General features: G+C 36.2%; 7 protein-coding genes and 1 pseudogene across 12 annotated transcripts; 4 read left to right on the top strand and 4 right to left on the bottom strand.

The window, feature by feature from the left end:
- Positions 1-46,201: 46,201 nt before the first annotated feature.
- LOC113286811 lies at positions 46,202-121,757 on the top strand. Of its 6 annotated transcripts, none has more exons than XM_026535435.1 (14): positions 112,525-112,744; positions 113,539-113,680; positions 113,981-114,037; positions 114,990-115,032; positions 115,482-116,220; positions 116,773-117,686; positions 117,789-117,928; positions 118,245-118,772; positions 119,087-119,692; positions 119,804-119,908; positions 120,003-120,119; positions 120,363-120,893; positions 120,993-121,197; positions 121,473-121,757. In XM_026535435.1, exons 8-12 carry the CDS (start codon positions 118,275-118,277, stop codon positions 120,747-120,749), a joined length of 1,713 nt encoding a protein of 570 aa, XP_026391220.1. In that variant the 5' UTR covers positions 112,525-112,744; positions 113,539-113,680; positions 113,981-114,037; positions 114,990-115,032; positions 115,482-116,220; positions 116,773-117,686; positions 117,789-117,928; positions 118,245-118,274; the 3' UTR covers positions 120,750-120,893; positions 120,993-121,197; positions 121,473-121,757. The 6 variants fall into 6 exon arrangements, 5 of the variants coding, with proteins under 5 accessions (XP_026391220.1, XP_026391218.1, XP_026391217.1 ...); XM_026535433.1 differs by having other exon boundaries at positions 114,990-115,041; positions 115,482-115,530; XM_026535432.1 differs by having other exon boundaries at positions 114,990-115,041.
- Positions 49,657-51,292, bottom strand: LOC113286813 (gibberellin 2-beta-dioxygenase-like). The gene is made up of 2 exons (XM_026535437.1): positions 50,429-51,292; positions 49,657-50,335 (listed from the first exon to the last, which is right to left on the bottom strand). The coding sequence occupies exons 1-2, from the start codon at positions 51,182-51,184 to the stop codon at positions 50,045-50,047; spliced, it is 1,047 nt and encodes a 348-aa protein (XP_026391222.1). The 5' UTR covers positions 51,185-51,292; the 3' UTR covers positions 49,657-50,044.
- On the bottom strand, positions 81,984-82,988 carry LOC113290403. The gene has a single exon (XM_026540010.1). The coding sequence runs from the start codon at positions 82,986-82,988 to the stop codon at positions 81,984-81,986; it is 1,005 nt and encodes a 334-aa protein (XP_026395795.1).
- A 341-nt stretch (positions 121,758-122,098) lies between the features above and the next one.
- Positions 122,099-124,583, bottom strand: LOC113290402. Its single transcript, XM_026540009.1, has 7 exons — positions 124,567-124,583; positions 124,226-124,462; positions 124,069-124,144; positions 123,774-123,834; positions 122,899-123,388; positions 122,636-122,803; positions 122,099-122,483 (listed from the first exon to the last, which is right to left on the bottom strand). Exons 1-7 carry the CDS (start codon positions 124,581-124,583, stop codon positions 122,099-122,101), a joined length of 1,434 nt encoding a protein of 477 aa, XP_026395794.1.
- Positions 124,584-125,045: 462 nt separating this feature from the next.
- Positions 125,046-127,441, top strand: LOC113290401 (annotated as a pseudogene).
- Positions 127,442-128,733: 1,292 nt separating this feature from the next.
- LOC113285379 (protein TRANSPARENT TESTA 1-like) lies at positions 128,734-130,022 on the top strand. The gene is made up of 2 exons (XM_026534281.1): positions 128,734-129,236; positions 129,394-130,022. The coding sequence occupies exons 1-2, from the start codon at positions 128,799-128,801 to the stop codon at positions 129,808-129,810; spliced, it is 855 nt and encodes a 284-aa protein (XP_026390066.1). The 5' UTR covers positions 128,734-128,798; the 3' UTR covers positions 129,811-130,022.
- A 1,946-nt stretch (positions 130,023-131,968) lies between these two features.
- On the top strand, positions 131,969-133,732 carry LOC113286809 (protein ANTAGONIST OF LIKE HETEROCHROMATIN PROTEIN 1-like). Its single transcript, XM_026535430.1, has one exon. The coding sequence runs from the start codon at positions 132,052-132,054 to the stop codon at positions 133,543-133,545; it is 1,494 nt and encodes a 497-aa protein (XP_026391215.1). The 5' UTR covers positions 131,969-132,051; the 3' UTR covers positions 133,546-133,732.
- Positions 133,733-135,101: 1,369 nt separating this feature from the next.
- Positions 135,102-137,109, bottom strand: LOC113286810 (7-deoxyloganetin glucosyltransferase-like). Its single transcript, XM_026535431.1, has 2 exons — positions 136,454-137,109; positions 135,102-136,317 (listed from the first exon to the last, which is right to left on the bottom strand). The coding sequence occupies exons 1-2, from the start codon at positions 136,953-136,955 to the stop codon at positions 135,383-135,385; spliced, it is 1,437 nt and encodes a 478-aa protein (XP_026391216.1). The 5' UTR covers positions 136,956-137,109; the 3' UTR covers positions 135,102-135,382.
- Between the last annotated feature and the right edge of the window lie 7,070 nt (positions 137,110-144,179).

The raw sequence follows: 144,179 nt of genomic DNA, 5'->3' as shown, positions 1-144,179 counted from the left end.
TAAGGGTAAAACAGGAAAGAGAATGGATATTTCTGAAATCAAAAAAGTTTCTTAAAATAAGATATTTTGCACTTTCCGCTTATAAATGTGGTACGGATGGAGTTCATTCCAAATAGTAGCTATGTCAGATGGGATATCAGAGTTCTTCCATCTAGCTTGGACTTTGGGAGAGAGTGCATAAGCAACAAGAGAGTGAGTTACAGTATTAGCCCTTCTTGTCACAAAAAAGAAAGCATTGTTGTTGTAATTGCCTAACAAACTCCTTATATCATCTCTTAGTTTCCAGATTCTCCAGAAAATTGGTCTTTCGGTGTCGGTCAAGCAGTTAACCATAACTTTACAATTTTCTTCAATAATTATGGAATTTAGCTTCAGGTAGGTTTCTAGTTCTTCCGATAAAAGAAAACTATCAGCTTCGGTAGAAGCTACGGTATCTAAATTTCCAAGTCTGGTAGGAACACCAATACAAATATCATTGTTATCTCTTGCAACTGCACCAGTTATGAAAAAGCGGGGGTCAAACAACCACACCCAATATTTCGTTTCGGCAATCTGTATGGAAAAACTCCAGTATAATTCCAAGAGAATCAACTAGACAGTCAGACTGAATCGATGGAAATATATCCAAGATTTGTATCTCTGTTTCTCAATGTAAGCAGCAAATCAGACAGATAGAATCTGCGATCTTGATTATGATGAGAACAACTTGAACGGTACCAAAGACCAATGTTCAAGTGTCAATCAATTTATATCAACAACAAAAGGTTGGATTATCTAATTGATTGAATTACATGCAACCTATGATAATTCAATTATATACAAAATATAATGCGGAAGAGAAATAACAAAGACACCAGAAATTTTGTTAACGAGGAAACCGCAAATGCACAAAAACCCCTGGACCTAGTCCATATTTGAACAACTCACTGTATTAAGCCGCTACAGACTCTATCATACTATAAGTTAACTTCGGATAGGAATGTAGTTGATCCCTAACCAATCTCACTTTGATTAAGGTACAGTCGCATTCCTTACGCCTTTGAATCCCAGCAGGACTCTACGCACTTGATTTCCTTAGCTTATCTCACCCACAACTAAGAGTTGCTACGACCCAAAGTCGAAGACTTGATAAACAAATCTGTCTCACACATAAAAGTCTATTCAATATATAAATATGTCTCCCACAGAAATACCTACGAGTTTTTGTTGCGTCTTTTGATAAATCAAGGTGAACAGGAACCAATTGATATACCGGTCTTATATTCCCGAAGAACAACCTAGTAATATCAATCACTTCACAATAACTTAATTATATGGTAGGAGAACAAGTTATTGTGGAATCACAAAGAGTGATACGAAGAGCTTTGTGATTACTTTTTATATCTTACCTATTAGAGATAAATATCGAGTAAATCTTAGAGATAGTACTCAATAAGATAGAACAAAGTAAGATCAAAACACATGACTACAGAGAAAATAGTTTGTTCAGAATACCAATGAAGTCTTTAAGTCGTTAACCTATAATGGTTTTAGGAAAAACCTAGGTTAAAGGAGAATCGACTCTAGTCGCAACTAGTATCACATAGGAGGTGTAGGAATTAGGTTTCCCAGTTGCTAGAGTTCTCCCTTATATAGTTTTCAAATCAGGATTTGCAATCAATGTTACCTTGGTAACAAAAAGCATTCAATATTCACCGTCAGATGAAAACCTGATTAGATTCAAGATAATATCCTTCAACCTTTTGATTGTCTTAGCTGTTACACACAGATGAAATGTACCTTCATTTAGATATAGGTAACCGTACCTAAACGTGTACACTTAGTTGGCTCAACAATAGTTAACCGAAGTTATCCATATGAACACTTTCATATCAACCTTGTTCATCTTAATCACAACTAGTTCAAATGACTCAAATGAAACTAGTTATAGAGTTTTTCAATTGTTTATATTCTCATAGAAGTATACAAGACACAATTGAAGCAAAATCGGTTTTGATTCACTCGAATCAATTCATGAACATTAAAGCCAGTTTGCAAAGATTGCATTCATTATTATATAAATGTATTTTTTCATGAGTATGTAAACATACATAACCGATTTTAGAAAACCCACTCAGGTATGCAAACGAGTACGTATACCTAAGTTCCTGGACATGGTCTTGTTCGCCAGTATGCAAACAGGTACGCATACTGTCGTTCATGACCGAACTCAGTTGAAATCAATACGCATACGGGTATGCATACTATAGTTCGCGGACTTCAACTGTTGAATCAGTACGCATACGGGTATGCATACTAAATTCCCGGACTTGAATACACTTGCAACAATTAGCATACAAGTACGCATACTGTGCTATATTCAATCAAAGGTTAATTGTTCTAAACTCCCATTTTAATCATTGAAACATTCTTAGAAGACGAAAATAGATGTCTCACACAAGCTATTATCTTCAAAGCAATTTTCAAGTGATCGAATGATCAATACGAAACATTCCGAGTTTACATCAAATAACTGTCTCACACAAATCATATAAGATGTTAACAAGTAATTTTCAAATGATCATCTTTTGACTTTCGTCGAGGATAAAAAATGAACTTGGTTAAAGCGAAAGCTTACCAACACATATTTCGAGAAATATGTAAGCGAGTTAAACTCATCTCGAAATATCAAATGTGTGTAATGTAAAGTCTATATAGCTAGCTATACGACTTTTGTCCCAATAGGAGATAGAATATGAATAGACTTCTGAGTGATAGATGAGTTCAAGTATACACATACCTGATGAAGTTCCATAAGCTCCCCTTAGTAGTTCTTTGTCTTCAATCGATGAACGCCGTGAAGTATAAATCTCAACTACACATTCTATGCTAATCCGAGACATAGCTATAAGTAGACTAGAAATCAAGACTTATAGTTTTGACAACTAAACTTGACAAACAATCTTGAGATAACAACGCTTGCGAGTTCAACCGAGTAGTGCTCTAACAACAAGTATATAATATCTTTCCACGTCGCATCCACATTAATCTTGAAAGGAATTTGGGGTGGAGTCCAAGTTGCAAATACCGTTGGACTAGCAATGTGAGAATTAAAAGCTACATCATCTAGTTTATCATCCATTTTTAAATTGAAGTATAGATTAAACCGAACACAATGTTGAAGGTACCCTGCACACTAGTATTTTTGTTCGCAGACACTTTTATATTCCAAGTTTTCCATATAACCCAGCAGATAGCCATTCCTAGAGGGAGTATTCATTATCACCACTATGTAGCCATCCTTCCAATAATTGAGAAAGTAACAGTTCAGAAGTTCCTTGTAGCCTAATTCCCAATCAAGGAGAATCAAACCATATTGCTTGAGAGAATGTGCAGTGAACCAAGAAAGGATCCATCGTTTCAGTTGCAGAGTTACACAAGGGGAATTTTGGTGAAACTCCATCAAAAAGATACTTTATCTTTTGAACTAAGAAAATCTAGGCCCATTCTGTAATTCCTTGAATGATTTTACCATTGAGAAGCCTTTTTTGTTAATCAGAATTTCTTATAGGGGAAAGAATTTTCACCAGAACTGGAAGATTCACTTTGATTGGATTGAAGTAATTTCTGGAAGGATTGTGAAATACAATCCCATGATTAGTTAGCTTCCAAGTGAGGATATCTCCAACTGCTGAGTTGATTGGTACTTGTTGAATTAGAGAAGCATTATACTCATCAACAATTTGCAGAATGGTTGCATATCTTATTCACCAGCAGATTGCCTTTAAATTACTATTGGTTTCTTATTCTCTTAGAAAGGTTGTGGTTAAACAAAATAACTAGGTGGAATACATTCTCGTTGGGAAATCCTATATTGTTTTGTGGGCTATTTATTAGAGTTAGTCGATCTTAATGTTACAAGGTTGAGTCAAAAAACAAATTTTGTGTTCAAGGAAATTTAAAAGGGTTGAAAAGTATGGGGGGAAATGTTTGAGTTTGAGAAATTAAATTGAATTGAAAAGGCAATTGTCGAAGTGATGAGCAATTTCAACGAAGAATAAGGAAGTGAATTAATCTCCGAAATAAAAAGTGTTATGTTAATAGTCTCTAGATTCGTGAATGGACAATTTTTTAACAGTGAATATTATCTTCCACCCTCAACTCAAAAAACAATCATACGAGGCAAATGAAAAATAGAATGATACAAATAGAGAATATAAATATCTAATGTTGTGGATACTGACATATTTCTAAATAAGATCGAACGCCGGTTTTCGCTGTTTAAGTAAAATCACAATTTTATGTAACCCGGATACGTTGACAAAATACCTAGTCAAAATGGTTGCTGGAGAATACCTTGCGGATCATAAATTAAACAATGATATTAGTTGGGAAGATAAAGACAATCTCTCCAAATATATATATATATATATATTGACCTAAAACTAAAATTCAGATGAGTTGGCTCATGCCTATGATTTAGAAATATTTGAGCCAAGTTTAACTCTGAAAAAAATTATTCGCGTGTTACTCGAGCATATTTGATCTAGCCAACACAACCAACCATTGAACATATGGGTTATTCATATTCATAATACACTACCTATTACGATTTTTTTTGCTCGAGCAGTGCGCAACGTATTTAAATTAGAAGATTCATGTCCCTCGGATTCAGTAAAATGTGATATCATATAACTATGAGTTAACACAAGTTACCTACTGAATGTTTGAGTATTCACGTATTTTTAACGAGTAATTTTCTCCTTCTTTTGCCAAATACGTGATTTTCTGGGCTTTGCTTTATTTGTTCTCGCCATTAAGAATCCGTAATTGTCCGGGAACCTATAAATCTATTCTATCAAACAATAAGATCTCTAATAGAAGTGAAGACTAAATGCTTTTAGGGTGCTAATGGTACCAATATTATCTAGGGTTAATGATGTTGATAATAACCATGAATAACTGTCAAGTAACTTGACAACAGATGACGAAGATGTCTATGGGATGATAAATGCTATATTTTTTTGACATAAACTCGAGGTTCAATTGAAGAATGGTGTTCAGTGTCCATGGTTGGTAAATATATCTACATTCCCAAGCTCAAGGTGAGAAAAAGGATTGTCATCAATATTCAAATTGAGTAGTGGTATACTAAAAAAAATCAGATGTACTAATCAATTCATGACGAAGAAATCTAAAAATCTTATATAATTTTATTCTTCTGAAAATTAATCATTAGTAATATTGATTAGGAATTTTGATTGATTAAAAATTTTACCACACAAACAAACAAACAAACAAAAATCCATAAAGTAAGAACAACAAATATGGAGACTTTAATCAAATGCTTTGGTCTCACGACGAGAATGGTTTGGGTGATTATTAAAATTTCATATGCTTTGGAGCAAATATTATCACTTATCTAGTTATCTTGTTAAGATAAGAAAAAAAATTATGCAATTATTTGATGAGATAACTCGGATTAAGTTACAGTTAGATGACGTCACATCTCATTAGATCTGATGGATATAAAACTGTTAATTCAACAAACGCTTGTGCAGTGCGGGAGCAAAAAAGTTTCCACCCATTACCCACAACAAAAATAAAGAAAAGATTCAAGCCCAATTTTAAATCTACCGAATTTCCTAGCCTATATAAAATCCCATGATTAACCTTGATCAATTCTGGAAAATTTTTGTGATCACTTTCATCCGTTTAACTAACTAATCAGATATTTTTAATTTCACTCTCTATTCACCCTAAGCAAAAATCTTCAAGAAAAAAAATAAAATAATTTTCATAAAAACGTAACAATTCGGACAACAAATTGAACACCAAAAATAAATCCAAATACTACTACAAACTAGGACATCATTCCATCTCAATCAAAACACAAAACCAACATCAAACAGTTTGGAACTAGTTAACTATGTAAAAAACACTTGATATGGTACACTTGTCTCAAGAGTCGTGTACATAATTTGACTCGGTACAATATAGAGATATCAGATGGTTTGATCCAGAGATATTTGTGTTAGGTATATTTCTGTACCTATTTCGCTGGGAAGTTTTGTATATATATTATATGTAATAGTTGAAAATGGTGTGCTTATCTTCTTATGAATTGATTGTTCTCTTCTATTGAGTTGTGATTCATCAAACAGTCAAAAGAGATGTGTGTTTGTACCCTGAAATATCTCTAGGCACAAAACACAATCGATTTGGTGATGATGATGAAAACTAGGGTTTTACACAAACAAGCATAAATAAGAGAGACGCGAATTTAACGTGGTTCAAAAAGTTTTTCCTATATCCACGGATGAATCCCCGTATGGAGAGATATTTTATTGATGTGATTGATACAATTGTTTCTGATCCCTTTTAGGGTTTGCTGATGTCTTTTTCACTATCCGAAGATGTCGATGGGATGATGAACGCTATATTTCTTTTGACATAAACTCGAGGTTCAATTGAAGAATGGTGCTCACTGTTCATGGTTGGTAAACGTATCTACATTCCCAAGCTCAAGGTGAGGAAAATAAATGTCATCAAAATTCAAATTGAGCAGCGGTATACTAGAAATCAGATGTACTGATCAATTCATGACGACAAAATCTAAAAATCTTGTATAATCTTATTATTCCGAAAATTAATCTTTATTTAACATTAATTAGGAATTTTGATTGATTAAAAATTTTACCACACAAACAGACAAACAAAAATCCATAAAGTAAGAACAACAAATATGGAGACTTTAGTCAAATGATTTGGTTTCACGACGAGAATGGTTTGGGTGCTTATTAAAATTTCATATGATTTGGAGCAAATATTATAACTTATCTAGTTATCTTGTTAAGATCAAAAAAAAAAAAAAGATTCAAGCCCAATTTTAAGTCTACCGAATTTAATAGCCTGTATAAAATCCCATGATTAACCTAGATCAATTCTGGTAAAAATATTTGATCACTTTCATCCGTTTAACTAAATAATCGGATATTTTTAATTTCACTCTCTATTCACCCTAAGAAAAAATCTTCAAGAAACAAAATAAAATAATTTCCATAAAAACGTAACAATTCGGACAACAAATTGAACACCAAAAATAAATCCAAATACTACTACAAACTAGGACCCCATTACATATCGATCAAAACAAAAACCAACATCAAACAGTCTGGAAATAGTTAACTATGTAAAATACACTTGATCATGGTACACTTCTCTCTGGAGTTGTGTACATAATTTGACTCGGTGCAATATAGAGATATCAGATGGTTTGATCCAGAGATATTTGTGTTAGGTACATTTTTGTACCTATTTCGCTGGGCAGTTTTGCATATATACTGTTGATTATGGGTGAAAACTGTTTCTGCTGGTTTTGGTAAATTTGGTTGTGTGTGGATGAGAAACGAATCTAAACCCTAAACAAATGCACTACACGGGAGTGCTTTAGATTCGAGAGATCAATCTGTACAATTCTGTCCTAAACCAATAAATGGACGTTCCAGACTTGCTTCGGTTATAAAGTGAAGGAGATGGGGTTGATCTTAGGGAGGGAAGCAAAGAAGGTGTTGAGATTATGAAGGTGTTGGTTGTTTATGACTTGTATCAGAATGTTGAACTGGCTCGCATAATGTAAGCTATCAGTTCTGGGTGTTTCTGGATACGGTGTTAACAACAACTTGGTTTTCTGTGTTGTTGGAAATAGGTCGAAAAACCTATTTATACAAGTCATTTGAGCGCAATCCTCATCTCATAGGAAGTGGAGGAAGTTAAGTAGTGGGGTCGTGTAGGGATGGTGATTGTCACACGATCATGCCTTTGCCCACTTCCCTCATCACTGTTAACCGTCAACATTTCCTAACACGTTCTCGTAATGAGCGCGTTGCGCGCCGCACGCTGTAAACTGCCAGACCAATACCCCAGTAAGTATCCCCCAGTTTGTGACATGTTTGATGTCTCGAGTGAGTGGGTCAAGTCGTGGGACCTGCCGCAAAAAATAGCATATGGTGCTATTAGGTTAAATAACTACGTTATTTATGGAATTGATATTCATAAAATATCGTACATGCTCGATGCATGCAAAGCATCACTTTTAAGCAAGCAACTCAAAATAATCGATATGCATGAAGCATCGCTGTTTTAAAGCTTGATTGAATAAGTCGCGGATTGAGCGTCTTAAAATGGCAGCACGCCAGACTTCCTTTGGGTGATCGTTTGAGGGCCGTGTAAACAAGCCATCACTTGGTCGATCACTCCCTGTGGAAGAGAGGCGGCTGATGGTCGTCATGCTACTTTGCAGGTTTGCTGGAAATGAATCTACACCATCCAATTATGCATGAAAAGTTGTATGGACGAGATGATTTACGGCAGTTGTGCATTTCCGTTGATGAATTTTAGGGTTTAGGAACCATGCGTCGTCCCTACTTTGGCCAACCGAATTCGAGCACTGAGTGCTAATCCACACGGGTCGATCGGTCATGCATGGAGGCAGGCTGCCGGCGTGCATGTCTACACCTTTTGGTTCATCAAAAATTAGATATAGGCCATTCAATTCGACCGGTGAAGATGAGCAGTCACGATCAATTTGCGACAGAGATACATTGCCGCAAAACAAAAATTAGGGTTTGAAGGCCGCGTGACCTATCACCTTTTAGGCGTGCATTGCAAGGCATATGTACCTGGTTTGCACAGGCCGGCCAGTCACATGTAAAGGTGGTCCAACGGTGACATGTTAACACCTTTGGGATCACTTGAATCTATATCTACACCATTCGTTTAGGCTGGCGAAGATGGATGGTCATGATCGATTTAAGACGCTAGTGTACTTCCACGACCCAAATTAGGGTTTAGAAGCATCTTGCCTGCCATGTTTCTGGAAATCAATTCATCATCCTATGGACTTCTCTAATCACCCATGGGATGATCTAATCCGTCCAACCAAGCTGGCGAAGTTGGACGGTTGCGATGATTTTAAGACTGTCTTGGACAGTCCATGTTAGTTCGAATTCCTTTTCTAAGAAGCGCGACCACCCTACTTGGGATTGGCGTTTGACGGTGATGGGAGGTGTTTGGGGAAGGTCCGATTGGTCGGAACACTGGTGGGCCCGCCGACGACCATCGTGATGGTTTCCCATTCCTCTCAGGGTTTGGTTAGGCTTGTTAAATTGCACGGCCAATTTATGTGGTCGCGATCGTTTCTGAGACTGACATGGACAGTCTAGATTTCCCTTAAGGAATTTCAACATGCTTGATCGAGCTAACCTTAATCCAAAGTGTGTCGATGCAAGATTCTCTTTGTTATAGATTGATGTAGCCTATGTGGGCCTTTCATGCAGATCTCAATATTGGCACTTCGGGAGATTCATGCTACTCTGCTGAGAGTGAACACTTAATCGTCATGTCATTTCAATGATGAGAGTTCGGCTGAGAACATAGTACGGACAATACTAGGAAAATCATGCATTAATTAATAATGCTAACAGAATTCACAGAATATCTGAGATTGCTATTGCACGTACCATTCGGAGTGAATTTCATGTATATATGTTGAATTGCTTCAAATAAAGCGAAGAGGTTTTATACACTCATCACTTATTAAACGGCCTTTCCCTTTGTAGGGTGACAACGCGTTAAATACTGGTTTTACAATTTTAGCCCTGAACTAAAATCCACCATCAACACCTGTATGTAATAGTTGAAAATGGTGTGCTTATTTTCTTATGAATTAATTGTTCTCGTCTATTGAGTCATGATTAATCAAACAATCAAAATAGACGTGTGTTTGTACGTTGAAATATTTCCAGGCACATAACACAATCAATTTGGTGATGATGATGAAAACTAGGGTATGACACAAAACAAGCATAAATAAGAGAGACACGAATTTAACGTGATTCGACAAGTTTTGCCTACATCCACGGAGGAATCCCCGTAGGGAGAGATATTTTAATGATGTGATTGATACAATTATTTCTGATCCTTTTTAGGGTTTGCTGATCTCTTTTTCACTATCCGAGCCCCCCAGGTTGAGATTCCCCTCTATTTGTACTGTTGAATATATGGGTTAAACCCTAATTTTGAGATAAACTTCACATGGAAGCAACTTTTTTAGTAAGTCATCCAAACACTTCCAGAATATTCGTCAGGGTTTTCGCACTGGTTCGGTGGGAACATGGCAAATTGATGGGCTAGAGGGTTTGACCAACAACCGTGACTTTGACTGGTAGGGTTGGCTTTTCGATATTGACTGCGACTGTCGACTTAGACTGGCATACTGCCTCGACTGGAAACATGATTGGAGACTGGATGGCTGGCAACATGGATGGAGGATGGCTGACAACACGATTGGAAACATGGCTGAAATATGGCTGGAAACTGGCTGGCAGCGTGGCTGGAAACGCAACTGGAAACATGGCTTCTACTGTTGCCGACAGTTGATCGACAGTTGACTTTGACTTCCGACCGTCCATTGACTTTGACCATTGAGCGACCGACAAATTCGATTATCATGTACACTGAGTTGGTTGGCTGAATGGTAGACTTGAACAAGATTCAAATGGTGGTTCAAGTAGAAATAAGGCCCAATGTGTAGCATTTTTGCTCATAGTACAAGCAATGTGATTCAACTAAAAGCTAATGACAAACCCATCAATTTCAGGGACTTACTTTCACATAACAACTTAATAGCAGAATAAAGACATTTTTCCTCCTCCACATCCATATCTAGCCAACTCCTCGTATCTTCAGAAATACTGTAAATATTCATAAGCTCTAAAGCATAGTTTTAAACTACTTGAGTTTGAAATTTTCTTTATCAATGTAATTTCTTCTTTTTTTATCTGAACTCAGAAGCCAATTTATGTAAGTACTAAGTATTATTTTCATTTTTAATGATACGAGTTACCCTTGATTTGCTTTTGCCGTATATTTTCAATAATATAGAAAATAAAATGGTTTTCGTTTTTGGTTTGCCGCTATGATGGGGGAGCGTTCTGTGTCGAATAAACACAATGGATGTAAGTTAGAGATGAAGAGGCATCTCCAAAGGGTGTGATGTTTCACAAAAGACACATCCATTCTCATTAGACACCATTGATGTCTTTTGGAAATGAAAAGGCATCTCCAATAGGCATGAGTTCCCTATAAGTAGTGATGATTTGTTCTCATTCAAACATGAAAAACATCAATTACTTTCTGTTTTCTCTCTTCTAAGAATCATCATAATTTTATTTTTGTGTGTTATTGGTTAGGTCAAGGGTTACAAACCTTGAATCCAATGACGTTGTTATAGGGCTTCATTGTATCCTGACGGCAATATTTCATACACCCGTTTGTAATCACCAATTTATTAAGAGGGTCGAAATAATTGTCTAATAGAATATTAATCGAGCTTTTGCCGGAAGTACAACGTTTGTTTTTAGTGTTTCATCCTCTCTTTTAGCCCAAAATTTCCTAAAGCTTCTTCATTTTCTGTCTTTGCAAAAATCATGTCTAACCTTAAGACTTGTCTACCACTGCCCAGTGCACCTCAGTTAGTCCATTCTAAATATCTTCCTCCACATCAAGTTACATAAAACATCTTTTACCTTTTCAAATCTTCTTTCTTAATGTGTTATGTTAATCTGTCTCAAAACCGATAATGGATGATATTTTGGACGGTGAATGTAATTTCCATTCCCAACTAAAAATGAAGAATCATATCAGGCAAGAATCAATTAATGCGAATGACGAATCTAAATTTTTATTTAGATGTGAGAAGTCAGATTCATAGTTAAGTTAACAAAAAACAAACACCGGTTATTATCGTCTAACTTCCAATCTGTCACACCTCCAAATGCTCCAAGCAATTTTTCGCGAAGGTATAACTCGGTAATATAGTGGTTCAGTGATCTCTTATCACCCACTTGTATTTCAGCCTTATAAGTTTGCACCTATGCAAACAACCAACTCTATCTTGAGTATGCAACAGAAGACTTACTTAAATTTTCTCTACCAAACAATGTAGCCCATACTACAAAGAGGTTCCTGCCATGTTTATGCTTCACAGAATTGGGGGAGTATTATCGAATCAACAAAATACCAAAGCCAAATGCATAAGCCAACAAACTTACTTTTATTAGCTTAAGGGGAAGATACGAAACTCGTCCAACCAATGGACTTACAAGCTTAGTCTCTAAGCCTAACGCAAAAATCACTCTCTACTGCAATGTGGTTCCTCAACACTTGAACTATTGAAAAACTTCATTTACAAGGGTTCTCTGGCTATTTATAATGCCAAGAACCAGGGCCAATCCGTATGCAACTCTCTTGCAAGCCCCATGAACAGCCATCTGTCCATGGGCAGTTCCCTAACCGCCAGACTTACTTTTTAACTGCTAGCTTTGGTGCTGGCTTGCACAATGGCGCCACACCTGTCTCAAATGGTTAGGTAATTCCAAACTCAGTTATAAAGCCACTTTATAATCGTCTCTAACTTGCTCCTTCACTTTGGCATGTGTGTGATGCACACACACTCGCAACTGACAGCTTGAACTCAAGTACGATAATCATTATGCGTCACTGAAATTTCGCCCTGCCAATATTCGACAATGATTGTGCTTCACTCACTTTTGGATTACGCCAAGTGCCTGACAATGATTACGCTTCATCCAACTTGCACTTCTGCCAAGTATTCAGTAATGGTTGCGCTCATTCATTCCGATCATACACTTAGCTTATTTGGATGCCAACACCCAAATATCATGCCAACTGAGTCTTGACTTGCTTAATTCAAATTCATGCTTCATATGCGTAACTTGCATTCCTTTTTCCTGAGCAGTCGATACCAATGGCGCGTTTGGCCGGGCGTTGTTGCATATGCATAGTCCAAGCCTTGTCCAAAGCTTAGGACCATGACTTGCAATTCATCCTTTATTCCTTCCTTGAGATGGGAAACTCTGAATAAGGATATGTAACACTATCTCATAGTTGTTGCATGTGCTAAGTAGCCTTTCTTATCTCAGCCATGTTGGCGCTACATTGTCGGCATGTGCAGCTCTATCTGCCAGGCTACATTCTCAGTAATGCGCAACTGTTGCGCTTAACTGTTGGTCCATATCATAGACCTCCCCCACCCAATCCATTCAACGTCCTCGTTGAATGCAATATCAGTTCAGTCTCTACTGAACTCTCTTGGCCTTGTACGCATCTGAGCCACTCTCAGAAATCATCAACTTTGTTTGACCTTTAACCTTGCCAAATCTTCTCTGCCTAATACTTTACGCCTCCACTTAGTTTGTTTTCCTTGCCGTTAAGCCTATGAATTACAGCTTCATTGTCGCATTGTCAACTATGCTTCAATCTCCACTTTGTTCACATCTCAACACCCAAATGCTCTTGCGATCTGTTGACATGCACTTTCAGAACTCCTCTGAAATTCGCCAGTACTCTCCTTTAGCTAAACCTTAAGCTAATTTTCCACTTCCGACTGCATCCGCATCACAAATCTTTTATCCAGTCATTCCATGCCTAAGTGTACACACCAAACAGCCAACATATCACCCTGATATGCATAACTTAGCTTACTGACTTCAATTCCGACTGACATTGCACTCTTGCAATTCAACAGGACTTACTGTAGACTAAGTGTTCTTCAATCATTTTGCAAAAATCCTGTGTAAATTCAACTGAAATGCATCACATTAGTCATGACTTAGGATACCCGAGGTTTACTATCACCTTACTAGACAGGGTTTCTCTTCACGCGCCTTTAAAACTAACAAGGCCTCACTTGTTCTTTCAACCTGCTACCCTTTAATGTAGCGGAAAAACAACATCATCTTCTTCCTAAATATGAGTTACTCTTAACTCATATGCTTGATGGACTTACATCTTCATTCTTGCTGCGTTACTCCATGCTATCGCTGCCAAATACTGTCGCACTTCTACGTAACTCTCCTAACAACAAACTCGCCTATTCCACCAACTTCACTTCTTGCTTGGTTTTGCTTTCAGCGTTTCTTATTGTATACTTTGGCTAAGTATACTTGTAGTGCTTCCCCAATGAACTAACTTTACATTAAGCAAAAAGAGACAAGGTTTTTACTTAAACATCTCCTTCATTCATCACACTATCCTTACATAAGAAACATAGGGACTCCTTCCCATTTACACCATTGGCCAACACTCGGCCTTACTGAAAGCAAACAACTAACCAAAGCAAATAATCCAACAACTAGTGTGCCATCTTTTAAGACCATAAGATCAGCAACACCTAATTTAAACTTTAAACAGAAACAACAAACATCAAATATCCCAAAGTCTCCATACTTCAGCAACCTTGCAGGTTCAGGCACTTGCAAACAATAATGCAAGCCCCCTGCTTGATACACATGTTAATCACAGCGAACAAGGGATGATAAGATCCATAGGATATCCAAATTCCATATGAATCTCAGCTAAGATTTTTTCGAACGAGCGGATAGGAGCAAACTCACTTGCCTTTCCTTTTCACACTCATGTCAACTGGACTAACTTTCCTTACACCTTTCACGAAACAAGATGCACTTGGACATTGTATGAAAATCCCGCCAAGGTGAGGCATCACTGTTGCCTCTACTTCTTTGAAAAAGTTGTTACCAAGGATCATCTCAAAGTCATTAAGATGTATCACCATTACACTGATTTGGCCACGCCATTCTCCAACTTCAATGTTCGCCACATCCACCCCCATGATTGGATTAGCTATATCATTCACTGTCTTCATGCAGTGATCGGCCTAATATACTTCCAAAACCAAGTACTCTGCCATCGACAAGCTCATAACAGTATGCGATGCACCTGTATCTGCCATGCCCCAAAGACGATGATTGTGAATGCCAACTTTCACATAAACCAGACCAGCGCCACTTAGCCCATGTTCTACTGCTGCCGTTTGTGCTACTATGTTGCATAGTTGAATAGGATTAACATGCTCCACTTGATCAACTTCTTCTTTGTCGCCATTGCCCTCAGTGACTATTGCGGATAATCTTTTTTTCTTTGGACAATCACGCGCAAGGTGAGGACCCTTGCATAAAAAACAGCCACCGGTCATGTTCTTCGCAGCCAAACTATCATCCCTTTGATAACTTTTCTCCTTGGCCTCAGAACTTTTATTATTCTCCTTGTCCTTACACTTCTGGTTCTTCTTACTCTTGACCTTCCTATTAGCATCAGTTGAGGTATTGACTGACCTAAAATCAGCAAGGCTGTCCACGGTTGCAATGGACGAAGGTAGGTCTTTAGTACCATGACTTCTTACTTTGTACTGAGCCCATGCTTGCAAACCATATGTAAAATTAAACAAGTTATCTTCCTCAGACATGTTGCGAATATCTAGCATCAGAGACGAAAACTCTTTCACGTATTTCCATGGTGTACCGGTATGCCTCAGCTTACGCAAGTTCTCTATGGATAACCAAGCCGCTTTGCTTGGCGATAATTGACTCTTCAATTCTTCTTTCATGAAATCTCATGTCATGATGCTTGGATGACCACAAGTAAGGTCATCAACAGTTCTAGTTCTCCACCATAATTTCGCATCACCCTCCAGGTACATGCTAACGAGAGTAACCTTTTGTTCTTCCGGGGTTTTTGCGGCCTTGAAGTATTGGTCCATGTCTTACATGAAATTCTCCAATTCCTTCGCATCTCTTGCGCCAGAAAGCACCTTATTTTCTGGGAATTTAACCTTCATAAAGTCACTGCCACTACCACCCGCAGCAGCTTGATCCGAACCAATTATACCCACCATTCGCCTTAAGACGCTTAACTCATCAGTTAGATCTTTCAAGGCACCTGTCAACATGGTCTTAACAACAGCGATTTGGCCTTCCAAATCAGCATGCTTCTTAGTTGCTTCTTGGTTTGACACCAGCATATCAGCATCGTACTCATCAAGAGCTTGAATGCGAGTCAACACCGTTGCATTATAATTGGCATTGTTAGGATGGTGCACCTCATCGCCAATCTTGTCTTCCAAGGCCACTACCCTATCAGTTAAGGCATCCAACGTACTCTTTTTACCAGCCATTATCTCTAGCAACTTCAGCAACTAAACTCGAGAAAAACAGAGAAAATCTTCCAAAACAAAGTGATAGACGCATTTATGTGTCTATTTTGATCTCAATTGTATATATTATTAGTGCTCGATTCTGTACTTATTTGATTATTTTATGTTTTTGTAGGTGTTTTTGGAGAAATAAGCTTTTGCGCGAAAATTGGCTCAAAAAGTGGTATTTGTGCTCGTGGGAGGAAATCACTAAAGACATCCCTTACTTGGATAAGGGGCACCTACTTGTTATTTACACCCAGGACACCCCAAGTGTTATTCACACCCCAGCAGCGGGATAAGGGGCATCTTCTTCCCAAATTCAAATCCCAGGTTTTGACGGGAAACTGTTGCAAGTGAAGAACAAATTTGGGTTTAAATTTTGGACGTGATTTTAAGAGATTCAATCACTAAAATCGATTGGGTTGGACCTGTTTATCTTAAACAGGGATGGTATGATTGCTTGGATCGATCAGAATGGGCTGGATTATTGATGTGAAGCGAAACAGAGGTGGAGGATATTGCGTAGCTCTCTGTTGGGATTTTCAATCGAGTTTATTGGATATTTTCATGGGAAGGGCATGGATTGGGCCTGTGATGATTGTACGGGATAGGTATGAGCTCCAGAATCGAACAAAAAGAAGTTTCCAAGTTTTTCTCGTTAAACAGGGAAGCTATATTATTTCAGTGATTTCTCTGTATCTATATTGGGAAGTTACGTGAAGGAATGGGAGAAGATATTCGCCTAATATTAGAGTATATCGAGTTTGGAAGGTTTGAGGAGTCAGCAAGCGCGTAAAGAAATAAAAGAGGGAAGAAATCCTGTAGCTTGTTTTTTTTTAGACGGAAGAGAAAAAATATTCCAAAGATTGACTCGAGGTTTTAGGGGTCCTGTGGTAAAAGAGCTTTGGTGAGTTTCATAAAAGAAGTCGAGAGTTGGGGGAAGTTTAGAGAAGAACAGAGAACGAAATCAAGAGTTGCAGGAAATTGTTTCTGCAGGTGAACAAGGAAGAACACGAAGAACAAAAGGCCATTGAAGACAGTCGTTTCTGGGGTCTTAAAATCAGCGACAAAGCAACAGTATTTACAACAGTTTTCTGTAACAGTTCCATTGTAACATCTGTTTTGTAACTCCGATACACTGTTGCAAACAGTTTGTGTTATTACTTTTCACTCTTTTAATCATCTTTTGAGCAACAAACACATATTTTGAGACCATGATTAATATGAGGAGCTAAACCCTTTTTCTGAGGAGACGGAGGAAGCCATTTTCCCAATTACTATGTGGTAATTTCTATTTAATTAATTTTTACAATATCTTTTATGATTATTTGCATTGAACTGAAACTGAATATATGATTCTAATTAAGTGGTTGTGTTCTCAATTGACGGGTCATGCTTAGGTTAGTCTTTTGATGGTCCGTGCTTTCGATTTAAAACTATTGTTTTGAGAATTTACTTGTCTAGGTGAAATTATTAGAATCACTTTAAACGTAAAGAGTTGCATAAATATTGATTAGATTAAATCACATAGAAATTGGAGATTGGTGGAATCCGAGTCTCAGTGCTTTTAAAATCTTGAAAACAACTTCATCTTGAGTTTTTGTTTTAAGTCTAAAACAAATCTTCACAAGTCTGAGAATCGAACCACTTTTACCACTATTTCAAAACTACATCAATTTTTGGCACCGCCGACGCGGACTTGTATTTAGATTTGTTTTAGGTTTCTTTTTATTTTTATTATTTTTGTTCTTTTTTATGTGTTTTGGTATTTTTCGATTCTTTTCAGATTTGGAGCGAAGCTACAAGGAAAGAAAAAATGCTATAAAAGGAAAGCATCGCTAGAGAAGGAAAGAAAAGAGGAATCCGAAAGGAGAGAAGAAGAAGATTTTGTATATAGTTATTTGTTTATTTTTAAAAACTGTAAATATGATTTTATTTTTGTAATTTTTCTTTTCCTTTTTGGACATTTTATTTTTGGACTGGACATTATTATTATTTTGAAACCCTAAGGAAGGGTTAGAAATTAAATATAAACTGTTTGCAAGGAAGGACGACAGTTACGATATTGTCTCAGCCCCTCGGGTTCGTACACTGACATTGGAGTCGGTGGCCTGAGTCGACTTCAACGGTTCATCGCCCGTCTGGTACGTGAGGTAAGACTCTATCCACCCATGAATCCCCTGTCAGTGGGTTTTATTTTGTGTGACAACTCACACCCCTGCAGTAGAATGTCGAACTGGTACTACAATAGCCAATACAACGAATATACGACTGAGTTTCAAAATGGACGTTACTAATTTGACCATAGTGTGGATAGTGGTTGGGAATATCAGCCTTTTGAAGATTATGGTCCATACCATGGTGAGCCCAATTACTATCCACATACGCACCGGTCATATGAGAAAAATTCTCATATTTCTCCTTTAGAAGAGTCGACACGTAGGCTAGATGAGATGAATAACTTAGTTTATGACGAAAGAAAACAATCTATAGAGGAATCTTTCAAGCTGATAGATGAGACGAACGAAAGAATTGCTCAAAATAATCTTAATTTTCAATACAGTGTCTCCAATAGTACCCTTGAAAATGAGGATAGTTATTTGCATAATCAGGATGACGAGGATAAAATTGGTTACACTACTTGTTTAGATGAGGTTCAACCATTTTCATGTTCTTATAATGATGATTATGATGAGGATAATGTTGATGAAGGATTTGAAATATGTAGGCATAGTGATCAGGAATTTGTTACTCCGATTAAGCTTTACGATGATAATATTATTTCTAGTTCACATCCAAATAATTTTAATAATTATTCACCTATTCAAAAGGACGAGGATTTGACTAGAGATACCCCCGTTTTAGACGATGTAGTATTTCCTGTTTACGAAGTCGATAATGGTTTAGAGGAACGAGTTTATTCTGAGAATACTTTTTTAGAGTCCCAGGACTTAGAAACATTAGTCTTAGATGAAGAAGATGAATTAGTAGAGAATTTAAATATGAGTGAGGATGCATCACCTGAGTATAATATACACGAAGAAATTGACCATTTTCAGGATTCTGATGATCTAGAAATTAGGGAAATTGTAGCTAGTCTATCTAGAGACACACAAAACTCTAATTTTGGGGGTGATTATCATTCTCCTTGTGCCTTACCTTTAACTCTTACAGAGATTCCTCACTTGGGACTTGGCATATGTGCCTCAACTATTTTACAAGATTATCTTCATACACGTTTTCCTGAACCTAGTAATGTCCACAAGAAATTTCAGTTATTAGAAACCCATCCTCTGGTTGATGTGGTTTACCCAGGCTATGATACCCAGATTGACTTTGTTTTCCCACCAAATATTTTTCTTCCAAATGTGGGAATGTTTGATTTTCAAATGTGTAGAATATTAAGTTTTGAGACTAAACCTAATTATTTTAGGAGATTAGGGTCGACATACTTGTTTAAGGAAGATCACCACTCTCATTGTGGTCAGCTGTGTAAGTCAAATCTGATTGACTTAGAGGATCCTCAATTATTCAGGTTATTATTATGTGCTTCTAAGTTTTTATTTTGAGTTTTTCCAGACTCTAGAACCTGAACATTTGGATCTAACCTATGAGGAAACGCAACCCGTGAAAATATTTTATTTGGACCCAGTTATAGATCCTGAACCTGAACCACAACTAGATCTAGTTGTCTCAAACAGGAAACTAGACAAGGGTGTGCTTTATTTGTTCATTTTCTTGGCATGTTGCAGATTCATTTTACTTGTGGCAGCTCTATTTGGTTTTGATGACCCAAAGATATTTCGGCTATTACTTTATGATTTTATAAGGTGACTAATCCTTTCTTAGTCTGGATGAAGACATTAAACTTAGCACTTCTTGGGAGGTAACCATTCTCATGCAACACAGTAATATCTTTCCTTATCCCTTTTTCTTCAAATGGTAACAGTTTCTCCTTGTTCATGCTTTTAATTTGATCTTTAGAACATTGAGGACAATGTTAGATTTAAGTTTGGGGGTATAGGAGAAACTTTTTAGTTGCATAATTAAACTCCAGAGCCTAGAAATTTATGCCTATTAAGGATGGCACTAACCAATATAAGTGGATGGAAGCATTTTGGTTGTAGGAGTTGATGAACCAATCTGACTAGATGGCAACATCTAAAGAGTCTATTCATAAAAGCACAGAGCTCAAGTGTTAGAAATAACATGATAGTTTCACCATATCTCGTTGAGTCCTTTTCACTTCTGTTTTTTTTTTTTTTTTTTTAAACTATGTTTGTCTAAGTGATTAGGTGGGGCTCACGATTCAAGTTGTTACCAATGCTAGGGTGACTTAGAGTGATTGAGATAAAAAAAAAAAGTTGAAAAAAAATATGAGAAATTGAGACCAGACCATCAGACCAACTGGAATAAATTCAATAAAGTCGACCACCGGAACCCTTGAATATGCCAGTTGTGTTGACCTAGAGTTAGGATTATCGACCACTGGTACCCTTGTATATGCTAGTGTGTTGATATTAGTCAGACTAGTATCTCAGTCCATTAGGATAGGTTCATTTTGGCGGAGGACTTCATACAGATATGAGAAACACCGTTCACCTAGTAAACATCAAAACCATCTATATTTTTCTCTGTATCCATCTTCTTGATCTATCCGTGTGATTAGTTTTGACTCCGGATATTGATGTCCATAGTGCAACTATCTGACTAGAGCTCTGTCACTTCATATGAATTTTAGTATGCTTGAGTGCGAACTCGTGTACATCAATTGGAATTTCGCATCAGGGTACTTCCTCTTGTAGTCAATAAGTATTCCAACCAAGGAGATTTTTTAGTGCCTTCCAAGGTTCTGTGTAGATAGCTAAAGTCTGGAGTATAAAGGTTTTGTGGGTATATGATAGACGCATTTATGTGTCTAATTTGTCCCAATTGTATATAGTGTTAGTGCTCGATTTTGTACTTATTTGGTTATTTTATGTCTTTGTAGGTGTTTTTGGAGAAATAAGCTTTTGCGGCGAAATTGGCTCAAAATATGGCATTTGAACCTCCGTAGATAACGTACCAGAAGCTCCCCAGAAGTATGCCAGAGACACCCCAGAAATACCCCGGAGGAACCCCGAAAAAGTGCTGAAAACATCCCAGAAAAATTACTAAAGGCACCCAAGTTTTGGTTATTCCACCCAATAATTTTATTTCAGCCCCACTTGCTATTCTCACCCCATCAGAGGATAGGGGGAATCCTTCTTCACATTTCAAATTAACGTTTTGGCGGGAAAATGTTTCCAACGAGAACAAAATTTAGGGTTCGATTGTTAGGCTATTTTGGGAGAGATTCAATCGTCAATATCAACTAGGATGGACTCTAATGGACTTAACAGAGCTTTTATGAGCAATTTCCTCGATCCAATTGGGATGAATCGTCGATTCCAAGAAAAACAGAGGGCTATCTTTCACGGGTCTTCTGTGGAGTTGGTTTTGCGAGATACGTGCAGATAAGGGAAAGTTAGGATAGAGAATATCTTCTAGGGGATATTTACTGAATCCTAAGAATAATTGTAACAACCAGGGACGCGTACATAAGCTAAAAAATAGATTTTCTCTCAACTGTTGACCGAAGAGAATAAAAAGAATATTCATAGATAATCTTGGGTTTGTGGGTTTTGCTGGGTATAAAAAGGCTGGTTCGAGTCTTAGAAAAGTTATCAAGAAGTTTGGGGAAGTTTAGAGACCACAGAGACGCAACAGAGAGGCTGGAAGACGAAGAACAGGAAGCTGCAGGAAAGCTTCCTGCTGCTGCTCGAAGAAGAAGAAGACGAAGAACAGACAGTCAGAAACCGTCGTTCTTCAACAGAGGCAGCAGCAGTTTGCATGTGTCGTTGTTTACAGCAGTATCGGTTTATCGTTCTTTCTTTGACGCCTTTTGTGAGTCTCAGAATCGCTGTATTATAATTTCTAACTCTTTTAATCATACTTTGAGCATCAATAATGTATTTTGAGAACATGATTAATATGAGTAGCTAAATCCCAACACTGGGATGATGGAGGAAGCCGTTCTTTACGCATATGATAATTATATTTAATTCTTTTATGACTACTTGCACTTTTATTAATTGTTTTATGATTTTTCTTAATTGGTTGTTATATCGTATGATGATGTATGCTTGGTCGAAGTGATTTTGATGCGTCATGCTAGTGATTTACAATCAATCTTCTAAAAATCTACCTTGGCAAGAATAAGAGTCGATATCATTTCAGCTATAATTGTTTGGGAATAAATATATGAATTGTGTGAATGATTAATGTTGGAATCCTGAGTCCTAGTATCTCTTGATCTTGTGACATATTTTGTATATACAATTTTGTTTTTAAATCTTTTCAAGTCCGAGCAACGAACTCTTATTTACCGCATTAAAATTATTACAACAAAATGGCGTCGCCATCGCGGACTTGTTTTTAGGGTTTTTTTTTTTACTATTATTTGTTCCTTTTTACGTTTATTTTTGTGTCTTTGATTTACAGGTTCGAAGTGGAATACAAAGGACTTGGGAACAAAAAGCTTAAAGCTAAAACCTAAAAGAGAAGAAAAAAAAGACATAATTTTTTTTTAGGATTTAATTTTTATTATTATTAATTTTTTGTATATAGCTTTTTTTTTTTTTAGAATTTGTAAATAGGCTTTATTTTTCATAATATTTGTAAATTTTGGACTTTTTATTTGGACTTTATTCTGGACTTTTGGACATTTTTTTTATTTTTATTTTTTTAACCCTACTGAAGGGTCTTATTATTAATAAAAAAAATTAAATATAAACTGTTTGCAGGGAAGGACGACGATTACAATATCGTCTCGGCCCCTCGAGTTCGTACATGACATAGGAGTCGTGGCCCGAGTCGACTTCAATGGTTCATCCCCCGTCTGGTACGGGAGGTAAGCTTTCGAAACACCCGCGAATCCCCTGTTAGCGGGTTTACTGTATTCCTTAAGGTGATTCATTGATTGAGGACGAATTTGGACTGTTTTTAAATTCCTAGTAAAGGGCAAGGACTGGCCAATACAAGATAAGGGTTCGGATTTCATCACCGCTCCCTTCTTGCCCGCCTTAGAAAACGAAACCTAACGCGAACCCAAGCTTAAAACTTGACTAGAACGAGACCGATAGGGTATCGCGCTTATCAGGAAAAAAATTCGAAGGATATTGGTTACTTTCTTAAGCACACCTCGAAGTTCATGATGGTTTCCGTGAGTTGAATGCGTGACTGCGCCGCCTTGTGATAACGGTGAGGCCTTGGGTATCAAAGATCCACTGAGCTTCCCTCGCCTCAATTCAACTTACTTTGACTCGGATTGATTCCAGAGGGGTTTGCTTAAATTGTAACGAATTCCCCTTCGAGAGATAGAAGCAAGTCTAGAAACAATCTAAGTGAAGCCATCATGCTTTTTGTTTGCTAGAAATCTTTAGGATTGTTTTGGTGGAGTCGAGTCGGCCTTGTTTGTGGTTGTGTAGAATTCCCTTGCAATTAAGAATGTCGAACTGGTATGATAGAAGCCAATACAATGAGTATCGACCTGAATTTGAATATGGACATCATCAGTTTTATGACCATGGTGGGAATAGTAGTTGGGAACGCCAACCTTTTCAAGGTTATGGTTCATACCATGGTGAGCCCAATTACTATCCACACGCGAATTGGTCTTACGAGCGAGAAAATCAGGAACACTGTAGTACTGGTTACTCGTTTTTGGAAACTAGTCCTGATTATGATATTTCTGAACCTGCTCCATCTCTAGAAGAGACCCAACAACGGATTGAAAGGACGTATAAACGTTTAGTTGCAATGAATAGTTCAAAGGAACAGTGTACACGATATTCTGAGATGATAAACGAGAGTGGTGAACGTATAAGTGTTATGCTCAGTGGAATTCAGGCACGTCTAGAGGCAGAAAATGAACAGTTGGCTAATGCTTCTCGAAATAATCTAAATTTCCAAAATAGGGTTTCTAATTCTACCCTTGATATAAATAGTGAATATTTTCCTAATTTAGAGGACGATGCTAGAATAAAAGACACTACTTATTTAGATAAGGTTCAATCATCTTTGTACTATTATGATGATGAGGATACTAGTAATGAAGAATCTGAAATATGTAGGCATAGTGATCAGGAATCTATTAATCCAATTGAGCTTTATAATGATTATATTATTTCTAGTTCAAATCCAAATAATTTTTATGATTATTCACCTATTCAAAAGGACGAGGATTTGATTAGGGATACCACCGTTTTAGACGATGTAGTTTTTCCTTTTGATTACGAAGCCGATAGTGGTTTAGAGGAACGGGTTTATTCCGAAAATGATGTTTTAGAGCCTAGCTACTTAGAAACAATAGTATTAGATGAAGAAGATATACCCGTAGAGATGAGTAAAGATGCACTACTTGATAATGAATTAGAAGAATAAATTGACCATTTTCAAGAATCTAATGATCCAGAAATTAGGGAGATTGTAACTAGTCTATCTAGAGACACTGAAAACTCTAAGTTTGGGGGTGATTATCACCTTCCTAGTGCCTTACCTTTAACTCTCAGAAAGTCCCTTCACTTAGGACTTGATATCTCTGCCTCGACAATTTTACAAGATTACCTTCATACTCGTTTTCCCGAACCTAATGATGTCCAGGAAGAAGTTCAGTCGTTAGAAACCCATCCTCTGGTTGATGTGGTTTTCCCAGGATATGATCCCCAGATGGACTTTGTTTTCCCACCAAATAGTTTTCTTCCAACTGTGGGAACGTTTATATTCCAAATGTGTCGAATATTAAGTTGTGAGACTAAACCTAAATGCTTTAGGAAATTAGAATCAACACATTTGCTTAAGAATGACCACTACTCTCATTGTGGTCAATTACGTAAGTCAAATCTTATTGACTTAGAGGATCCTCAATTATTTAGGTTATTATTGTGCGCTTCTAAGATCATATTTGAGTTTTTCCAGACTCTAGGACCTAATGATTCGGATCCCACCTATGAAGAAACGCAGCCAATGAAAATTTTCTATGTAGACCCTTTCATAGAACCTGAACCTGAACCACAATTAGATATAAATTTCTTAATCAGGAAACTAGGTAAGGGCATGCTATTCTTGTTCATTTTCTTGATTTATTACGGTTTCCTTTGGTCAGCTCTATTTGGTTTTGAAGACCCACAGTTATTTCGGCTACTGTTATACGGTTCGAGTTGACTAATCCTTTACAATGTCTGGCTGAGGAATTTAAACTTAGCACTTATTGGGAGGTAACCCAATCTCATGCAACACGGTAATATCTTTCCTTAACTCTTTTGCTTCAAATGGTAACAGTTTCTCCTTGTTAATGCTTTTAATTTTATCTTTAGAACATTCAGGACAATGTTAGATTTAAGTTTGGGGGTATGGGAGAAACTTTTTAGTTGCAGTATGAATAAATAAACTCCAGAACCTAGAAATTTATGCCTATTGAGGATTGCACTAACTAATCTAAGTGGATGGAAGCATTTTGGTTGTAGGAGTTGAGGAACCAATCTGATTAGATGGCAACATCTAAAGAGTCTATTCATAAAAGCACAAAGCTCAGTTGTTAGGAATAACATGATAGTTTCACCATATCTCGTTGAGTCCTTTTCACTTATTTTTTGATGTTGTTTTCTTTTTAAATATGTTTCTAAGTGATTTGGTGGGGCTCACGATTCAAGTTGTTACCAATGCTAGGGTGAATTAGAGTGATTGAGATACCATGAAAAAAAATTTGAAAAAACAAAGATATAAAAAAATAAGAAATTAAGACCAGACCATTTGACCAAAAGGAATAAATTCAATAAAGTCGACCTCTGGTACCCTTGTATATGCCAGTTGTGTTGACCTAGAGTTAGGTTATCGACCACTGGTACCCTTGTATATGCCAGTGTGTTGATATTAGTCAGACTAGTATCTCAATCCATTAGGATAGGTTCATTTTGGCGGAGGCCTTCAGATAGATATGGGAAACACCGTTCACTTAGTAAACATCAAAACCATCTATGTTTTTCTATATCCATCTTCTTGATCTATCCATGTGATTAGTTTTGACTCCGGATATTGATGTCCATAGTGCGACTATCTTAGTAGAGCTTTGTCACTTTATATGAATTTTAGTATGCTTGAGTGCAAACTCGTGTACAACAATTGGAATTTCGCATCAGGGTACTTCTTCCTGTAGTCAATAAGTATGCCAACCAAGGAGATTTTTTAGTGCCTTCCAAGGTTCTGTGTAGATAGCTAAGGTCTGGAGTACAGATTTTGTGGGTATATCTCTTGTAAGCCCTCCCGAGACTATAGCTCGACCACTAGGGACACCTAGGGGTTTAAAGGCTTATTGCATACGCTAAATGCAATCGATGATGCCTGCGACAGTGAGTTAGGATTTTATTTTGTAGTTTTGATTTTCTCGGGACTAGCAAATAATAAGTTTGGGGGTATTTGATAGACGCATTTATGTGTCTAATTTGTCCCAATTGTATATATTGTTAGTGCTCGATTTTGTACTTATTTGGTTATTTTATGTCTTTGTAGGTGTTTTTGGAGAAATAAGCTTTTGCGGCGAAATTGGCTCAAAATGTGGCATTTGAACCTCCGTAGATAACGTACCAGAAGCTCCCAATAAGTATGCCAGAGACACCCTAAAAATACCCCGGAGGAACCCCGAAAAAGTGCTGAAAACATCCCAGAAAAATTACTAAAGGCACCCAAGTTTTGGTTATTTCCACCCAATAATTTTATTTCAGTCCCACTTGTTATTCGCACCCCATCAGAGGATAGGGGGCATCCTTCTTCACATTTCAAATTTAACGTTTTGGCGGGAAAATGTTTCCAACGAGAACAGAATTTAGGGTTCGATTGTTAGGCTATTTTGGGAGAGATTCAATCGCCAATATCAACTAGGATGGACTCTAATGGACTTAACAGAGCTTTTATGGGCAATTTCCTCGATCCAATTGGGCTGAATCGTCAATTCCAAGCAAAACAGAGGGCTGTCTTTCACGGGTCTTCTGTGGAGTTGATTTTGCGAGATACGTGCAGATAAGGGAAAGTTAGGATAGAGAATATCTTCTATGGGATATTTATTGAATCCTAAGAATAATTGTAACAACCAGGGACGCGTACATAAGCTAAAAAATAGATTTTCTCTCAAGTGTTGACCGAAGAGAATAAAAAGAGTATTCATAGATAAACTCGGATTTGTGGGTTTTGCTGGGTATAAAAAGGCTGGTTCGAGTCTTAGAAAAGTTATCAAGAAGTTTGGGGAAGTTTAGAGACCACAGAGACGCAGCAGAGAGGCTGGAAGACGAAGAACAGGAAGCTGCAGGAAAGCTTCCTGCTGCTGCTCGAAGAAGAAGAAGAAGAACAGACAGTCAGAAATCGTCGTTCTTCAATAGAGGCAGCAACAGTTTCATGTGTCGTTGTTTACAGCAGTATCGTCTTATCGTTCTTTCTTTGACGCCTTCTGTGAGTCTCAGAATCGCTGTATTATAATTTCTAACTCTTTTAATCATACTTTGAGCATCAATAATGTATTTTGGGAACATGATTAATATGAGTAGCTAAATCCCAACACTGGGATGATGGAGGAAGCCGTTCTTTACGCATATGATAATTATATTTAATTCTTTTATGGCTACTTGCACTTTTATTAATTGTTTTAATTGGTTGTTATATCGTATGATGATGTATGCTTGGTCTAAGTGCTTTTGATACGTCATGCTAGTGATTTACAATCAATCTTCTAAAAATCTACCTTGGCAAGAATAAGTGTCGATATCATTTGAGCTATAATTGTTTGGGAATAAATATATGAATTGTGTGAATGATTAATGGTGGAATCCTGAGTCCTAGTATCTCTTGATCTTGTGACATATTTTGTATATACAATTTTGTTTTTAAATCTTTTCAAGTCCGAGCAACGAACTCTTATTTACCGCATTAAAATTATTACAACAGTATACCTCTGGTAAGCCCTCCGGAGACAACACTCCGCCACTAGGGACACCTAGGGGTTTAAAGGCTTATTGCATACGCTAAATGCAATCGACGATGCCTGCGACAGTGAGTTAGGATTTTATTTTTATAGATTTGATTTACTCGAGGACTAGCAAATACTAAGTTTAGGGGTATTTGATAGACGCATTTATGTGTCTGTTTTGATCTCAATTGTATATATTGTTAGTGCTCGATTCTGTACATATTTGATTATTTTATGTTTTTGTAGGTGTTTTTGGAGAAATAAGCTTTTGCACGAAAATTGGCTCAAAAAGTGATATTTGTGCTCGTGGGAGGAAATCACTAAAGACACCCCTTACTTGGATAAGGGGCACTCAATTACTAAGGGGCACCTACTTGTTAGTTACACCCAGGACACCCCCAAATGCTATTCACACCCCAGCAGCAGGATAAGGGGCATCTTCTTCCCAAATTCAAATCCCAGGTTTTGCCGGGAAACTGTTGCAAGTGAAGAACAGATTTGGGTTTAGATTTTGGACGTAATTTTAAGAGATTCAATCACTAAACTCGATTGGGTTGGACCTGTTTATCTTAAACAGGGATGGTATGATTTCTTGGATCGATCAGAATGGGCTGGATTATTGATGTGAAGCGAAACAAAGGTGGGGGACATTGCGTAGCTCTCTGTTGGGATTTTCAATCGAGTTTATTAGATATTTTCATGGGAAAGGCATGGATTGGGCCTGTGATGATTGTACGGGATAGGTATGAGCTCCAGAATCGAACAAAAAGAAGTTTCTAAGTTTTTCTCGTTAAATAGGGAAGCTATATTATTTCAGTGATTTCTCTGTATCTATATTGGGAAGTTACGTGAAGGAATGGGAGAAGATATTCGCCTAATATTAGAGTATATCGAGTTTGGAAGGTTTGAGGAGTCAGCAAGTGCGTAAAGAAATAAAAGAGGGAAGAAATCCCGTAACTTGTTTTTTTTTTGGACGGAAGAGAAAAAATATTCCAAAGATTGACTCGAGGTTTTAGGGGTCCTGTGGTATATAAAAGAGCTTTGAAGAGTTTCATAAAAGAAGTCGAGAGTTGGGGGAAGTTCAGAGAAGAACAGAGAACAAAATCAAGAGTTGCGGGAAATTGTTTCTGCTGGTGCACAAGGAAGAACACGAAGAACAAAAGTCCATTGAAGACAGTCGTTTCTGGGGTCTTAAAATCAGCGACAAAGCAACAGTATTTACAACAGTTTTCTGTAACAGTTCCATTGTAACAGCTGTTTTGTAACTCCGATACACTGTTGCAAACAGTCTGTGTTATTACTTTTCACTCTTTTAATCATCTTTTGAGCAACAAACACATATTTTGAGACCATTATTAATATGAGGAGTTAAACCCTTTTGTTGAGGCGATGGAGGAAGCCATTTTCCCAATTACTATGTGGTAATTTCTATTTAATTAATTTTTACAATATCTTTTATGATTATTTGCACTGAACTGAAATTGAATATATGATTCTAATTAAGTGGTTGTGTTCTCAATTGACGGGTCATGCTTAGTTTAGTCTTTTGATGGTCTGTGCTTTCGATTTACAACTATTGTTTTGAGAATTTACTTGTCTAGGTGAAATTATTAGAATCACTTTAAACGTAAAGAGTTGCATAAATATTGATTAGATTAAATCACATAGAAATTGGAGATTGGTGGAATCCGAGTCTCAGTGCTTTTAAAATCTTGAAAACAACTTCATCTTGAGTTTTTATTTGAAGTCTAAAACAAATCTTCACAAGTCTGAGAATCGAACCACTTTTACCACTATTTCAAAACTGCATCAATTTTTGGCGCCTTCAACACTTGAACAATTGAACAACTTCATTTACAAGGTTTCTCTGGCTATTTTTAATTCCAAGAACCAGGGCCAATCCGTATGCAACTCTCTTGCACGCCCCATGAACAACCATTTTTCCATGGGCAGTTCCCTAACCGCCAGACTTACTTTTTAACTGCTAGCTTTGGTGATGGATTCCACAATGGCACCACATCTGTCTCAAACGGTTAGGTCATGCCAAACTCGGTTATAAAGCCACTTTATAACCGTCTCTAACTTGCTCCTTCACTTTGGCATGCGTGTGATGCACACACACTCGCAACTGACAGCTTGAACTCAAGTCCGACAATCATTATGCGTCACTGAACTTTGGCCCTGCCAATTTTCGACAATGATTGTGCTTCACTCACTCTTGGATTACGCCAAGTGCCCGGCAATGATTACGCTTCATCCAACTTGCACTTATGCCAAGTATTCAGTAATGGTTGCGCTTCATTCATTCCGATCACGCACTTAGCTTATTTGGATGCCAACACCCAAATATCATGCCAACTGAGTCTTGACTTGCTTAATTCAACTTCATGCTGCATATGCATCACTTGCATTCCTTTTTCCTTAGCAATCGATACCAATGGCGCGTTTGGCCCCGCCATTGATGCATATGCATAGTCCAAGCCTTGGCCAAAGCTTAGGACCATGCCAAAGTCATCCCATGACTTGCAATTCATTCTTTATTCCTTCCTTGATCTAGTACAACTCTAAATAAGGATATGCAACACTATGTCATTGTTGTTGCATGTGCTAAGTATCCTTTCTTGTCTCAGCCATGTTGGCGCTACATCGTCGGCATGTGCAACTCCATTTGCCAGGATACATTCTCAGTAATGCGTAACTGTTGTGCTTATCTTTTAGGCCATGTCATACAATCCATGGTACCTAAAACAAATAGAAAGAAAAAAAGATTCATGCCCGATAGATAGAAAAAAAACCCATGATCGTAAATTTTCAAACAACCAGAATTTGTTCATATCAACTAGAGCATATTTGCATTGTCTATATATTCATCATATGGAAAAATCTTTAAGAAAAAAAAGAAAGTAATTACCATTAAAACGTAATAACTCGGACAACAAACTGAACTCTAAAACTGATTTCGAATAACAGTACAAACTTACCTAATAGAAAGTCCGACACTTTATTGATTCTCTTATTGTAGTCACCCATCCTACGGGTTTATTATTCTTGTTTTTTGATTTATAAAATCTTAGAAAATCATCTGTATCATCAAATTCAATAGTTTCTCCTGCAGGAATAAAAGTTTTTAGAGAATGAATGTTTTCAACTTGAGTGTGAAGCTGATAATCCATGCATGGGTGGTAAAATTTATCATCATTAGTACTAACACCATGGTCTGGGGGAAACACTTCCATCTTAAGTTCAAACATGCAACGAATTATCCACTCAGACGAGCATGAGGATCTTACCACCTCGAGACGTTCCGTTTGAAAATTGTAGAATATAAAGACATTTACCATCGAACCAATATAGTAACACTTGATCATAGAAACTCAATATATGTGTAGGGAGGGTAGTCGGAGTAGCAGCAGTAGTGGCGTTAGAGTAAAAACAGAAGGGAGTTGGTGCTACACCTAGCTGATCAACACGAACACGAAAAGTCTCCCCCTTGATACACACTTGCTTTACCCTATCCTTCAACAAATACAGCTGAACCATAAAATTGCACCCACAAACAAAACTACTCTGACTATGTATACATTCCTGACGGTCGCTGATGCTCATTACTTTTTCAGACCGTGCAACACATAGATATCCTTTATGCTTCAGAAGATGATGTTCAGTTACTAAAGTCATTACCTGGTATGGGATCAAACTACATTCATCCGGGAGACGAATAAATTGAATCTTCTCGTTGTGTATGTCAAATGAGAGCAACATATCACTCTCATTATTATTACTATGAACTTCATCTTCTACTACCACGCTACTAATTATCCTCCAGAAAAGATCACCCCCACAAACGGTGGCCGGTGTACGAATATTTCTGTAAGGTCACGTTAATATTCGGATAGGAAAACGAGAAGAACCGGGTTACGGTGATATATCAGCAAGACTCATAACTATCGTTCTCCATGATTTAGTTCCCAAAGTAAAAACGATGCATCTAAAATCATCATTGTCTTTTGAAGTGAAAACCATTATAACCTTAAATTCTTGTGTTGCCGAATCAAAACCAAAACCATGACACAAATAATTACATCCCACCTTAGTAAGAGAATATGAGTATTGGAGATGAAGTACTTCATTCCTTCTCGGGTTAGTGACAACCATTGCCCTCATACCTCCATGAGTCTCTTTATCCACCCTTGTTATACAAGCTAAGCCATTACAATAACCTGCAAATCCAGTTTTTGTTGGGGCTTCTAAGATTGATAATAATGTATGTTGACAATCATCATCTAAACTGAAAAGGCAAGTTTTTGTACCACCAATAAGCCATATATTAAAGAGGGTTAAGTATAGTTTCTTTTTGTTTTGGTTTTGATTAATAAGGTGAAGCTCAACAATTTTTTTATCATTATAAGTTGAATGGTACCATAACTTACAAATGCAACTCCACTTGTCTAGAATCCGACCTGGTAATCTGGTCAGAATGCTGTCGATTATTAATTCTTGAGGAAGATATGGACGTGCAAGTTGACCATCATCATCCTCTAGTTTCATCTTCTGAGTTATCATCTTGGTCGGTAACAATTGGAGAAGTAGAGAGCCGACAGAGAATTGGGGAAGCAAAGCAATAGAAAAAATAAACAGGATTGCCATCACGGAGAAAAATATATTAAAGTCCAATGTTTTTTTTTTAAGACTTTTTATTTATTTATAGAGGAAGTGTTCATTACATAAGATGAGATCTAATCTCTGATTAGTCCTTTCTAGGAATATAGATCTTTCATGAATATTCATATTTTCAGTAGAGAAGAAAGGGATCTTCCTAGTTCTAACTTCCTTAGCAAGTCTATCTTCGAAATCTAAAAACTTCCTAGCTTTATACAGAACGAAAACCGAATTACATATATTGACTGAAAGTTTGCATCTATTGATGCTTGTTTGACCTCTCCATGGTTGATCTTCAGGACTAATATCTCCATTCATTATCTTCATTAAAGTCTGATAGTCATTTATCAAATAACAATTCTTGAAATTTAAATCCTTCATCCATTTCAGAGCTTCTGGTTCTGCTTTTGCTTCAGCATCTAGTGGGAAGGAAGCCCATTCTCTGCCAGCTCTACACTGCCTCATGTTTCCTGATTTGTCCAAAATTGAGATTGCATATCCCATTGAAAAGTCATCTTCTAAGAAGGAAGCATCAAAGTGAATGAACCAGTCATAATCCTGTCTTTTTTCAATATCATTGTACATATTTCTGACATAAACAGGAATCATCCTAGTATTATTATCTCTAGTAGAAACATGGTTCTGGTAGGATGTTTTAATGGCTTCAATTAGCTTATGCGGTAATGGCACAATATTATCAAAGTTCACACTATTCCTGAACTTCCATATGGACAAAAGAATATAAGAAATTTTATCATGATTAACCTTAAAGAGACTATTGTTCATCCAGTAATTAAACCAGTTCAAAATATCCTAATTTCCATGAAATTTATAAATATCATTTCAAATCAAAAGCATCCCAGATTGTTTTAGAGAAAGCACAATTCACAAACAGATGTAATTCATCTTCAGTGGCATTAGAGTCACACATCAGACAATAAGGCTTAGCATCTTTGATATATCTAAACATTTTACAACCTAGAGCAAGAGCACGAGAAACCACTTTCCAACAGAATATATTTACTTTAGGTCTAATATTCAAATTCCAAATTTTCTTCCAAAATTTGGCTTCATCCTTATCAATATGTGATAGACACATTTTTGTGTCTAATTTGTTCTCAATGTCCGTATTGTTGGAACTCTATTTTTGTACTAATATTGTGTTTTTATGTATTTTTAGGAAATAAACGTTTTTGGAAAATTCGGCTCGAAAAGTTGATTTTGTCACCCGGAGGACAAGTGTTATTCGGACTCTCACTTTTGGATAAGGGGTAACCTAATTACTAAGGGGCACCCCCAGGTCACCCCAAGGCATCTGCTATTCGCACCCCAGTTCTGGTTAGGGGGGGACATCTTCTTCCCAAATTCAAAAACCAAAATTGGCGGGAAAAAATTGTTATCAACTGGCAGATTTAGGGTTGGAAATTTGCACGGGATTAAAGGAGACTCAACGACCCAAATTGATTGGGTTTGTTCCTAGGGCCTATATAGAGCTGGTATGGGTGTTGTATTCGGTCAAAATAGGTTAGATAACCGGTGGTAATCGAATCAGGGAAGATATTCTAAAATAAGAAAAATATTCTATTCTTGGAATTCTTGGATGGAAGAGACGTGCATGGGTTGATTTTATTGGCTGAAAACAATCCCTACAGCTCAAGGATGACGCGTGAGAAGAGATAAAACATGGAACAATCCGTAAGAAATCAAAGAATTAAAGAAAAAAATATCGGGAATATTTTCATTCACTGCCGAGTAATGGGAAGATTTTTGGATTAATGGAGGAGATTCAATGGTTAAATTACGTATAAATATGTTCCTAATGTGCTACAGAGAGGCCGTCGAGAGTCTGGGGGGCTGAGGAGAGCCAGAGAAGAAGAAATTCGAGTTTTCCCAAACTCGGTTTCTGATGCTGCTGATGAACACGAAGAACACGAAGAACGGACTCGCAGCAGCAGTCGTTTATAAACAGTGAAAGAGACTCACAAGCGTGGTAGTAGTTGTGGGTCTTAGGGATTCAGTAACAATAGCACCTCTTCTCTGTCGTTTATTTGGACGCCTTCTGTGGGTCGCAGAATCCTGTTTAATATTTTTTATTTATCTTTTCTCTTCATTGTAAAACACTTTTGAGCATCAATGAAATTCTTTGAGAGGTTTTCCAACATGATGAGCGACTAATTCCCTCGTAACCAAGGCAATGGAGGAAGCTATTCACGCAACATAAATGGGTAACTATTTCATTTAATTATATAATTCACCTAATCGCTGCTTTTGCAGAGTTTTAAATTATTTGAATGATTGTCTTAATTATTTGTTATTCAGTTTGATAGGTTATGCTTGGTTTAATCTCTTGATAATCTATGCTTAAGGTTTACAAATAATGTTTGAGAATCTGTATGATTGATAGTGAATTAAAGATAAAAGAGGAATTAAGAATTGAATAGAGTTTTGAAATATTTATCAATCAATTTTGCGAAATAGTGGAATTTAGTGTCTTGGTTACCTCTCGCACCCATTGTTAATATTTTTGTATATATATTTTTAAATCTAAAAATCCATAACCTTCACAAGTTCGAGATTGAACGATACCCCTTACCACTACAACTACAACCCACATTAAATCTTAAATCATTTTGGCGCCGCTGACGCGGATTTGTGCTTAGGTAGAATTTTTAGGTTTATTTATTTTTATTTTTTTATTATTTGTTCCTTTTTAGTTTGTCTTTTTGTCTTTGATTTACAGGTTCGAAGTGGAGCACTAAGGACTTGGAGAGGAAAAATCTTAAAGCGAAAAGCGAAAAGAGAAGAAAAAAGGACAATTTTAGGATTTAATTTTTAATTTTTAATTTTTTTAGAGTGTGTGAGGAAAACTGTAATTTTTTTTCTTATTTATTTTGGACTTTGGACTTTAAACAATTGGACTTTATTTTAACCCTACGAAAGGGTATTATTATTAAAAAAAAAAAAAAAATTATATAAACTGTGTGCAGGGAAGGACGACGATTACTATATCGTCTCGGCCCCTCGGGTTCGCACACGGCATAGGAGTCGTGGCCCGAGTCGACGACAACGGTTCATCGCCCGTCTGGTACGGGAGGTAAGTCCAATCGAAACACCCGCGAATCTCCTGCAAGCGGGTTACTGTCTGCCTTAAGGTGATAATTGTTTGAGGACAAACCGGACTGTCTTTATTTTCCTAGTAAAGGGCAAGGCCTGGCCTAAACAAGATAAGGGTTCAGATTTCATCACCGTTCTCTTCTTGCCCGCCTTAGGAAAACGAAACCGAACGCGAACCTAAGCTTTAAAATTTGGAGTATAACGAGACCGATAGGGTAACGAGCTTAATAGGAAACTCGTTCGAAAATTATTGGTTTCTCTTTAAGCACACTCCAAAGTTCATGATGGTTTCTGTGAGTTGAATGCGTGACTGCGCCGCCCTGTGATAGCGGTGAGGCCTTGGGTATCAAAGCTCCACTGAGCTTCCCTCGCCTCAATTCAACTTACTTTGACTCGGATTGATTCCAGAAGGGTTTGCTCAAATTTCAACGAATTCCCTTTCGAAAGATAGAAGCTGGTCTAGAAACAATCTAAGTAGAGCCATCATGCTTTTTGTTTGCTAGAAATCTTTAGGTTTGTTTTGGTGGAGTCGAGTCGGCCTTGTTTGTGATTGTGTAGAATTCCCTTGCAATTAAGAATGTCGAGCTGGTATGATAGAAGCAAATACAATGAATATCGACCCGAATTTGAATATGGACATCATCAGTTTTATTATCATAGTGGGAATAGTGATTGGGAACGCCAAAATTTTCAAGGTTATGGTTCATACCATGGTGAGCCCAATCACTATCCTCACAACCATCAGTCATACGAGAAAAATTCTGCTAATTCCTCTTTACTTGAGTCGACACGTAAGTTAGCTGAGACAACGCGTAAGTTCGCTGGAATGAATAACTTAGTTATGGACGAAAATAATGCAATGATTGAACTTTCTTTACCTGGTTTCCTAGATTACGTCAGGAATTCATGTGAGTCGGCCCAAAAGCTTTTTTTAGAGACCCAGAATAGAACTTCTCTAAAAGATCTAAATTTCCAAAATAGTGTTTCCAATTTTACCCTCGATGTAAATAGTGAATATTTGCCTAATTTATAGGACGAGGTTAGAATAAAAGACACTACTTATTTAGATAAGGTTCAATCATCTTCGTACTATGATGATGAGGATAGCAGTAATGAAGAATCTGAAATATGTAGGCATAGTGATCAGGAGTCTAGTAATCCAATTGAGCTGTATAGTGATTATATTATTTCTAGTTCAAATCCAAATAATTTTTATGATTATTCACCTATTCAAAAGGACGAGTATTTGATTAGGGATACCACCGTTTTAGACGATGTAGTTTTTCCTTTTGATTACGAAGCCGATAGTGGTTTAGAGGAACGGGTTCATTTCGAAAATGTTGTTTTAGAGTCTAGCGACTTAGAAACAATAGTCTTGGAAGAAGAAGATAGACCCGTAGAGATGAGTGAAGATGCACTACCTGATAATCACTTCCCTAGTGCCTTACCTTTAACTCTCAGAAAGTCCCCACACTTAGGACTTGATATATGTGCCTCGACCATTTTACAAGATTACCTTCGTACTCGTTTTCCAGAGCCTAATGATGTCCATGAAGGAGTTCAGTTATTAGAAACCCATCCTCTGGTTGATGAGGTTAGCTCAGACAATAATACCAAGATTGACTTTGTTTTCCCACAAAAAACTTTTCTACCAATTGTGGGAACATATAAATTTCAGATGTGTCAATTATTAAGTTTTGAGACTAAACCTAATTACTTTAGGAGATTAGGGTCGACACATCTGTTTAAGGAAGACCACCACTCTCTTTGTGGTCAGCTGTGTAAGTCAAATCTGATTGACTTTTAGGATCCCCATTTATTCAGGTTGTTATTATTTTTAATTGAGTTTTTCCAGACTTTTAAACCTGATCTGTTGGATCTTAGCTATGAGGAAGTGCATCCAATGAAAATTTTCTATCAAGATCCTTTCATAGAACCTGAACCTGAACCACAATGGGACATATGTATCTTAATCAGGAAACTAGATAAGGGTATGAAGTACATGTTCATTTTCTTGGCTTGTTGCAGATTCCTTTTACTTGTGATAGCTCTTTTCGGTTTCGATAACCCACAATTATTTCGGCTATTGCTATATGATTCGAGGTGATTAAACCTTTCTTAGTCTGGCTGAAGACTTTAAACTTAGCACTTCTTGGGAGGTAACCCAATCTCACGCAACACAGTAATATCCTTCCTTAACTCTTTTACTTCAAATAGTAACCGTTTCTCCTTGTTCATGTTTTTAATTTTATCTTTAGAACATTGAGGACAATGTTAGATTTAAGTTTGGGGGTATTGGGAGAAACTTTTTAGTTGCGTAATAAATAAACTCCAGAGCCTAGAAATTTATGCGTATTGAGGATGGCACTAACCAATCTAAGTGGATGGAAGCATTTTGGTTTTAGGAATTGAGGGACCAATCTGACTAGATGGAAACATCTAAAGAGTCTATTCATAATAGCACAGAGCTCAGGTGTTAGAAATAACATGATAGTTTCGCCATATCTCGTTGAGTCCTTTTCATTTCTGTTTCTATTTTATTTTATTTTTAAACTATGTTTCTCTAGGTGTTTAGGTGGGGCTCACGATTCAAGTTGTTACCACTGCTAGGGTAAAATAGAGTGACTGAGTATTGAAAAAAAAAAGTTATGAAAAAGAAAAAAAAATCAATATAGTCGACCAGACCATTTGACCAAACGGAATAAAATTCAATAAAGTCGACCACTGGAACCCTTGTATATGCCAGTTGTGTTGACCTGAGTTAGGATTATCGAACACTGGTTCCCTTGTATATGCCAGTGATTTGATATTAGTCAGACTATCTCAGTCATTTAGCATAGGTTTATTTTGGCAGTGGCCTTCAGACAGATATGAGAAACATCGTTCACCTAGTTAACATCAAAACCATCTATATTTTTCTATATCCATCTCTTTTTCTATCCATATGATTAGTCTGACTCCGAATATGATGTCCATCGTGAAACTATCTTAGTAGAGCTCTGTCACTTATATGAATTTTAGTATGCTTGAGTGCAAACTCGTATACAGCAATTGGAATTTCGCGTCAGGGTACTTCCTCCTGTAATTAATAAGTATGCCAACCAAGGAGGTTCTTTAGTGCTTTCCAAGGTTCTGCGTAGATAGCTAGGGTCTGGAGTATTGGTTTTTGTGGGTACACCTCTGATAAACCCACCCGAGATTAACTCGGTCACTTTTCAAGAATAAATTTTGCTCGAGGACTAGCAAATAATAAGTTTGGGGGTATTTGATAGACACATTTTTGTGTCTAATTTGTCCTCAATGTCCGTATTGTTGGAACTCTATTTTTGTACTAATATTGTGTTTTTATGTATTTTTAGGAAATAAACGTTTTTGGAAAATTCGGCTCGAAAAGTTGATTTTGTCACCCGGAGGACAAGTGTTATTCGGACTCTCGCTTTTGGATAAGGGGTAACCTAATTACTAAGGGGCACCCCCAGGTCACCCCAAGGCATCTGCTATTCGCACCCCAGTTCTGGTTAGGGGGGACATCTTCTTCCCAAATTCAAAAACCAAAATTGGCGGGAAAAAATTGTTATCAACTGGCAGATTTAGGGTTGGCAATTTGGACGGGATTAAAGGAGACTCAACGACCCAAATTGATTGGGTTTGTTCCTAGGGACTATATAGAGCTGTTATGGGTGTTGGATTCGGTCAAAATTGGTTAGATAACCGGTGGTAATCGAATCAGGGAAGATATTCTAAAATAAGAAAAATATTCTATTCTTGGAATTCTTGGATGGAAGAGACGTGCATGGGTTGATTTTATTGGCTGAAAACAATCCCTACAGCTCAAGGATGACGCGTGAGAAGAGATAAAACATGGAACAATCCATAAGAAATCAGAGAATTAAAGAAAAAAATATCGGGAATATTTTCATTCACTGCCGAGTAATGGGAAGATTTTTTGGATTAATGGAGGAGATTCAATGGTTAAATTACGTATAAATATGTTCCTAATGTGCTACAGAGAGTCTGTAGAGAGTCTGGGGGGCTGAGGAGAGCCAGAGAAGAAGAAATTCGAGTTTTCCCAAACTCGGTTTCTGCTGCTGCTACTGCTGCTGATGAACACGAAGAACGGACTCGCAGCAGCAGTCGTTTATGAACAGTGAAAGAGACTCACAAGCGTGGGTCGTAGGTGTGGGTCTTAGGGATTCAGTAACAATAGCACCTCTTCTCTGTCGTTTATTTTGGACGCCTTCTGTGGGTCGCAGAATCTTGTTTAATACTTTTTATTTATCTTTTCTCTTCATTGTAAAACACTTTTGAGCATCAATGAAATTCTTTGAGAGGTTTTCCAACATGATGAGCGACTAATTCCCTCGTAACCAAGGCAATGGAGGAAGCTATTCACGCAACATAAATGGGTAACTATTTCATTTAATTATATAATTCACCTAATCGCTGCTTTTGCAGAGTTTTAAATTATTTGAATGATTGTCTTAATTATTTGTTATTCAGTTTGATAGGTTATGCTTGGTTTAATCTCTTGATAATCTATGCTTAAGGTTTACAAATAATGTTTGAGAATCTGTATGATTGATAGTGAATTAAAGATAAAAGAGGAATTAAGAATTGAATAGAGTTTTGAAATATTTATCAATCAATTTTGCGTAATAGTGGAATTTAGTGTCTTGGTTACCTCTCGCACCCATTGTTAATATTTTTGTATATATATTTTTAAATCTAAAAATCCATAACCTTCACAAGTTCGAGTTTGAGCGATACCCCTTACCACTACAACTACAACCCACATTAAATCTTAAATCAATATGTAGTTTAGTAATAAAATTATAAGCAGACTTAGTAGTTAGTTCTCCGAACTTAGTAGAATTCCATCTAATCCTATCATGCATACTGAGGTTAGTGGAAATGGCATAAACATCATTATGAAAGGAAGAATGAATATACTTAGATATCATGTTAATGTCCTAGGTTCCATCTCTATTAATCAACTCGTTAACTGTTTTAGGCGTATTACTATCAGTAACAATAGGAATAAGAGGAACAGTTTGATTAGGCAACCATAGATCAGTCCAGATATTCGTGTCACTTCCATTATTGACCTTCCAAACACTATTTTCTTTACTAATTTCTAAATCTTTCCTAATGCTAGATCAAATCCAAGAACTTTTATATTTTCTAGCTTTTCTTAAAGGATTATTCTTTTTAAAATATTTATGCTTTAAAATTTTTGCCCACAATTGATCTTGGTTATGAATTAATCTCTAAGCCAGCTTTGTAATTAAAGCAAGATTATGTTTATGCGGGATTCTAATTCCCAAACCTCCTAAACGAATGTCTTTGGTGATACTAGGCCAAGCCTTAGGGTAATAACACTTGTTTTTATTCTTTTTCTGCCACCAGAAATCCCTTTGGACTTTATCTAAGCTATCAAGAGTTCTTTTTTTGGAAATAAAGACACTGCATTTGATGATTGGGGTAAGCACTAAGCACATTCTTAATAAGAATAGTACGACCAACATGATTAAATATCTTTCTAATCCAACCTTGAAGCGCAACATAGTACTTATTAAGTAAAGGTTCAAAGTTATTGGTTTTATTTCTATCAAAGAACAAAGGAGTTCCAAGATATTTATCATTCTTGGAAATTTTTCTAACCTTAAGGATTCTAGAAATTATCTTACAATATTATTATGAACTTTAGGAGAGAAATAGATCCCAGATTTTTGAAAGTTTATAACCTGGCCAGTCATTTCACCAAAGAGGTTAAGAGTGTTAAGTAAATTTTTTGCTTCATTCAGATTAGCTTTCGAAAAAAGGAAGCAATCATCCGTAAAGAACAAATGAGAGATATAACGGGCAGTTTTAGTGACTCTAATCCCAGAGACTAAATTGTTTTTCCAGGCTTTCAAAAGAAGCTATGAAATCACCTCCATACAAATAATAAACAGGTAGGGAGATAATGGATCTCCTTGTCTGAGACCCCCAGTAACAAGAAATTTTTCACAAGGCACTCCATTTAAAAGCACAGACAAAGAAGTTGTAGTAATACATTGCATTATAACCTGACACCAATCATTACGGAAACCAAAAGAAAGAAGGGTTTGCTTTAGGAAGTCCTATTCAATTCTATCAAGCGCTTTAGAAAGGTCTATTTTTAGAGTCATGTTTCCATTTTTCTTTTTCGAGGTTTTCATAGAATGCAGAATTTCATGTGCTACAATAATGTTGTCAGTTATTTGACGGCCAGGAATGAAAGCAAATTTGTTTTGAGAAATAAGTTTAGAGAGTAATGGCTTTGGTCTATTAGTTAAATTTTTTGAGATTATTTTATACGTTGTATTACTAAGGATGATAGGTCGAAAGTCGCTAGGAGTAGAGGAGTTTTGGACTTTAGGAATCAAAGTTATATAGGTGTAATTCAGTTCTTTTAGCAAATACTTCTTCTTGAAAAAATCTTGAACAGGATTAATGATATCAGTCTTGACAATATCCCAGTGTTCTTTAAAAAACCCTGGTCAGAGCCCCATAGATTCATATTAAAGAGAGTATTCTTAATTTCAGTTTCATCTGGAATCTTGGTGAGCATAATATTATCATTATCATTAATGCAGGGATTAATCAGAGAACTAAGTAGTTCAAGATGTTTGGCTTTACAAGAAGTACTTATGGTTTTAAAGTGCTTTATCAACATATTATGAATTTGCAAACTATCCTTAATCCACAGGCCAGTGTCATCCCTAAGAGTGTGAATATGATTAACACGTCTCCTATTATTAGCAGTCTGGTGAAAAAAGGTAGTGTTTCTATCAAAAAATTTGATGAATTTATCTTTAGAGATATGATTCCAATAATCATACTCTCTATTATACCAGATATCCAGATTATTCTGGGTATCCTTAATTTCAAGGATAGGCCGAGGGCTAATGGAGTGAAGAAACTCTATTTTATTATTAATCTTCTCAATGTTCTGAAAGATGTTTCCAAAGACATTTTTGTTCCAATTCGAAAGCGTATAAGAAAGATTTTTAAGATTTTTTTGAATTTTTTAAGCAAAGGAACCATTAATATTACAGTTCCAGTTTTTAGCAACTATGTCTTTGAAACCTTTATGACTGAGCCAATTTCTGATAATTTTAAAGGGTTTTTGAGTTAAATTTTTCATTGGTTTACATGTTAAAAGAATTGGCGTATGATCAGAACATACTCTAGGCAAATGAGTAACAATGGCATCAAGAAACATAATAGACTAACAAGAAGAAGAAAGCACTCTATCAATACGTTCTTTTATATTCTCATGTCCTTCCCTATTATTAGACCAAGTAAAAGGAACCCTTGATATCTAAGGTCCATTAAGCTTAAAGATTGAATGTTCTCATGAATAAGCTTATTAACATGAGCATTATTGTTATTGCCACCCTGTTTGTCATTTACATGCAAAATAAAGTTTAGATTCCCTATTGTAATCCATGGAAGGCTAGGATTCATTTTATAAAAATGCTTAATTTTATCCCACTGAAGCTTTTTTCCTATGTCATTCATAGAGCCATGCATGCATATAACATTCCAGATATTATTGAAACAATCATTGATTTCAAAAAGAACAAATGTCAAAGAATTCAGCAATTTATTTAACTTTGATATTATTCTTCCATGCTATTAAAAACCCACCAGAAAGACCTATCCTAGAGACAATAAACCAATCATAGAACTTTAAATTTCTAGCAAGGATATTCATACTGTCTTTGGTAGCTTTAGTTTCTGCTAAGAAGATGAAATCAGGATTATGCTTCTTAAGTAAATATTTTAAGTGATTTTTAGTGAGGGATTTTCCAATCCTCTGCACATTCCATGATAGTAATTTCGTTTTAAAAATGTAGAATAAGATCAGTAAATAGTAGTAAAATCTAATATAGGTCACAGACAGCAAAGCAAGGATCAACACTAAAGTAAGAATTATTTTAAAACTAGAGCTCAATGAGTCAAAAAAATCAGTCTTAAGTAACTTATAATCATTTAAAGCAAAAAAAGTAAAAGGATTTTTAGTTTCGAAAGGAACCTGATTAGCATGTGGAACATGGATCACTGCATCCACAGAAGAAGCAACATCATCATGGGTATTTCCTTGTCTAGAAGCATAAGAGTCTTCATCAACCATAATCAAAACTCTATTTGAGGATTCACCTATTTCCAATTCTCTTATCATTTTGTCCCTCGAAACCTCTTCTGCAAAATCATTCAGAGCCATAAATATTTCTCTAGAATAGTATCCATATCCATATTGTCAGAAACCATATCTTCACCTCTTTTTCTCTTGTTTGCTCTTTGATCAGTCCAGTTCAGTTTAGATGAAAAAACATCTTGAACAACACCCTGATGGTTAGTATTACTATCCACTTCTTCCACTCGTTCTGCATCAAGACCCACATTTTCCTGCCTGTCACTAACATTTTCAGCAGCTTCAGCTTCACCAATTATCTCATTCTCACCATTCTCCTCTCCTTGAATTTCAACTGCATTATTTGGCTGGACTTGGACACCATTATTAGCAATACCCTCTTCTTCTGGTTCTCCATTATTCACTTGATCATCAAAAGGGTCCACACCTTGAAGATTTAAGACTGGAACAACTATCCATGCCATGTTGGCAATAAGACCACAGTTATTCTCATTATGGTTAAAAACATAGCAGCATCTACATGTGGCAGATGGAAATCCCAGATAGAAAATAGCAACCCTGACTATTTCACCATCTTCAAGTGTAATTTGAACTCTTCTAACTAGAGGTAAGTTAACATCAACCCTTACCTTAGCCTTCACAACTCCAGTATAATCTCTATTGTAGATAGTGATGGGTTCTCCAGCTTGAGAAGCAATCATTTGAGATATGTTATCTCTATCCATATCAGCTCTCAACCTAAACTCGATGAAGAAGACCTCAAATTGGAAAATTACATTTTGCACATTCATATTGAATTGCCAAGGCAGTAGAACAAGTAGATGACCACCAACTGAGTGGGGTCTTCCTCTAAGAACCTTTTGGAAAACTTCTCTTGATAGTATGCGAAAGATAAACACATTTCTTCTATTGGTAGAAATAATGATGACTTCCCTTTGTGCTCCCCATCTTTGTCTAACAGCAAAACTAATAGCAGTTCTTGTTACAATTGCTTCTCTGCATACATATCCAATAAGAGCAAAAGACTCAACATGATTTTCTTTTCCTTGAAGATTAACATGCTTAGTATTCTTGTTTGAAATTTTACAGTTTCTTTGCAGATTCTTTGACAGATTGTTAATATTTGAGGATGAAGAGGCCATTGAATATAAAACGGCAAAAAAAAGATTCAGCTTTAGAACTTTGCTGATAACTTTTATGCATGTGAATTGAAGTATAGCTTTTTGGTTCTTTTTGCAAGTCACTACAGGTTTAAACTTTGTGGAGGAAGGAACCAGCGCAAGGTATTTAGAAGATATAATCCTGATGAAGAATATAAAACTAACAATTCGCCAAGTGTTCTTCATGCTACAGACTTGTGACTAAAGTAATTGTAGTCAAAAACTTGGAGAAAAATTTGTATTTCAGCGCTCTTTGAGAGACAATAGAGAGCCAAAAGATGGTAATGATTGCTTAGAAGAGTGTTGGTTTGTAATTACTTGCACATCCAGGCGATGTAAACGAATTTGATTACAGTTGTGGAGTTCAAAATCTTTAATAAATCAAACCCAAATCTTCTTGATAACGGACAGAAGCAAGCTCTTCTTAGTCACAAGGAACCCCCCCCCCCCCCCCCCCCCCCCCCCCCCCCCCCCCGCAATGCCTAAATGCCTAAACTGCTTCCGCATAAACCCTATTCCTCTCAATCAGGTTTGGAAAGGAGAGAAGGGATGAAATCTGCAAGAGAATAAAGAATAATTTGCAGTTAAATTAATCAGGGTTAAACATAAAAGCATAGACTAGATGATAGGCTTTTCAGAGAAAAGAAATAAATCGAAAACTTTTAGGATTTGTAGGCTTTACAGAGAGGCATGAAAAAAGAAGATAAAGAGTAAGAAAATAACAAATTAAACAAGACAAACGGCGGAGAATTCAAAGAGGATCTAAAACATGTTTGTGCAGGGGATCGAGAAAGAGGAATCAATCAAAAATTTTGTGAATCGGTTTTGCTGAGTTTTCGCCTGAGTCCTCGCCCGATCCTCAAAGCACTTGACTTGAAAGGTGATAGCACTTTTATTAAAGCCCAATGCTAAGTCCATTGGACTTATGATACCAAAAAAAAAACCCATGATTAACCTCGATTAATCAATCGAGACCGTTACATCACAATCTCATTTTCTCTCCCGTCTTGGGGAAATCGTCCACTTTCATATCTCTTTCTCTCTAGAAAAAACCCAGAGAGCCCGAGGAAGTGAGTCCAGAGAAGAAGATACTTAGGTTGTTTAGAACGATGGCAATGTGGAATCGACCTCGATTAGTTGTTTTCAGATCTTCTTCAGATCCTACAAACAAGATGCCGCCGCCATCATCCGATTATAGGTTTGCACTTTTGGATACTGTATGTAGTAGCTGAAAATGTTGTTTTACTGCTTATGAATTAATTTTTCTCAGCTATTGAATTGGGATTTAATCAAAATGAGAATGTTATTAAGATTTTTGTTTATCGGTTTTTCTTCATTGGTCAATCAATTAATCGGTTATCTGTTCAGTCTGTTCTGATACATAATCTAGTCGATATTTGAATTTGCGGAAACACAAAGTTTAATTACCTTGTGCCTTACAAGAAATGGTTTGCTAAATATGTGTTTCGTTTTAGAAGAAGACGAAGAACCTGTGTTCCTTCTATTGTTTTTTGGTAGTGCAATTTGTAGTGTTAATTTAATCATAATTCACCAGGCAATAGTATCAAATTGGTTCCTTTTAGATAGCACTAATAATAGGTATTCATAGGTAAGAAAGTTTCTATTGACACTTTGATTTGCTAGAGATGGTTAAAAGAAGAAATTGTAAACTGGTTTTTGGTCCCACTCATTATCCCTTTTGAGCGGTTTTGAGCTTGTTAGTTTTTTAATCTTTTACGTCTGTTGTGAAATCTATCTCCATGTAAGTTGAAGATTCACTGTACCTATAATTTTCAACTTTTTCCGCAGAATTTCAAGTCAGATGCGGTGTTTGGCTTCAACTATTTCAACCTCGTTTTCTCAAAGATCCAATACATGCGCTATTTGCAGCAGGTTCATCTACAACTCAGCATCCCCATCGGCGAAGAAGATTTGTTGTTAGAGCTGATAGTGTGAGTATGAATGTACTTTTTATTCTTTCTTTCTGTGTGTAACAAAATTTTATTGGATGTCGTCTCAGACTTTAAAGTAGAAGTGTAATTTTCCCTGATTGCTTAGGAAAAATTATTGGGATTACGTAAGTAGTGTTAGTTGAATTAATAATTTGAAGTAGTAGTTTAGGTTGGTGGGACGGTGGTAAAATCTCTAAAGCATGTGATTGCATTATCTCAAATGCAGTGCTGCAGCTGGTTTTGTTCCTCCATCTGATTTAACCCTTAGTCTCAGATAGTTCTCCCATAGAAGAGTGATTCGTTATGTCGTTCTGTGTCAAAAATGATAGACTTTTATTTGGCTATTTACTGGATTACTATTCTGTTCTTGGAGTATCAAAAAATGCTAGCAAGGAAGACATAAAGAGTGGTAAGCACACTACCTTATTACATTTGTGCGTAGAGATGTTAAAATATCTCCATTAGTTTCTCCTCTATGAACACTTACTATCTGTTCAGGGCCCTAAGCATCTTTTGTAATTTGACTAAAATATTGATTGTACCGAGTCTTTTTGCAACAAGTTCCCTGACATACCTTGTTAACTTTATTATGCATACTACACCTATCCTCCTTCAAATTTTTATTATCAAATGTTCGCCGTTGCTCTCTAGTGTTTATTGTTTATGTTACCTATCAGAGCAAGCTACAATACATGCTGAAATTCGCCTAGTTGTTTAGGTTTGTTGTGATCTAGGGTTGTAGGATATTAGAGGACTCGTCGCCCAAGATATACTGTCTTAAGCACTTCATAGTAGAATGCTAGATGGGAATTAGAATATAATCGTGGAGAGCTTTCACACAAGACTAAAACGGTTTCTAAAGGTTAGATTCTGCTTTAGTATTTTGTTTATGGTGGATATGCAATGGAACTTATCTACAAATTTTCACTAAAACCTTGATTCAAAATGGTTGATCTGTCGTCTTGAAATCTTTGCTGATTTGAATTTGCTGTCTAGGATCACAAATGGGAGATAAAACTAATGTAGTTACTGGTCTAAAGAGTGTGGTTAGATCCCAAGGTCATAGCTGCCTTGTTCGTGTCATAATCCACAACATGTGTACCATTTTATTCCAAAGAAGTTCTCTTTAATAGCTCTCATTTCATCCCTCTTTCTCTCTAGAACAAACCTAGAGCGACTGAGTAAGTGAGTGCAGACAGAAGCAGAAGAAGAAAAAATAGTCTGGTTAAGATCTCCAGCTATTGGTTCATAAGCAATAAATCACCATTTTCAGCTATTAGTTATTCCGCACAGTATATTTTGCAGTTTGGATACCGTACATATTAACTAATATCTGAAATTGGTTTCTTATTTTATTGCTTATGAATTTTGCTCGGCTATTGATTTCTGATTAATCAAATGGCGAGATATTTGTTATTGGTAAATAGATTCAATGGTTATTTGTTCGGTCTGTTCTGATACATAATCTAGTCGATGTTTGAATTAAACAAAGTGTCATTATCTCGTGCCTTGAAGAAATGGCTTGGTGTTCTGTTTTTGTGGTTTTGATGCTATGACTGTAGCTATTTGGTAGTGCAGTTAAGTGTGTTAAGTTAATTGTAGTTGATGATAATATAAATTCAACATCAATTGTGGAAATGCCTAAGGGGCTGGCCTATAAAATGCTATCGGAGAGTATGTGCTCTTTATTTTGTTACATGAGTAATCAGTTGTACACTATAATCTGAGATACTTCTCCTACAAAAGAGTGATTCATTATGTCATCTAGTGACAAAAGCGACAGACTGTTTTATTTGACTATATACAGGGAAGTACCAAAAAGTGCCAACAATGCAGACATAAAGAGTGATCTGCACACAATATCTTGATACATTTGTGCTTAGCGATGCTAAAATATCTCCCTCTGTTTCTCCTCTATGCTAAATTATCTTGAGGTTCTGTCCTCCCAACTAATGCCACTTAAATTGCCATTTACAGCGGATGGCAGGCTGGCACCTGCATCTCGCTGCATAGTATCTCCTGGAGGTGTCAAAGATGACTGATCCACTGCCTACCTTGGGCGATAGTTTACAGAGAGAAGAATCCACAAAAGTAACAAAGCAATTCTGGTAAAAGTGTAAAATCCAGTGGAGATAAACTTGAAGTCATGTCAGATCAGTAACTAGATTGCAAAAGGGTAAGAGCATGTTGTGAGTTGTTAATTGAATTCACCATGAGTTATATTTGCTTAACAGTAGTAGTGGGGTTCTGTACCGCTGCTTCAACTTGATTCTTGCATCTGGATTTGTAAATGCCACAAAAACCGTAGAAAAATCTAGTTGCAACTCAGATTGGATTGAAGATGTGTTTCCTTGTCAATCCATTCAGTAACAGTATCAATGTGAGAGAACTGCTGTAACACTTGTGTGGATTTAAATTAAACCACGCTGCCCTTGCAAAAGGACATTGTTTCAGCTGGACCTGAACAGATAGGACAAGTACTGCTTTCTAGGGGCAGAAAATCTAGATAAGTAAGATTTTATAGCTGAAATTTGCTGTATACATCTTTTCCGTAAGAAGATATTCAATTCTGGAGGAGCATTCATTCATGTGCCACAATTCCAACCACAGTTAGTTGTTGTAGTTTAGTTTTTTTGACTAAATACAATTGGCCAAGAAAAATAGAAATAGCAGGAAGAAAAAAAAGAAAAGAAAACTACACACTATTCACTAAGTTTTGTTGTTCCTTTTTCCATAATGACGACGAGTTTCGAACTCGGATCAGGTCATTGGTATTATCATTCAATAAAATCTAGCAGAGCCTGTTGTCAGCCAATCTCGAACTTCCGTAGCTAAATTCTTTACTGATCCAATAAAGAAAACAGTATGAAATCTAGGTCATTGGTATTATCATCCAATAACTTTACCACGATACTCCAGTGGTATCTTCCTTGAAAGTTGTTGTTTCTCAAATTTGCAAAGCCTGTTGTCAGCCAATCTTGATTTGTAAGCAGAAGTTTTGTATTCAGACCATGTGAATTCTTTATATAAACTCTGTTCACCTTCTGCCAACAGTGATGGTAAAGGTGCTATTCTTTCACTTGAAGGTGGGCCACCAAAATATATCATTGACACCCTAGATTTCATACTGTTTTGGATCACTCTGTGTTTCACACTCTTGAACCTCCCATTGCTCATTACCTGCAACCACAACATAAAACCCATAAATTTACCATCCAAAATGCAACAAAATTACTCATAATATTTCTCTGAAATGTGGTGCAGTGGTAGTACCTGTAAAGAATCACCAACATTGATGAAGAATGAGTTCTGATCAGGTGGAACAGGAATCCAGGAACCATTTTTATCAGCAATTTGAAGGCCAGTGATGTTGTTTGATCTCAACACTGATATTACCTGAGGGTCTGTATGTTCTCCGAACCCGACCGTATTACGATGGTTAGGAGGAGGAGGACACGGAGGATAATGATTTAATCGGAAAATCGAGTCGCTTTCTTCATCTTCTAGTAATCTACTGAACACATTTCTTTCTTGCATCATCAAACCATCTGCCAGTAATCTAAGAACTTCCGTAGCTAAATTCTTTACTGATCCTATGTAACTCTTCACAAGAGACCTGAAAAAATCTGGGTTTCCTCTTAATGAATTGAATAATTGAGAAGAGGATGCAGAATCAAGTTTTGTTGATAAGAGGAGGTACTCAATCCAACCCACATCACCATTTGGTCCAACTTTTTTGTTCCCATAACCAAATGGACTAGCAGGAACAGCTTTATCTTTTTCGAATTGAGGTAAAGAGAAGAACTTAACAGCTTCAGATTCTAATGCACTCATTAATTCCATTGGTATGCCATGGTTAATGACTTTGAAGAATCCATATTCTTCACAAGCTTTGACGATATTGTGTTTTGCATATGGATTTGACATATCAATTACTGGAATGATAGTCTTTTGCTGGTGTTTGATGAAGGTTCTAATGGGTGTTGAGAAGTTTTGTTCTAATAAGGATGGTTTTGAGTAAATCACCATGGTTGTGAGAAAACAGAGGAAGAAGGAGAAAACAGAGGAAGAAGAAGCAGGGGTTTTGTGGGTTTTGAAAGAGAGAGCTAGAAGAAGCAAATCCTAATAATGATTTTGAAGCTTAGTTTTTGCACGAATTTATACTAGTTGATGTGGGCCGGCCGGGTAACTTCAAATTAATTTCCTTATATTATAATAAATTTGACAAATTTAAAAGAAATGTTGAAAACCCATGCTATAATATCCTCTGGTTCTTGATGGTGATGATAATAAAGGCGATTCAAAGTTGTTTTCTCGAGTCAAATCAACTGTTGGTGTCAGGAAACTCTGGGTTGGACCCCGACTCGACCCGGTTCAATCAATGCCGGCTGAGTTTCTTAAAAAAAAAAGAAGAAATAATACAAATAATAATTGTGTGAATGTAAATTATGTAACGGTTTAAGTGGATGTTTTGATACCGGAAACGGAAGAAGTATTCGTTTCTAGATACCACTTAAGAAACTATATTTCGACTTGTAAGTGCAACGATTTTGGAATGTTCACTATCAAATCCAATGAGAAACTAGATGAAAGAGTGTCTTTCTATCGTGGGAGATCCATTCTAACACACGCTTTGAGAAAAATTGGGACCCAGATGGACCAACATTAGTCGCTTTAGCATTTTCCTTTTTGTTAGACTAATAATAAAACCTAAATGACGCATGCGTTAAAAAGTTTTAAATATATTATAAACTGAAAGTATGCTTAACAAAAAAAAAATTCCAAGGGACTGATCTTCAACCTCTCAGTCTCCGCTTACACTCACTCCTTCATGCGGATGATGAGTTTTGGTGATTGAACTGGTGTTTATTCCATAACAGCACATTATTTGTTATTTTTTTCTATCAAAGTCCACTTTGGACGAACCATAACGTTTACTCTAAAAGCAAAAAAGTCGAAAATTATTTTGGTACAAAATTTTAGAATAATTTCTAAAAACAAAATAGTTTTGCTTCTAATTTCTCTAAAATTGATTTATGCTTCCAAACACCCAAGTAGTTTTCTAATCCAAATTGGTCAAAAATGGTAAACCAACTCATTTTATTTTCCTTGACTAACTCAGTGGATAGGATAGAGACAAATAGGTGGAGGATAAAATCAGCTAAACTCCAATTTTACTTGTTTCCTCAAGAAGCTAGGTAAGAAATATCCGGTATCCACCAAAAATAATTCAGGACACAAATGGGAAAATTGGTTGACACTTCACACTCCATCATCATCATCTAGCTTTGGTTGATTAATTAGCATACTATAAAAGATCAAGCAATAATACTAAAACCCATCGAGAAAATTCCCATCAAATACCGAGCGGGAAATCAAGGCATTGGTGTGCACTTATATCCATGCTAAACCTAATTTGAGGAAAATTTTGGAGTTTGACCGGCTCTTATATCCACTTAATTTTGCTTGTCTGCGCCTCCTAACCTAGCTAGCGAAATGGATATATCATTTTCGTTGTTCGCGCTTTTCCTTCAATTATTGACTTTTATGGTTTTAAAAGCGGCAACAATTATTGGGGAACCTTTGCCGTATTAATTAAGACCACTTTCTTTAACATTTTAGACCTCGAGATAGAGATATGTGTACATTGTCTGTCAGTCACATCTGATGAATTTATGGGCCGAGTGAATAAGAAAATGCCACCTATGAAAAAAAGAGCAAATGGCCGTCAATATCCCAAAGATTCCTTGAAGTAGAGGAGGCTTACGCGTCTTTGTTAACTAGCTGACAATTGTCAGCAACATGAACAACAATACCGGAATAATATCTCACATGAATTCTAATGCCAGCCGGCACTGGCACTAGATGACCAAGATAGCGTCGTACATCCACTTCTAAAAGCAGGTCTTCTGGTGGAATCCAAGCCATTTCAAGTATGAAAAAACCATAGAATGTCAAATCTAGTGGCTTCTAAATCGGAGTCTTCCACGAAAAATTCAAATAGTGTTTCATGATTACGTGGGATGATCCGTGGAATCCATGGTAGCGCTAATCAGATTAGCGTAAAACACTATTCAGAATAGCGCACTGGAAGACGAAAAAAGCCAATCAAAATAGCGCTCAACCCTAATCAGAATAGAGCTCTTTTTTTATCAGTAGATTTAAAACGAGTCATCGAAAATCTAAATAGCATTTTTTATTGCCATTTTGATTAGCGCTCAATGTTATTAAGATTAGCGTTTTTGTTGTTCCACCATTACATTTACGCTTCCATCTACAATTCCAAATACTGAGGTGGTATGCAAGATGAAAGATGGAACTCTTCCACCATAAGACTTGTTCTGAGGGATAAGCTATCCCGAGACCCCTGCCGGACACGTATAATATTAAATTTGATGGATCTGTGCCGTTCAATTACGTGGAATATCTTTCAAAAGTTTGAAATTGAAAAATTGAAATTTGAGGAAAATAAAGAATGATTCGAAAAGGAATGTGGATGAGTGACTAGAACAAATGATTGTTAATACGCTCCAACCTCAATTATATGTAGAGGTTTGGTGGATCCCATTCGTCTACAGACAAAAAAGGAGTTATAAGCTCCAACCTCCGAATTCAATGATTCCGTGTTCATTTACTCCGATGTTATGTCAACTCCGTTGACGTTTCCGAATTCAATTAGCCGACTAACAAACTCAAACAACAGCCATTGTATATTCTATCCGTTCCATATATAAAGGCCAAAAGCCTATAATTCGTTTAAAGTTCATCTCACTGGCCTTTTAAAATTAATGCTCACCTTACAACTAAATAATGGACTGAACTTATTGGTCAGAAGTTTATAAAATAGATAATATTAAAAACATTTTTTAACTGATTCTGTTTTCTTTTTCTTTTTTGGGCAAATTAATAAAGTGTCCTGCTTCGAACCATATAATTAATAAACCGGCCAAGCTTTTAAATTCTTTTAGAAACTGGCCTTTCTGTTAGAGTTGATACCTGGGCCCACCAGATCGGTCAGCTGCGTTGAATAAGTCAAACTCGGTAGGAGAATTTACGACTGTGCCCTTGTCCATTTAAAGACCCGTGTGGTGTAATCTCTCACCACACTTTCTCTTTCGTCCTCTCTTCTCCCTCGTTCTCTTCTCCCAGTTCTGAAACTAGGGTTAGGTATTGAAGCTGTTTGAAAAGAAAAAGAAAACTGATGTTATTGAAGTTGTTTTTGTTGAAGACATAGATGTTAGTGAAAGACCAGAGTGTATTTGGAAGAAAAGTTCTACATATTTAAGGATTCAGAGATAGTATGAATTGATGTTGTCGACGATCTAACCAGTGCTTGCATTAATGGGTTTCTTTTGATGAACATAGGTACGATCCTGAAACCCTAAGATTTCCGTTCACACTGTTTTATTTTCTTCTTCTTCGCTTCTATTTATAGATCTTGTCAACAGAAATTCTTTCTGTTACTTTCCGATTCTCTCTTTTTAATTGAATTTGATTGATTCGTTGATTTTGGGGGTTTGCTTCGGTTTCCAGTCTTATATGTATTCTGTTGATATTTTGGTCATGGGTTTTAGGGATTAGGTATTCAAAATGCTTGAATTGCACCTTTGGTGTCTGTAGTTAATGATTTTGTTTGTGGGTTTCTTGAATGATGATATTTTAGCGGTTCTAAGCTGATCATATTTTGTTGTGAATTCTAGGGTTTATGGGGTTTAGCTGTTTTTGGTTGCTCATTGATGATGAAATTAGTGTTTATGATTCTCTATTCCTTCAATTGGTAGATGACATTAACTGTTTTCGATGTTGGGTTTCGCTTGTTGCAGTTGTTCTTGCTAGATAATGGTATGATAACCTCATGCTTGCATATGTTGATGACTTTGGTGTGTAATGGTTGCAGGGTTTTCGAAAGGTTGATTCAGAGAAGTGGGAATTTTCAAATGAATGGTTTCTAGGAGGAAAGAAGCACCTACTGAAGAATATAAAGAGGAGGAGACATATTTTTGTGACAAAAATCGCCAATTACTTCGGTCCGTTCATTTTAGTAATTTAGTCTTCATTTAGAATGACTTTTCTTGAATTAAGTTTCTTAGTTCTGCATCTCTCCTTTCAGGTTGGCTTCCCAAGGGTGTTACAAGTGTGATTTACGGATTCGGTCCTACTGATGGTTAATGGTGCATTCACTTCCGATCATATTGATGTTTCCAATGTTTGTTTTCCTACATCTGGCAATTAGTATATCGTATTATAGATGATCGATATTCATACAAGGGCTGAAGTAAGTTCTCGCAATCCTTTTTATCTGACAGTTCAAAGTTATTTCGATATCTAGGAGATGTTTGTTTTTCTACATGTTGGACAACCAATTAACATACTGCAGTCTAGATGGGAATCGTTTTGTTTGTATTTTACAGTATCATTTTGTTGAAGGAAGATAGAATGTAGCTTGAGTGTGCAGCGGAAAGGATTAGGAAAACTCTTAATGCAGTTGGTTGAGTGCCTTGGATATGAGAATAGGAAAGGTGCTGTTATATTATCTGGTCATAAAAGAAATGTGCTTTGCTATGGATTTTACATAAGTAAGTTAAGGTATGTCATATTGTCCAACGTACCTTCTATGATCAGTTTGTAATCTGTGTAATGATGCTAGATGCGTGTGCCACTTATATGTTGGTGATCCCGCGCCACTCATATGTTGGGACGCATGGTTTATGAATGAAATGGTTAATTTATATTTTTTTAAGCATAATACCAAGTTATGGCACTGAACCTTTTAGTTAGCTGTTTTTGGTTGCTCATTTGATCAAATTAGTGTTTATGATTCTCTATTCCTTCAATTGGTAGATGACATTAACTGTTTTCGATGTTGGGTTTCGCTTGTTGCAGTTGTTCTTGCTAGATAATGGTATGATAACCTCATGCTTGCATATGTTGATGACTGTGGTGGAGTTGCTAAGAAGAGAAGATTGCCTGCCACCCTCGGGAAGCATAGAGAATTTGCAAAATGAACTAGTTTCGGCTGCGATGGATACAGTTGAGCATGAACCTGGCGTTGGAAATTGATGCGGAGGTTGAAATGTGGAAATGTTACTAACCACAAGCCCCAAATGATTTGAGATCCATTTTCTGATTTTTTTGTGTTTAAGAAGACAATATTTTTTTCTTTTGTAGACTTGAATTAATGCTGAATCAAAAGTGGCAGGTTGTTTATTAGTACATTTGCAGGTTACATTTTCAGATTGTTGAGTTCCTTACATATAGCATTAAGTTGTAAACTTGAATGCATAATTCTGTTTTTTGCAGCAATGAAGACTTCATCTGAGACCCATTTAAAATCGTCACAATCTGTACAAGTGAGGTATGCTATGTTCTGTTGAGTATGACAAATACTATGGTTCTTCTCTGCAGGGCCTAATTTATATGAATGAAGCTGAATCTGACCGTTACAAATCCAACCGTTACAAATCCGACCGTTGCAATGAGTCACCGAGTTGACTCGATACTGGTTTGGTTACGAACTCAGACGAGGGTTAAATCGTCTTTTACCTAGCAGGTTAACTGCCACATAGCCAGTTAACTACCTAAATCCGTTTTTTGAAAAAAACGGGATGGAAAATGTCAATATCGGCCAGTTTATATAAAGATTCAAAAAAACGGCCAGTTTCTTTTTTCTTGTTAAGAACATGATTTACGAACGGATACCAAATTCCTGCGAGGAGGAGATACCGCTCCATATAAAACAAAACAACCATAACCATTTGATCTTTATATTGGTATCCATCCTTAGAGATTTGGTATCTCCTTTCATTAATTGCGGTTGAGAAATCAAGCTTTTTCTTATTTTCTTCCCAAACCAAAGAATATTTTTGGTTGATTTCTTCAAAAAATTTCAAATATTATGTCCTAAAATTTTAGCCGAGTTTCAGTATTCTTATAGTTGATGTAAGAAAATGGAGTGTGCTCGGCCAAAAAGGTAATTCTATTCCTTTTTGGCATGATAAATTACTCGGTAGTTTGATTTTGAAGTTGAATTTCTTGTGAGGGTAAATTACCCGATGGCCACGTGTCAACATCTCAAGGGATAGTTTCATGATAAGATGGTAAAATAGAAGCATCGAATCATATTTTAAAAAATGTGCTTTCGTCTGAATCGAGACACCTGCTACCATGAATGACGCATGTAAGAAGTGGTATAATCAACTCAGACGGTCAATTCTAAAAAGAAGGATTGCATTTAATGAAGGATCAGAAGAGGCGTGGACGAATTTACATCGTATCAGAAGGCTCGGGAGATCTATACTATTAACCCGAGGATGATGCAACACGAGGTTCCCCAAGGAAGAGCAACACGATGATGCATGGAGCGAGATGACTCGGAAGGAGAACCAAGCAGGTCATCACGAGGGATAGTATAGAGCTCGTCCGAAGTAATGAGAAGATGTACGATAGGTCCACCGGCTCGGCGAGACCAGGCCTTCACGAGTCTAATTTGCCTATAAATACCAGTCCATGTAGAAGGAGATGGACATGTAATATTAGATGGTCTTTCTACATAAAATTCCTAAGAGAGATCTAGATAAAGAGAGAGTGAGAAGTCTAAGTGATATATGTAGATCTTTCAAGGGTAAGACCTTAATCATTAAAGAAAACATCTTCTTTCCAGTGGACGTAGGTCTTCATGGCCGAACCACGTTATATGCTTGTGTCAATATTTACTTTTCATGTTCTTTTCATCTTGTTTATCTTTGAATCTTGAATGTTAAATAGTTTATAACCTTTAGATTTACTTGGATGTAGCCATCATAAAAGATGCAACTACACTTCTCTCCTTGTATAACAAGTCCATAGCAAAACAATGCATAATGGACTTCAGAAGCACACGCTCGAATGTTAGATGCGGATAGGACACGACACAAACGCGAAGGCGCGACAAATTCTAATATCAGCAGGAAACATACACGTTTGGGATAAATGATCATTTTAAGATTCGGTTTAAATTTTGTCGTAAAACTTCGACTCATATGCCCAACCCAAAGTCTCAGTGTCATGAGTAAGACTTTATTCTCGGTCTTTCTAGTAAGACTCAGCCCACGGAATCTAGTGACTCAACTCTCACAGAGAATCCTCGTATCCCTACCTCCATAGACTTAGTTTTTGGCCTCAACATTTATACACATGGTTCTTAGTACATCCCCACGAGACACACTGGCCATGTCTGCTCATTGACTCATGGCGTGTTCACGGATGATTTCGTGAGCATGAGCAAGATTTAGGTCTCTGATAAGGACTATTAGAGCACTGCTCAGTCGAACTCGCAAGTGTTGCTATCTTAAGCTTGTTTTCCAAGTTTAGTTGCCAAAACTATAAGTCTTGATTTATAGTTTACTTATAGATAGGTCTAGGACTAGGATAAAAAGTGTAGTTGAGATCTAGACTCCATGGCGTTAATCATACAAAGACGAAAAAGTACTCAAGGTACTGGTGGAACTTCATCGACTAAAAGGTATGTGGAGACTTGAACTTATATATCACTCAAAAGTCTATTTATTCTATCTCCTATCTTGAGACAAAAGTCGTATTTCTATATAGACTTCGATTATACACATTTGCTATTTCGAGTCGAGTTTATCTCACTTATCCATTTCTCGAAATATGTGTTGGTAAGCTTTCGCTTTGGCCAAGTTCATCTTTACAAGTGACGAAAGTCATGTTGATTATTTCAATATCTTAAAAATCGCTTTGATGAAGAATAGTTTATGAGTAACCTCTATTTAACATCCTCTAAGAATGTCTAAATGATTGAAATGAGAGTTTAGAATATATAACCTTGAATGGATATAAACATTGTATGTGAACTCATACGTGTGTAAGTACATAATCCTTGAACCAAATTATGCGTACTTTGCTGCTCAAGATAACCGAAACTAAAGTCCGCGTACTGTCGGAAGTTCACATCCCGTGAATTTCTGCCGGAATTTGTGAACTGAAAACAAGCTTAATCCGGGTACTTAAGTATGCATACCGGTATGCATACTTGAGTGGGTTATTTTCTAAAAACAGTTTATTCGTGAACTTAAACTTATATAACTAAGGAATGCATATTTCCAAACCGTGGATATAAATTTCATGAATCGATTCGAGTGAATCAAAATCGTTTTTGCTTCGATTGTGTCTTATATACTTGGGCTTTTTAATAAAGTGGCCATGTTTTTGTAATGTATTTCACAAAATGGCCGTTTTTTTGAATGTTTATATAAAGTGGCCGAGATTGACCTTTTCCATCCGTTTTTTTCAAAAAACTGTTAACAGTCGTTAAATACACGCGTGTCAGTTAACCTCCTTAGTAAAAGACAGTTTAACCCTCGGTGAGTCAGTCTGGATTGGTGAGTCAACTCGCCTGAGCCATATTTAAGCCATTATACTCTTCACCCGTGCACAGTCCTAGCATACATCTAAGTCATTTCTGTAGCTTCTCTGCAGCACAACAACACATTGTTTTGTTATCTTGGACCTGCAACCCATTGCAATTTCATTTCAGCTACACCGACACCTATAAGCTCCACTAAAACCACATCAACTCTTCTTCCTTGCATCCAACTCATCTTAACTGACATCGAACCTAGTTATAACACTAATGTCATCTCAGTTTCATCTTCCTGTAAGCAACAAGAGAAACAAATCAAACCCATTAATCCTTGCATTTTGTTGAACTTAGAACCCCTGCAACAACTTCATGATCACAACATGAGCCAACAGATGCAGCCACTTCTCATTTTCTCCCTGTAACAACCACCAATTGCAACTGCACCTGCAATTTCATTTCAGCAGCAACATCATCTTCTTAGCCAATCAACCACAACAACTCTTCTTCCTTTCTAAAAAACAGCAACACCACATGAGTTATCATCTCAGCTCAAAACTACTCACAACTTGAGCTCAACTCAAGCCACTTTTCATAACATGGTTATTGCTTGGTTAACAACTATCCATTTTACATCCTTGCCAGTGACTACCAACACCTGCTCATCATAAACTAAAGCAGAAGAACATCAAAATCTCTTAATACTTGTCAATTTGAATTCAAGAACAAACCCATTGCTTCAAATCTGTCACAGATACTCAACAACTACTTGAACTGCACTTCAAACCCTGATTTTTGTCAATCTCCCCAATTTCTTTCATGTCTTATATATATTCCATTTCACATCATCTCGACAAACCCTAACTTCCTAGTTCATGAAAAACCCATGGAAATCAACATTCACAGCTTCTTCTTATCTTCGAACACGATCCTGCATTTTTCTCTTCTTGATTTCTCTTCAGCCAAGACTCATTCTTCCTCTTTGTTCTTCTCTACATCGATGATTCAATCACAACTGCAAATTAAGTCAATTGATTAAACAAAAAAAAAGAAAAGGAAAGAGCCCCAAACCCTAGAATTCAAACAATCGAAATCAATTGATTTCCCCATCCAAACATGTGTTTTCATTAAAGACTAAGTTAATTAACGTGTGGGTTCTAAAATTCTTACCTGGATTTTGATTTCTTCATCCCCGATTTCAACTTCATCTTCGATTTGTACTTCAGCTTCGCTGCTGCATCCAGCAAAACCCTAAAAACTTCAAAATTGTCAAATATCACTAATAAACCATTCTTCTTCTTCTTCACTAATAACCACATCTTCGGTATTGACTGCTTGTGAGATCACTTCTATTTTCATCAATCATCCGAGTTCGACGAGAAGAATTGAGATACAGAGAGAGACAAACATAAACAAGAAGAAATGAATGAAAAGAAGAATCGATAACATAAGGGTGAGGATGTAGTGGTAATTTTAAGCCCCATGATTGACTAAGTCAGCTTGGTGGACCATTTTAGTGGGACCAGGTGTTATATCTAACAAAAAGGCCACTTTATAAAAGATTTAAATTTTTTGGCCGGTTTATTAAATATATGGTAGGAAGCTGGACACTTTGTTAAATTGCCCTATATACTTCTATGAGATCTAAACAATTGAACAAATCTATAACTAGTTCTTTCGAGTCATTTGAACTAGTTATGGTGAAAATGAATATGGTTGATATGAAAGTACTAATATGGCTAACCATTTGGTTAACTATTGTTGAACAAACTAGGTGTACACGTTTAGGTACGGTTACAAAAACCTAAATGAACGTGCATTTCATTTGTGTATAACAAGCTAAGTTCGATCTAACGGTTGAAAGATATTAGCTTGAATCTAATCAGGTTTTCATCTAACGATGAATATTGAATGCTTTGTTACCAAGGTAACTTAGATTGCAAACCCTGATTTGAAGACTATATAAAGTAGAACTCTAGCAACTGGGAAACCTAATCCCCACACATCTTGTGTGATAAGTTGTATAAGCTAGAGTCGATTCTCCTTTAACCTTAGGTTTCTACTGAGATCCTGTTGGTTAACGACTTGAAGACTTCATTGGGATTATGAAGCCAGACCCAACTATTTTCTCTGTAGTTGCGTGATCTTATCTTGTTGTTTCTATCGTATTGAGTACAATTGTAAAATTGGCTCGAGATTAATTTCTACGATAGGCAAGATAGAAAAGAAGTCATAAACATATTCGTCTCATCGTTTGTGATTCTGCAATATCTTCTTTCGCTAGTCGATTAGGATTATTGTGAGGTAATTGATAATTCTAGGTTGTTCTTCGGGAATATAAGTCCGGGTTATCGATTGGTTCCTGTTCACCTTGATTTATCAAAATACGGAACAAAACTCGTAGGTATTTCTGTGGGAGACATATTTATCTATTCATGTAGACTTTTCTGTGTGATACAGATTTGTTTATTATATTCTTCGACTTTGGGTCGTAACAACTCTTAGTTGTGGGTGAGATCAGCTAAGGGAATCAAGTGCGTAGTATCCTGCTAGGATCAGAGATATAAGGAGCACAACTGTACCTTGGATCAGTGTGAGATTGATTTGGGGATCAACTACAGTCCAGACCGAAATTAGTTTGTAATAGGCTAGTGTCTGTAGCGGCTTAATACAGTGTGTGTTCAATCTGGACTAGGTCCTGGGGTTTTTATGCATTTGCGGTTTCCTCGTTCACAAAACTTCTGGTGTTTGTGTTATTTCTTTTCTGCATTATATTTTTTTATATATTTGAAATATCACAGGTTGTGCGTTGGATCGATAAATTGGTAAATCCAACCTTTGGTTGTTGATTGAAATTGATTGATACTTGAACATTGTTCTTTGGTACCACTCAAGTTAATTTCTCTTGTATTCAATTAGACTCACATATTTCTATTTGCTTGAGTAAATATTGAATCGATAAATTGAGATATAACTCCTTGATATACTTTTTATTAAGATTGAGTCTGACTGTCTAGTTTATTCTCTTAAAAGTATATTGGAGTTAGTCTATACAGATTGCTAAGAGAATTATTGGGTGAGGTTGTTAGACCCACGCTTTTTCAATTGGTATCAGAGCAGAAAAACACGTTTTTAGACCTTATAGGTCCATGTTTGTAGCGATCTGACTCTATGGACAAAAATTCTATCTCCATAAACGTACCACCAGTCTTTGATGGCTCGAACTACTTGTGGTGGAAAATCTCTATGCGTGCTTTTCTTCAAGCTCGTGATTTCCAAACATTGGTACGTGTTGTTAATGGATATGATCCTCAGGTTAATACAGAAAGCGATGTATCTATACCTAAGGATATTGGTAGATATAGTCCAGATGAAATCCTTGCTGCAAAGCAAAATTCTGACGGCTTAGTTTTCTATCATACATGCCATTACTCCAGATCTTCAACATCATGTGACTACGTGCACAAAGTCTAAAGAAGCCTGGGATATCTTAGAAACCGTATTTGAAGGGAATACCTTTAAAAAAGAAGCTAGGCTTCAAACCTAAATTCTGATTGGGAAAACCTTCATATGGAAGATAAAGATTCATTTGATGAGTTTAATCACAAAGTGTCTGAAATTGTTAATGCATCTTTTGCATTGGGTAAGACTATTTTCGAAAAGTACATTGTGATGAAAATTTTCAGATTCCTGCCATCTAGATACGATTCTAAGAAGCATGCCATCATTGAAGGAAATAATCTCGCAACTCTTTCCAGAAATACTCTGGTTGGGAAGCTAAAGATCTTTGATCATGAGCATACATCCAAATCTGGGAAGGATGTTGCTTCCAAAGCACCAAAGAACACTAAATTACTTGATAAAAGTAAAAGTGTTTGCATCTTTGAAGATGATCTTTCTGAGGCTGATTTATCATATGAAGACCTTGGCAAGTCATTCTCGTTGATCACTAGACAGTAATTAGGGATCTTCTTTTGAAGAGAAGTAAACGGTTCTCCAGAGATAAATCCAGGTCATCAGATAAACCCCATAATCGTGTTCCTCCCAAGAGCATGGATAATGATGAAACTGATGACGAGGATATTCCTCACTGCTTTAAGTGTAAAGGTTTTGGTCATTTTTCAAATGAGTGTCCAAATCGAAAGAAATACACTGGGAACAAAGGTCTTGCTGCAACTCTTGATGAAATGTCTGACAACTATGATTCTAATGAAGACGAAAAATCAAGTGTTGCACTTCTGTGTGAAAATATTGAGTTTGATAAGTGTAGCAATACATACATCAATCTTGATATTCTTTCAGAAGAGAAATCAACCAATCTGGACGAAACAATTGACCTTTCCGTTGGAAACTCTCTGTCTAATTTTTCAGGTTCTACTGTGTGTCTAGCAGCTTGCACATCTCGGTTACCTGAATTATATTCCAGGTTGACATGCTCATATTGTTCACTCAAGGGTCATGAACTATCAAAGTTTTACAAGTACAAACACAAATTGAGACATGTCAACAATCTTCAACGAAGAGAAAATCGATTAGCAAACAAGCTTAAACTTGTTCAAAAGACCGCAGAGGTATGTAAGATTTTATCTTCGTCAAAGAAGTTAGTTTCCAAGGATAAGACAAGACCATTGAAAAGAAAGTTATGGTCTAAAAACTATGAGAAATAGGGTTTTATGAATTATGATCAAATAGGATGTGACAGACAGATTATTGTTCATCCCAGCACAACTTAAATTGTGTTGAATAGTGCATCTTGTCTCATGCTCCTGATTAAAAGAGACAAGATTTTGCACATCTCAGGCTTTAAGAAAAGAAAAGTACTTAGTTGTTTTGATTTTCTTTGTTTGTTATTGCTCTAAGAGCATTGTAAAGTCTGGAATTCATGCCGCTTTTCATATCTAATTGATATTGGAAAGATCTTCCCTATTTAATCAATAAAGAAGGGTTAAAATAGACAATTATACCTTTTATAGGGTTGAGAGTTGTGTGTACACGAGCCTGTGTGTTATAGGTTTCGTAACCCAACGAGCCTGTGTGAACTTGTGCTTAATTGCCAAATATTTGTGGGGAGTGCGGCTGTGGAATATTCCAGGGGTTATCTTGTATCTTTATAAACTTCTTGATGAATGCATTTAGTTTCGGCTATATGATTGCATCAAAAAAGTTGATATGTACTTTCTTTTGGTCCTGAAGTGTCTCTATGAAAATTTCATTAGGATCCCACTGGTTTTCATACCTTTGCCAATTTTATTGACAAAAAGGGGGAGAATTTAGTTCACACTACAAATACATATGGTTTTCGGATCATCATGTAAGGGGGAGTGGTTTCCATGTGAGATGGAGTATTGACTAAGGGGGAGTGACACAAGTTAATACAATTGAACTTTGATGTTGTATAATAATACTATGACACTGTGTAGCAATGATTGGGAGCTTTTGTTTTCTCATTGTTATGGATACGGATTTTCAACAACGATGATGCTGAACTTATAACCTTTGGAATCATTGGAGTACTTGGAAGTGACAAAGATTTTGTGTAATGTTGAAGAACCAAGGAGATCATGCATGTGGAAGAGAATCTGCAAAGTTTATTTATTTTGTATTCCATATGTATTGATAGTTTTGTCACTAAAATTGACAAAGGGGGAGATTGTTAGAGCACTGCTCGGTCGAACTCGCAAGCGTTGCTATCTCAAGCTTGTTTGTCAAGTTTAGTTTCCAAAACTATAAGTCTTGATTTCTAGTCTACTTATAGCTAAGTCTCGGACTAGGATAGAAAGTGTAGTTGAGATCTAGGATCCACGGCGTTCATCATACAAAGACGAAGAACTACTCAAGGAACTGGTGGAACTTCATCGACTAAAAGGTATGTGAAGACTTGAACTTATCTATCACTCGAAATTATATACTCTATATCATATCTTGAGACAAAACTTATTGCTATATAGACTTCGATTATACACATTTGCTATTTCGATCCGAGTTCATCTCGCTTATCTATTTCTCGAAATATGTGTTTGTAAGCTTTCGCTTTGGCCAAGTTCATCTTTACAAGTGACGAAAGTCATGTTGATTATTTTAATATCTTAAAAATCGCTTTGATGAAGAATAGTGTGTGACTAACCTCTATTTAACATTCTTTAAGAATGTTTCAATGATTGAAATGAGAGTTTAGAATATATAACCTTGAATGGATATAAACATTGTATGTGAACTCATACGTGTGTAAGTCCATAATCCTTGAAACAAAGTATGCGTAATTTGCTTCTCAGGATAACTGGTATTAAAGTCCGCGTACCTGTACGCCTATTATCGGAAGTTCACGTCCCGTGAATTTCTGCTGGAGTTTGTGAACTGAAAACAAACTTAATCCGAGTACTTAAGTATGCATACCGGTATGCATACTTGAGTGGGTTATTTTCTAAAAACGGTTTATTCGTGAACTTAAACTTATATAAACTAAAGAATGCATATTTTCAAACCGTGTCTATAAAGTTCATGAATCGATTCGAGTGAATCAAAATCGTTTTTGCTTCGATTGTGTCTTGTATACTTCTATGGGATCTAAGAAATTGAACAACTCTCTAACTAGTTCTTTTGAGTCATTTGAACTAGTTATGGTGAAGATGAATATGGTTGACATGAAAGTGCTCATATGTCTAACCATTTGGTTAATTGCTGTTGAACCAACTAGATGTACACATTTAGGTACGGTTACACAAACCTAAATGAACGTGAATTTCATTTGTGTATAACAAGCTAAGTTCGATCTAACGGTTGAAAGATATTCACTTGAATCTAATCAGGTTTCCATCTAACGGTGATTATTGAATGCTTTGTTACCAAGGTAACTTAGATTGCAAACCCTGATTTGAAGAATATATAAAGGAGAACTCTAGCAACTGGGAAACCTAATCCCCACACCTCCTGTGTGATACTAGTTGTATAAGCTAGAGTCGATTCTCCTTTAACCTTAGGTTTCTACCGAGTCCCTGTAGGTTAATGAATTGAAGACTTCATTGGTATTGTGAAGTCAGACCCAACTATTTTCTCTGTAGTTGCGTGATCTGACCTTGCTGTTTCTATCGAGATTAATTTCTCCGATAGGCAAGATAAAAAGAAGTCACAAACATCTTTGTCTCATCGTTCGTGATTCTGCAATATCTTGTTTCGCTAGTCGATCAGGATTATTGTGAGGTAATTGATAATTCTAGGCTGTTCTTCGGGAATATAAGTCCGGGTTATCGATTGGTTCCTGTTCACCTTGATTTATCAAAAGACAAAACAAAACTCGTAGGTATTTCTGTAGGAGACAGATTTATCTATTCATTTATACTTTTCTGTGTGATATATATTTCTTTATTAAAATCTTCGACTTTGGGTCGTAGCAACTCTTAGTTGTGGGTGAGATCAGCTAAGGCAATCAAGTGCGTAATATCCTGTTGGGATCACAAACGTAAGAAGCACAACTGTACGTTGGATCAGTGTGAGATAGACTGGGGTTCAACTACAGTCCATACCGAAGTTATTTTGTAATAGGCTAGTGTCTGTAGCGGCTTAATACAGTGTGTGTTCAATCCGGACTAGGTCCCGGGGTTTTTATGCATTTGCGGTTTCCTCTTTAACAAAACTTCTGGTGTTTGTGTTATTTCTTTTCCGCGTTATATTTTGTTATATAATTGAAATATCACAGGTTGTGCATTGAATCGATCAATTGGTAAATCCAACCTTTGTTTGTTGATTGAAATTGATTGATACTTGAACATTGGTCTTTGGTACCGTTCAAGTTAATTTCTCTTGTATTCAATTAGACTCGAAGATTTCTATTTGCTTGAGTAAATATTGAATCGAGAAATTGAGATATAACTCCTTGATATACTTTTTATTAAGTTTAAGTCTGACTGTCTAGTTGATTCTCTTAAAAGTACATTGGAGTTAGTCCATACAGACTGCTAAGAGAATTATTGGGTGAGGTTGTTAAACCCCCACTTTTTTAAGGACGACTAACGCCTCAGTTTTACGAGAACCACTCAAGTCTTTACGGGCTTCATGACTGAATCTTATTACATCCTAACAAAATACACTGGTCATGTCAGCTCATGGGCCCCACAACTGACTCCTTGCAAGTTACACTGTTAAATCTGCCGCATAAATGAACATGTTCGCAAAACCTAGGAACACATCTGCTTGATTCATCTACTTGAATCAAGTGTTCCATAGTCTCATATATAAACAAGAGACGTCACGCTAAAGCACATAAACATGCCTTGGTCTCAATCTCATATGAGCATTTCCCAGCTGGCTCCATGAGACCTGGCCTCATGAGCATGTCCAAGATGAATTCATAATCCTTGATCTCTGTGAGCTCATGTCTATCTCGTACAAAAACGAGATTCAGGCCTCCAAATCCTCAGACATAAGCCTCATTCTCAAGTTTAGGCCTCAAGTATCCCACACGTTTATCTGGAAAAGTCTCGCCAGTAGAGTTCGTCCCTCATCGTCGATGCAAAAAGCCTCAGATCCTCTTGTGTCTAACACACGATCATCGTGATATCTTGTGATCTCCACATGACTCATCCTAATCATATCGCACGAATCATGAAATATTCTTCTACCTCATCCCACATCAGTTACAGAGAGTATTTCCACCCTACTAACACATCAGCAATATGAACAATATCTCACATATTATGAAGCTTAGTTTGCAACGCAACCTATTTGAAAATTTTATACTAGTTGATGTGGGATAACTTGAAATGTTCATTTCCTTATTATTTATTTTTACTTTAGTTAATTTTATATATGATGAGATCCCTTCAAACTTTTATTCTTACACTATATATTTCACATTTTAATCGTTATTTTTTCAATAAAAACCAAATGGTGTCGGATTCTAGGATAATATTTCGGGGATATGTTCCACTTACAATGCTATACATACCTATAAAAAATGAGCGCATTCGGAGACGTGTAACACCATCATCTAATATTTTAAAAATTAATCAAAAGATTTTTAACCATTGAAATTAAGATTCGTAGATGGTGATGTTTAGTAAAATAATGAAGAGCCTAATTGGGAGGCTAGCGCTCTTAGTAAAATAATCATTGAAGGAAGGATGAATTATGATACTGTTGAAAGATTCATTAAGTTCACTTGGCCTTTCATTGTTGCTGAAGAAATAAGAATTGTTGAATTGGAACCAAACTTGATAATATTCAAGTTCAACAATTGGGATTTCTTAAACAAGGTAATTGAGCACAGACCTTGGAGTGTCAATAAACATCTTCTAGTGGTCCATGACTACATTCCAGAAATGATTTATACTAAAAAGCATTGGGATTTTCAGCAGTTCTGGATTCAGCTTAAATATCTTCTCCCTGAACACATGAATGTTTCTGCAGTTACTAAGATTGGTGAAATTATGGGTGAAGTTACTGGGATTGAACCTAAGGATGACATGCCTATTGGTACTGTACCTGTCAAAGTTTGTGTTAATATAGATCTCTGTATGGCTTTAAGAAGAGGGGTTAAATGCATAACTAATGCAAGAGTTGTGTTTTTATTCTATGAGGCATAACTGCCTCATAAAAAGTGCTTACAACAAACTAGGAAGGATGAAGCTGCCTCATAGAACAAAACTGTTTATATGGAAGTGTTTGAAAGGAATAGTACCAACTAAACTCAGGTTATCACAGTACAACAGAGACATAGATTTGGATTGTTGCATTTGTCACAATGAAGAAGAATATCTTTTTCATCTTCTCATCAATTGTGCTCATGCAAGAGCAGTGTGGAGGATAGTGAACATCGATATTGATCAGGTCAAAGATAACTGTTCTTCAATCCAAGAATGGATTATTTCTTGGTTCAACAGTGTGGGTAATACTGGAGTTGAAGACATGAATCAATGGAAGAGTACACTCATGGCAGGATGATGGGTCATATGGAAGGAGCGCTGTGAAGCTGTTTTTCAAGACAAAACTCTAAATCCTACTTCGACTGCTTCTAGAATTCAGCATCATTTGCATAATTTTTATTTATCTATACATCCTACTACTGCTAATACTAATACTTTAACTGTGTTGCAGGAAAATAATTTTAAACTCACATTATTTGTGGATGCATCTTTCAGTCACCTCACTAATGAAATTGGCACTGTAATGGTGCTTTTCTCTGATACAGGTGAATGTGAAGGAATCAGGGGCTCCTATGCAGTTGGAGTAATGGATGCTGAAGCTGGGGAGGGACTGGCCATACTAGAAGCCCTAAATAGGATGAAAAGTATGCAGCTGGACAACTTCCACTTAATTTCTGATGCTGAAGTTTTAGTTAGTTCTATAACCACTAATAATGAACAAATCAGATGGGAAAATAAGAAAACTCAAAAAGAGATTAAAGCTGTTTTTTCTAGTTTTAGTTCATGTAAGTTGTCTCATGTCAAGAAAGATGACAACTGTGTTGCAAATATCATTTCTAAGAAGGTCAGAGTTGATAAACTTTACTTAGAGGAGTATAAAGACTACTCCCTTGGTTACAATCTGTACTTTCAAGGCACAATGTGCCTGATCCTCATTGAGATTAATAAACTCTTTATTGGTATCAACAAAGAAAAGATGGTGACGTTTAGTATTTCGGAACACACTCAATTTCGGTAAAAACTTAGCGTTTTGCAAGAGGAACATATCCCCAAAATATTAGCTTCAAATACGAAACCATTTGGTTTTTATTCACAAAAAATACTCTAAAGTGTGAGATATTATGAGAGTATGCTCCCTCTTTATATATTTACAAGATATACTCAGCGCATATTTATAATATCTGATAAAGCAATTCAAGTTGGTGTCTTCAGTAACGAATCAAATCAAGTGACCCAAGTTGTGTTAGGAACTCCGACTTGGGCGCATACACGTCTGAATTGCTGATTACTTTCACTCGGATCAACCAATCCTGGCTGTTTTTTTTTCAATTAAAGATAATCGAGATGCTTGGTGTCCAAAGTTGTTTTCCCCATAACGTGTCGCAAATATTCTGATTTATGGATGTTCAGCCGGGACCTACTGTGGACTTCAAATGGTTCACTACTCTCAGATGAAGGGTTTCAATGAAAATCACGTCATGGGGGAACGAAATGGCATATCCGATCGTTTCGAAATATATTACGCAAATTTAATATACTCAGTAAGTTTTTTTTTTTTTGGAAGCATGAGTGGAATTAATTAACTAGAAAGCCATTGCACGAAAGTATGTTTTGCCCATTGAGTCATTTACTATAAACTGGTTTATAAAAGATGGGACCACTCAAATTTTAAGGGTTCTCATTTGGCTTTCATCTTCAACATGATTTGTCAAGTTGTGTGTTGCTTGGTATCCTTGCATGTAGTTGGGATGGATACCACACTATGGAATTTGTTGCATACATTATTTCATTTCGATAACCTATGCCAGCTAAATACCACGACGGTTCTGCATTAGAAGTTAAGAAACAAAGTAGTAGCTAAGAGCTCCTTCAATGATAATTGTGCATGTTTTATATATGTCATCATTTTTAAGACATTCTCTAGATATGAAATCCTAAATAGGAAAAAAATAATTTTATCTCCAACCTATAAAGTTTAATATCTTTGTTTCACTTGTTTGCAGGTATTTAATTGGTTAAAAATATTTCCATTTTTATTTTTCATTAAAAATGAAGACATTTTCTAAGTGAATGTTTAAAACTAGAGGTTCACTTAGAGGATGTCTAACTATTTTTAACCACGTTATCCTTAATTCAATGGGTTAGAGATGATTTTTTATGAATATTGTTGTGTATCCTACATGAATTAAGACTCTTTTCTCCGCACAGATTCCATTAGAGAAGCTCTTAGTGATCAGTGGTTTGATAGTACAGTTAGATTGGAACGGCTGTCGATTTGCTTCTCACCGGTAATGTGGTGCCTGTCCTAATTGACGATAGCTGAAAATAACTCACAGTTGCCGTATTAAGACCACTTTAACATTTCTAGACTGCGAGACAGAGATTTAGGGGCCAAGTCAATAAGAAAATGCGACCTATCAAAAAGAGTAAATGGTCAATGTCTCCAAGGATTCCTTGAACTAGAAGCTTACGCGTCTTTGTTAAAGAGCTGACAACTGTCAGCAACATGGACGTCTCACATTAATTAGCCGGCACTACTTTTGGGAGTGGTTCATATATGACGATGACATTCAGACAGTGCTGTTGTACGTACGGTACATTTCAAAGGTATATGCCACTCGGACCACACGCGCATATATGGACACCTAGGTCGCATGGACACTCTTAAGATGGTCTAATGTCCGCAGTAGGACATGTGTTCGGTGTTCGGATGTAAGCACCTTTGCATCATAAACATCAGTAATATCATATGCACACTGTTTTAATATAATATAGAAGTATATTAATAATGCCTCGTTTTAGGTCCATGTACTATTACTTTAATATATTTATTAATTCATCAAATTATTAGTTATCAATTATTAGCACCGTTCAGAAATTACATTCATAATATATATATATATATATATTTTTTAATAAAAATATTATCAAATTTTATAATTGGGCCGACCGACTGGAGGATCCGAAGTGCTCGTAAGGAAGAAGTCTCTTTTATGACCACTTTTTTGTCAAATGAAACCTAACAAAAATGTTCAATTTGATAAAAAAGATTGGAAATATTCGTATCCATGATTACTTTTTTACTAGACAAAATTGTCCCTCCCTTTTAGTCTAATTACTATATCTACTTGTCTATCCTATCTTTTTAGGGCTATAATTGGAAAACAAACTTCAATATAACATATCTAATAATCTGTGCCTTGGAAGTTTACAAATTTCATATCGTTGGAAAGGTTATAAAAAATCTACGCAATGAGTACAAACAACAATATCAAATTTAAAGTTTTTACGAAAAATTCGGAGGTATTTATCATTTTAGGCACAATTTTAAAATATTAAATGTATGTTCATTATGCAAACCACCACAAAGGATACATAAGTATTTTATGTAGCCATATTTTGGTTAATGCATCAACTAATTTTCCGTTACAAGTAATAATAAAATGATGTACTCGCTTCGTTTCAAGAAAGTGATACTTTCATTTTAGGCACAATTCTCGAAAATTGAATGCATAATCATTATGCAAACCACCACAAAGAATGTATAACACATCATGCAACCATATTTTGGTTTATGGATCGATTATTTTTCGGTTTCTAAAAAAATGATACTTTCGCATTCCGTTTCAAGAAAAGTGATATTATCACCCGTTTCAGGAAAAATGATACTATCACTCTGTTTCAGGAAAAGTGATCACTTTTTCTAAAACGGAACGAAAATATCACTTTTCCGAAAGACGAAAATAGTCATAAAAAACCTCATTTTCCGATTTATTTTGACCGGCCCTCCCACGTTGTACTAGTATTATCTTTTTGTGTCCCAAGTATTATGAGAATCTTTCATGTCCAAGTCTCTACGTGTCTGCCTCAGTGCAACCCAAATCTGCATGTATGTACTCTTGAAAAGTTTATTTTTAAATTTGATTAATATGTGCCGTTCAATTAAGTTGGATATCTTTCAAAAAGGTGGAATGAAAGCTGAAATATGAATGGAGAAGGAAATTGAAAAATGGTCCCAAAAAGAATGTGAGTGACCACAACAAATGATTAATGTTAGATAACACCATTATATGTTGGAGCGAGGTTTGGTGGATCCCAAAAGAGGGGTTATAAGTTATAATTTATAAGCGCTCCCAACCTCTGAATTAAATGGTTCCGTGTTTATTCCGCTGTTATTTGCGTAGAAGGGATTTCAACCCCGTTGACGATCGGTATTAAATTAGCCGACTAACAAAGTTCACTCATATAGGAAAGTCAAAAAGGTGACACTCTGTTGGCATCGCAAACGATGGTTTGTTTGATTGTTATTATTTTTGATTTATAAATTATTTGTTACTGGCGAGTTTCGAATTCAGGTCACTAGTATCATCACAAAATAACTTTATCATTGTATTACAATGACACCGGCATGGTTAGTTTGATTTTGATGTGAGATTAATTTCTCGCTATTCATAACGGAGATGCTAATATTAGCGATGATGATACCAATCCAAAAACCCAGTGGTCAAAGTTAGTTTGTTTTATATGAATTGGTATCTCCTTTAAGTTTTGGTATCCCTTTTATAAATTATGTGATATCTCTCCTTGTATAAGAGGTTCGTCCCAAAATGGTGCACACTGGATACATGGGTAGTCAAACAAGATTTCTATAGATTTTCATAGATTTTTAATTTGAGTGACTCCCAGAGATTCTCTGAAAATTTATAGATTTCTAGTGGTTTTCTGAGAATATTTTAGAGAGTCTTTGTGACTTGTAGAGCTAAAAAATGAGATTTCTAGGGACAAAAAAAATGAGACTTGCTGAAAGTTTATGTAATTTGTAGAGACAAAATTGTATAATATCCCCGATTAATTCCAAACATTAATGATTTTAATAAAAGTACCATGACTACCTAATAAAATATGTGTTCATTGTCAAAATAAATTTCACTGTCGTCCTACGCCAAATTTTCATTCACTTTATTCCACTCGTCCCACATTTTATTTTCTATGCTATCTTATCACTGATTTTCTATGTGGAGGTCTCCAACAACTTAAAATCAAAAGAAAGAAAAATATCATAACTTCTAAAATATATATTTTAAAAAATCACTTAATTCCACATTTTGTCTTGATTACCCATTTCCAAGTGGCGCTTAAGTGTATTACTGCACAAGGAGAAAAAAAATAGTTCACTCGGAAAAGCAAAAAATTTCCAAATTTCCAAATCTCCCGAAATATCACCTCTTGAGGAGAGATTTCTACCATGCCTATTTTCAAGAAAAAGTCTCTCCAAATCTCTGAAAACAACAAATCAATGACTTTCAACTCTCCTTTGACACACTGCATAATAATTTGTTCACTTATGATCATAGGTTTAAGTATGTTATGGCAGATATTTCATACGATATAATGCATATCTGCAATTTTATGAGCATATATTTTTTTCTCAATTGAAAATCGAAGTTTGAAGACTCACAGATCAAAATGGTTGTATTAAGATTTTAAAATATTTGTATTAAAGTATAAGTTTCTTCGAATTACATGCAATTGATATTTTTGATATGTTCTACTCCCTCTGTTACTAAATGATAGAATTGTTTGTGTGTAAATTTGCATACAAACCAGACTATTTTTTAGATGCAGAAGGAGTGGCATTTTCCCAGTAGGGATGTTCATCATTATTTATATCGTTTGTTGCATTTCTTTAGGGATGTCCTTGAATTTGATGTGACATTGTTTGCATATATATATCAATGAAAAGAAAAGAAGAAAAACATATGTTTATACACGTGGATGAGGTTGTAATTTGATGAGCACGGTATAGGCTAAAACACTGTTTTACTAGGAAAATTTATAATCATGGTGAAATGGCAGATAACAACCATAAGGTAGGTGAAGTCTCCAACGATGCCAAAAAATTACTCGGAAAGGGTCAGAATACCCTGGCTTCCTACTTTGATTTTAAAGAATTAAACGTGAATACATGATAATACAACTAGAGGTTGTTTGGATATTGGATGCAAATGCTCTGCTTTTTTGCATAATCCGGAATTTAGAAACAAAAATAATTTATACCATAAAAGTGAACTTTTTTGTTTTTAGAAGTCGATTTAATTCCGATTTCTAATTTCTGGAAGGTTTAATTTCGACTTCTAATTTCTGGAAGTCAAAAACAACTTCTATACGTTTATTCAAACACCCTCTCAGTTTTGGAACAGCTACACCTACTCATCACCAATGTAATTATGCTTCAAAAAAAAATAATCACCAATGTAATGCTTTTCTTAAAAGCAAGGACAATGGGTAGTATGTTCTCCTTCAAAATGAAAGAGCACTACCAATTTGATCTAACTTGTTCCTATTACGGGGTCTTTCAACCCTCCTTCACCCTGAAACACTACCATGAAAGTGGGCACTGCACGCTACAGCATCTGCCATGTGAGAAAAACCGAGGCTAAACGGAAAACGAACACCTGTCCAAGCCAAACCAACGTTGTTTTTTTTTTTTTTCTAGATGGCATACTGTCATTCATATACTGTGTTTAATTAACTTTCGAGAATATCACTAGCTCAAGATATTCTTCCGTATCAAAAAAAGAAGAAGAAGAAAGATAATCTTTCCTCAAAATGAAGGCGATACCCACTGCCTTGCTCTAGTGACATCTGAAAATAACTCACGATTGCCCGTATTAAAACCACTTTAACGCTTTAGATCGCGAGACAGAGATATCCACATTGTCACATCTAAGTCAGTATGAGTAAGATTTAGGGGCCAACTCAACAAGAGAATGCCACCTATATATGAATATAATGGTCAATATCTAAAAGATATTCCTTGAACTAGAAACTTACGCGTCTGCATGAATATCTTCACTGACATAACTTAGCCGGCACTAGTTTTCTGAATGGTTAATATACGACCACAATGATGGCGTTGTTGTACGAACTACGAACACTTCTAAGCTATTCTATCCGGACCACAATGACAGTGTTGTTGTGCAAGCCATATCTACATGCATATATTCTTGAAAAGTTTCTTTTTGAATTTGGTTAATATGTGCCGTTCAATTACGTTGAATGTATCTTTCAAAAGCTGGAATCGAAAGTTGAAGCACGAAAGGAGAAGGAAAATGAAAACGAAAAATGGTCCCTAAAAAAGAATGTGATGAGTGACCACAACAAATGATTGTCAGTTAGACTTAGATAACACAATTATATGCAGCATAAAGGTCTGGTGGATCCCATTCTATAGACAAGATCGAACCTCTGAATTCAATGATTCCGTGTTTATGCCGCTGTTATTTGCGTGGGAAAGATGTCAACGGAGTTGACGATCGATATTTAAATTAGCCGACTGGCAAAGTTCATCTAACCAGGTTTTTAAAATTAATGCCCACCGGACGACTCTGGAGTCTGAGACAAGGATTTGAGATTCAAACCAGATATAATGGACTCAAAGCATAATTCTTTGTAGGAGGAATGTATTGTTTGTTTTGGTTCTTCTTCAACCTACTTGAATTTTACAATGAACCAGTTGAAGAACAAGAATGGGCTGTGTTTGTACAAGTGGATGGACAGAGATTTTGAGGTGGCAATTTTATGACGTGGTTATACCTCCTCTACGTTTCAGACTTTCAGTGAAGATCGTATGTTCTCTCATTTTATACAAGGAAAACTCCCATCAAACAGCCTAAAAGTTTCTCAACAGAACGAGAAAACATAAAAGCCCAACACCAGGTCCATTGGACTTAAAAGACTACGTGAAAACCCATCCCAATCAACACAATAGCCAACATCCAATGGTTTAAAACTAGAATCGTGATTTAGGGGGGGACGGAATTACGTTGGGGGGAATAATTCAAACCCAACCGTACACTTCGATAGGGGATGACCTCAAAAACGGAATAAAGAACACACGCTTTCATTAAAGTTTGAACTGCCATATATTTCATCTCTGAGATAGTGCAGCAGCTAGGACCCCCAAAAAACATACTACAATAAAGAGATAAATAGCCTCCTCTCCATATCTTCTACAAGTTCATGTTAAATGGTGCACATGACATGCCGCAGAACTTAAACAATACACCTTATGCGACTGATCCCATACTAATAAATTATAGGTATCGAGGGTTCATAGATCGGAAAGCATAAATCAAAGAAGATAATGTTTAACGTGGTTCGGTCACTGACCTACATCCACTGAGAAACCCCGTAGGGTGAATTGTATTCATGATCATCAGAATATTCTGAGATAGTTTACATGTAGCTTATTGGTTCCTATTTATAGGATTACAAGAGAAACAGTAAACCTAAGATAAATAACAAACTTTATCTTTGACTAGGAGAAGGTTATCTTCTAGAATTGAATTAGTCTTCTGATATCTTATATGCACGTACTCTCTGATTTCACGTGCCATATATTCCAACACCCCCCCTCAAGTTGGACACGGAAAAGAAGATTGTAATGTGTAACTTGAAAAAATCTTCTAAACTTCGTAGCGTGATCTTTGATTACCGAGCTGACTTGATATCTTAACTTCGGATCTTAGCACCTACTTCATGGTTAACTTTCAGAAATAATAAAAGGATAGCAATTTTTTTTTTTTTTTTTTAGCTATCTTCTTCCGGAGGGGTTATGAGCAATTCACTTGACTTCACAAATGGAACCAAAAATGCTACAAAAGATTAAAAAATTCAAATCGGTGAAATAAAATAAATCCACCGTATTAAGCATCCCTAAATGCAGGGAGAAAGACCAGATGTCTTGATAAAAAGTTGAGTTTGCAACACAACAACTTAAGAAGTAATAGCCTAATTTTTGAGAATGCTCATCATGCATTGAAGGCATAAGTGAAGAGATATACGAAAACTTAATTTTGATTCAATATCTCATTCGATTTATTCAAAATCATGATAAAAATTAATCATATTTCGATTAAAATTTTGAAACAGGTGTAAGAAAGAAAACCACCATATTCGTCTCCAAGCTTTTGGAAAAAAAACAAAGTAAAGTGATTTGAGAAAATGTGGACTTTGTCAACATAACTGACAATAGCCTAAATTTCATTAGGTCTGATATTGACGGAATATCTGGTTAACTGAAAATCAAAGACTGACTTTGTGAGAGAATAATAATAAGTATTTTCGGAAAGAAAATAACAATAGACCGAACATTGATGTTCGGAGAGATTTTCGCAAACAAATATAGATACTAGTTTCGGGAAGAAAATGACCATAGATATCGATTAGAAATTATTACTCCAAACTCATCTGATTAAGGAAAATCGAGACAAAATTAATGATCCATGCAGCGAACGGGATGTCAATGCAGTGATGCACACACTTCACGCTTGAAACAGATCACAGAAAGAGCACAAAAATATACCAATTAATAATTCCCACTAAAACGTGAGCATAATGCAGAAACTTTGGCCTCTAAGAGGAGATATACTTGAAGCAGTGATATTTTGCTTGATGATTACCATAATGGTAGAGCATTTGAAAATGTGAAGAACTTTCGGAATTCAAAATATTCTTGATAACAAGAACAAAAGATAGATGTAAGGTGAAATATCCTAATAAACAATAAGGATGCTGTGAATGGAAATTCATCACTGTGAAGCATATATTTGCTCGTAAAAAAGGAGCAGGATGAACAATTTAATTTTTGGATAAAGATCCCAAAAAGAGAGATATTTTCTGTCTATTGATACCGAAACAGGAATAGGAACACTGATTGATCATCACAATAGAACATGAATAATAAAATAAATTAAGTTGCGGAAGCGATTTAGATCGTGACTTGAACTTCAGCGAACTACATAACCGAAGCAGTAAAATGATCTTCAAAGTCATTCGGGTATGACCAAGAAAATAGAAATCCATCGAGTGGCTGAGATGTCGACAATCGATGGGTCAGCTAATATTTACACCCATTTGTAATATGGACGGAAATGTTCCGACTGGATTCGATACCACCGGAATCATGTGAGGATGACGGACATGAAGGTTATTGTACAGGAGAAGTTTTTTTTTTTGTCGTTAGTTGAATAAAGATTCAATTGATTTGTAGGTGGACTCACTACATAATCTTTAGTAAAGAAATATTGCTCAGTGCTGCAAAGAATGTAAAACACCATTACTGCGTAACTGTTTAATCGGTGTGGAAAACACCATCCATATAATGACAGGAACCAATAAAATCTGCCATGTGAGAAAAGAAAAAAAAAAACACGATTTAATTTATTTGGGTGAATGATGAGTTGCACAAAGTGCAAAAACATGAAGGTTTGAATCAGAAACATTAATTAAGTTCCATTCGGTTCTGATAAGGAGATCTTGCTAAAATGCAAAATAACATCTTTTAAAGGTAATTGAGCACAAAAAATGAAGAATTCATTTGATGGATATCGTCAGTAAAATGACTGGGATCATCTTTCCAAAAGATTGTTCCTTCCCAGAATCATAAAGGCTAATGCAAACACATGATCCATTGTGTTGACAGTGAATGATTCGACAATAGATATATTTAGTCGAAAAACCAACTAGATTAATTATAACTTGTGTAAACTAATTAGATAATTGATTGATCAAACGAAAATCATTGACAAGATTAGCTTTCCATAGTCAATGATATAGGAGAACAATGGGATTACGTTGAACAAAAAATGGTTAAGGAGCAAAAGATGGATTCAGTAGAGAAAGAAGAAAGTTCGATTTGATATGAACTCAATTGATCATTATTATGTCATCGGTTGTACCCGGAGGAAACTCAGGATGTTGATAGAGAACATTTCCGTGAAAATGCAATACATATTGAACATCAACAAGAACAAAGAGTACTGCGATATATATTTTGGAGAAAAATATATAGGATGTACCAAATATATTTTGAACGGAAAATACTTCGAAAATAAAATGATTTCACATAAAAATGGAAATATTTTCTGGTTTCCAGTGAAGATAATTAAGGGATTACCGGTATCATAACACATACGGTGTTGACAATTTTGATTGACGGAGAAATAATAAAAGTCTATTCCCGGAAAGGGAAGATGCGGATATTTTGGACATTTGATTGATTTGGCTATGAAGGAGTCAACTAGGATTACCAAAAATTGAATGGATGGAAGAGTCTCAGGAAAAAGATTAAGGTTGGAGACAATATTAATGATCGATGAACGAAAGTATCAAAGCACTTCACGCTTCAAAGTTCAAAGAGATCGACCACAAAGATTATGAAAAAAAAAAAAAACAAACAAACCAGTAACTATGTTAAATTTACCGGAGATTGCGAACGTGAAAAACTTAAGCACAATTTGATTGACCTCTCTATGAGGAGATATATTTGGACTGAAACAAAAGAAGATGATATCCACTACTGATTTTAACTTTGATGAAAAAATAAGTTAAAAGTTTTAGATGGGGAGCGATGGATCGAGAGCATTTCTGCTCTGACCATGTTAGAACTGTTGATGGACGTAATAGGGACTACTGGGAGACAATGCAGTATCCTTGTCAGAACTGTTGATGTTGTGAGTTTCCATTATAGGATCTGACTGATCACCATCATGGCCATGAAGATTGAGTTGTAGGAAAATTTTTTTTTAACCTAGCTCTAGATTGGGAAGCACTGTTACGTGCTGAGCATGAGTTGCGATTAGGTGAAGGAACTGTAGAAGATACTACTGGATTATTAGTAGTATTTGGAGAAACATCAGGTGAGACTAAATCACTGATATTGGCAATAGATACGGGTGATCCTGAATTACCAGAATTGAGAAAAGAAGGTGCAGCGGAATAGATTATACCCATAACTATAAGAAAATCAATATGATAACAAAAAAATATAGAAAGCGGAAGCAACTTGAGCGGATCTCCCCGCTCTGATACCATAATAAATTATGGGTATCGAGGGTTCATAGATCGGAAAGCAGAAATCAAAGAAGACAATGTTTAACGTGGTTCGGTCACTGACCTACATCCACTGAGAAACCCAGTAGGGTGAATTGTATTCATGATCATCAGAATATTCTGAGATAGTTTACATGTAGCTTATTGGTTCCTATTTATAGGATTACAAGAGAAACAGTAAACCTAAGATAAATAACAAACTTTATCTTTGACTAGGAGAAGGTTATCTTCTAGAATTGAATTAGTCTTCTGATATCTTATATGCACGTACTCTCTGATTTCACGTGCCATATATTCCAACACATACCAGTACCAAGATCCTTGGAAAAAGATAAAAATATAAGGTCACAAGCCTGACAACGGCACAGTGCTTGACATTGATCAAACATTAAACCATAGCAGTACCAAGAAACTTTTATTTAAAATGAACTCCTTGAGAAACAAATTCAAAGTCATGAAGGAAACAATTATCAGAACAACAATTATCCGAACTAATATCAATGGAAAACAAATTAACCAAATTTTCAGAAGCCAAATCACCCGCAAGCGGATTGGTGTCTGCAAGATTCCAGATCCACGTTTTTACGTGGTAAATGTCGACCTCATTAACCATAAAGGACCGACACTACCGTTTATTGCAGGTGCTCTCCGTAATATAATCATCAAGATTTACCTGCGGCACTTTTGCTCTGCTTTGAATCCACATCTTCATTCTATCCTCGACTTGACCGTACCACTCGGAGGAATAATCACTCTTAATATGTTTCCAAAACCATAGGGTATCAGTTTTAGGAGGCAGCGGACAATTCTCCTTCAAACGCAGACCAATAAAATGATTTCCTTCAACGAATCCCATGATAACCTTTCGATTCTTTATACCCTTGCGCATTTTCACGAGAGTAAGTACAAATGTATAACTCATGTCACGACTGATGTACTACACTGCACAAGAAAATGTCTCCGCTATCTCAAACCCACATTTTGGCATAAGCATCCATCGATCAGAGGGGACAATATATTTACCGCTAGGAAGCACTAAATATTCTTCTTCGGAAAGAGGCCGTATACGGTTCACCAATTCCACAAATTCTCCATCAGTCATCATTTTCTTATACATATTTTGATTTTTTAAGAGATTGGTAACCATCTTGTCTCTTACATAACTGATTGGATCAAGTTCTCCAACCTCAAGGCTACCCTTTAAACCCAACGCCTCAACCACGACATGGAATCCACAATTTCCATCCTTTGCAACATCCTCCGTCGATAAAATAAAAGGAAGAACATGTTCTGGCATGTCCTTCAAGTAATGAGGGTTCTGAAAGTAATGATCTTGGTGAACTTGTTTTTCCCGTAACATTGGCGCCACCTTTACAGGAGGATATAGCATCGCAATCCTTTCATGTAACGAATGAATCCTAGTTTTCTCTTTCTTTTTGGTTGTTGGCCGAACTTTGGGTGTCTCATTCACTGTTGGCTCAGATTTTGTACTAGTAAGCGGGTAAATTATTTCTTTCAAGCTTGCTTCAATCACTTGTTTTCCACTCTCGGAAGCCTTTTCCCACTTTTCTTGGACATCTGTGAAAACAGTCATTTCTTGAAAGGAATGTTTTCCCTCATCTCTTGGAGGTAGCTTAAATGTCAAGCGCCTCCAAAAAGGATCAACTGCATCGATGGGGATTAATTTTCCAGCCCTCTGAAAGTTTCTTATCATATGTGAACAAGGTAGGCCCATGGTCGTCGTCACCTTGCATATACACCTACCATCCTCCCAGCCAATGTTAGATCCAAATCTCATATCCTCTAACATTTGGTCAATAGCATACCATGAGACGTTGTAGACAATTTTCTTTAAAAATGGATAATTAGGATAATGAGTCCTACTACGAATTAAACTCTCTTGGAAATCCCTTTCGATTCCTGTTTCGTCGCCCTTGAACATTGAATGTATCGCTTTCCAAACGGTAACAAGGTCGCCTTTTGTGGTTAACAGTTCACCCTTGAATCTTTTATGAGAACTCTCCACTATGCTAGTAGCTTGATTGTTGTTGTGTTTCACTGGATAAGTCCAAGCAGCCACAAAATTTTCTTTGTGTTTATCCTACCATTGTTTGTTACATTGGGTGGTGATACCAGTAACTAGAATTCGAAACTCGCCAGCATCAAATTCTTTACCGACCAAAAAAACGAAAGAAAAAAAACAACCATTGGAGCTAGTTTTATAATGAATTTAGCTTTCTAAAGAGCTTTCCAGTCAATCATATTACTATTAGCAGGTCTAGCTTGGGTAATGTTTAATATAGCTTTGTAAGCAATTTTGAAAGAAAAATCTCCATCGCTAGATGACTTCCATCTAACAATGTCCTTTCCTGATATTAGGATTCTAATTTGTTGTATAGCTATGACAATATCTCTATCAAACAAGGTTTCTAGAGTTTCTATTTTCCTTTTTGAACTAGTACTATTAATTAGGTAAGACACCTTGCTAGTGGCAACTTGCACAAAGTTGGACTTAGGAGGACCATTTATGCTTGGTATCCAGTTATTCTTCCATATAGATATATTTCTTCCATCACTTACCTTCCAACAATAAAACTTTCTAATGATGTCAATCCCATTACAAATTCCTTTCCAAACCCAAGAACCTTGCCTAGAGAGGATACAGTTAAGAGGATTTAAGCCATTGGTGACTAAGAAGGGTAGCCCAAGGGGTATTTGGGTCTTAAATTATTCTCCATGCTAATTTAGCTAGGAGATCTTGATTTAAGATGGCATATTTTCTGATATCCGTACCTCTCAAGTCTTTAGGTAAAGCTACATGATTTCATTTTTTCATATAGGTACCTTTTTCACCTTGATTTTTTTATTCCACCAGAAACATCTTTGAACAACATCTATTTTGTATGTAATAGTCTTTGGCATTATGAAAGCAGACAATAGTCCCTAAAACTGATTGAGCGAGAGTTGTCTTACCAGGTTGAACCACAAACTTAGATTTCTAGGTATCTAGCCTGTCACTGAATCTATCTAACAAGGGAGAAAAAGACTCAACCTTGTTCTTCTGAAGCAATAAAGGGACTCCAAGGTATTTATCCTGCAAAGCCAATTTCTTAATATTCAAAATGTTTGAGATTTTAGTTTTGGCATTACCTGGAATTTTTGGACTAAAGGCAATCCCAGATTTATCAAAGTTGACAGCCTGACCTGAAAATTTGCTAAATTGCTCAATAATGTTAGTTATATGGGTAGCCTCATTAGTAGAAGCTCTGGAAAATAGGAGAAAATAACTAGCAAAAAAAATGGCTCACAGAAGGTGCAATTTTAGTAACAATATACCCATGAATGTTATTATATTAGACTTAACAGTAAAAATAGCTCTTGACAGAGACTTCATACAAAGGATAAACAGTTAAGGTGATAAAAGATCACCTTGCCTCAACCCTCTCTGAGGTTTGTACAGCTCACCAGGAGAACCATTTAAAAGGATAGATGTAGTGAATGTGGAAATGCATTGTTCTATAAGCTTACATCAATCCTCAAAAATCCTAAACTTTTTAAAATAGCTATGAAAAACTACACTCAATTATATCAAATGCTTTACTCATATGCACCTTTATAGCCATCCAACCTTTCTTACTTTTAGTTTTTTTTTTATGGTGTCAATCATCTCATGAATCGTGACTATATTATCCTGAATCACTCTACTAGGAATAAAAGATGACTGGAAGGGGGATATAAACTTGTTTAACAGAGGTTTAAGCCTAGTAACAAGTAGTTTACATATAATCTTATAACTCACATTATACAGAATGATAGGTCTAAAATCAACAACAGAAACATGACAGTTTTTCTTAGGAATGAGAGTACTAAAATTTTGATTAAGTTGTTTAAGCATATGTTTCGAATGGAAGAAATATTGTACCATGTTAACTATATCATCACTGAACATGCGAGGGTACCCAAGTATACCTCAAGCTAAAACTTTTCCTACCTATAAGTCCTTTATCCGAAAGTGATTGTCTATGAACTGAGTCGAGACCATACAACTAATCGGTTCACACTTCGTGTGATCGTCTATGGATACGAGATCGAGACAATACAATAACCAAGTATGTTTACTTGATACAAAGGTTCGGTCTTAACCAAACACAATAGGATTGCTTATTAAGTAAATAGAAATTAATGTTTGTGTAATTTATTTTAATTATAATAATACAATTATAATGCGGAAATACAAAGTAAATGACACAACAAGATTTTGTTAACGAGGAAACTGCAAATGCAGAAAAACCCCGGGACCTTGTCCAGAATTGAATACTCTCAGGATTAAGCAGCTACACAAAATTACACCTAACTTCGTATAGTTGATACCAAGCAACTAAACCTATAGTTCACCTAGTTGTGTCTGTATTCCCACGCCTCCAACTTATAAATAAGTCACGTACTTGGAACAATTCCTTTGGTTCGTATTACAAACAGTAAAGGAACAACAAATATGTTTGGTATCAACTCTATTCAACCAAGTGATATGAGACGGACAAAAGCTCTTCCGTTGATCTTAACATAAACTCCTTCGTCGGGTCCTTAGATCTATCTTATGTTCAATTACTGAAGTAATCGTTTAAGATTAAGACAACAACACTCATAATCCAAAGAATTGTGTTGATGTCGATCTACTCAACTAATCAATCCAATCTACCACAAGGATAAACCGATTATTAATTGGATCCTCTTTTACCAAAACAAGTATTGTGCACACCAAAGATTATAAACCCAAGTCAGATCTTCAATATCTTCTTTGTCTTCAAATCTTCTTAAATTTTCAATAAAAACCTGCACACAATCACTTGAATCTCTTGTGATCAATCACGCACAGAACAGAGTCTGTTAACAATGGATTATCACAAGATCGTCTTTAGATCTCACAACAGTCTAAAGATCCCTGTCGAAACTCTGAACTATTTTGAGTGAATCTTATATCAGAAGAGAAGATTCTCAAGAATAAACAAACTAGGTGCAATCAGATTTCAACCACCGTTAGTCAATTAAATCAATCTAAAACAAAAGATAAACCGCAATTATCTAGTTTCCCACCAACGGTACACGTTAGAGATTCTAAATCCCAAAGAAGACGTTAAACTGAGTAGCCGTAAGAGTTCGCCTAATTAGGTAACTCCCCTCTCCGAATAGGAGGCTACACCAGTAACAACAACGAAAGAGGAAGTCTGTTGTTACGAAGGATTAGTTTGCTAGAAAGGCAAACTTCAAGTACTTATAGACAAGGAAGTTTGGACACCAAGGAATTTCCAAAACCGAAAATATTCTCAAGATATTCATTAAAGCACAAATTTGGTTTTCATAATTCCTGGAAATGCTCTGTGCAAAAATAATGGTCGAAATCTCTCGGAAAATCTAATTAGTAAATGCACATTACTAATTCTGGAATTTTCCTACAAAATGAAATTAATAACCTTAATTAAAAGATTCTTAACTTACTTATGTTTCGATCCTGGTATTCTCTTCCCTTAGCCGTTAAGGAATATCTTTGAACAATTAAAGAAATAAACATTCATAGTACGTGTTCAAAGTATGTCGACATCCTTACTTTGTAAGTTCTCTTTCACACTTACAATCTTGAAACCGATTTGCTACACTTCCAAACAAGTTTAGAATTGATTCATCTGACTTTTAAGAACTATGTGATTGATCAAACCAACATTCAATCACAATCATGGGTTTAATGGTCCTACCAAAACAAGTTTCGGTTCTACCTCCATGTGAGTACTGTGCATAGTCACACTAGCTTTCCAAAATTCGGTTGAATAGGTACTAGGATCGGTTCCCCACATATATATGGTATATAACTTATATTTGTTGCACATGTCCATAGGATCGGTTCCCCTTTGCCTAAAAACGTGTTGCACATGTCCATAAGATCGGTTCCCCTTTCTGCTATAAACCTTGATGCACCCCATACAAGGATCGGTTCCCCTTGTGATGTACTGCACCTCTTACTAGGATCGGTTCCCCTCTCCCATAATTGGTCAGACACACAAACCCGATCATACCATCTCGGGTGATTACTTAAGATCGGTTTTACTAATAAAATTTATACCAATACATAAGTCAGGCCTTTGTGAATAGTTCTACCAAGAACACAAACAAGTTGTGAGTGGTTATACTCAATCACACATATTGGTTGTTCATAAGATATGCAATGAATAACAAAACCAATAACACCTGGCAATTTCCTTTTCGGTTCACAAACAAGTTTATGAACTTACTTCCTTAGAACACATGTAAACATTGTTCCCTAGGATGAAATCCTCTCCTCATACCCATACATATTCACAATATCATTCAAATGATTATGGCGATGTCTTATCTACAAAGTTTAATGGTTAAGCAATAAACCTCGTATTGTACTCTTTAATACTATGTCTATCTAGAGTTCAAATATGCTTCGCAGTTATGTTTTCAATATGCACGACTTGAAACATACGTTGGGTAATGAAACAGTTCAAGTCAAATATCACTAACCTCAATTGGAAGAATGATTGTTGTCGTTGTAGATCCTTGCTTCTTCACATCTTCAAGACTTCACAATACTTGTAATGTCTCGTATTCTAATACTTTCAAGCTAACCTATACGAAGTTGACTCTAGTACATAATCAAGCGACTCTTAACATGAATTTTGATTCACTAAAATATGACAATCAAACTTGACATACCAACGTTTGGTGGGTTCAACCGAGCAATGCTCTAAAAATCTCCCCCTTTGTAAATTTTAGTGACAAAACTCTCACATCATATGGATAAACAAATTACAAAAATTCATTACACATCCGCTTGATTGCCGATTCAACGGCACAGTAAAACTGCTTACATTCAATCCTTGAAAATGTCGTTGTTGACATTATAATAACAAAGCTATTACCCCCCCTAAGGAAGATAGGTAGATATTCAATCCGCACGTCTTTGTTATACCAATTCATATGACATGTTACTCCCCCTTAGTTTGTGCTTTCACTCTTTCGTTAGATAAACGTTCAAGCACCAATATTCTTTTCCTTAGCGATACCAATCAATATAAAATCAATGCCAGTATCACCTGTTTACTCCATATATTTCTCCCCCCTTTTGTCACAAAAATGACAAAGAAACGAAAAAAATAAAGGAAAACACGAAAAGAATCTTACAAATCTCAAAATAGACTTGCAAACCTGTAGAGTTAGACATGAGGGTTCCACACATCATGTTCTGATAACCAATATCAAAACCGAAACTACAAGTAGTTTTATTTTGATATGTTACCAAGGAAACAATTGTCTGAAACAATTTTTCCAATTTAGTTTATCAAACCAAAAAACAACTAAGCACTTTAGTCCCTTTGCTAAACCGATCGTTCAAAAACAACCGCTTAATTCGATAAGATCAAAATAAAGATAAACTCTATTTTCTCATCAGGATATAATTATCCATAAACTTAGACCTTTCAATTTTAAACAAGACAAGTACTAGGTTAGTTAACTAGCATTTCTTGTTAAGGCATTCGATTAGACTTGAATAACCGAAACCTCACTTTGATAAGTCTAACTAAGATCAGAATTAACTTAGTTTCTCTTATCCGGAATCGAATTTGACTAAACAACTCATCCCGTACACCTTTTATTTCATTAAGCCATAAATAATTCATACAAACCAAAATAAATCAACTTGCATAATTAGTCACCTCAACCGGAAACAATTGAAACAACATAGACATTAAAAGTACCGCAATTGCACCGAAATTTTGTAAGCCTAAATAATTTATACCGTACAAAAGAAAGATAACAATAGTTTTTCTTAACCGGAACCAATTGAATCACACACAATATCAATTGTACCCAAATTTTTTAAGCCTAAACAATTGATACCACACAATAAAGCAAGATAACAATAGTTTTTCTTAACCGGAATCAATTGAATCACACACATCCACACACACATCATGGAATAAACATCAATTGAACCGAAATTTTTGTTAAATACAAGCAATAAATATATACGATATAATCTCAGGCTTTTCTTAAACAGGAAAAAAAATGAACTAACAAGATTGTTACCTCAAATTTCGCATCCACTTCTCCAATATGTTTGCATCTTCGTCCATGGAGAATTGATATCGAAATATCATCACGTTGTCATTCTTATGCCAAAACAAAAGAATAACAACAACTCTCAACCTTTACCAGAGAAAGGTTGAAAACCGTCGAAACACATATGCTTTTATTCTAAACCAAAACCGATTCAACATATTGTGACATTTTCACATATTATTTCTACCAGAACCCCTCGTGATTCTTTGATAAAGCCTACCAACATGGGCTAGAACTTAATCCTGCTAAACCAAAAAATCACTCAAACCATAAGGGTTCACAATATATGAGATCGAATATTAAGGTAGTAAAACCGAAATGAATCATCCCATAAACATACAATTTGATAAAAGCATTCAAGCACAGGCTATGTAAACCGAAAACTATCACAAGAAAAATTACCAATCAAATAATTTTGTTCATAATAGACCAATACAATCAATGAAAGAAATCAAAAATTGATGTCTATTTTTCCTTGGATTTCAGAATTCTTCAAAATCTTGAGATCTCTTGCGCTTGATATGAATGATTATCCTAATTCCCTAAAGCGACCCTTAATTGAAGACTAATTCCTCAGCCTTGTGGAAGTTGGATACCTCCTTGTTTACTCTTTTGGTGAGTAAATCCAGTTGCTTGAGAGTTTGAGCTTGAACTAGTAAGGAATTTTCAAGAAAACGTTATAACATCAGAACTTCCAGCTTGGTTTCGGCACAAGTTCGATCCAACTTGTAGAATTCTTTTTCATAATCAATCATACAAGCTGAAAGATTCATATTCATATAGGAAGCGAATCCGTTTCCATTGAAATTTAGATGACCTAAAGAGTCACTAGCCAATTTTTCAGCATACCTTTCTGAAACTTTTGAAGAAAGATTTGCACACAAATCTGATTTTTCCATGATTTCTGGTTTGAGGCATAAGACTGAAACACTCATATAATATCGAACCTTATATAAATCAATAGTTACTAAAAACTTGTTCATTGACTATGGAAAACAAATATTCTACCTTAATAGAAAAAATAGAAGATTTTAATATTAAGGACTTTTAGGAAATTGCGATCTTGTGAATATTTTCATAAATTTCCCAAGTTTTTCGAACTGTTCCAAAAATACACTAAACTCATCAAACTTAGTTTGAGCACTCTATGAGTCAGTGCATTTCTTTCGGATACTAAGTATTTGAGCGAGACAGATAAAGCTTTCCATGGTTATCAGAAAAATGCTTCTTGCCTGATTTATTAAGAACCCTAACCCCTTTTGACGATAAACCAAATTTAACATAGAAATTACTATCATCAAGATATTTAGGAATTACCTTTGATCCGGAGACTTGATTTTCTTTCTTTAGAAGTTTCATGACCTTCTTTGGTATCCACTTCCTAGAGTTTGTAGCTTTCTGATCCTCCTTCCTTTTGTGATGAACTGTTAGAGAATTATTTCGAGAATCCTTTGATCTGAGATGATCATGTTTGTGTGTGGCTTATTTAGATAAAGTTCTCGTATTAATCCTTGGGATGAGGTTCGAACATGGTAAACGTCGACAGTCCTTAATTAGATGGCCTTTGTTTCCACAATAAAAACATCTTCTATCGTGATGTGAAGATCTTATATGAGAGTAGTTCATCTCTTTATTTCCTGGGGATGCCATGTACTTTTTACAGACATGAACCTTCTTTTGAACACCCTTAAGGTTGGAATTCTTCTTTCCTCCTGGAGGATGGTACAATCTAGATTTCTTGGATTTTGGGAAAGATGTATCCAACTGACTCTCAGACATTAATGAACACATATCATCCTCTAGCCTGTTGACATGTTCGGTGACAGTCTTTATCTCAGTGTTATATGAGACTTTTAAGGCATTGTATTCATTTATTGTTGTTTTTCTTAAGAGCTCGGTTTTCTTTTCTTGATCAATACTTTTCTTTAGCTTGGTTTCTAAGAGATTGATCTTTGAGGATGAATTAACCTTGTAGGATTCTAATTCATTTTTACATGATGACAAATCACGTTTGAGCTGATCATTTTCAACTTTCATATGACCTAAGTCTTTAAGAAGTTTTCCTTCTCTCTTTAACGCAAGCGTGAGCTCAGTTGCACAGGAAAGAAATTCTTTCTTTAGTTCATCAAGTTGGGATGTTTTTATGTTCACATAATCAACACCATCTTTATCAACGAGTGATTCGGAATCAGACTCATCAAGTGTGAGTACAGGACTTAACTTCACCTCTTCTTGAGAGCATACATACATGTTTTCAGAAGAGCATGAGGAGCTTATATAATACATCCCTTCCAAGAATTTTCGGAAGTTAAATCCAGGGAGATTTTCTTCAAACCTTGTGACACGTTAACTGAATCAGTCAGAAGATTCAATTATTATAGGTTGGATCACACCAAACACAGATTGTTAGATCTTTTCGTGTTTGCCTGCTCTGATACCAATTGAAAACGCGATGGTACACAAATATACCTCAAGCTAAAACTTTTCCTACCTATAAGTCCTTTATCCGAAAGTGATTGTCTATGGACTGAGTCGAGACAGTACAACTAATCGATTCACACTTTTTGTGGCCGTCTATGGATACGAGATCGAGACAATACAACAACGAAGTATGTTTACTTGATACAAAGGTTCGGTCTTAACCAAACAAAATATGATTTCTTATCAAGTAAATAGGAATTATCATTTGTGTAATTTACTTTAATTATAATAAAACAATTATAATGCGAAAATATAAAGTAAATGACATAGCAAGATTTTGTTAACAAGGAAACCGCAAATGCAGAAAAACCCCGGGACCTTGTCCAGAATTGAATACTCTCAGGATTAAGCCGCTACACAAAAGTACACCTAACTTCGTATAGTTGATACCAAGCAACTAAACCTATAGTTCACCTAGTTCCGTCTGTATTCCTACGCCTCCAACTTATAAATAAGTCACGTACTTGGAAAAATTCCTTTGGTTCGTATTCCAAACAGTAAAGGAACAACAAATATGTTTGGTATCAACTCTATTCAACCAAGTGATATGAGTCGGACAAAGGATATTCAGTTTATCTTAACATAAACTCCTTCGTCAGGTCCTTAGATCTATCTTATGTTCAATTACCGATGTAATAATCGTTTAAGATTAAGCCAACAACACTTTTAATCCAAAGAATTGTGTTGATACCGATCTACTCAATTAATCAATCCAGTCTACGACAAGGATAAACCGATTAATTGGATCCTCTTTTACCAAAAAAAATATTGTGCACACCAAAGATTATAAACCCAAGTCAGATCTTCAATATCTTCTTTGTCTTCAAATCTTCTCAAATCTTCAATAAAATCCTGCACACAATCACTTGAATCTCTTGTGATCAATCACGCACAGAATGGAGTTTATTAACAATGGATTATCACAAGATCGTCTTTAGAACTCACAACAGTCTAAAGATCCCTATCGAAACTCTGAACTAGTTTGAGTGAATCTTATATCATAAGAGAAGATTCTCAAGAATAAACAAACTAGGTGAAATCAGATTTCAACCACCGTTAGACAATCAAATCAATCGAAAACAAAAGATAAACCGCAATTATCTAGTTTCCCACCAACGGTACACGCTATAGCTTCTCAATCCCAAAGAAGACTTTAAACTGAGCGGCCGTAAGAGATTTCGCCTAATTAGGTTACTCTTCTCTCCGAATAGGCGGCTATACCAGTAACAACAACGAAAGAGGAAGTCTGTTGTTACGAAGGATTAGTTTGCTAGAAAGGCATACTTCAAGTATTTATAGACAAGGAAGTTTGGACACCAAGGAATTTCCAAAATTGAAAATATTCTCAAGATAATCATTAAAGCAAAGATTCGGTTTTCATAATTCCTGGAAATGCTATGTCCAAAAATAATGGTCGAAATCTCTCGGAAAATCTAATTAGTAAATGCACATTACTAATTCTGGAATTTTCTTACAAAATGAAATTAATAACCTTAATTAAAAGATTCTTAACTTACTTATGTTTCGATCCTGGGATTCTCTTCCCTTATCCGTTAAGGAATATCTTTGAACAATTAGAGAAATAAACATTCATAGTATGTGTTCAAAGTATGTCGACATCCTTACTTTGTAAGTTCTCTTTCACACTTACAATCTTGAAACCGATTTGCCACACTTCCAAACAAGTTTAGAATTGGTTCATCTGACTTTCAATAACTGTGTGATTGATCAAACCAACATTCAATCACAATCATGGGTTTAACGTTTCTACCAAAACAAGTTTCGGTTCTACCTTCATGTGAGTATTGTGCATAGTCACACTAGCTTTCCAAAATTCGATTTACTAGGTACTAGGATCAGTTTCCCACATATATATGGTATATAACTTATATGGGTTGCACATGTCCATAGGATCGGTTCCCCTTTGCCTAAAAAGATGTTGCACATGTCCGTAGGATCGGTTCCCCTTTCTGCTATAAACCTTGCTGCACCACGTACAAGGATCGGTTCCCCTTGTGATGTACTGCTGATGTGGTTTCAAGTTGTTGTAGTAAAAAAAAATAGAGTTCGTTCAAGACTTGTGAAGGTTGTGCTTTTAGATTTAAATTTTAAAACTAAATTTAATAAAGCAAATTAAAACTGATTATATTAGAAAGAAAAGGGTTCAGGATTTCACCATTCACCAAAATTCATGTAATTTAATGTTAATTTTTATCATGCAATTCTAGACAATATAACTCCAATCAAAAGAAATTGTGATTCTAATCATTACCTAAATTAGATTTTCAAAACATCAATTGTTAATCGCAAGAATGAAGTATCAAAAGCCCTAAACTAAGCATACTTCATCAAGAGAAAACACAACTAATTAATAAAAATCATTACTCAATTTTCGTTCGGTGCAAATAATCATAAAAGAATTGCATAAATAAATTCAAATAAATTTTACCACATAACTTTTGGAAGAATGGCTTCCTCCATCGCCCCGGAAGATTGGGTTTAGCTCATCATTGTGAAAACGCGCTCAAAAGTTGATTTCATTGCTCAAAGTGTTTACAAATGATGAATTGGAGAAAAACTATTAAAAATCGGGTGTTTGCAACGTTTTTAATTGTTGCAAAACACTGTTACATAAAACGATAAAAGCCAACTGTCGCTGTTCAGCTTCTACGACCCCCGCCTGTGTGTCGTTATCACTATTGATAAACGACTGTCTTCGTGAGTCTGTTCTTCGTGTTCTTCAGTTCTGCAGCAGCAAAAATGGTGTTCTCTGCAACTCGATTTTTTCGGCTCTGTGATGCTCTGTAACTCTCCCAAACTCTCCAGACCCTTTCTCTGCTACCTCAAGACCCTTTTTATACTCCACAGCGACAGAAATCTTCGCTCATTACTCCGGAAAATCTTTCCATAGCTCGGCAGTAAATAAAAAATAATCTCGGAAAATTTTCTTTCCTTTCTCGCCTCTTCATGCGTCTGCAGCGGTATGATTCGTGAAAAATATCCTTGCTTAGATGGTGCACCCTTCTTCAGCATGCCAAATCAATCCAGGCACGGAGTAATCCTGTGAACATCTCTTTCCATGCACACGCTTCTCTGTTTCCTTCTCGCCGAGAATCCAGCCAATTTTAATCGATCAAATCACTCATGATAGTTTTGTTGGGACATATCACAACTACCCAACAAATTTCAGCCCTTTAATCTACCCAGAACTCCTTCAAACTTCGATCGAAAATCACTCAGTTATGTTCTTCATTTTCCCGCCAAAACCAGAATTTGAATGATGAGGATGGTTTCCCCCTAACCAAAACGGGTGTGCAAACAGCAGGAGCCCAACTAAGATGCCCCTTATAAATTGAGGTACCACTTATCCAAAAGAGAGAGTCCGAATAACACGTGTCCTCCGGGTGCTTTAGACAACTTTTCGAGCTGATTTTTCCAAAAATATTTATTTCCAAAAAAATACCTACACACACACAAAACACCATAATAAGTACGAAAACGAGTACTAACAATACGAAATATTAAGGACAAATTAGACACATAAGTGCGTCTATCAACTGCACCTCTTACTAGGATCGGTTCCCCTCTCCCATAATTGGTCAGACACACAAACCCAATCATACCATCTCGGGTGATTACTTAAGATCGGTTTTACTGATAAAATTTATACCAATACATAAGTCAGGCCTTTGTGAATAGTTTTACCAAGAACACAAACAAGTTGTGAGCGGTTATACTCAATCAGACATATTGGTTGTTCATAAGATATGCAATGAATAACAAAACCAATAACACCTGGCAATTTCCTTTTCGGTTCACAAACAAGTTTATGAACTTACTTCCTTAGAACACATGTAAACGTTGTTCCCTAGGATGAAATCCTCACCTCATACCCATACATAATCACAATAGCATTCAAATGATTATGGCGATGCCTTATCTACAAAGTTTAATGGTTACGCAATAAACCTCGTGTTGTATTCCTTAATACTATGTCTATCTAGAGTTCAAATATGCTTCGCATTTATGTTTTCAATATGAACGACTTGAAAGATACGTTAGGGAATGAAACAGTTCAAGTCAAATATCACTAACCTCAAGTGGAAGGATGATTGTTGTCGTTGTATCTCCTTGCTTCTTCACATCTTCAAGATTTAGCAATACTTGTAATGTCTCATATTCTAATACTTTCAATCTAACCTATACGAAGTTGACTCTAGTACATAATCAAGCGACTCTTAACATGAGTTTTGATTCACTAAAATATGACAACCAAACTTGACATACCAACGCTTGGTGGGTTCAACCGAGCAATGCTCTAACAATCACCTACAGTAGGCCACATATTTTGATAGAGTCCTGGTAGAAAACCATCTGGTCCAGGTGTAGTCCAATAATGCATACTAAAAAAGACTTTTTTTATTTCATCATTAGTAGAAATATCAAGAAGCATAGCATTATTATCTTCAGTAATACAAGGAGAAACATTAGAAAAATAATCATCAGCATTAGGTGGGAGACTAGACCTACTAATATTAAAGAAGTGATCCTTAATATTATTTGTTGTATCTATTCTATCTGTAATCCAAGTACCCGTAGAATTTTGCAATGTGTCTATATTTTTTTTTCCTCCTAAAATTAACCTTTTAATGATAATAAGCTGTGTTTCTATCTCCATTCCTAAGATCTTCATCTTTGTTTCTCTGTTTCTAAAAATTCTTTTCAATATCATACCACTGCTTAGGCTCTTCAATCACATGTTTGTTGTCATTATTATTAGTCCTAGTTAAGACCACTAATTGAGACTTGATATTATTGATATGAGTGGTTATATTTCCAAAACTAATATAATTCCATTTCCTGAGATCCTACTTGGTATTAAACAAAGACTTAGTAAGTCTATAGGCATAATAACCATTATTATTCACATTCCAACTATTTTCGATAACTTTATTGCATGAATTTTCCCTAAACCAAGTTTTTTTTTACTTAAAAGGTTTATATGTATCACTTTGACCTTTAGTAGTAGTCATCATGATGGGACAGTGATCATACGCAAGAGGAATAAGATGATACACTGCACAAGTAGGATAAAAATTTAACCAAATATCATTAGCAATAAATATATATAGCCTTTCTAAAATTAGAGGACGACCATTTCTTATATTGGTCCAAGTATAGGGATTACCTATAAAGTTTATGCTATGAAGGTTATTAACATCTAGAAGATTATTGTTCTCATCTAAAACAGATTAACAATTTTTGTTCCCACCATCTTTCTCATCTTGAGAAAGGAAATTTTTTTAAGTCTCCAGCAACAATCCATGGAAAATTCATTTGGGTTGAGAAAATGTTCATGTAATTCCACTGCTCAGTTCTAATTAGAGATCAAGGGCTCCATACATAAAAGTTACTAGAGATTTTTTTGTTTCTAGCATCCATTTCAATAATATCTTTCCAAGGAAGACTTAAACCTTCAGATACACCTATTGGGTCCTGAAAAACATATTAGTGTATGTGTTATAACACAGCTCGGTTAAACCCACTAAGCGTTGGTATGTCAAGTTTGGTTGTCATATTTTAGTATCAAAACTCATCTAGAGTCGCTTGATTAAATACTAGAGTCAACTTCATTTATGTTAGACTAGAAAGTTTAGGAATGTTGAGAAGTACAAGTATTACCATGAAGACCTGAAGAATGAGAAGAAGTAACGACTGCAACAAGGACATCATCCTTCCATTTGAGGTTAGTAATACTGACTTGAATTGTTTCCATTCTTAATGTATCTTTCAAGTCATATTATATTGAAATCATAATATGCGAAGCTGTATTTATATAATACTATAGTGATTATACTTGGTCATATCATTATGATCAAAGTGCCAAGGAATCTATTGAATTACGAAGTATAAATGCTTATATTTTGGAACTTCGTAAATAAGAGATCAACATAATCTTTGTATTTATTTATTTGATTATATGTAAGCGATAAATGTTGATTTCATCCTAGGAAACAATATTTTATAACATTTGTTTAAAAGAAATACATATATGAACTTGTTTCATAATCGAAAGAAAATCATGATTGGTTTGGTTCTTTATTAAATATCTTTATAATGACCAATACAAGTTGACAAGGTAGAACCTATCCTAACTTATGTTGATAATTGAGGTATAACCGGTCATAGCCTATAGTGTGTAGAAAGTTGTAATTGGTCACAAGTTACTTTGTGGAGCAAGGTGTAATCGGTCACAAGCTACATTGGGAAGTTAGTTGTAATCGGTCACAAAGCTACTTTTGTAAGCAAAGTGTAACCGATCACACACTAACTCGGGAAGTAAGGTGTAACCGATCACAATCTGAACCAGGAAGTAAGATGTAACCGATCACAAGCTACCTTTGGGAAGAATAGTGTAACCGGTCACAACCTACTTTGGGAAGCATGGTGTAACTGGTCACAACCTAGTTTGGGAAGCATGGTATATAACCGGTCATAACTTACATTGTGAGTTATGGTATAACCGATCCTAAGGATCAAAACCGAGTTTCCAATATTCACATATCTCTTTATGTTTTATGTGATCTTGGAATTAAGGTTTGCTGAGAGAAACTTCTAGATGTCGACATCATTTGAACATGTATATAACTTTTATCATTAATTGTTCAAAGATATTCCTTGATTCTTAAAGAGACTCCATACCGAAATATTGAAAAGAATTTATTTATGATTTTCATAATATATGTTAAATTACCAGCAATTAAAGCATATCCTTTGCAGAATATTATTAGTTAATATGCTACACTAATAGTAGAAGTTTTCTATGAGAGATTTCAGAAATATGGTTTGGCATTTAATTGATAATAGGAAAACCAAAATTTGGTAATGTAATGTTAATATCTTGAGATTACTTTTGGTGTTGGAATTTCATTGTTATCCAAACAACCATGGTCGATAAATACTCGATTTTTCATTTCTTGCAACCTGTTCTAAGAGTCAGGAAAACATTATTCTTATTGTTTTTGGTGGAACCGTCTATCCGGAGAGGAAAGTACCTTAATTAGGCGAAACCTCTTACGAGCACTCATTTAAAGACTTCCATGGGATCAAGAAGCTCCACGAGTACTGTTGGTTGGAAACTAGATAATTGCACTATTATTTTAGTTTTCGATTATTGATATGATTGACTAATGGTTGTTGAAACTTTGATTGCACCTAGTTTGTTTATTCTTGATAACCTTCTCTTATGATATAAGCCTCACTCAAACTAGATAAAAGTATCGACGGGATCTTTAGAACCATTTTCGGATCTAAAGACATCTTGTGATAATCCATTATTAACAGACTCCGTAATGTGTGTGATTGATCACAAGATGATTCAAGTTGTGTTGTGCAGGTTATTGAAGGCAGTGGAAGATTTGAAAACAAAGAAAAATTTCTTATTAGTTTTTGTATCTTGTGAATTTAGTGAACAAAACTTGATCGCCTGGGATCCAACTAGAATCATGTTTATCTTTGATATACTTGTTTGTCTAGCTGTGTTAGATCGACATCGCTTTATAGTTACTCTTTGAGTTCTATATTGATTGATTGCGAATCTAAATATTGGTTATTTCGGTAATAAAATTTTAGATTGATCTAACTAGATAAAGGAGTTTATTAGTTTAAACAGAAGAGCCTTTGTCAACAACTCACATATCTTTTAGCAAAGATTGATTAAAGTGGTTTCCAAAAAGATTCTTACTTTGATGTTTGGAATACGATCCAAAGGAATTGTTATTCACGTGCATGAATTTAGGAGTAGTCTACTTGGTCTCAACTATACAAAGTTGGTATTAGATTTTTTACAACGGCTTAGTTCTGAGAGTATTCAAAATTGGACTAGGTCCTGGGGTTTTTATGCATTTGCAATTTCCTCATTAAAAAAATCTTGTTGTGTCACTAATTTTATTTCCGCATTATAATTGTTATTATAATTAAGTAAATTACATATGTACATTAATTCGAATTACTTGACATTGATCTTAATAGTCAACCAGTTATTACCGTATTTATTATCAAGTAAATATGTTGTTGTCATATTGTCTCGACCTCGTCCATAGACAATTACACAAGGTTTGAGACTTAAGTTGTATTTTCTCGACTCTGTCACTTAAGATACCGTACTTATATGTTGATATTTAAAAGATTGTGGTGTATTTGGGTACCCTCATCTTTTCATAATGTAGCTAGAGATGTATTGTTTCATCTTCTTAGTGATATTTCTAGTTTTAACTAGGAAAATAATATCTGTATTATTAGAATTAATCAAATCCTTCAAATGCTTTCTAGTGTCCCTGTTACCAAAATCACAAACATTCCAAGACAAGATTTTCATGATTTGAAAATTTTGAAATGGAAAAATGCTTAAATAAAAGTTGTGAATAATGCAGTTTAAAAGGTTAATGCAGTAAAGATGTGAATAAAGTTTAAATATTACCTCATTCTCCCCTGTCATGTTTCCATATTTCTTATCCTTGGTTTCTATTTATTGTTTGTTTTCCCGAACTTCCCACATTGTTATTTGCAATATCAACCTCTAGAGGTTTTTTTCCTTTTCCACCTTGAGGGTCAATGAATCTCTGTTTTTTCCCTAGTCTTGATTCAAATAATACTTCACCATCAGCTTTAGATTGAATTTTAATCTGAATTCCATCTTTGGGGTTTCTAGAAATTGGATTTGGGGTTAATACAACATTATTGCAAGTTACAACAATATTTTTATTCAATCTTCCTACTCCTCCAAATGGATAAGTCTTAGCATGTACAGCTTTTACATATTCAGTTGCATCCTTACAAACTCCCTGGAATTGATTTATAATGAAGCACTCCTTGAAAATTTTGTAAGCTTGTTTTTCATAAAAGAATCTGACCCATTTTGTTACTCCAGCTGCTGTGATAGCTAGCAAACATCTTCTTAAAGGAGTAGTAAGTTCAATCCTTACAAACACTTTGACAGGAACTTCTTCAACTGGAATTGCATTTTCTGGTTCAATAGCCAGAACCTCACCTAGCAGCTTCTCATATTTTCTACAAATTTCACATTCATATGCTCTGGTTGTAAGTATTTTAATTGAATCTAGTACACTTACTTTGTCCAATCAAGCTTTTGGTGTATTAGACCTTGAAAGTAGTCGTACAAGATGCATAAGTGATAAGTGTTTAATTCTTACATATTTACTACCTAAATTTATATTTACTAGTTCTCCATTTTGTACATATTTGATAAAGTTGGTTATCTTTGCAGTTTTTAGGAAATAAAGCTTGTTAGACCATAGCTCGGTTGAACCCACCAAGTGTGAACCAAAAATCATTTAAAGAGTCGCTTGATTATATGCTAGTGTCAACTTCGTATAAGTTAGCTTGAAAGTATTAGGATATGAGATTTACAAGTATTACGTGAAGACTTGAAGAATGTGAAGAAGTAAAGAGCTACAACGACGACATCATCCTTCCTCTTCAAGTTAGAAATATTTGACTTGAACTGTTTCATTCCTGACATATCTTTTAAGTCGTGCATATTGAAAACATAACTGCGAAGATGTGAATGATTATACTCTAGTTAGACATAGTATTAAAGAATTACAATACGAAGTATAAGGCTTATCTTTTGAACTTCGTATATAAGACATCGACATAATCGTATGAATGCTATTGTGATTATGTATGGGTATGGGTGAATATTTCCACCTAGGAAACAATATTTTACATTCGTTTAAAGGAAGTAAGTTCACAAATTTGTTTTGTGAATCGAAAGGGAAATCTCTAGGCTTATTGGTATTGTTATTCATTGCAAATATTTTGAATTACCAATATAAGTGATTCTGCATAACCGTTCATAAACTTGTTTATGTATCTTGGTAAAACTAATCATAATGCCTGACTTTTTTATTGGTATGACTTTTATTAGTGAAACCGATCTTAAGTAATCACCTGAGATGGTATGATCGATATTGTGTAATTGGTATGACCAACTCTAGACATTGGGGAACCGATCCTAGTAATAGGTGCAACCGATCACAAGTAAAGGGGAATCGATCATTTTAAGAGGTGCAACAAGTTTTTAGTAATTGTTGAACCGATCCTATGAATTATGCAACCGAATATAAGTTAATACCATAAATATGTGGGAACCTATCCTAGTACCTAGTAAACCAAGTTTTAGTAACTAGCGTGACTAATCCTAGTATCCACATGGAGGTAGAACCGAAACGTGTTTTGATAGAACCGTGAAACCCATGATTGGTGATTTTATGATTATCAATCACATAGTTCTTGGAAGTCAGATGAACCAATTCTAAACTTGTTTGGAAGTGTGGAAAATTGGTTCCAAGATTGTAAATATGAAAAAGGATGTACAAAGTAAAGATGTCGACATACTTTGAACATGTACAATAATTCTTATATTTTATTATTCAAAGATATTCCTTAATAACTAAAGGAAAATTCTAAGATCGAAATAAATTGAGAATCTTTTAATTAAGGTTTTTAGTTTTTATATATGCTATTTAATTTCCAGCAATTAAATGCATATCTCTGGAGAATAAGAATTAGTAATGTGCATTTACTAATTGGAGATTTTCTAGTGAGATTTCGGACAAAGCATTTCCAGTAATTATGAAAACCGAATGGGATTTTATTACATATCTTTGAGAATATTCGGTTTTGGAAATTCCTTGGTGTCCAAACTTCCTTTGTCTATAAATACCTAAGTTTGCATTTCTAGCAAACTAATCCTCAGAGCCAGGAAAACTACCTAGTTGTGTTGTTACTGGTGGAGCCGTCTATCCGGAGAGGAAAGTACCCTAATTAGGAGAAATCTCTTACGACAGCTCGTTTTAAAGACTTCTTTGGGATTGGGAAGCTCTACGAGTACCGTTGGTAAGAAACTAGATAATTGCAGTGTTATTAGTTTTCGATTGATTTGATTGACTAACGGTTGTTGAACTTTGATTGCACATAGTTTGTTTATGCTTCAGAATCTTCTCTTCTGATATAAGATTCACTCAAACTAGATCGAAGTGTCGACGTGGATCTTTAGAACTATTTGTAGATCTAAATACATCTTGTGATAATCCAATGTTAACAATCTCCGTTCTGCGTGTGATTGATCACAAGAGATTCAAGTTATTTGTGTGCAGGTGTTTATTGAAGACCTAAGAATATTTTAAGACAAAGAATATATTTGGGTTCATAATCTTTGGTGTGCACAATACTTGATTCGGCTGGAGGGATCCAACTATAATCGATTTATCTTTGTGATAATCTTGATTAATCAGTTGTGCAGATCGGCATCAATATATTGTCTTTGTGACTAAGAATATTGATTGTAAAATCTAAACCCAACTACTTTGGTAGTTATATTTTAGATAGATCTTTTGACCCGACAAAGGAGTTGATTGGGATAAACGGAAGAGCCTTTGTCAAACTCATATCACGTTGTTTGAAAAAAGTTGTTATAAAACAAATTTGTTATTCATTTACTGTTTGGAATACGAACCAAAGGAATTGTTCCAAGTGCGTGACTTACTGCAAGTTGGAGGCGCAGGGATACTGAGGGAACTAGGTGAACTATAGGTTTAGTTGCTTGGTTTCAACTATACAAAGTTGGTTTGATTTTGTATAACGGATTAATTCTGAGAGTATTCAATTCTGGACTAGGTCCCGGGGTTTTTCTGAATTTGAGGTTTTCTCGTTAACAAAATCTGACTGTGTCATTTACTTTTATTTTCCGCAATTATAATTGTTATTATAATATAAAATAAATTACACAAACGTTAATTCCTTATTACTTGATAGTCAATCCTATAGTGTTTGGTTAAGTCCGAACCTAGTATCACGTAATCAGACTTTTTTGGTTGTATTGTCTCGATCTTGTATCCATAGATGATTACACAAAGTGTGTATACCGATTAGTTGTATTGTCTCGACTCAGTCCATATACAATCACTTTAAGAGAAAGGAATTATAGGTGGAAAAGTTTTAGATTGAGTTATATTTGGGTACCCTCGTCTTTTTTCGAAGCTCAATGGGTTAAAATATTGAATTCTGCTGGAGGAAATGAAGTGAACTGGTGGGCAGAGGCTACAAGAAGGAAAATGGGCTGATATCGTTTTGGAGTTATTGGCCCAAATTTATTAAAGCACAAGTGTGGGAACTAACTAATCACGTGAAAGATATGGAGATGGAAAATAGCTTTCCATGCATAATACGGGATTTTATTTCATTTATAGACACAAGTTAATAATCCTAACTTTTTGAAGAAAAGAGGAAAATCAATATATACACATGCAGAGGAAGAGTTAGAAATATAAGCGAAGGAAGTTATATCTTTTGGTCAACAACAAAAGTTGTGATATGTTTTAACAGTTATATATTCCGAGACATGTTCGATTTTTTCTTGAGTAATATTATGAGTACTTTTAGAGATTGCTTTGAATGTTTGACATAATTAATTGGTGGAACTCCGGTTTTATTTATTTTGGATTCTTTTTTTATCTTATTCTTTTTTTATATTTTCTCAATTCATATATCTTGTTAGTATAATTAATTGTAAATCAAAAGTAAAAATCATTTAGTCCCAGTGGAACGACCCATCTTTTATACACTATCTCATCGATATCCGTGCACTTGCGGTACACAATTTAAATCCCATCAAGTTTTTGGCGCCGCTGTTATTTTTAGTTTCTTTTAAATCTTGCATATATTAGGCTAGTTTATATTTTATTTCTTTATTTTATCTTGTTTCCTTTTATTTTCTTGATTTTATTTTGGGTATTTTTCTTATTTATGTATTGCGGATTTTATCGGAAGCCAAAAGTGGAAAGTAAGATTTGCTAAACAAATGTAAGTAAAAAAAAAAGTAAAAAATCTTAGATTTTATCTAGACCCTTTCATAGAGCCTGAACCGAAACCGCAATTAGATGTACTTGTCTTAATCAAGAAATTAGACAAGGATGTGCTTCATTTGTTCATTTTCTTGGCATTTTTTTTATTTGTGGTAGCTTTATTTAGTTTTCATGACCCACATAGGTTTCGACTATTGCTATATGATTTTGTGTGGTGACTAATTCTACCAACATCTGGCTGAAGACACTAAAACTATCGCTCAATGGGAGGAAACCCATACTTTTGCTGATGAGTCCCTTTAGAGGGCCCAATTGTTGTACACTAGTAAATTTTCGTTTTCGTTTTAAATTTTCTGTCGTATTCTCCATCGAAGGATTGTTACGCTTCATCCAGGTACTATCTTTCTGTCATACCTCTTTATTCCTCTTGTTATTTATATTTTTGGTATTGCACTTTAATTTGAAACATTGAGAACAATGTTAGCTTTAAGTTTAGGGGTAAGGGAGAAAATTTTATAGTCGCACAGTATCTGGTTAGCTAAATTTGAATACTTTTTCTACACGAAAAGATGGAAATTAGAATTGTTATGTAATTTGACTTTATAGAGAGAAAGTAGATAATTTGACATTCTTGAGAGACTATAGAGAAATTAGCATTTTGGAGAGGCAAATAACCTTTGAGAGGGTCGTGATCATGGACCTAACATCCATGCTGGAGAGACAATTAATCCATAAGGAAATGCCAGAAAGACAGAGAAACCTCATAATGTAGTCTTATCATCATCAACCAGTGGAGCATCATCAAAATCTATGAAGAAAGTTTAAGACGTTCAAGGTTTATAAACAACCATACAAGGAAGAGAAAAATTCATTATCAAACTTGAGGACTTAGTTAAAAGAGAAAAGAAAATCAAATGATGAAAGTTGATGAAATTTATGATACCAAGACATTACAAGTTTTGAAGATTCAAGCATTAAAGTCATTCTCTCATGACCATGTTAATATTAATTTCATATTTTTTGTAAATTCCAATTCAATTTTATTCAAAAAAAAAAAGAAAGATTTGAATATAAATTTTTTAATGAATAAGGCCATGTGGAAGAGAAATCTATGAAGAAGTTTTAAGCATGAAGAAAATGAGGAGAAAAGTTAATAAAATGTCAAAGTTCAGTTCAAAAGTTTATCATCAACAGTTGAAGCCGAAGATGACAGTTGAGCACTATGGGAAAATCGAAGAGAAATGCATAGTGGTTTATTTGTCAGTCCGCTTTCCATCTGACACTAGTTCAACTCATCACACATACTCTCTCTCTCTATCCTCTATTGAATGGATAAGACCAGATGTTGAGAGGGTCTATCTTCCGATGCTAATGCCAATGTAGAGTGGACATCTCTCCGCTGTTGAGAGGTAAAGATCTCTCTTGAAGTTTTTCCAGTTTTTTAACGGATCTTTCTCCTCAGTTGTTGAACGGGTCTCTCCCGCTGTTTATCGGATATTATGGTAGATGTTTCTTCTCTTGCGCTCTAATTACTTGGCGATAGGTTGAGGAAATTTATATCCTCATAACTTTTTTGATACTTGTGACTAGTTAGGTTTTGTGGGTACACCTCTTGTAAATCCTCTGGAGACAACACTCGGTCATTAGGGTCACCTAGGGGTTTAAAGACTTGTTACACACGCTAAGTACAATCGCAATGCCTGCGACTAGGGATGTCAATGGGTACCCATTATCCGAAACTGAACCCAGTCGAATTGGGTCCGGTTCGGGGTCCTAAAATTGGACCCATTAACAAGTTAAGACCCGACGGGTAATTACCCGATTGGACCCGAATCTTAACGGGTCCAAACGGGTAATACCCGCGGGTAACAGGTACCCGGTTCTTCATTCTTTTATTCCCCTTTTTAGCAAAATTACAAGTATTTAGCTGGGGAAAATATTGTTTAATCCTATTTTATGTGATTCCAAGTTAGTTTGGTCCACCAATAAAAGGGGAGTTTTGTTTGGTCTTTATTTATTCAAAAATATTAAAACAAAAAATAAAAATAAGGAAAAGCCGTTTTTTTTTTTTGGTCAATCAAAAAATTTCAATTTATTCAAATCAAACGTGATTACATGATCGCTTAGAAGAATAACAAAAACATCAAGGTACAGGATGATAAAACCCCTAATACAAATGAAGATATCAGAAAAAAATACATCGCAAAGAGAAAGAGCCATATACCGTAAAGATACCACATTTTTATAAATGTAGTAGGGAAGAATGATGGTATAATCCGGAATCGATTACGACCATTTAATCTGATTTTCTTCTTCTTCTTCAATAAGAGATACTCCTGTAAAAAAGGAGTTATTTTTCCAAAATCTTGTAGATCCAAACGAATCCGGATGCCCTGAATCCCTTGGATTGAATATAGATTCTGAGCAATACCGTGTTGGATTGTTGATGCTTTTGAATCGAGAATAACAAATCATGAACCAGCGATCAAGGTTTGGATAAATCGCCCTCAAAGCAAAGAGAAACTCTCCCCAATTGGCGAAGATAAATCGCTCCAAATAGCGAAGAAATGTGTCAAAAGACATCACAAAAAAAAGAAAAAACTTGTCACGCGGGATAACTTCCTATGTTAGCGGCTTTAAAACCGTTGACTATTATTTGCATAGATTTTAGGCCGTTGAGATGAATGTCTAGCCATGTCTTAAAATAATTGTAAATAAGTCCTCTACTTTAATTTTACGAAATTAAAATAGCATAAGTGATGTAGGACATCCGTTAGATTTAGGATTAATAATTTTATTATTATTTTTAGAGTTTAATTAATTTAATATAGGTATTTCTTATTTTTAGAAGTTATTTAATTCTAGAATGTCATTTATTTTAGGGATTTCTTATGTTTCAAGTTTCAGTCTTAGAGTTATTTAAATAGGAGACTAGTCCTATATAATCACATACTTTATTATAAATCAATACTGAGATTTCTCAACTATTCTTCTACTTTACTACCAAAGTTCTTTATTCACGCTTCCGTCCTGCATTAAGTGACATCTAGAGCTTCGGCTTACGATCCTCTTATTATTTTCTTCTAAATTTTCTTTACCCTTTCGTCACCTCTACTTATTAAGATCTCCATATCTTTTCTTCTAAACCCCGTTATCAAAACCCTATCCATTTATTTTCAATTATCAGAAAAAAAAAACACGTAAAACGAAGAAAAAAAAATAGACAAATGCTATCCCGCACTGTTTTGCGGGTAGCTATCCCGCTCAAGCAGGCTTCTTTACCGTTAGATGATTAAATTAACGGTTAGATTCAAATTCAGGAAAGGACTCACCATTTTTCCTAAAGGGTTCAAGTCTGTTAGATCTGGATTTTAGCGTGATCTAACGGTAAAGAAGCCGCTTGAGCGGGATAGCTACCCGAAAAATAGTGCGGGACAACATTGCCCCTGGATATCGTCATTACTGTTTTTCTACCAAAATCCATCTCCATTACCCATCACGTCCAGTTACCAACTTTTGTCCACCATTATCTTTTTGTCCTTATTACTCTTCACCGTTTCCCATTCATCTCTCTCTTTAGTGTTCCCGAGTAGAATTTCTCCCCAACAGCACTAAGTCCAACCGGTAACTCCTAAGCCCACAAAGTCCAACCGGTAACGTCTGGTTTTAATTAATCATGACTGGCAAAGAAAAGGACAGCGGACAAGACAATCGTGCTAGTCTAGAAGATATCTTTCGTGAAATTGAAGAATCTCAAGCGGAGACTCGATGTAATCTTGAGATAATCTCAACAAATTTAACTGTTCTTGGTGCTTGTAGACCCATTTACAATGATGATTGTCAATTTCATAATGTTGAAGCGGACGTAAATTGTCATCTGTCTTTTGCGGAATTACAAAAGGAAAATTTTCATCAACTCGCACAATCTCAAGCCGAGTTCCAACGTAAATCCACGGAATTATAAAAGAAACGAAAAATGGGTCATTTGTCCAAATATTTTTAAAACATGGTTTTAATGGACGAGTAAAAATTATTACGGGTGAAATGGACAAAAGAAAAATAGCAAGGATGAAAATGGATTCATCCTGGCTTAAATTTAAAAAATAGCGAGGATGAAACTGGATGCATCCTGATGTAAATTAAAAATAAGAAAAAGTATTTGAAAATGGGTAGGATGAAACTGTTTACATCCTGACTAGTTTAACATTTTTTTCCATTTAAACAGTATCAAAACCTACATGTCTTTTTCACCCAGGAATTATTGATTTTGGTGTTTTTAACCAATTTTGTGCAAAAGAAAAGTCTTCAACATCTCACAGAAAAAAAGCTTATTCTGGATCAAATAGATCGGTCACAACTCGATATCCTTCATGAGGTTACTCCTCCAATGATAGAGGCTCCAACAACAACTCTTTCTTCACCAATTATAGAATCACCATTCATACCTATTTACAGTGATGTTTGTGTTCCTAACGATGAAGCAGATGATAATTGTCATGTCTTTTATGAACAAAAACAAGTTGAAGAAGTTTCACCAATATCAACACCGTAAACACCATCTTCTTGTAAGTCTCCTAATACCATAATTCTTGAAAATCAAAAGCTATGCGAAAATATTTTCGTTAGTCAAAAGTATTGCCAGATAATTACTACTCCAAGTGTTTCCAACATCGACATCAATTTTTGTGTTCAACAATCAATTTTATGGTGTTCTACTCTACGATCATCAATTTTATGGTGTTCTACTCTACGATCATCAACTTACTCAAAGTATATTATTTGTTGGGCGGGTCGTTTACAATATTTGGTGAACTCGAAGACGACTTCTATTCAAGATGGAGGGCTTGATGTAGCACATGTTCTTGGGTACTTTGTTAATTCGAGACGAATTCTTTTCAAGATGGCGGGCCTGATGTAGGAAATCCGTTAGATTTAGGATTAATAATTTTATTATTATTTCTAGAGTTTAATTAATTTAATATAGGTATTTCTTATTTTTAGAAGTTATTTAATTCTAGAATATCATTTATTTTAGGGATATTTTATGTTCCAAGTTTGAGTCTTAGAGGACTTTACTATCAAATTTCATTATTCACGCTTCCGTTCTACATTAATAAGTGTATATTGATACTTCATTTACATTGACCTTTTCATGGAGGAAAACAGAAACTGTATCTCATCATTAGGGCTGAACATGGTCTCGGTTTTCCGCATGAACTGGACCAAACCAGACCGATTCGTAAGAAACCAAACCATTTATTAATGGATTGGTTATGATAAAACTTTTTGAAAATTGACTTTACTGGTTCGGTTTTGGTTTGACCTCAAAAACCGGACCAAAAACTAATGGAAAACCGGTTATGTTCAATCGTTAGATTAAAACCTAAGATTTAATCTACACTCTTCGTTTTTCTTAACCCAAGTACTAGATATTAGATAACATCGACCAATTTTTTAACCTCACTTTAGTTTTCCAATTTTTTTCTTCGCCTCCTTCTTCGGTTCATAGAAGAGAACTATATTCTTACTAATGATGTCAAGATTTGTTACAAAATCAAATCATGCATCATGATCTCCAGTAGGTTAAAATTCTATTGTGATTATTTTTATTTTTTAATATTTGAATTCTCGGTTTCAGAAAAGTCAGTTTTCAATTAACCCAAAGGAACAAACCGAAATCGGATAAAACTATTAAAAAACCGAACCAATAGTTAATAGTTCGGTGATGATAATATTTTTTAGAAACCGATAGTATTGATTTTGATTTTGTTTGGCCGGAAATCGAACCGAAACCAACCATGAATAGCCCTACTCATCGTCACCATTTTCCTTTCCTTCTTCATACAAACAGTAGCATCCTCCTAAGAAATTTTCATTATCATCTCCACTAATCAAACAACAAAAAGATTCCCAAATTTATTCATGAATCTATCAACTCAATGAACTCAATCAATTAATTAAGAACTTGATTCTTATTCAAAATCGTCAAAGAGTTGAACACAATCATGGTGAATACCCAGAATCATTTCTACACCAAATAAACAATTCAAAAATCAGAAACTTTAATTTGGGAATTTAGTTTTTTTGATTGATTAGGAGATGGTAACGACTGAATAAGGATCTTTCAAAGAAAATGCCACTGTTGTTGGATCTAAACGAAGAAGGAGAAAGATGAAAATGGTGGTAGTGAAACATAAACTTTTTGTTTTTCTCAGTAAAATGTCTTGTAAATGAAATATTGAGATCTTCAAGGATGTTTAATTTCGTTAAATTAAAATAGAGGATTTATTTGTAATTTTATCAACTGATCCAACTGTACATTCTTCTTAACGACTATTATTATTCATGTATTATCATCCAACAATCATTAGCCCGCTACCTTATAAAGCTTTCCCGCACAAATGTGCGGGATAGCACTGCCCAATTTTTTTTTCTTACAGAGAGAAGAGGGAAAGAGAGGAAAGAAAAGAGAAAGAGAAAAGGCGATGAAAAAGCAGTATATTTTTGAAACAATAGAGAATTGTTTTTAAAAATCATACTAAACAAGCCCTTAATTTGAAGTTTTTTTTATTTGGAAAAAAGAGAAGAATGATTTTTTGGGCAGTAGTCCATTTTGGTGGGGACTACTAAGTGATAAGAATATCTAACCTACATTTTTAAGGGGTGTCCTAGAGTGTGGAAATGACTAACCTATCCTTAACCTAATTTAATTTAAAACTAATCTAATAACCAGATACATATAACCACCACCTCTTCCCATCACCGCCCACCACCTACCACCTCCGACTACCACCACCAACCACCACCACCTATATATATCTTAATTTAAATCAGTAACAAAGATATTCTCATAAACCCATTTCTTGCCATTCGTTTTTGGTTGAAAAAATGAGAAGTAATCATCAAAAAATGAGTTGAAAATGGAAGTTGCAGAGAGAAGTACGGTTAGGAATTATGTGAAAAACTTTGTCGAACTAGCCAAACTCAACTGTAATGGAGGCTTTTTTTCCAGAGAAAAGTTCGGTTATGTCGCAAAAAGTTCGGTTACGTCGCAAAAAGTTCGGTTACGTCGCAAAAAGTTCGGTCGCTTCACAAAAGTTGGGTTTCGTTGCAAAAAGTTCGGTTTCGTCATAAAAAAATCTTAACGTTGCAAAAGTTCGGTTACGTCGTAAAAAGTTTGGTTATGTCGCGAAAAGTTTGGTTACGTCGCGAAAAGTTCGGTTACGTCGCAAATTTTTCCTCCTAACCAAACTTTTCTCTGAAAGAAAAAACTCCACTAAAGCTGAGTTCGGCTACTTGTATTTTCAGAAACATTAGCTGAACCACACTTGCAGATGAGTTCGACTACCTGTTCTTCATATGTCGTAGCCGAACTTTTATAAATTGTTCATTTTTAGGGATGTTTTGGCCAATTCAAGCACCACTAATTAAATTTGAAGTATCCGTGAATACCCAAAACATCATACTCGTGTTGTGGCTCTTAAAGAAAAAGATCTAATTTTTTTCTTCCAAAACCCTCATCTTAATTATCATCTTCATCTTTTCTTCTTCTTTCTCTCGTTTTAACAAAACTGTCTTATTAATAACTCACTAATGACTAATTAATCATTACACTAACACCAAGTAATCATTACACTAACAATGATTTAATTAAAAAGAGTTTTTTTGGTATTAAAAAAAAACTAAGATAAGGAATGACCCAAATTTACTTCAAATATCCATCCCAAAAGACTTGGTAGTCCCCCACCAAAATGGGCTAGTGCCCAAAAAAATAGTTCAAAGAGAAACCCTACCGGGCTTTTAGGCTTACGAAGCTCCATAAAAACCCATGATGAAGCTCGATTAGCCGAGAGTCCGAGACCTTTCCATCTCAGTCAAATAACAACCAACATCCAACGGTTGCCAGAACTAATTAGTGTATCAAAAGCACTGGATCTTGATTCCAATTTTTCTCCAGAGTCTTCGGTAATTCGTCCACTTTCATCCCTCTCTCTCTCTAGAAGAAACCTAGAGAGACTGAGAAAGTGAGTCCACACAGAATCAGCAGCAGAAGAATCAGGTTATTCAGAACAATGGCAATGGTTCCATGTGGTAGTGCGATTGTACCTCAATGCGGAATTAGGCCTCGATTATTCTTCAGATCTTCTTCAACTTCTACAAGCAATATGATGCTGCGATCATCCGATTACAGGTTAGTATACTTTGCAGTTTTGGTTGCCGTAAGTAATACCTGAAGATGGTGTTCAATTGCTCAGCTATTGATTAATCAAACGGCTTCATGTCAAAAAAGAATGTGATTAAGATTTTTTTTTTTTTTTTTTGAAATACTTTGATCATTGATTAATTCGTTGGTTAATCGATTCATTGGATAATCAATTCATTGGTTATTAGTTCGGTCTGTTCTGATACAAAATCTAGTCGATTGTTTGAATTGGCGGTAAAACAAAGTGTGTGCATGGTTTGCGAAATATGTGTTTTGCTTTAGAAGAAGAAGAAGAAGATGTGTGGACTTCTATCGTTTTGTCATTTTTATGCGATTGGTTTTATTGTTAGTTTCCTGGTAGAGTTGTGTAATTCGGTGTGTGTTAAGTTCATTCTAATTTATGATTATAGAGCTCCAACATTGATTATGGAAATGGAAGTGTCCAAGGCAGGCCTATAAAATGCTATGGGAGAGTGAATGTAATTCCGTTCTCTATCTGTCTATGTAGTCGTGGGTGATCCCATCTTAGAATGCCAGCTTCCCTGGCAATTGGTTCCTTCAAATAGCAGTAAGGAAATGCTACCCAGAGATGGTGGAATTCCAATTGACAGTTTGATTTGCTAGAGATGGTCAAAACAAGGCAAGATAAACTAGTTTTTGGGTCCCATTATCCCTTTTTCAGCGGTTTTGAGCTTGTTGTTTTTTTTGTATTTCCCAAATCCCTTTTGAATTGTGTCTCTATGTTGAAGATTAACTACCTGTAGTTTTCAACTTGTCTGCAGAATTTCGACTCAGATGCGGTGTTTGGCTTCAACCAGTTCAACCTCGTTTTGTCAAGATTCAGTACATGCACTATTTGGAGCGGGTTCATCTAGAACTCAGAATCCCCGTCAGGGAACACGATTTGTTGTTAGAGCTAATAGTGTGAGTATGAGTAATGAACTTACTTTCTACTCTTCCTTTGGGTATGTTCTTTGATGTCATCACATACTCCAGAGTATACTGTAACTTTTCCTGATTGCTACGGAAAAATATTGGGGTTGCGTATGTAGTGCTAGTTGAATTGATATTTAAGTAGCAGTTTAGGCTGGTACGTCAGTGGGAAAATCTCTTAAGCACGTGATTGCATCATCTAAAAAGTCGTTCTGGTTTTGTTCCTCAGAAGTCATTCATTATGCCGTTCCGTGACAAAAGTGACAGACTTTATTATTCGGCTATTTACAGGATTACTATTCTGTTCTCGGAGTATCAAAAATGCTGAAAAGGCAGACATAAAGAGTGGTAAGCTAACTATCTTAATACATTTGTGCTTGAAGATGCTGAAACATCTCCCTTACTATCACCAGGGGTTTTAAATACAGGCGCATCTTATGTAACTTGACTAAAATATTAATGATGACTCTTTTTGCAACAACTTTCATGCTATACCTTGTTAACTATACTGTGCATTTTACACCTATGCTCCTTCAAATATCTGTTATTAAATGTTTTCAGTTGCTCTCTAGCTTCTCTTCACTTAGCCTAGTGTTTCCTGTTTACTTTACCTATCAGAGCAAACTGCAATACTTGCTGAATTCACCAAGTTCAATTAGGTTGTTTCCATCCAGATCTTAGGATATTAGAGGACTCATTACCGGAAATATACTGTCTTGAGAACTTCATAGTAGACTGCTAGGTGGGAATTAGGATATAACCCCGGAGAGCTTTCACACAAGACTAACATAATCTCTAAAAGTTAGGTTTCTATGCTTGAGTAGTTTAATTACGGTGGACATGCAATGGAACAAATCTACAGCTTTTCGTTAAAACCTTGATTCGTTGATCTATAGGCTGGAAATCTTCGCTAATTTGAGTTTGCTGTCTAGCAAGTAACACAAGTGGGAGTTAAAAATTGACTGCAGTCACTGGTCGACAGAGTGTGGTTTAGATCCTAAGGTCATAGCTGCATTGTTCATGTCATAATCCATAACATATCTACCATTTTGTTCCAAAGAAGTTCCCTTTAATGCTCACATTTCATTTGATGTTTCAACTTCAGCATAAAAGAAAACTTTATTACTGTTTAGTTTGTCCCTGAGAACATTGCCACTGAGTAAAAGCCTATTGTCCTTGCCATTAAACCTCCTTCAAAGAGTTTTTATAACAGTTGTTTCTTTGTTGTCAATAGTACTATATCTATATTAATAATTACTAATATACTGATCCTTTTGATAATTTACTTTATTTCTGACAGCTTATCGTAAACTCGCTAGGACTTATCATCCAGATGTCAACAAGTATGATAGGTACTTTATCTTTTCATATAATTTCTGCTTACTTCATTTTTTTTTGTTAATAATCTGCTTTTCGCTGTTGTTGTTGTTGTTCTGCTGGACTTCATCTTGTTATATAGTACCCTGACTTTGTTTATTCTTTGATCGTCTCAGTAGTATGTTCCTACTGGTGCAATATTGGAAGCTGTAAGATGTTTACTTCGATTTAAGTCATATTCTCTTGACTTTTCATTTCCTTCTTTCATTCCCTCATTTCCCTTCCTGCCTGACGCGTGTATAGAACTCATATGTCGATGCTAGACTACCTTTTCCGTGTCTAGAATTGCATTTTCCTTTGGTACTGCTAAGTGTAGTACTAAATGTAATATGTTCTCGATTTTCTGGCTCTTTATCATTGAATAGGCTGCATCCACGAGTGTGCCATAGTGATGTTCGTTTTATTTTATTTGCAGAGAACCTGGGGCTGAGAAAAAGTTCAAGGAGATAAGCAATGCGTATGAGGTAACTGTACAAATTTTCCTTTTTCAAAATTATCGTGCCTGACTAAAGGGAAACGATCTTAGTAAGTCAATGTTTTCCTCATGCATATGGGCCTGTGACTACTTAGTTAAGGAAAATTTGCTAGTTGGTCCTAAGCCCATTAAGTTAGTTATAGTAGGTCCAACCGGTTTTTAGACTTCTCATTAGGTCCATAATTATTTGAAACTAGTAAATTACCAGCTTACCCCAGCACTACTCACGTGTGAAATCAACCACCTTCTTGCGGTTTCTCTTTCCCGTACAACCACCTTCTTGCGGTTTTTAGACTTCACATTCAGAGATTTTCAAAGAGAAAAAATTTTCTCTTCAAAGAGAGAATAGAAACCCAAATTCATTTAGAGATTTTTGAGACAACAGATCTCAAAAATCATTCAGAGAATAGTTTGCAAACCACGATTCTGATTCACAAGAATAGAGAAAAACCCTAAAACCTATATTCTCTTCCGATAATGGTTAAAACAAGAAAAATCACAAGAACAATCCAAGAAGAAGAAACAATAATGGATGATAGCACTGCTCCTAGAACATCAGAAGACGATTCAAGAATTTCAAGACGAAAATCAAAGAGGAAAAAGAGTAAAAAGGTTGAAACACCGAAATCGAAGAAAAAAACTTCAAAAAGTTCATCGGAAGAAAAAATTCAGAAAAAAGGTACTATTTCTAACACTTTCAATATGTTTTTTGTGTTTCTGGGACATAGATCCACCAGTACATATTTGAAGTACTGATTAAAAATTTATGAAAACCCATCAGAGTTTACATGCAACTTCTACTTTGTGTTTCTAGCATTTAGAATTGGCAGTACATAACTATAAAATTGTAGAATAAGAATCAAAAGTGATATGCAATGTGTTTCATTTTATTTCTGATACATAGAGCCACCAGTACATATATCAAATACTGAGGTTTTTTCTTAATTAGGTTGTTTTTTGGCAGTACATAAGTCCAGTAGTGAATGGGTAACATTGTTTATGAGTCTATTTACCACTGTTTGTGTTTCTGGCACATAATTGGCAGTACATAACTACAAAACTGAGACATTGTAGTGTTTATGTACTCTAAATTCATCAGTTTCTTTGTTTATGTGATAATGATCTTTGGATATGAAGTACATAAGGCCAATAGTGATTGATTGTGTTTCTGAGACGATGAATGGGTAGTCCATAAATGTTATACTGAAATAAAACCAAATAAATTTTGCAGGTAAGGTTGTGCCAAAATCTGTTAGGAAGTTGTATAGGTCTGGTTTCACAGCATTACATAGCCTGGTTGCCAGAATGAAGGCGAGTAAATATACTTTGAGTGAAGCCACATTGGAAAAGATAGCCGAATCTTCTTATGGACAAATGTTTTTGATGTTCTGGCACACTAAGTACTCAGAAAGTCATTGGGAAAAGTTGGAAGGTGCAGTGAAAAAGTACTTGAAGTGTTACAAAAGGGGTCGAGTCAAGAATGAGCTCGCATTTGAGTTTGTTAGAAGAGGTGAAACACACATTATCACGTCGACACCAGAAAAAATGGGTGTAATGTTTGGAATGCCAAGAATGGCAGGAAGAAGAACTGATGACACCTTTTTGATGGGAGGTGGTGGATGGAGGCAGAAACCATTCTACATTAGACACTTTGGTGATAGCAACACGGTTACAAGACCAATGCTACAAGATGCCATCTTGAAACTGCTCAAACGTACTGGAATCAAGAATTCTTAATTTGAAGGTGGCGAAGACAGTGATGAACAAGTACCCGATAGTGAAGATGATGAAGATATGGAGTACAGGATACCAAGAGTAGAAACTGAACAAACAATTGAAGATATGGTTAAGCTATTACCCGATAGTGAAGATGATGAAGATATGGAGTACAGGATACCAAGAGTAGAAACTGAACAAACAATTGAAGATATGGTTAAGCTATTATGCTTGTTTATGTGTATTACTTTGTTTTTTACAACAAAAGATGCTCATAAACTTAAATAAAAGTACTTTGGTTTAGTTGATGATCCCGAGAAGTCAAAGATTGTATCTTGGCCTGACCTGATACATAGTTTCTTAGAGAAGAAAATCAATCAGAAATACAACACTCCCGAGGACATCACTGGTTGTGTCGTCTATTTGTTGGTATCGATCATCTAGTACAAGCTTTTTTTTTTCCAAGTACATATTTACTCTACTGTCATTTAAGTTTCTGTATTTGATTCTATTGATGTTATTTTGTCATAGTTGTTGTATGCGGAGCATAATCACTTGGTGAAACCAGTGAGGTTACCAGATGATCGATACCTTCCAAGAGCGGCAAGGTGGAACATCAAAGAAATATCTGTTGAGTTTCTAAAGGATATGGAGGCTTCCCAATACACACAGTAAGTCCCTAAGAAAAACAATACATATTACTAGGATAAGTTTTATTTCATTATGCTTCTTGTAGTTTTGATTTAGGAAACAATGATGCACCAGTACATATCTAAAAAACTGATTAAAGTTGATGAATTTAAGTATAATTATTTATGTTTTCATACATATTAAATGATTTGTTTTAGATAGGACACTATCAGAAAAGCAGTTTTCTGATTGACCAAAATGATTGTGTGTGTGTCATATGCACTATTTATTTGAGTACATATATGTTATACTGATACAAAAACTGGTTATATGTGTGTGTTATATGTACTTTTCCAGTTCTCTAAAGAATTTAAGGATGAATATACTATGTATGAAAAAGAAATGTTGAATGAAATTGCTCAAAGGCTTCCAGTTGAAGAGGTGCCATTGACAGTAGATTGGCAAGAAAAGTTCGAGGATTTGGAAGTAAAGAATGAAAATTTGAGGCTGACAATTGCAGAAAAATGGGGTGAGTTACAGAGCAGGAAAGAGGACGGCCTCCCCATTGATGTGAGTATCCTAGAAGAGCTTTTGAATGATATATATCACAGAGCTTACCCACCTCCACAACCAAACTCGGGAGAAGAAGAATCTAGCAGTAGCTCTGAAGAAGAATCTAGCAATAGCTCTGAAGAAGGGGATGATGATTTGGATGACACCGTTCCATCAGCAACTACTCCAACAATGCCTGTTATGGGGGGCTCTGAAGAAAATACCACACAATTCGATAATGAAGTTTCACAGTTTAAAATTTGGGCTAGATCTGATTTGGAGCGAAAAGTGAAAGAGCTGCAAGAGGAAAAGAGCATGCTAGAACCATCACAGGTAAGTTATATTCTTTCTAGTATTAGTTTAGTTTGTAAAAAACTAAAACTTGTCAGTACATATCTACTATACTGAAAAAACATACAAGTACATATCTGCAATACTGATTAAAAACATATCACCTTATGTTGAATAACAGACTGAAAAGGCTGAACTCCAACAAACAGCAGCGACACAAGTTCTGGGTAATATTGAAGTGGAAATTGGTTCTCTTAGAGATAGACAGTTGAGCGAATTGAACGCTACACTAGTTAGTTCAATTTTATACTTTGTCATCCTATAAAATAATACGGTTTGGCATTGCATTTATGTAGGGTGCATCGCTTGAAGAAATGTTGCCGAATATGCAGTTTATGCCTTTGGTTTGTGAGCTGCCGAGTCTCAAAGAACTGCATACCATGCCGATGGAGAAACTGATTGACCTGGCCATCCATGGGAAGGGTATTTATACCGATGAGTACTCAAAATATCTACAAGCTGAAATTATGGGAGATCCTTATCCATCCTTAGGAATTCTTAGTCTGGAGTACCCGTCGACTGGTAGTTTACCAAGCTTGGAAAAAATGCAATCTTCTCAAATCTTCGACAAATTTTATGCTAAAGATCTGGATCCTCCATCACAAGTTTCAAGACCAACTTTTGACTTGGGTTTAGGACCAAGTGATCAAAATGGAGAAGAGGTGCAGCAGCGTGCAATTGATCTAGGTGCACCTGATCCACCTCAAATCCATCTTGCAGCTGCGCTTGCGCATAATGAAGCTTCAGTTGCTAGAGGAGCATCAGATCAAGCTCAAACGGATCCCTCGGATGAGCAAGCTCAAATCGATACTGCACCTACACTTAATGAAGCCTCTGCAATTGTTTTAGCTATAGCTGAACAAGCTCGTTTGAAAGCTGATCTTCAGCAACCTGAACAAGAAGTATGAACATGTTATAAACCTAGTACATATATCCTTCTGATACATATAACCAGCAGTACGTATATCAATTTTTGGTCAAATAGTTCGTAGTCTGATTTGTTTCAAATGCAGGGAACAAGGAAACCTTGGGATCCCATTCCATTCAATGAAGTAGAAAGGAAGAAGAAAATGAAGAATGACAGAAAGCAACAGCCTACTAAACAATTAGAGAGTCTTGTAAGTACCTAAATCTACTTCTGTTTAATGAATTTATGTTTTGTTTTTAATGATGCTTTTAGCATATGTACTAATGCTGCCGATTCTCAAACAGAAGTATCCAGTTTTAGATGCTGAAAAGGCAGAGGAAGCTCGACTGAAGAAGAATATGAGCGCCGAAAAAGCTAATGCATATGCTGAGACTCTCCAACTTCTTTCTGAGCTACAGAAGGTAATTATAATTACCAAAAAAGTGAAAAGTAACAACTTTATCAATACTTAATGGACCACTTATGTTACATATGTTCAGTAACATGGAAAACCCAGCAGTACATATGTTATGTACTCAGTGAAACTAAAAGTACATAACTTTTGTACTGAAAAGAATCCGACAATACATATGTTCTATTCTGTTCATTTTTTTTTTCTTTTTTAGTCTCTCATTTGTTTTCTTTACGTTTATGGTATATTGAAGGATAACGAACCTGGAGTTAGTCAAACATCAGAGGAAGATGACGTAACACTTGCCAAGAGACTCGAAGATAGGCTGGTTACAAAGAGTAATGAAGTCAAACCAATAGCGAAGTCGACTACGTCAGTCATGGACAAGGAGAAGAAAAAGCCGACTATCTCAGCCAAGGAGAAGAAACTTACTCCAAAAATCACATACACCCCTCAGAAGCCAGTAACTCGGAGCCACCCGCAGAAAAGAGTTGATCCTGAGTTTGCTAGTGGCAAAGGACTGTCGGGACCTAAAAGGCGAAAAACAAAGTCCAGAACTGAAAACCCAGTTGAAAAAGATTTCCCAACAGAGAAAGTTCATAAAAAGGATGCGCGAGGATGTGAGAAAGAGAAAAGCTAAAGGTGATCAAAATCTGCAAGAACTTACTAAAAAAGTGAAGAATGCACGCAAGTTGTTGAGCCTAAGGAAATCTCCGTTCTATAAGGATTTGAGTTCACAACAAAGAGCGCTTCTCTCTCCTTTTTTTGACAAAGCTACCTCAATGTGAGTCTTTCTTGGATAGGTCCCTTTCATTTTAACAAAACTTTATGTACTTCGTTTAGAATCAAACTTATAATTGATTTGGATTATTTGAATTTGCAGCAACAGTGCTTGGAAAGCTCCTGCTGTGATTGGTCATCACATATTATCTGCAGAGACATTTGAAGATCTGCTACATGACAGGGCTTTAGAGGGAGATCTTATAAATTACTGGCAATACCAACTGAAAAAAGCATATCATAATGAGCAACCGGTGAATGGACAGAGAAAGTACATTCCAGTACTCCACATTGATCCAACAGGCTGGGTATGTTTTTCAATTTATCTCGATAAACAACATGCATCATGTCTTTGTAAAGTGCAGTGCATATCTCTGATACTGTTTTACATTGAATCCGAATTCATGCTTATTTATTTTATATATTGAGAATTTTAATAGCATATCTGCGAAACTAAAACGAAACAATTTTTTTTTAATGTTGTAACAAATATTATGCTTTCATATATGTGTTTTACACTATAATTTTCAGTACATATTTACTACACTGATAAATTTAATTCTTTTTTTTTCTACCTTTTCAGTTTTATTTAAGTGACCCAGTACATCAAGTAGCAGCAAACACTGCTGTCTTCTTACCCATCAGGAATATGGAGGAAGGAACCAGGAAGATTATTATTCCAATGTCACACCAAAACGTGCATTGTTCTCGAAACTATGGTGTTTGTGTTTAATCTATGTACAGTTGTTTGGCTTTATAAAAATGTTGACATGTTGGATGGTAAAAGTCCATAATATGAAGTGTTTTGGTGTGTCTTATGTAACATAGACCGGCTATTAGATTCAATTGAAGAATATGACTCTCTAAATTTGTTAATCATGATGAGAGAGAAGATGAATCTCAGAGCTGGTCTCTTTGTTTGGTGTGTCTTAATTGAACACACATTACATAATAGTTGTGCTCAGAAAGTCTTGAACAAACTTGGAAATCAACCTGAAAAACCAATAATATTGAAAGTGGATAATGCAGTACAAAGTACCATTAAAAGAGTCTTAAATGAGCACAAAGTACCTTGTCCCAGAAAGATATCAAACAGTACATAATTTCATCACTCTAAAAAAAGCGAACAAAAGTGTTTAAAATGATGAGCAAAACATAATCTGCATTGTGACCAATAGAACTAATAAGGGAGAACAGAAAATCTAAAACTCATGGGTATGAAGGAATGACAGTGCACGTTGCCTTGTTGTGGTGAGTTTTCTTCTTGCAGTTGGAACAACGGACGGACTTCCTATCTTTCTCCCATGCATTCTTGATACGATTTCCCTTTGGCCTACCTGGTGGAACTCGTGGATGGGGTGGAAAAATAGTATTCTCTGGAAGATACTGCTCTGGCCTGTTGTAGTTGGGGATTGGTCTGATAGCAATTGAATACAGCTGCTGAAAATTTGTAACTTTGAAGTAGTCTTCGATATAATCTACGTATCGATCACCCTTGGCAGAAATAGCTGCTGTAGCATGAGAGCATGGAAAACCATAAACACGCCATATTTGGCAGGTGCAAGTCTTGTTCGGCAGATCAACAGTGTGAGACCTGCAGATGCGTAAAAAGATTTTCAGCACAAATAACTTAAAAGCAGTACATATATGCAGCACTGCAAACAAATACAAAAAAACAAAACATATGATTCACTCCTACATGTATGCTATAGTACATTAAAAGTTGTTTTATGGGATAAAGCTAACCTAGGCGAATGAATCTCATACTCATACGCAGATGACTGAGTAACATTCCAAACTCGACCAATTTGAATATGTTCTTTAAGTAGCGCCTCGTAGGTAGGAGTGAGCTTCTCTGGGTCCATCAAAAGACTCATTTCACGACGTTCATTCATCAACTCCATAACGCGTAACCTATGAATGGAACAAAAAGAACACCTGTAATAAATTTTGAACAAAAAAAATGAACCAAAAACAAAGAAAACACCAACAAAAAAAAACACACAAACCTGATCATGTCAACGAGGGCGCAGGCAGGCAACCTCTTCTCTTTCCGAATCCAATTATTGAAGGACTCAGCAACGCTTGATGTAGTCTGACCAAATCTACAGCCAGTGAAGAACGCGCTGGACCAATGTTCCCTAGGCATATTGCGACAATACTCAATAACCCCAGGCCTTCCCATTAACTCTATTTCCATTAGTGCTTCTTCATATCTTGCTGGTGTGAGAGCATAAGTTGCTTTTTTGAAACAAGCCATAACTTCTTTGTACTTCTCGTCCGATTTCCTGATTGGTAAGTTTCCTTGCAAGTGGTAGTAACAATAGCCATGATGGGAAGTAGGAAAGTGTTTAGGAATAGGCCTTAACAATCCTTCATGACGATCAGACATAAAGGTGATAGGACGGTCATCAACAATGTTGCTAAGATTGCACATAAACCAATCCCAATTGTCAACATCCTCTCCTGGGACCAATGCAAAGGCTAGCGGATAAAAACCTGCAAAAAACAAACAGTACATATATTATATACTGTCACTAAATATGTTGCTATATTAATAGACGTAACATATATTATGTACTGGAAAATAGACTAAGAATTTCCAGTACATAATAGACATATTGTACTCAAAAAAAGGTCTTATGCTTACACATATGAATTAGTGTGTGTTAGACACAATAACTTTTCAGTACATAAATGGTATACTCAAAAAGTTCCAACGATTAAAAGCAGTGAATAACTTGTAAACAATAACAATTAAAACGTAACAAAGAGCACTTTCCTTGATTCCCATTCAGACAAGTAGCAGCCATAAGGGTACCTCTAAATCTCCCGGTCAGAAAAGTTGCATCAACAAAAATCATTGGTCGACAAAGTCTATAACCTTCAATACAAGCGCCTATTGCAATGAATAACCTTTCAAATGTCTGAGTTGCATTGTTAAACTGAAAATCCACACAAGAGCCAGGATTTGTTTCTTTCAATGAATTCACCCACCAAACCAGATCAGAGTAAGACTTTACATCATTCCCAAAAATTTCATGGTGTGACCGTTCCAAACCATGATATGCATGGTGATATTTGATATTAACACCAGCACCAACTTTTATATAATCTTCAATTTCGCGAGGCTTGATAAGTGGGTTGTGCATCACACGATCATGAATAAGGTTGTGTACCAGCTTCTTCGATACTTTAGGACTTCTCAACTTCACACCAGCTCCACAAGTGTGCCTCCCAACATACTTTTTTATCCTAAAAGCATCGCAAGTAGAATCAATAGCAACTGCATGGATCATCCAAGTGCATGGGAATTTACTGCATTTCATTGTGAACCTTTCACGATCATTCTTCACCTTTGTTACGCGATACCCAGTCTTCAAACAATACTTTTGACAGGCCAACCGAACAGCATCAACACCACCACGAAAAAGCTTGTTCGGATCATCAAAAACATTCTCCCACCCATCAGACAGAAGAGGTTTAACAATTTCCTTTCCATCAGTTTCATAACTATCTCTATCTTCCCTAATCAGTTCTGAATTGTTGTCGACGTCGCTGAATGTAGAGGAACTACATCCACCAGCAGAAAGAAAATCCACATGCAGCTCAAAGAACGCCGATTTCTTTGAAAAATGCAAGGCAGCGAGACCATGAAGTTGAAAGTCAGCAATCACAGGCACTTTGACACCATTCTCAACATAAGTGATGATAATCTCAGAAGGGTTCAAGGTTCTCCAGTTTTCACAAATAAGAAATTTCAGGTCATCAATACTAGACTTAAAAGTAACCAGGTGAGCAAAATGATGATGCTTATAATAAATGTATGCATAGCAGTAGGTATTTGGATTGGAATACTCTGCATCAGACATGTTTTGAACCTGCAAATGTGACAAAGATGTAACAGTATTAAAATACAGTATTTCACATACATACTGATGGGTCAAACTAAAAAAAGTGAGAGATCTATGCAAGAAACAGATTCTAAGAGCAGTTTCTATGAGTATGCCATATATGTACTGCAGATTCATGAACTACAAAATCAACTGCATGACAAAGAATAATTAAGAATCTAGGAGAAACAGCAGAATCGAAGCACGTAATACGGTATTTCACATACGTACTGATGGGTCAAACTAAAAAAAGTGAGAGATCTATGCAAGAAACAAAATCTAAGAGCAGAAAAAATGAGTATGTCATATATGTACTGCTGGATAATACGATCTGAAAGTGAAAACAAACCTGATTTTGAAAAGAAAACAGAAAGATAATCAAATCGAAAGCTAAAATAAGCTAAAAACTTAACAATCTAACCAAATAACTGAATAACTACGAACAAGATTCATAAAAAACAAACAGAACACAACCGATCTCCATGATCCAAAATTCAAATCTTAAACATGATTCAAAAACTGTAGCAGAAACAATGAGTATGTCATATATGTACTGCTGGATAATACGATCTGAAAGTGAAAACAAAACTGATTTTGAAAAGAAAACAGAAAGATAATCAAATCGAAAGCTAAAATAAGCTAAAAACTTAACAATCTAACCAAATAACTGAATAAATACGAACAAGATTCATAAAAAACAAACAGAACACAACCGATCTCCATGATCCAAAATTCAAATCTTAAACATGATTCAAAAACTGTAGCAGAAACAATGAGTATGTCATATATGTACTGCTGGATAATACGATCTGAAAGTGAAAACAAACATGATTTTGAAAAGAAAACAGAAATATAATCAAATCGAAAGCTAAAATAAGCTAAAAACTTAACAATCTAACCAAATAACTGAATAAATACGAACAAGATTCATAAAAAACAAACAGAACACAACCGATCTCCATGATCCAAAATTCAAATCTTAAACATGATTCAAAAAATGTAGCAGAAACAATGAGTATGTCATATATGTACTGCTGGATAATACGATCTGAAAATGAAAACAAACCTGATTTTGAAAAGAAAACAGAAAGATAATCAAATCGAAAGCTAAAATAAGCTAAAAGCTTAACAATCTAACCAAATAACTGAATAAATACGAACAAGATTCATAAAAAACAAACAGAACACAACCGATCTCCATGAAACTGTAGCAGAAAGAAGAAAATAGAAAAGATTAAGCAACATACCTGTTAAAATCACTAAAGAAATCTTCAGAAACCCTAGTCCGAAAGCGAGAAGAAGAAAGAGAGCAGAAACCGGATCTGAATTCGCTGGTATTTTTTTTTAGAACTTTGAAATAGGCTGCTTAAATATATGTAGGATTGGAAGGGTAGTTTAAGTATTTGAAAATTTCACATGATTTGTCCCGCACGTGTACAGGACCTGGGATTAAAAAATTGGGTCCATTTTTATGTTTTCTTTTTATTATGGACCTCTAGTTACTGGGCTTTAGTGGGTGGACCTGCCACTAACTAGTATCACTATAATAGTACCTATTGGTAATTCCTACCTTAGTTAATAACACATAATTTCCTGTAGGTCTTGTCGGACGATAAAAAACGATCGTTGTATGACAGGTTTGGCGAAGATGGACTAAAAAATGCTAGTGCGGGACCGGGGGTGAGTTATTTCTCTGAACGATGGCAATGATTAACAGATTCATCATCAATTTATCTCTAAAAGGCGTTATGATCAATTTTGAACTTAGGATAAGTTTCAGTGTTTGAATATTGTTAGCACTATCTCATAGGGTGTTTTCTGTTTTACCAGGGTTTCAGTGACCCGGTTGATCTTTTTAACATATTATTCAACAACATCAATCCTCGCAGAGATCCTAGAAGTAGAGTTGATGGCAGTGATGAATCTTATGATCTATTGTTGAATTTCAAGGAAGCAGTTTTTGGCATTGAGAAAGAAATTGAAATAAGCCGTTTGGAGACGTGTAATACCTGTAATGGTTCAGGTGCCAAACCTGGGACTCGGCCAACTAAATGCAATACATGCGGGGGGGAGGGGCAGGTTATATCGTCCGCTACGACTCCAATGGGTTTATTCCAGCAAGTAATAACATGTTCCACTTGTAGAGGTTCAGGAGAATCTTCAGACCCTTGCACTACATGTAGTGGAGATGGGCGAGTTAGGAAGTCAAAGCGTATAAGTCTCAAAGTACCGGCAGGTGTGGATTCAGGTAGCCGCTTAAGGGTCCGATCAGAAGGTATTGCTGGGCGGAGAGGTGGGGTTCCTGGAGATCTTTATGTTAATATTGAAGTTATTCCAGACCCAATACTTAAACGGGAGAATACCAACATCCTCTATAGTTGTAAGGTGTCATATCTTGATGCTATTTTGGGAACAACAGTTAAGGTTCCAACAGTGGATGGCTCGGTTGACTTGAAGATCCCTGCCGGAACGCAACCAGGCACGACACTAGTGATGGCAAAGAAAGGTGTTCCTTTACTAAGAAAAAAACAACCTGAGGGGTGATCAGTTAGTCCGTGTACAAGTTGAGATGCCAAAGAAATTGAGCAGCGAAGAAAGGAAGCTCCTCGAAGAGCTTGCCGATCTTAACAAAGCCAAAACCCCAAATTCTAAAAGGTAGTTATGGGGTTATATAAATTTCTTATTCTTTCTTCTGTTTAGCTAGATATACGTGTTTATTTTGGACTCTAATAGGTTTTTCGCTTTTATAGTACTAGGCATTGTTTTGGGAATTCTCAACCCATAACTAGATTCATGCAAATACAAATAAGTGGTTCACCATGACTTAGTGTTAGGCATTCTAGTCGATAGAATTGCTAGTTTCTCGATCTTCTGATACCCAACTTGCAAATTTTACATGGAAACGGTCCAGGAGCTCTCAGTTAGTGTCAGATTGTCTAGTGAGTAACATCTCTGGTACGTGAAATTGAGTCGGACTTTCTAACAGTTTGACAATTAAATTTGTATCTATTCTAAGAGATTGAATAATACTGCCCAGCATACATTCTTATTCATTTTGTTGGGAATTGCATTAACTGTAACAAGGTCCGTATGTTTAAATGACTGGTCCCAAAATTCTGAGCCTTATTCAAGTCAGAAATCAAGCAAGCATTCATTACTCTCACTTATATGGGATTGACATGTTTTACAGTGAAGGTTGATTCTTGAGAACTTGAGACTGTGTACCAGACAAGATGTATACCATTACCATTCCAATTCCCATGGTTTCAGAAACCATCTGTCTGGTATATTTTCCTAAGTAGAGATGGTATGGGCCATAAGGTATTAAACTACTAGTCCTACATTTCCCAAAAGCAGAAATTTTGAATGAGCAGGAGAATATAATGAGATGATTAACAAGGGTTGTTTTCCTTCAACCAACACATTCTCAAGTAACTGTCTTAATCTAGTTGATAAATATTTTTTACTCAACTCAATAAATGACTCGCTCTCTGGTTACCTACCTTGACACCAGGTAAAAAGTAATCACTTTTTCTTGTGATCCAAATTTCACTTGGCCAAGGTCAACTAGTAGTTATGGTAAATTTCAGGGTTGACAAAATGATGGAACTGCAGCTTTAAACCTGGCTTGTTTGTTAATAATGGGTTTGCTGCTTGTGTTATTCTTCCAGCAACGGCGAGCTCCGAACCCTTCACCGGTTGGGCTCCGATAAGAATGTAATATTTTTCAGAGTCAGTGTCGACCGGCATGGTTCATATTTTAACCAACACACTTGGATGAGGATGAATAATTTCCTTCTCCAATAACATCATAACTCATAACTCCCAACCAACCCTTTTTATAGTTTTACCAAGTTTAGTTCACCGCAACACTAGAATGTAGCCAAAACTTAGCTATAAAATGCCTTAAAAATTCAAGTACAAGAAACATGCAAAAACCTTAGTATTCTATCTTTCATAGTAATCTATCTCTATAGGTAGATATTAGAGTAGTCTTCTATATTATTGTTGCGTGCATGATGGAATCCTCATCATCCTCAGCTTCAAGTAATTCAATACCTTTAGAAGCTATTACTAAATCACAGAGTGATGCAGAACCCAACTTCTTAACACCATTAAAAAGTAGTCTAAACTCTGATCCACTTGAACCCCTACCGCTACTGAATTGTTTGCTCCACAAACCATTACCCACAAGGGAACCAGAACAGAAGCTTGGTTTTCAGTCGATATACAACCAAAATGATGAACATGATGATGTTACACTTCGTATTGGTCTTCCAAATTGCTCGTCCAGTGATGTAATCTCAACCAAGCTGAAAGGAAAACGAGAGAAAGAAATAGTTGCAACGGATAGACAATATTGGATACCCACTGCTGCTCAAATACTTATTGGTTTCACTCATTTCTCTTGTCATATTTGCAAGAAAACTTTCAACAGATACAACAATTTACAGGTAACTACTCGTCACGTACGATGTTATACCATTATCCGCTGCGTCTAGCTCATCGAGCTTTTAAATCCAAATTGTTCTAGTGGTTCTATGATTCTTTCGAGTTTTTTGGATTTTTTAACAGTTTGATATTATTTTTCTTGTTGTTGTTGTTGTGAAGATGCACATGTGGGGGCATGGATCTCAATACCGGAAGGGACCGGATTCTTTGAAAGGAGGACAACCAAGAGCAGTGTTAAACTTACCTTGTTATTGTTGTACAGAAGGATGCAAGAACAATATAAATCATCCAAGAGCTAAACCACTGAAAGATTTCAGAACACTTCAAACTCATTACAAAAGGAAACATGGAGTTAAACCATTCATGTGTAGGAAATGTGGCAAGTTTTTGGCTGTCAAAGGAGATTGGAGAACCCATGAAAAGAATTGTGGGAAACTTTGGTTGTGTGTTTGTGGTTCTGATTTTAAGCATAAAAGATCACTCAAAGATCATGTTAGAGCTTTTGGTACAATGGCTCATGGTCCTGCTTTTTCTACTTCAAGCCAGGGTAAGGAAGAAGTGCATTTAGAGATTTGATGTTATTTTGGAGGGTAACGACGTGTCATCCGGCCGGTGACTTGGTAACATTCCGGCCCCGGATTAGTGTTGGATGTGGAAAACTTAGAATTTCATTCAAATAACTCACTTTGAAGCTCTTGATCTTTATGATATTTATTTATGCCAAAAACTATTTAAATTATTTTGTTTGATCTTGTTTTTTCTTTTATTGTTATTATATATAAGCACCACAAAAAAACAAAAGGTCTTAATATGTTGCCGCCCGGACATATTGTTGTTAGGATGGGTGCATTTTGGTTTCCGGACCGGATTCACGTATTCATGCTTTAAATTCTTCTGGTAATGTTCACATCCTCAAATTCAGAATCTACATTCTCAACAAAAACCACTTAAATGTGGAGTAAAATAAGTATTGTGAAAGTATCTCTCACACCTGAGGCGTTTAGAATACGTCTGGCATTGGTATTTGCATGTGTCAACTTTTTTACTATTGAACTTGGAACTCGAGTTCCAATTTTATACACTCGTAAGACATGTTTGGTTAGTTGGAAGAGAATCTTATTCCCAAAAATAATATCTCTCCAAAACTTATTAAGAAGTACAGCTAACAGTGTGAGCATCGTTTTCGTATTTGATATGTTGATAAGTCGTACCCATACTTAAAGTCAGTATTGATTGATTTTGTTTACTAACTAGTCCTATTCCTATTTAGTAAATCCGCAAATTATTTTCATCTAATTTGCCAAAAACAACGCAAAACAGCCGAAATTACTTTACTTCATCTCCATCTCTTATTATATAACCGTAAGGCAACACAAATCACCAAAAGTATTTGTATGTTGATGTCTGAATATGTTGTAGACAGTATCTTATATACGTACATATGGTGCATTTTGGTTTCCGGTCTAGATTCACATATTCATTTATTTTTATTTTTATTTGTTGAAATTGATAGATTGAATTGATTATTGAAAAGAGGTTACAAAGTTTTGATCTTCCTGAACCTGAGAAATGATATTACTAGGAGGATCTAACAACCAGACATCACATAATCTTTCAATTCTAGCAGATTTGGACAGAATATCTGCAACTTTACTTTTCTCTTTTGGCACATAGTTACATTGCCAAAAGATAAAAATATAAAATAAAGACTTTATGTGTAAAACTAAGTTATGAAATCTCACGTCTATGTTAAAAAAGACTTTGTTCACTACATCAACAACTATTTTTGAATCTAGCTCAAATTCCATTTTCTCCGAATTTTATTCCTTAGCCCATTGAATATTCACGCTTCACTAAATTCTTGTGGTAATAATATTCACATCCTTGTGTTTTTTTTTCCTTTTCACAAGAAAAGGGCATAATGTATGAAGATCATCACTAATCAAAAAGATGAAATCAAGATAGAAATAAAAATAGTTAGTGGTGTCTGATAAAAACATTCCATTACGGATTAAGTGCTAAAGGAATAACCCTCAAACTACTTTGTGTGTACGGACCTATAGATTGTGAACGTGACGGAGATAATAAGATGCTCCAAGTTCCCCTTCGCGTTTAGAATGTCCATTCTCAGAAAAGCGATTTTACGTGGAGTAATATAAATCCAAATCTCGTGAAAATGTTCACTCACACCTGAGGTGCTTAGGAATACACTTACCACTGACATTTATTCGTCGTATCAATTACTATGCATCGAAATTATAACTTAGGTCCAATTCTATATTAATATGGCATGTTTAGATCGTAGGAAGAGAATACCATTTTCACGGATCTCGTACCTCTAACAAATTTTAAAGAAGTACCATGAGATCTAATAGTGTGAGTACCACTTTTGCATTCGATTCTTATGATCATTATTGATTGATATCATCATTAATTGTCCTATTACCCACGATTATTAGTTTGATATCATTTTAAGAATCTCATATTTACACAGTTTGATTCTGGGCCATTTTCCTCCGTAGAGATACTACTCATGAAGCTATATGATCCGTTCAATTGCCGATAGAACTGTAAACTGCCAAAAATATCCAATCAAATAGCCAGTTTCCATCACCCACGTTATATTCGAGTCGATCAATAAGTCACTAAAATATATGTTCACCTCTATCAAAATCTTTGGCAATTGATATACACCCCCACAGATGTCACCACAGACCCACCACCACCAAAAACTAATAAAACGAATCTTTCAAACTTTCTCGGAGACATCAAGCAGAGAATTCCACCACCACCACCACCACCACCACCACCACCACAATGACTCCGATTGAAAACGGTGGCGGAAAAACCAAAACCACCACCACCACTCCAAACTCCAACCACCAAAGAACCAGTAAGCGAGGACCAGTACCAGGACCTCAATATCATCATAAACATCTACAGCCATTGATCCCATTGGTAATCTCATCAACATCAGTAATCAATTCATTTGTATCTCAAAACGATCTTCATCTTCATCCTTCTCAAACCCTAACCCTAGAAGCTAAACTATCCTCGATTACTCTTTCAATCAATCGGCTCAATTCTGTTATCCAGAAACAACAACAAGAAAACCCTAGTTCTATTCCTAAAACCCTAAAATCACACAAATCCAAATCTAAAACCGTAAAATCCCCAATTTCTCCTCCGGTGGTTGATGAATTCAAATCACCGCCGCCTGCATCTCCATCTCCGTCGCCCGAGGTAGCTAACAACGATGTGTTTCAATCGGATTGTTGGTTTCAGAGGTTTTTGTCTGCGGAGTCGGATCAATCTGATTCGAGATGGATTGAAGCTTTTCGAATGACGAAAACTTCGTTTATTCTATTGCTGCAGACTTTAGCTCCGTCGTTGCAGAATTATTCGAATACGAAGATTCCACCTGATTATATGCTTGCTTCTGCGCTTTTTCGATTAGCTCATGGTTCTTCTTTTAAATCTGTTGGCATAAGATTTGGGATTGATTCTGCGGTGGCATGTCGGAGTTTTTATGAGGTAATTCGAGCTGTTAATGATCGATTAGGACATTTTTTTGAGTTTTCTCCGAATGATTTGAGTAGGATTATTGTAGGGTTTGGTTGGATTTCATTGCCGAATTGTTGCGGTGTTTTGGGGTTTAGTAGATTTGGTTTTGAATCAGCTGGGGGTTTGGGTGGCGATGAGGCAATTTTAGTACAGTGTCTGGTTGATTCAGAAGGTAGATTTTTAGATGTTTCATCTGGTTGGCCTAATAATATGAATCCATCTGCGATTTTAAATCATTCGAAACTGTATACTAGGGTAGAAGAAGCGAAGGATTTTTTGAATGGTCCTTCATTTGAATTTCATGATGGTAATTCGATACCGCAGTATATATTAGGTGATTCTTGTTGCCCGTTATTGCCATGGCTTTTAACACCTTATCTGAAGGATGGTGATGGTGTTGATAGTGAGAATAATTCTCCATCTTTAGTTCAAGTTTATAATTCTGTTCATAATCGAGGAATGAAATTAGTCGACACAGCATTTAGAAGCGTTCGAGCTAGATGGAGACTTCTTTCGACCAAGTGGAAAGAGGAATCGATTGAGCCGTATCCATATGTTATTGTTGCTGCTTGTTTGCTGCATAATTTTCTCTTGAACTGTAGCGAACCATTGCCAAATGAATTCATGGGTGAGTATGATATGGAGCCAGAGGAGTTCCCTGTTTTTGGAGGGAAGGGCGATGAGAATGCACAGAGGGTCAGATATACACTTGCTTTGCAATTGGCAATGGCTAGTCAGAGCGTCTGAAACTATGAATGCTAATTGTGAATAACCGGTTACGGTACTTGCCTTTTCTTTTTCTTTCTTTTTTTTTGGCTTTTTGAAGTTGGTATAGGTAATGTAGGTTTGTATATGCAATGCTTAGTTGATAGGTTCCTGACTTGTTCTTTTATTCAAAATTTAATTTGTTAGCATCTGCCTTCTCTCTTTTCTTCAATTGCATTTGTTGCCGTTACAATAAACTGCTTAATTGAGTACTAGATATCAGAGTGACAGAGGGAAAAACAAGTTTCGAAAAAACTACAATAATTGGAAAGGGAGGTGTAACCACTTCAAATCCATAAATTGCAAATTAACGAATTTCAGTTTCTTATTTGGTTTTGCACTTGTTCTACATTTATATATATATATATTTGAACTCCTCATTTAGTTTTTTTTCTTGATTTGTATATATGGAAATGTTGAGCAGATAGGTTTCTTTAGGGGGTTCCTTGTCCCGGAGTTTGTTAGTGCATTTGAACTTTTATGCTAATAGCATACTTCTTTTTAGCTGTAATGTATAAGTTAGGGTGTAGATGAGTTTTGGACCTTGGTTGCAGGTTCAACTCCCTGCGATTTTACTGTCTACTAAAATGAAAACAGGTCGTATCCATTCAGTCAGCATTTACAGAACATGGAATAATTTTTTTTTTTTTTGATTCTCGATGAACTCAACATCTCTGTTCTTAGACCTTATATACTGTAGTAATCTGTTCTCATCTTTGGAGAAGTTGATCAGTGAGTTGTGGTCTGAGTATAGATGATGTTTGATTCACAAGAATCCATGTCCAACATTGTTGAATTGTTGGCTGAATACCGTGGGTGCCTCTCTGGTAGATATTGTAAAGTCGTAGAGAGTTGAACCTACCACCATTGGTTGAAACTTGTCTGTGCTTTGATTTCTAACAAAAACCATCAGAAAAGAAAGATGGAGACTACTGTTGTTGGTGCTTTATTTTTGTTACTGTCAAACCTTAATTAAACCCAGTTGATATGCTGTTTGGCCCTTTGATATGCTGTATATCTACCCCCGTAGGCCGTACCGAAGCAAGTACTGCTTTATTAGCTATTAATGTGTAAGGCCATTGCATAAAGTGCATCATCAGCATCGTTCAGGTCATTTTCTCTTATTATTGCTTTCTAGATTCTACTTGCGTGGTAATATGCTGAGATTCATTGTTCAGGTCATTTTCTGTAAATTTGATTATTCCTCTTTGGCGTCTTCTTTGATAGTTCCAGTGAAATTTGTATGTTGATGATCTCTTTGTGGGATTTATAGTCTATGCCTGATTCATAAACCGACCAGTTTCCCAAGTTTTCTTATGCCAAAGGAATCTGTAGCATGTCGCCCTATCCCTAGCAAAACCATCTGTGAATGATATTGCCTAATCTGTGTGCTGCTGCTGCTTCAGCCTTCATTAATGTGCCTCATAACTAGTGGTGGTTCATGGTTTGTCCAGCATCAGCTCCAGCAGGTGGTAGTAGGTAAATCATGAAATAGGTGTGGCTCACCAAAGTCGATCACCATCCAATTACCAGTAGTATATTATTTTGGAGAATTAAAATACTTATATTGTACAAAATATTCAGGGCGACAAAGAATGGTTCCATAACAAGAACTAAATAACAAATTCACTGATGCCACACATTTGCTATTCTGGATGTAAACATTTTTTTTATTAGACTTCTTTTCCTAAAAGAGAGTTTTGGAAGGAAATACGCAACCGCAGGAATTGAATCTGGATCTAACCCGCAACAGCTCCAGTGACTGACCAAATCGAACACAGCAGAAAAACTTAGTTGGGCATTTGGTTCTGCAACTGCATTACTCTTTTCCAACTAACACATGATTGATTAGTCTTTCCATATTCATGTAAGAAGATCCACCTGGTTTTACAGCTGACTGAGCTTTTTCTTTCCAGTCTAAAGCTTTCTTTCTCATTTCCTTCCCCTTCTCTTCATCCATCAATTCTCTCACCAATCTCTCAACTTCATCTTTCTTCACATCCGCATCAATTTCAGAACCGTTTGCCCATTCCGTGCATACGTACCGACAGTTGGTCTGTTGTTCGGCGAAAAATGGCCAACAAATCATTGGAATACCTTCAGAAATACTTTCCAGAGTTGAATTCCATCCTGAATGAGTTAAGAATCCTCCAATTGATGAGTGGGCAAGGACTTGTTCTTGTTGACACCAACTAGCTATCATACTTCTTCCTTTAGTCTCTTCCAAGAACTCTTCCGGTACTTTTGCCGAATCACCAGATACCATGTCGGGTCGGATTATCCACAAGAAAGGGTGTTTACTGTTAGCAAGTCCCCAAGCGAACTCTGTTAATTGTTGTGCAGTCATAACAGTAATACTTCCGAAGTTCACATAAACAACTGAATTTGGTTCCCATTGGTTCAACCATTCCAAACAACTCGCATCTTCTTTCCATAAACTTGACCCGATTGATTTCGACTCGGATTCCCGTATTTCATGTCCAAGTAAATGCAATGGACCTATGGTGAGAACTTCAGGATATGTTGATCGGATTGTTTTCAGAACTTTTGGTTCTAAGTCTTCGAAAGTATTCAGTATTACACCTTTAGCTCTCATTGCCAAACTTGTATGTTCAATATTAACAGTAAGCATGGTTGCTTCGGGATCGGTTGTCCTGATGAACGTCGGAAAATCTTTTAACCGCATAATCCCTTCCATCCCAGGAATCCAATCCACCGGTGTATCAAGATATCCATTTGTTAGATCACTTTCATCTGTACAAGTTACAAATTGATCAATATGATACTTGTTAGATTCCTGAATCCGACATTAAAATACAGGAAATAAAATCTTGCTAACAGAGTACCGGTACTGATACTGGGAAAGTTCAAGTTCCGGTGATCTACGCACCCTTAAGTGGTACTAGACCTCTTTCAACAAGCTCAGAGTAATACACATATCCGATGAATCCACATGCACTAGTAGTAAAGAACACTACTTCCGGTATATTAAGCTGCTCCGCGGCTTTCATTGTGAAGCTCATAGCCCCATCTGAAATGATGCAAGAGACGTTAGGCACGTCTGGGGAGTCATTAAGTCGTGTTACGAGATCAACAAACGGAGCCAAACAATTCACTCGAACCGAAGCACATAAAGATGGGATATCTTGAGTAGAATCCGAATCAGATGGTGGAAGTCCGTCTGGTATGGTTTCGAACTGAAAATCGTCTATGGCGTTACCTGATCCTCTAGATTTGAGAAATCTTCTTTGGTTGAATTCAGTGTTTACAAAGGTGATATGAAAGCCTCTAAAATGAAGGTATTTAGCTAGTTTGAGCATGGGACTGATATGACCTTGCGCTGGATATGGAATGCATATTGCATGAGGTTTTTGTGTTGCAAGAGAACCCATGTTTATGAAATCTATGAAAAGATCAAATCAAAACCTTGGTTTTATTTTTTCTTTTAATGAAAGTTTTGGTTCAGTATTTGTGACACTATATAGTGGAGGTTTGTTGAAGTAGTTAGTTGTATATTTAATATATGCAATTATTGAGTTATGATGCACAATGACGTGCTGAGAAGATGGAGATATCTGATCAGATATGCACCATTGGTGGACTAAATTTAACTATGGTTTGAGCATTTGAGTTATTTTTTGTTTTTGTATCTATTTTTTTGGCACATGAGTTATTTTCTTTTGCTGTTGCAGATTGAAATGATGTGTAGATATGTACCTTGGAGAAAAACAGATTGGCCAATTCAACACGAATTGGTTTGTTTTTGCTCCCACATGAATAATTCTGTTTTTTTGAGAGACGTAAGCAAAGTCTTAAACGAAATTAACAAACTAGAGCTAGTAGAAGTTCATTCAAGATTACATTGACATACATGATTAAAAATTTGCATCGACCCAAAAAATGATAGAAATCACGACACTTATATTTGATACCTACGGTACTGTTTTTGATTCTCTATCACCCATTTTTTTTTTCTAGTTAGTCCATCACGACTCATATGCATAGATGTTACCATCGTGAGTCGTGACTGTTACACTCAGTTGATTCTTTTGTTAACGCCTTTTACACGGCTGTTGACTATAGTATTGGCGTCAACATCTCCCGAGAGTTTGAGCAATAATAATAGGGCCGATAATTAATTAAGTAATCCCCAAACCAGCAATTTAGTCGAGGACAAGTTGACAGAAACCTACCGGATAGACGATAATTTCTTAAAATAACAACACTTAGGTTAACCTAATCTCTTTTCTTTAATGTTTTTATTTCCCCACGGGATCTCTGATTAGCTGGCGTTTTAAGAATGGATCTGATCTGATGATGATCATGTTAGTAGCTTGTGGACATGTGTTGTCCACGAGAGTCTAACTTTATCTTTCATTGACAACTTATTCCTACCGGGACTTGAAATCGTATATAAAATTGGCAGTCTGTTGCTGTACAAGTAAAATTTCCCGAAACAAATTCAGCAAAGTGCCTCAAAGTTGATTATTGTGATCCAAAATCTGTCTCCGGAGCCATAATATGTCGTGATCCAAATTTATTTACTGACCTAAAATTTTCACAGTAAGACATGTCATTGTAACAAAAAATCTCCCACAAAGTTGGTTGAATTAATTGATCAAAACATCTTCGGATTAACAGGAATCTTAATATATATTTTCTCTATTTCTACAAAGAAAAGATACTATTAATTTTTTAAAGAACGGAGAAATGGAGCGGGTACATATCTTTTTGTTGTTTTTGCATTATTGCCCAATAAGTGGGAGACCGTGACAGCATGGAGCCATGTATTTATATATAGGGTACCAGTACCATCCCATTCTCCTATAGACAGACGTGAACTCAAGTGGGGACTGCAGAAGTACATACCAATTCACTGGAATTTGGAAGTTCATTTGGACCTTTAGATGAATTCTGATACTGCTAATACTACAATACAAAGGGACAAAAATGATCGATTGTTGGTCTTGTTGTGAGTTGTGAATCTTGTGACCATGTATACACATATGGTGTCGCTACAGTGATTAATGGTGTGGTTTTAGGTGGTGTAAAACGTGGAAGACATCCACAAATTTGGTCCGACCCTAGGAAGACAACCAAATGTGTAAGCATCGCGGGAGCTTTATCTGAAGTGTAAAATCATTCGCCTGTCAAAAGTTTTATACCGATCCTCATCTACTTCCCAGTTCTAATTATGGTACCGAAACACTTACTATGCAACAAATTATTGGTGTAGTTGCGGAAAATCCCAATACTACATCCAATGAAATGATAAGAACACAAAGCCTAAGTCATGGAGATAAGTTTAAATATTAATGATATTATACACCTCTTGATACTGGATATGATCTTCACACGAGCTTTTTATTAAGGATCTGTGTTCTTACAAATACGGTGAAGATTCAAGTATATAACAATGGAGAGGACAAATAAAAGATTAACTCTAATGGTTTCTTTTCTCTCTTCTAAAAGTGGTTTTTTGCTTTGATATTTGACTGAATTGTCTTCTAGACCTCCTTCTCTCTTCATTATTTGAACTCTTATTTAGACAAATACTATGGTAGAAGACAAACAGATTCACGTGCAAAATCTCTGCTAGCTGATATCTGTTCACTCTGTCTTATTCGTCAGGCTTTGGGGAGATGTCGTTGTCCTTCGTGCTACTGCTTCGTGCTCTTCTTGATATAATCGTGCCATGCCCGTCACATGGTTGTTCTTCGTGCTTCTTTCTCCTTATCGCATAATTACTCTTCGCCTAATTTCTGTTTTCTTCGTGTTGATGGTTGTCTTAGTCAGGGCGAGGTTATGTTTTAGCTCTGTGCGATATTTCGCCCCTACATTTTGCCTCTTCTCGCGTTATTCTTCTGTAAGTGGAATAATACGAGAATCCCTTGGTCAATACTTCGTGTTAGACCCGTCTTTTCATTTTCTCCACTTTTCCCAACATGCTTCCGTGATTTCCGCGTAACGGCCACACGTGTTAGCGGTTTCTTCCTCTTTAAGTAGCACATCTTTACTTCTCTCCTTCGGATAAATATCTAGGAGAGAGGTAAAAAAAAAGAAAGTTTTTTTATTTTTCTTACCCCCTTCTCTCTTCCCTGTTCATATTCTTCTCTCGAATTCTTTTCTTAAGCTTCTTTATTTGTGACCTCATGGATGACCAAGATATACCTGCTGCTGTTGCTCCCTCATTTCCTGGGTAAGTTTTCCCTCAGTTAATCGTTTAATCACTGTCTACGGGTATGATATTTCTTTTGCCTCTGCTTGTTAATTTAACATCCCCTTTAATATAGTGTAAAGCAGAAGCCTGCTAAGAAGTGGGTTGAGGTTCTGGAGGAATATCAAACTTCCCTCGAGGATAAAGATTTCAGAATTATTGTTCCTCCTGATTCGTCGTCTGCTGTTCCTTTGAGTGAGAAGGAGATTTTAGAGGGTTCATGGAGTCCGACTCGCATGCCTGTCGCGCTTGGTCAGTTAAAAGATGGTCTTCCGCTTCCCCTTTTTGATTCTGAGGATCCTTTATTCTATCAGATTCTTGCGAAGATGGACCGAGCCGCTTATCAGCTTAGTGGTGATGGGATTTGTATCATCCGTGAATTTTCACTCCGAGCAACTGGTGTCGAGAAGTCTCTTTGCCCTGACATAGTGGATCCTTATGATCCTATGGATCACACTGTTGAGTCATTCTTTCAACAGTATAATGTGAACTGGTCTATGAAGGATGGCTCGCTTTGGGGTATTCGTTTGAATAGAGCTAAGTTGAAGGAAGGTGCGAAAAGGATTTTGAACATCGTGGATCATCATAGTAACACGAATTCCTTTCTTCGGAATTCCAGTGATCCTAGTTGGATGAACTTATTCTTGATCATTGAGGGTCCTCTTCAATGGGGTCGCAATGCAGATGGTACTCCTCGCGATGCCCCGAATGTTTCGTTTGTGGGACCCGATGCTCTCACGTACTTTCCTTGGAAGTTCAACTGGCCTGACCAAGAAGATTGTGTATGGGCACTTTTCTTATTCTTCTTTATTGTTCTATTTTATGATTCTCATATATCTCCTTTGGATTTGTAATTTGCGAAAGAGGCCACTTCGCTTGAGAATAAAGCGAAAGCTGCTGCCGAAAAGAAAAGCAAGGAGCTCGAAGATGCGAAAGCAGAGAAAAAATCCTCGCGTTCAAAAAAGGTAATGTGGCTTTCTTATCTTGTAGATATGTCTTTTCATTCTTTTCGGCTACTAAGTTGTTTTCCTTGTGTTTAGTCCCTTCCTGAGGGGGAGGAGACCAAGGATGGAGTGGGTGAAGAAGGTAAGGAAGGCGAAGGATCCGAGGGCGAAGAGGGGAATTTTGATCATGAAGGTTCCTCCGTCTCGCACAAATACAAGAAGGAGAAGACAAGTAAGTTTATCCAGACTTCATCTAAGCCCAAGGGTGCGTCGAAGAATAAATCTTTCATCAGCGTGGTCAACCCTTTAACTTTAGGATCTAGCGATGCGTCTGCCTCAGCTAAAACTGTTAAGTCTGTCGAGCTGTCAATGCTTGAGAAGTTTTCTGCCGCGGATTCTGAGAGAAGAAAGGGTTCAAGTGGTTTTGTTAATTCTTCTCATGCGGAGCCGTATGAAAAATCTTCTCCCAAGGGTGCTGGCATTGATTTTTCTTCTAAGATAGCTTCCATTGCCCAATTTTCTATGTCTGATCCCCATCTTGCTGATGTAATTCGCGAATTGGCATTGAACCTTTCTCCTCGCTCTTCCTCTAGTGCTTCTCCGTTCGGATGTGAGTTCCATTCTGAGCTTTCCCTCGACCATCATCTCACATTTGATTATCTGGTATGTTCTCTATCTGGTAGTTATTCTTTCAGCAGGTTGTGTCATTTAATTGACATCATTCGTGTTGCTTTTCAGAATGTGTGTTTCTCGATTTCCCAAGTTGAAGATTATCGCAGGGTTGTAAACGTAGTTCGCGCTCAATCCTCCCAACTGTCTTCTCTTAGGGATGAATCCACGAGTCTTCAAGGTGAAGTTTCCCTACTCAAAAAGTATCGTAGTAGGATCACCGAGGAATTAACTGCTGAAGTAAATGTTGATCGCGTTCGGAATGATATCTTTGCAGGTAAGATTTCTCATACTTTCGCCTTTTATTGTCGTTGGTTCCTTAGGGGTGGATTCCTTAGTTGAGGGTCGTGAGGTTCCTTGCAGAGGTCTTCAATTTGTCCAATATAGTCGTTGCTGCGAACATAGATAAGGATGCCGTTCTAATGCATTTTAATTCCCTTAATCAAGAATTTCTACTGGCTGCGTACGAGGAGAACGATATTGAAGATGACTCCGAGGATTACAAGCAAAAGTATGAGCAGCTTAAGTTTGAGTTTAGGAAATTATATGCGGTTATAGGTGGATCCCGGTCTCGAACTCGCTATTTCCGAGATATTGCTAAGCAGTTGGAAAGTGAGAAAACTGTTTTGACCAACTGTTGATAGTGGTTTTTAGCTTAGGGTTAGAATCGTAAAACCTTAGTCAGACAGTGACGTCACACTTGAGTAATAATGTCGCCACTATCACATTTATTGAACCATTCAACATGTCTGCGTAAAATTACTTGGGTACCTTTTCTATATGCCATGCTCCACGGCAGAGCCCTCGATAATGACTGGCATCATCTCTGCACATGACAGCCGCGCATGCTAGCTAAATGTGCCAATCACGCGTGCCACATATTTTAAACTAGGTTTTCGACACGCTAAACCTTAATAGCCATATCTCCACGTCAAAGGAATGCCAACCATGCCAGCCGCACCATCGTGCCAATGGCATGCAATGCCAGCCACATCTCCGCGCCAAAGGCATGCCAACCGCACCACCATGCCAATGGCATGCCATGCCAGCCACATCTCCGCGCCAAAGGCATGCCAATCATGCCAGCCTCACCACTGTGCCAATGGAATGCCATGCCATCCACACCACCGTGCCAATCACATGCCATGCCAGCCGCACCTCCGCGCCAAAGGCATGCCAACCGTGCCAGCCGCACCATCATGCCAATGGCATGCCATGCCAGCCACATCTCCGCACCAAAGGCATTCCAACCATGCCAGCCGCACCACCGTGCCAATGGCATGCCATTCCAGCCATATCTTCGCGTCAAAGGAATGCCAACCATGCTAGCCGCACCACTGTGCCAATGAAATGCCATGCCAGCCATATCTCCATGCCAAAGGCATGCCAGCCACACCACCGTGCCAATTGTATGCCATGCGAGCCACATCTCCGCGCCAAAGGCATCCCAACCATGCCAGCCGTACCAACGTGCCAATGGCATGCCATGCCAGCCACATATCCGCGCCAAAGGCATACCAACCATGCCAGCCGCACCATAGTGTCAATGGCATGCCATGCCAGCCACACCTCCGCACCAAAGCCATGCCGGCCATACCGCTGGCTTCCTAACGAAGGGTTGCAACAATCAACGACCACCCTTCCTTTTGAGATACAAATCTCAGCCGTCCAAGTTCGCCAAGCCCTAATTTTGGCGGCGCCTAAACTATGCCAAAACCCTAATTTTGGCCGCGCCTAAAACTATGCCAAAATCCTAGCTTGGTCGCGCCTAAACCATGCCAAAGCCACGCCGGCTATGCCTCCATGTCGCTATCTTCCAAACGAAGGGTTGCAACAATCAACGATCACCCTTCCTTCTGAGATGCAAATCTCAGCCGTCCAAGTTCGCCACCAAACCCGTGGTAACTTTTGGTCCAATGCCAAAACCCTAATTTTGGCCGCGCCTAAAACTATGCTAAAATCCTAGCTTGGTCGTGCCTAAACCACGCCAAAGCCATGTCGGCCATGCCTCCATGCCGCTGGCTGCAGAACGAAGGGTTGCAACAATCAACAGCCACCCTTCCGTCCAAGTTCGCCACCAAACGTGTGGCAACTTTTAGCCCAATGTCAAGCCCTAATTTTGTCCGCGCCTAAAACTTTGCCAAAATCCTAGCTTGGCTGTGCCTAAACCATGCCAAAGCCATGCCAGCCATGACGCTGACTGCCAAACGGAAGGTTGCAACAATCAACGACTATACTTCCTTCTGAGATGCAGATCTCAGCCGTACAAACTTGCCACCAAACGACTTGTGGCAATGTCTTGGCTACGGTGCCAACTCTTGGCCACGGTTCCAAAACCATAATTTGGCTACGCCAAAGCCATGCCGGGCCATGCCTTCATACCGCTGGCTGCCAAACGGAAAGTTGCAATAATCAACGATTATCCTTCCTCCTGAGATGCAGATCTCAGCCGTACAAACTTGCCATTAAACGACTTGTGGCAACCTTTGGCTACGCTGCCAACTCTTTAGCCATGACACATACTTAACTATGCCAATTATTTTGGTCACGACACCGAACCCTAATTAGCCACCACAAGAGCATGCGCAAGCCATTCCAGCACCGTGGCCACGCCACTGGCTACCAACGGAAGTCAACCACAATCAACGGCTAACCTTCCTCTCAAGATGCGAAATCTCGGCCGATGAAAGTCGTCACCGAAACGTCAAGCCTCTCAATCTTAACTTTCCATCCAATAACAATATTCTACACGTTTTCCACGAAAACACTCGAAACATCAAAACATG

The sequence above is a fragment of the Papaver somniferum genome, chromosome 6 (genome assembly GCF_003573695.1).
Source record: "Papaver somniferum cultivar HN1 chromosome 6, ASM357369v1, whole genome shotgun sequence".
Classification (NCBI taxonomy): domain Eukaryota; kingdom Viridiplantae; phylum Streptophyta; class Magnoliopsida; order Ranunculales; family Papaveraceae; genus Papaver; species Papaver somniferum.
This window is presented reverse-complemented; position numbering and strand designations above follow the sequence as displayed.

Coding starts and splice junctions, on each gene's coding strand:
- LOC113286813 (XM_026535437.1), bottom strand. CDS start 51,184: ATGGTGATTTACTCAAAACCATCCTTATTAGAACAAAACTTCTCAACA. Junction 50,336..50,428: donor ATGTTGGTGATTCTTTACAG/GTACTACCACTG, acceptor TTGTGGTTGCAG/GTAATGAGCAATGGGAGGTT.
- LOC113290403 (XM_026540010.1), bottom strand. CDS start 82,988: ATGTTCAAGGGCGACGAAACAGGAATCGAAAGGGATTTCCAAGAGAGT.
- LOC113286811 (XM_026535435.1), top strand. CDS start 118,275: ATGTATGAAAAAGAAATGTTGAATGAAATTGCTCAAAGGCTTCCAGTT. Junction 119,693..119,803: donor TTCAGCAACCTGAACAAGAA/GTATGAACATGT, acceptor TTTCAAATGCAG/GGAACAAGGAAACCTTGGGA. Junction 120,120..120,362: donor TTCTTTCTGAGCTACAGAAG/GTAATTATAATT, acceptor GGTATATTGAAG/GATAACGAACCTGGAGTTAG.
- LOC113290402 (XM_026540009.1), bottom strand. Junction 123,389..123,773: donor AATAGGCGCTTGTATTGAAG/GTTATAGACTTT, acceptor TGTTTTTTGCAG/GTTTTTATCCGCTAGCCTTT. Junction 122,804..122,898: donor GCCCTCGTTGACATGATCAG/GTTTGTGTGTTT, acceptor TTCCATTCATAG/GTTACGCGTTATGGAGTTGA.
- LOC113285379 (XM_026534281.1), top strand. CDS start 128,799: ATGATGGAATCCTCATCATCCTCAGCTTCAAGTAATTCAATACCTTTA. Junction 129,237..129,393: donor ACAGATACAACAATTTACAG/GTAACTACTCGT, acceptor GTTGTTGTGAAG/ATGCACATGTGGGGGCATGG.
- LOC113286809 (XM_026535430.1), top strand. CDS start 132,052: ATGACTCCGATTGAAAACGGTGGCGGAAAAACCAAAACCACCACCACC.
- LOC113286810 (XM_026535431.1), bottom strand. CDS start 136,955: ATGGGTTCTCTTGCAACACAAAAACCTCATGCAATATGCATTCCATAT. Junction 136,318..136,453: donor AGGTCTAGTACCACTTAAGG/GTGCGTAGATCA, acceptor TAACTTGTACAG/ATGAAAGTGATCTAACAAAT.